Source organism: Xiphias gladius, chromosome 7, assembly GCF_016859285.1.
Source record: "Xiphias gladius isolate SHS-SW01 ecotype Sanya breed wild chromosome 7, ASM1685928v1, whole genome shotgun sequence".
In the NCBI taxonomy this organism is placed as follows: domain Eukaryota; kingdom Metazoa; phylum Chordata; class Actinopteri; order Istiophoriformes; family Xiphiidae; genus Xiphias; species Xiphias gladius.
This window is the reverse complement of record NC_053406.1, coordinates 2,876,353-3,020,531: the sequence shown is the minus strand read 5'-3', so window position 1 is coordinate 3,020,531 and position 144,179 is coordinate 2,876,353. Positions and strand designations below refer to the sequence as shown.

The 144,179-nt window shown below is 39.3% G+C and overlaps 1 long non-coding RNA gene across 2 annotated transcripts; it reads right to left on the bottom strand.

The window, feature by feature from the left end:
• Nucleotides 1–30,711: 30,711 nt before the first annotated feature.
• On the bottom strand, nucleotides 30,712–143,628 carry LOC120791477. Of its 2 annotated transcripts, none has more exons than XR_005707687.1 (4): nucleotides 143,225–143,628; nucleotides 98,215–98,258; nucleotides 69,592–69,653; nucleotides 30,712–30,972 (listed from the first exon to the last, which is right to left on the bottom strand). It is a non-coding gene; the product is annotated as an uncharacterized LOC120791477 (long non-coding RNA). The 2 variants fall into 2 exon arrangements; XR_005707688.1 differs by lacking the exon at nucleotides 30,712–30,972 and adding an exon at nucleotides 32,863–33,694.
• Nucleotides 143,629–144,179: the final 551 nt, after the last annotated feature.

Below are 144,179 nucleotides of genomic sequence, written 5' to 3'. Positions count from 1 at the left end.
ACATGGAAACTTGGAAAGAGGCAGGAACACATGGTTATGCAGCATGTACACGTTAACAGTATCTTCTGAATTTTCTACCGTCAAATTGTACACATAGAGCCTATTTATCTATCGATCTAGTTTTGTATATTCTTTGTATATTTGTACTTTTTACATGCACATATTGGGTAATGCTTTTTATATTGAAGTTAGTAGTGGTCCCTCAGTATGTTAGTCTCTTTCTACTGTTTTGTTGGTTTCTCTTTTGGTTTCTCTTTTATTTTATTTTACTGTTCCCTCCATTAAAACAGACTTCATGGCTTGCTTTTTGTCCTGACATGCAGTGTGGGACCTTATATCCACCAGCTTGTGTCCAATCAAATCAGTTTGCCACAGGATGCACCTAACCACAATTTTGACTGCCATAGCAAAGGATGTGAATACTTTTGTAATTTCAGTTTTTGTTTCTTTTCGGAAATTTGCAAAAAAATTCTGAAAACATGTTTTCCCTTGGGCGCCTCGGATGTGCACAGTTTGGACTGTAACATTATGGGTTTCTAATGTTACAGTGGTAAAGAGACATTACACACCCACACACATATACTCACGCACAAAATTAAAATCATGCTCATCCACCATGTGGGGTGGGGTGGGGTGGTTTTTGAGGTGGAGGCAAGGAGTAGGTGGGGGTGGCAGGATGGAGGTGTGTGTGTGTGTGTGTGTGTGTGTGTGTGTGTGTGTGTGTGTGTGTGTGTGTGTGTGTGTTGGGGGGGTTCTAAATCCCATAAGCAGCAGGGCTGACTTGAGGTGAGGGACCCCCTGTTGACTGCTATGAATGGAGAGTCGCATACCTTGCTGACTGCTGTTTGTGCAGTAGCCCGCAGAAGAAGAAAGAGAAAAGAAAAAGAATCCCAGGACGGGGGGGGTCGGAGAGAGGGAGAGGTAGGGAGGGGGAGAGTAGAAAAAGAAGCGTGTTCTTGAACTTGGTTGAGAGCGTCTGCAATTTCCTCCTCCACTGTTTCTCTATATGTATCAGCCGCTGGCTTATAACAGGCTGGTCCTGCCTCGCCTCTGATCTGGCTGTTGGGAGCCAGTGTGACAATAAGAGAGAGAGAGATATAAAAATGATGAAAACTGCATTTCTTCACAAAGGTCTTTGTAAAGAGCTTTCAGTGTATGCTATAGAGAATTATATGGCTGTTCTCAAACACACCAACCTGGAGCCACCAGAAAGTCATTACAAACTCAGGGTGTGTTATCACAATCAACTTTATTGGCCAAGTAAATTGACACAGACATGAAATTTAACTTGAATAAGTTAAATAAATAATTTTATTTTTATTCTATTTTCATATCTACTTGCCTGTAAATAATTGCTGTACGGGAACAAACAGCCAAAGACAAGCCGACAGAAATGTACAGTAGAGCAGTAATTTACAGGCATATGAATAACAATAAACAACAAAGATACTGTATCCATACACAAGTCGCATTGTTACTGTCGGCTGAATATACAGGGTTTAGGTTTCTTGTTTTTCTCCCACACAGTGCAGCCTATAGGGCACTTAAACTTGTTTTTTTTTTTTAAATTTTATTGAAAGGGCGCCCAATTCTGTACTTCAGCACGTTAGACTTAGGGGCATCCTAAATTGAACTTTTTCTCATTGTATTTTCCCCAAGGACACCCATACAAAATCAACGGCTCATCCCATTACAACGGCAACTCATAGGGCACTGTATTACATCTTCTTCATCTAAAGGGGACTTTGTCATGTTTTTCTTGCTTGTGGGGGGTACTTTACAAGGCACTAGCACGTTTTTTCCCACTGAGAGGGCACCCGTGAGGGCACTTCATTTCGGATTGTCACAGGTAGAGGCACTCTAAAGGGCACTTCATCCTGATTTACCCATAACTAAACCAGCCATTACAGAACCTTGGTATGTTTTCTCCTTTGTGCAGGCACCTTAGAGGCAATTTTATTATGTTTCCTCTACTGTGGGGGCACCTTTGAGAGCACTTTCACAGTATTTTTTTTTCACCAGGGGGCGGTTGCCCCCCCTTGACCCCCCTGAGTCCGCTACTGATTTGAGGTGCTATAAAGAACAGTGCTAGCAAAGGTCTCTGCAGCACCATGGACAAATATTCCTACACAGGAACATAGAAGTAAATTCTAGTACTTGTCACCCTGGGTTACTCTTCCATATTTGTCCATTAGGACTCTTAATCGTGACAAAATTTTAGTCACAACAACATAGAGATTTGTGTAATGCAAACTCTTGATAGAAATGGGCAGGGAGAGCAAGACTCCTATGAAAATAAAAATCATCTCTTGCTGCTGTCTTTGAGTTTGACCAAACATAAAGACAGAAATAAGTCCCGTTTAAATCCCTGCCGCTGTTGTAGCAAACTGCATAGCGGCTACAAATGGAGTGTATCACACAGTGGTAATATTTGATACCTGAATGGTGTGTACCTTGCTATTTATTTTTGCAATTTGGAAACTTGCAGACACAAATCATCATCTTGTATTTGCTACAACCTCTCTGGCATGCTTCTTGAGTTAAATGGAAAGATGGCCACTAATGTAAACACTACAGCAGGCAAGTCAGCTGGCAGGTTGACCCGGAGGGGGAACTACAATGCTGCAATACTGCTGCAAAACAGCAACAGGAATTTCCAGGGGACTACATTCTGTGCTTATTTTTAGTCGGACACAAAGTGTTTGAGAGGGCTTCTGTTAAATGTGAGGCTTTTAGGGAAAGCTGTGGGAGGCTCGCGCTGCTTGCCCCAATCAACACTGTTCTTGCTGGAGTTGTTCTTGCTACAATGGTAAAATGTTGGAAAAATGGTAAAATGTTGGAAAAATGGTAAAATGTTAGTAAAATGTCATCGTGGTCAACAGTCTTACTAGAATGACATATGACCATAAGACCCAGGCTGACAAATCGTGGTATGTCCCTTTAATGTTGCTGTAAAGGTTTATTCATACATGCACACCAGGCTCCAAAACATAGACAACAGTATGTGAGGATAATACAGAATTCTTTATTTAAATACACCACCTTAACTTCCATTTTAACAAACCAGAGGGTTCTTTGAGTTATTGTGATATTATAGTGAACCACTCCCCACACAAATCAACCTTAATGAACTCTCAGAATTGGTCATATATACAGTTTTTTTTAAACAAATTGATCCGTAACTCGTACTGAAACACTGAGGTATAATTATATTTTGTGTTTCTTGCCGCTGTAAGCATAAAGATAGTGGACTGGCAGCTGCAGCATTAATAAGACACAGTGTTAAGCAGTGTTATACATATACAGTACATGACTGCACCAAACATTCATACTGTATCAGCTTGTAGTTATTTTCAGTGATATATCAGTTTTCTGATATATCAGGTGCATATTTGCTTTTATTAGAATTATAACTGATGTTGTTATGTTTTTTTTTTACTCATCAGCTTCAAGGATGCCAGTAAAATCTTCCTGGAAGAACCATTTTTAAAAGAAAAGAAAAAATGAAATTGAATTTCCAACATAACTCAACAAATACTTGTACGAACAAGCAACAAGAACTTTGTTAGCTTCAAAATGTAGAGTTAGTACTGGCCTTGACAAAGCCATTTCGGTCATGCCTTCATTTGTACTATCGAGCTCCCATGTCCCCTGCAACCATAAACAGCTCCTGTATGGTCATATAGTTTCAGTTCCACCAAATCCGCCCCTCAAACAATGCTGCTCAACTTGGCTAACGTATTGTTCAGCCTGTGGGAACCAGCTTCCTTTAATAAGAAACTGAGGAGGGAGACAGAGAGAGAGAGAGATAGAGAAGGTGAAAGAGAGAGAAAGTGAAAGAGAGAGACAGAGAGAGAGAGAGCGAGCAAACGCCTGGTCATTCTCCCACTTTCCACAGACATAATAGTCTTCTTAGAGTGAGAAAGCAATGAAAGACAGAGGGAGGAAGGTACACACTCTTCACACTTCAGTGGTCCACACCCGCCTCCCCTCCCTCCCTCCTCCTCATCCTCGTCTTCTTCCCACCCCTGCCTTTTTTTCCTTCCCCTCCAGCACACACATTTTTCTTAATGGATTCTTTTGAAATGGGACAAGGGAGAGAGCAAGATCAAAGGAAGCCAATTGCCCCACACAGCATTCCCAGCCCTGGATCTCTATATGTACACACAGCCACACACACAACCCTTTCCCTCATTTCCAACTTCCAAAGGTAAGATAACCTTTACAAACCCGAAGATATTGGACAACCATTACATCGTCTCCCTTAGTTGCGCTACTTTAATGAAAAGTTATTTCCTTTGAATACCATACCTTACTCTCGGAGCTCGCATGGGACAAATATTTAAGCTGAGTACACACATGCACACCCACACAAACACACACTACGTCAGCTTTGATAACACAACCTTTTTATCTACTTCCTCTCAATTTTGAAAGTACAGAAGTGTATGTTGTCCAGCTGATAAAGTAGTCCAGCTGACCTCAAAAAAATCTTCGCTACCCCCTAACGTTCACAATATTTCTTTATCTTTGTCTGTATCATTGTATCTTTGTCTGTAAGGCTATGCGGGACATAACGGACTGTCATTGATTTAACACTATGAATTCATCGTTTTAACTATATCTAAATTAATTTATAAAAATTGATTGCATTGATTTTACTCGGACAGATTCATGACTACAAAATTTTGTGAAAAGTAGTGTACGGCTTTGTCAAACATCAAATAAAATGGTCAAAGACACAATGAAACGACCGTAAAATCTTAAACTAACCAACCTGACTACAGATGCTTTAGAGATCTGGGAACACTGTTGAAATTTTTTACTGGAAATGATATGCCCTCTTTCGATCACAGTGGTCACACCCCACTCCCAGCTGTGCTAGGCTTGGTCCTTCCTTGTGGGGACAGATGAAGTCAGAGCTTAGATACCAAACATCAAACCAAACATTGGTGGTTCACATATAAAGAGACAGAAATTGTTGTGTTAAGAATTTAAAAAAAGAGTGCTTGAGAGAGAAGTTCAAACCCTGGCTCCTTTCTCACTTCCACCACGCTGGCCAATCACAGTGTGAAGTAGGTAGGAATGTCGTATCGACTGTTTTGGAAAGTTACAGAAATAGTCGCACACAACTCCGTCTAATCTGATGTCAGGGAGGGGGTTTCCAAAGCTATTTGACCATCCGATAAGCAGTTCTGAAGAAGCATACTGACCTTGTAAGTTTTTTCTATTGACAATTCATTGAACCTGACAAATGCATACGTTGCATTAGTGACGTTGGGGAGTTCCTAGATAATAATTGGAATGACTGCCCTTCGCAAACCTCTTCAACAACTAGTTCATCTATTTTTAATAATTTTAAAATGAAGTCTGAGTCTGCAGTTGTATGTGGGAGACCAGGTCTAAATTTTGGGCATCTCTATTTCTTTCCTGCCCAACTGAGGAACCTGGACACTATAATTATACTTAATATTGAACAATGCATCAGATGTGAGGACGAGCTAAATGTGGCCTCTGAGACACCATATGATACCTTACTGCATACAGTACCCCCAGTCACTGTGTGGCATCTCTGCTTGTTAGAGTCCTCCCGTTGGTTTTCAGGGAAATGAGATGTGTGCCACAGATATAGAACATACGCTATATTGGATTTGGAGCTTCATGTTTTTTCTGACCTCGATAACAAATGTATCAAGTTCAGTCAGGAAACTCTTGCTGGCATTTAAGTGTTCCTCTGATAGAGGTCAACATACAGACTGACGTTACAGCTTGCCCATGTTTAAATTTGACTGCTTTAATATCACGAGGGACTGTGATGATTTCTTACTTCAAATCTACTTTGACTAAGAATTAGTTGGTGATAAAAGTTGAGAGTTGCGACAAAAGTCACCAACTCTGCAATAAATTATATACGTACCATAATTAAAATTCCTTCATTTACTAATTCCTTGGTGTATAATAGATGGGAAATGTGAGGCATCAGTGCCTGCAGCTGTACAAAATGATGGCTAAGGTTATCACAGTATCTGAATCACATCCAAGTGCACACAATTAGCCTCTAGGAGGAATGTGGTACATAACTGAATGTTCCATTGTAGCTGCTCCATAAAAAATCCTCCTCCCTGTGTAAGTGTTCAGGCCAAACTTTTCTTCATGGAACACAAGCTACAACACTAGCTTTTTGAGAGTTTTGAGTTTTGTTTTGAGCCTAAAGACATCTTTGTGTTCATCACTCTTCACGCAGGCTGTTTACCTGCACGCTTTCATTCTAAAGCTGGATTTAAACTTGACGCATCAGGTTACCTCATTAGGTACATCTGTGAATTCTAAGGAAATCCATTACAGCAACTCTGCCATGAATTCTACATTTGTGAAGCTTACACGTTTCAGTATAATGCAGTCAAAACTGAAAATTTACAAGTTTTGTTAAAGTTGGATTCGTGTCAAAGCTGTATTGGATTGCATTAGATGGTGCAGGTGTACCTAATAATGTGGCCAGTGACTGTAGTTCAGCATTGAGTTGAACATGGCAAAAGTACCACTGCAACACTAGATGAATGAATTGTATGTGATCAGGCGGCATTATGCTTTATCGTTACCTTGTTTGTTCATTTAGTTTGTGTTATGGAGTGACGGTGGACTCCTGTGCAATTGCTGTGTTCATGTGCTTTCATTTAGTATAGAGATCAATTATCACAGTGAGACTGGCGTCTTACTGCAGTCACATCCAGTTCTGATTGAATTTTAGAAGCGATGCGAATAAGGTTGATACAAAGACGTGAGTGGATGCTAACTGAACAAATGCAAATTTATACAAAGGATTTATGACTGCAATTAATGAACGTACTTAGATAAGACATCAAATAAAAGGTAAGAGTAGGGCTCCTGGATGGTTCTGAGATCACTCAGAGACTGAACTGTCACACAAATGCACTCTACAAACACACATTCATTGTAAATGTTACAAGCTAGCTACAGCTAACATCTGTACAGTTGGCTGTTTGGGATGAAGAAAAACTAACAAAAATACTTCAGTGGTCACATTCATTTAGATAATGTGAAAATTTGTTTTGTGTTCATTCTGAAAACACTCTCAGAGCTTCCCAGAACTCAAATGAAAACAGCATGCTTGTGCAACTGAATGTGCACTGCTGTTTGTGGTTAATGCTTTAAAGCGTTTGTGCCTTTGTTTGTTTATATTTGAAAAAGAAAACCCCAAAACATTTGAACATTTTCTTGAAGTTTTCTCTGTTTTAAATGAATGTAGACATGTATCAAAGCTTAATGACCATGCCATATTTTAGGTTTGATGGCCTGTCCTTATGTATCTTTTGGCAACAGCCGTTAGACCAACAAGACCAGTGCCGAGACCTTTATGAATGCATTTGAAAAATTCCATGCAACTAGTTATTTGTCCCAGCTGAGTAGGAATAATGCAGTGTATTGAAGGGCATTTCAATGTTTCCTCAATCCACCATTTGCCTGCAGGCTACATCTTAACAGTAGAACTCTTAAAAACCTGCAGAATGTACCCTGTGCCTTGAAATAGATCAGTGGTTCCATAGTCATGATGATAAACAGCCATTTTGGTGGATAATAATTTAAAGCTAGCAGAAAGAAATAGGATAAGAAGCTGAGATCTGACTCAAAATTTGATTTTTTTTGTCCATGTTACAGCCCTTGAAATCAGTTATACAGTGTTGAAATCCAGGCATCCTTTTTATTATTTTTTAGTAAATATCAAGACTGCCACAGTGGTCTGTGGCATGCAGCAGCTATCCATTTTACCTCACCTATCCCCACCCAAGTGCGGTCAAGATCTATGCATAGACAAAACCGAAGATCAATTGAAATGTCAGCCTGCTCATTTTTGATTTCAAGGGTGAATAGGGCCAATATCCATAACATTTCTTGCAATGTGTAAAACAATGACTAATTGTTAACATGCTTTGCTGTCATCATGATAAATTACTTTAAGTCACCAAACTATTTAGCTCAAAGGTCACACAAGCTCTGAGTGCATCTAATATCATACCTATTTTTTAGTTAGAGCTTCTAAACTGATTCCTGCATATTTTTCTTCAACCTTTTCCCTCTATTATACTGACAAAAAATACGTGATCATATTTGTAATCATTTATTCATTTATTCATAGTCATGTTTGCTATATTGTTCACGGTTTTAGGTCAGCTGGAAACTTATTAGGGGGTGGTGAGTAAGAAAAGGGGAATGGTTACGATTCCTGTCCTTTTGCTCGAGGGGGGGCTATTATGAGATATTATTACGAAACACCAAATTTTTTAGTTTTTACAATAAACCTTTCTTGTTATAAGAACATATCTACTCATCTTTTTGTTATATCAAAAAGCCAATGTATGTTGTTAGAACAGGAACATCAAGAGTTTGTAGCCTACATCAGATAGAAAAAACTATAATGATTGGTTTAAATATGGCTTGAGTTTTATTTGATGCCTCGGACACAGCGGATTGAAATACCAACCATCCATTACTGTCTCTATACTGCTTATCCTGTTCAGGGTCACAGGGGGTCTGGAGCCTGTCCCAGGCCATCCGGGCAGAGGGGAAGGGGTGATGGTGGATACGTGGTGGTCAGTGCTGAATACTTCAGGTTATTCAGTTTGCTGCATGCGTTGCAACACAGGCAGATAGCCTCATTAAGTAAAGTATGTGGTATGGAAGGTTGGATAGGTCTTAGACAAAGACGAATGTGCATGTAAGCGCACTGTCATCTTTAATATCAGTTCCTGTTTCTGGCTTTGTGTACTGTATCTGGCTCTGGTGGAGATGGGAGGGTAGAAAATGTCCAGACCAGTGCCAAGTCCTAGCCAGGTCACTGACAACAGCTGATACCAAGAACACACCCAATGTGATTATGCATTCTGTAGGTGCACAAACAAAATGAAACCGCCCAAAGCCATAATCGGTAAATACACCCTACCACATATGTTGATCATTTATGGTATATGATTGCTATAGGCTTCAATAGTGGCCCTTTGTTCTTGTTTTAACACCATATAGAGTTTTCCTCTTTATTACAACATAACAGCTTTTCATGTTTTAAAGAGATACATTGGTTTTGTGAAATAACAAGATAAAGTTTTTTGAGTGAAAAGTGAAAGCGAGCAAGGTTTTTTTTATTTTCACCCTTTTTGTTTTATTATTTCGTCCAAAAAATATTAATAAAGCTGGGGAGGGTCTTTCTTATTTATAAAATGAAATCTTAGATTTCTGTAAAATATCTGTAAAATCACTAAATTTCTACCTTTGGCCTCCATGTAGAACTTCGCCCATACTAAACATTCTTCTGGCCCACTTCCTACTCTCATTGCTAATCAGAATATTTGAGATGCCGTACCTATAGAGGATGGAGAAGATTTCACGAAGATGACAATGTAAAGTAGATATTACCAATTTCAATATACTCATATAAGGTTAATCAGATAGTAAAAGATAATGGAGTCACAATACAGAGCTGGGAAAAGAAACTCCTCGGCTTGTGTATGAAGTGTGTGTGTGTGTGTATGTGTGTGTGTATGTGTGTGTGTGAGAGAGAGATGGCAAATGAAGATGAGATTCTATTTCAAGAGCAGTCATGTCTTTGCAGACGTGACACATACACACACACTGTCAGACGCATGAAATCACAATGTCACACTTCATGTTAAATAAGTAAAATTCATGCAAGCTGCAACAACCATTCAAGAATAGAATCCAGGACTCCAGAGCATTGTCTGTGGAAAGGCTTCAGGTTGTTTTCCAGAATATTCTTACTGAGATTTTTCACCAGGAATACAGTAAATTTCTGTTCTTTAGTTATGAAGCACAGACTATATGCATCATGCTTTCTAAAACACTTACTGTATTAGAAAGACCATATAGAATAAAGTACAGGTACCTTTATGGTCTGTCAAACTGGGTGATCTAATGCAATTGGAAGACTGATGTTTTGTAACAAGTTTCAACAGCCTGCCATTTTTCCTGTTTGGGATGATGAATTGGTCTCTGTCAAACTGGTCTTCTGTGAAAAACTTATATTTTGGACTGAGGTTAGCACCAGATGAAAAGCAATGGAGTGTCCAAAATGGAAAGGGATTATCCCCTGGGGAGTACAGTTATGTCAATTGCAATTTGCTGATGAGAATTGGCTATTTTTGGAGTATTGTGGCCTGATATTGGTGCTAGAGGAAATGCCAGAGGGTCACCAAAAACATTAGGATTCATCCTCTAGGGACCATGAATATCCACAACCAGCCAAACTGAAGTATGACAAGTCGTAATTGTTATCCCCTAAACAAAGGTGACACTAAAGTGTCCAAAATAGGAAAGGTGTATCCTCTAGAATGCATACATTTTATGACAAACCCTCCTTTAGATTTGAACATTTCTAATGTTATTCATCCATCCGATCATGTTCCCAGGAATTATTGTTTATTATCCATAGGAAGTAAGTTCACATTTAACAATTTCAAACCCCAAGATTCAGCCCTGTGCCATTATTACATCCCATCACAGATGTAAAATGAATGTTTGCTTTTTTTTAAAAATGTAACCACAATCTTTCCCAAATGTTATTTAAGTGTTTTAGTTGCCTAGCCCTAACCATACCCTGACCATATTTATCTTGCCATAACCATGATCTTTCCTACTATACTTTTGTATATATATATATATATATATATATATATATATATATATATATATATATCTTTTTTATTCTTGTTGTGTTTGCCATGCAGCAGCAGCAGAAGAAAAAAAAAAAAAAAAAAAAAGTGTGGATGCAATAAAACATTACATTTAACTAATAACATACTTACTTTTATCTTGTTTATTATAAACTAAATATTTATGTGAAAAAATGTGCAGTAACATAGCCTAGCTCAAATATGGTATGTTAAGCTGAAAGTGTTGGTACCTTTCTTCTTAAAATTGGAAAAACCCATTTTTCTCCGAAATAAGTTGAAACTGACAAAAGTAATTGGCATCAACTATTCTCTACTCCATATTTAATAGAACAGAAACGTTGCTTTTGATATTCGATGTAACATGTTATTTTAAATAATACAACAAATGAAAATGGCTTTGACAACAAATATTGAGACCCTAAACATAATATTCTGTAGGACAGGCAATCACTGCAACCAAGCACTTTTTGTAGCTCTTAAAGAGACTTCGACAATTCTCAGCTGGAAGTTTGACCAAACTCTTCCTGGAAAAACTGCTCCTGTTCTCTAAGGTTTGATGGGCACCTTCTCCCAGCTGTGAATTTCAGCTCGTTCCATAGATGTTCAGTTGGATAAAGATCAGGACTCATAGCAGGCCACTTCAGAATGGTCCAATGTTTTCTTCTCATCCATTCTTGGGTTCTTTTAGATGTGTGTTTTGGGTCATAACCTGTTGGAGGAGCCATGGCCTGTTACTGAGATAGAGCTCTCTGAAACTGGGCAGTATGTTTTGCTCCAGAATGGTTTCAACATTTTTCAGTTAAAAAAAGAGCATTGTTGAAATGAGGTGTAAGGATACTAACACTTTTAGCCACGTCTGTATATTTTCCTTAATACTGATGTTAGTTCATACATGATACATTAGTTTAATTAGTTTTTTAAGGATAATTTTTTGGAAGATGTATCATATATGTTGCATGTTCAGTGTTCGTTGACAGTTTGATTCATTTTTTATCAATCATATAATATTTTGCAGGGTTGTTTTGCATTGTGTACATATTTGCCACGGCTCAGAGTTGGACAGACTCAACTGTCCAACTCAGAGACACCGATAAAAAAGTTCAAAACAGTTCATCTTTATACAGGCTTGGCAGATAAAAGCAGGCAAGCAGTCAGCAGCAGGCAGGCAGGCAGGAGAGCAAGTCAAAAAAGACAAAGGGGCAGGCAAAAGGCAAAGTCCATAAAGAAGTAAAAGGTCAAAATAGGCAGGCAAAAACAGGTAAGTGAGGCTGGAATGCTACAGTTTGGATGTCACAATAGACAGTCTGGATTAGAGTAGGTGGAAATGGACAAGCATGTATACTAGGAAGTAACTGGGACATGAGTAACAGGTGTGAAGGTGGGTGGGGAGGAGTCAGGTGGCCTGAAAGCGGGAAAGGCTGCGGTTACTGCCGGGCAGGCGGAAGTAGCAGGGTCTGAAATGACAAGATGGTTAGTGATTCTTGGCAAAGGCAGGCAGAGAATGAATAATTAACTGAATGAACTATGACACATACTCTGCAGTCCTGTTGTCTGTGTCATGCCAAATCATGTAAGATATGTAAAGCAGGGCTGCAGTTATAATATATATTGAGGGAGACACATCCCCTCAAATGTTCAAAAATGCTCAAAATGCCCAAATGTAATCATAATCATAACTAAACTTAACAAATTGTCATTATTATTACAACCAGTCCTATTATTACAGTGTACTGTAGTTCTGCATGTAGTTTGTCCAAGCGGTGTTGCCGTACCCCAGCAGAAGCCATTGCTTTACTGCTATGGGTAGGTACAATCAGTGTCAAACACTGTACTGTCTCTCCATTTCATTACCTCCAAATGTATTAAAAAGTGGAAACTAGAATTTAATATAAGTGTTACATAGGCTATATCAAGGTCGATTGTCATAATTTTTGTAAAATGTTATGAAAATGATATTTTTGACAATTAATTTGCTCCCGTCAGAACATTAGCTAGCTCGCATACATTCCATGCAGTTAGCTAGCTAAAATCCCGTACATTATATTCATATTCCATTCGCTAGCTCTACGTAAAGGTAGGATCCGGCAATGTTCCCATCAGTTGTCACTTACCATTGCAACACCGTATCAATAATAACACTTCACTTCACAACATCAATATTTCCTTTTTCACGGGAACTGTAATTGTTGAGAAGTGTGCCATGGAATTAAGGTTTTTGGTGAAAAAAGGGTGATTTGCAAGTGCTTATCAATCAGCCATCACTAACGTTATCTATCGTAGCTAAGTTATCTGGAAAGTTAGCCACACATTCACCCAGTGACCAACAATGCTGCTCTCGGGCGTATTCATCTAACGTTAATCTCTTTATTACGTATCATTTGTCACATGAAGTCTGAGTAACATGTCAATCCTTTATGTTGAGCTTAATGTGTCTGTAGAGAGGAGTAGCTTTCATTTATTACATGATCGTATAATATACTGTATAGCTTTACTTGCTTATGATAACTAGCATTATTAGTGTCTGCTTGATTACAGTGCAAGCAGTTTTATTACAGTTAGCTTTCATTCATCACAGTGAGTGTCACATCATGAGCGAGAGAAAGGGTGGCAGTGACATTCGTCAGTTTTTTGAACCTCAGAAAAGAAGGAAGGTAAGTTGAGAGTAGCCTACCATCATGTCAGAGGATAGAAGTATGCAGTAGTGCAAGAGATGAGTTGATATTTCTTGATACAATAATCATAATGGTTAGTAATCCATTCCTGAACATCATGGCAAGAAGCACACCTTGTTTACCAATATAATGTTTCCTTCATGTGCACTCTGGTGCGTTCATAGTGAAGAGGGCGAGAGAGAGCATGATGATGCCAACAGGGCGGGGAGAGCAGGTGACATGGAGATGAGAAAAGGAGCCAATATTGATGGTTAAGACCGAAAAGGTCATCACAACATTCTAATCCTAATGTACCGAGTCCCGTTGGCCTCCACATGTGTATCAACATTCTTCCTAGACACTAGTTTACTGATAATAAGAAAAAACAGAGCAACGTAATACACTATTACCCTGTTAGATTTGGTTCCCCCCAGCCTTGACTCCATGGCTATGGCCTTGATGTAAAGAATTCTCATGGTGAAACTACCCCTTGTTAAAGCACAAATTCCTTATGTCTCATTGTTTACTGTGATTTTCTTTTTAACAAAAGTCAAACCATGCACACACATGTTTGCAATGCAGATGAACTGCTTTGCTGACACTGAAAACTGATATCACATCTGTACCTAAATCTTCATGCTAATCCAAGTAAAAACTCAATAATCTATCATGAAAGGAGATCATTAAAGGTCTCCTGCTAAGCATAGATGAATCAGGGCTGTGCATTAACAGGGATTGAATGTAAATGCATTTCTAATCCATAATGATGATCAGGAGTAAATACGGGAAGTGAAAATGGAGCTCGCCTTAATGATGTGAATAATAGGATACAACAGAGCTTTCCTTCAACCATGTAGATTTTATGCAACCAGAGCTGAACCTGCGCTGGAATTAAAATACAGAAAACAAGATGTTTACTAGGGGTACAAAAGCAGCTGCTTCAATTCCCTTTTTTGCTTTTGAACTTCATTTGCACCACCAGAAAATTTGTGTCAATTGGTCAATAAAAAAAAGATATAGTACATTTTACAAAACAATGGCATACCTCATACACATCGTGCTTTCATCACTCACAGCAGCTAGAAAACGTCCATCTTAGCCAGGGGAAATGGTGTGAACACACAGGAAGAGCCATCTCAGCTGTCTAGACATACTGACAAACAGAAAACCCTGAGCTACGGTGGGGTAGCTAGAGGAAGCCGTTTGGAAGAAACATGGCTCCTCAGTATAAATAGCCTGTACAGGGCATGTGTACCGACAGATTAAACCATCTTTGAAGTCTGCCATACATCAGTTGAAAACTCCCTTCCCCTGCTCTTTAAGCTAATAAGCTTAAATCTTCCAGCAGCTTTGGCTGCTAGGAGTTTTTAAAAAAAAAAAGAGGAAAGAGAAAAAAACCCGTTTAATCCCAGCTTTGATGATACATTATGTGCTGCTGGAAAGAACACTCAAAGTTCCCCCTGAAACTCAAAAGTGACACGGACCCTGTCAGGCTGTTCTGGATGGAGGAACCAGCAGAAGGAGCGTCCACATGACAATAGCATCAGCAGCTGGAGGGTTGGGGGTATGGGGGGGGGTCTGCTCTCTGTTGTAATACACCGATCAGCCACGACATTAAAACCAGTAACTGGTTTTCTTGTGTCTGAATTGAATATAATCACTTATATTTCTACCCGGGCCCAATTCCTCGGATATGACGGCGGCAAACAACACCCATACACAAGCATAAACTCAACGTGACCCTGCTTTTTGCATGTGTAGCACTCGGCAGCTCAGCGCACGGAGATTAAGCTTTGAGGGGAAGCAGTGTGGGGGCTGCTTTAGTACAGAGAGTGGAGGGAAGGGAAGGGGAGAGACGGAGAGTGAGAGATAAAAAAGAAATGGGGAAGATGTGAGGAGGAAAAAAAGAAGCATAGGGAGAGTCAGAGGGAGGAGAGGAGACCTGTGAGAGGGTGAGAAAGGAGAACAGGAGAGAGGAGGTGAGGCAAGGGAGGTGGGTGAAGGCCACAGAGTTCAGATTTGACTGTCATTTTCCAGCATAAAGGAAGACCGACAGACTGAGAGAAAACAAAGTAGTGCAAAGATCTGCTTTCTGGTTTCTATGACAACAGCAGACTATTATTCTCAACCTTCATTTATTATGAAGGGATCAGACTTCAGCAAGGGAGGAAGAGAAAGAAAGAGAGAGAGAACAGACAGAGAGGTCAGACCTCCTGTTTACCTTCGGGAGCAGAGAGCGACCTGTGAATTCAAATGAACTGAGGTAAAATCCACCAGATAGCTGGCTCTCCTCAAATCACATGATAAGCATCAGGATCTGGCTTAGGCCAGTACTGATATTCCAGAATTCGTGCAACAATATCCAGTAACTTGAAAATATATTGTAGCAGCAAGATGCATTTTGTTTCCATGTCAAGGGGAAAAACAAAAAATTAGATATAAAGTTAAAAGTGATCCTACGTAACATTCTAGACTTAAAGGAACCAGTGCTTTTGCATGTTTCACCCCGTTCCTATATGTCATGTGTACTTTACATCACTGCCATTCATTTTAAAGCAGTGTACTTGTTTTTCACAGTGGTGGAAGAATAAATTCTTTTACTTTAGTAGCATTACCAAAATGTAGAAATAGAAGTATAAGGTCATGCACTTTAAGGAGTGAAACAATAGAAGTATTGGTGGCAAAAGAAAAAAAAATCCTCATGCAAAATGGCCCCTTTGAGATTGTTATATTTCAGTAATATACACACAGTATATTATTGGACTAATTAAACCATGTGTAATTAGCTGTGTATAAAATGTTATAGACTGTTGGGAAGGTTATTCTACTGAAATCCCTAAAATTTATAAACCTATTAAACGTTATCCATGTAAAATCTATTAAGCATCAATTATCCAGTAATTAGTAACTAATAACTAGTAGTAAAAGTAATATTTCCCTCCAAAGTTGAGTGGAGTAGAACTTGTAAGAAATAAAGGTGAGGTGACTCAGCTGAGGTATAAGTTTAGGGGCTTTCAGTTTAGTATTGCATTTCCATAACAGAGTGAGATTAAAAAAAACACAGAATGGCCGAGATATCCTGACTTTTAGTTTTTTTTTATGGGTCAACTTCCAAAAACAATGCAGAATTTCCATTGAAAACGTGGAGTCTCAAGTCCAGTCTGAGATAATCCTGAAGACATCACTATGACATCATCAAGGTTATTTTCTCAGACTGAACAAACCTCCTCCAGAGCCACAGAAGACATTATATTTTTTCCACATTTGAGTAGTACTTCTCCTTACAAGTAACCGTATCATCATGTGTAAAATCAGTTTAGTGCAGTACTTGAGTCGATGTACTTTAATCAAGTACTGCACTTAGCTACTTTCCACTCCTGTTTTTTCAACCATGTTTTTCCTACCTTCCGGACAACAATTGGGTTTCAGTAATTTCACTATAGATGAGGAGAGACTTGAAACCTGGTTCAGATGGGTTATCAATCACAGTGAGCAAACATCATATCCACTTTTATAGTTCACAACGTCAGGTAATTGTGCAGGAACACAGCTGTAACTACGGACTGACTGTACTGTAAATTTAACAAATGTAAACCAAGCATGTTGTTTTATATATTTTCTGTAATTGCTCCTCAAGCAAGTTTGAAGTAGTTTTTCACTTTGAAATCGATGGGCACCAATGGCTGCACAAAAGGTGAGAAATGTGCTCATTCTTAACCCCCCCCCCTTTTATGGAGTAGTCTGCTCAATTAACATATTAAATTTAATATATAATCAAGTATATCATCTTATAAGTATGGATGTGTGAGGGCTGCATTCATGACTGTACCATCTGAAGAGAGACTCCTCAGGGTTTTTTTTGAATGTAGCGCGATCGAGCTGGGCAGACCTGCGTAAGATACTTACTTGGTCACAGTAGCATTTTATATCTCTTTTGAACAAAAGATGAGCGTGCAATCTATAAATACATACACTCAGGTGTCAATTTAGGCACACCGAGCTAAAACGAATGCAGTCTAATCCAACAGCCCTGCAATAAATCCTCCTTCATGAAGGTTATGATGTTCAGTTTTTATTGAAAGTGTTTTAGAGAGGTGTGGATTCAACTGTATGATCAATTTAGAGACTGCAGTTTGTGGTGCTGTTGAACCGCGTTTCTGTTATTTAGCCTGTCCTCAGTGATATAAATGAGGTGGACAAAATAATAGAAACACCTGTCAGTTTAACACATTTAAACAACACCACCAACTGCAACCTCCAAAATGATCTGAAACAGTTTCAACACAAACTGAACATTATAACCTTCCTGACAGGAGGATTTATTGCAGGACTGTTGTATAAGACTGCATTAGTTTTAGCTCGGTGTACCTAATAAACTGCCAACTGAGTGCATATAATGTCCTCATATTCATGTACATTTATATAGTACCTGCAGGCTGTGAAAGTCCTTCATAGGAAAAGCAGACTGTGCTAGGAACAGTGGGTGGTAAAAGGTTAAAAATCCCAAACTACAGCATGCCTTGAAAAAGGGGTCAGCACTTGCAAAATAATGAGGAAAAAAAGATTTTTAAAAAGTGATCTGTAATAAGTGGAAGCGAAAAACATATAAAAACTTTAATATGGTCCTATAATGAAATTCTTATGTCTTTGATAACTGTCCTACTATACTGTAGCTAATTACCTCTACATTACTACCTTTTAGAGATAATGTTACATGAAACAAGAAGAGGTCAAAATGCGAATGTCTGTCGCTATAGAACAAAATAATAACCTTAGCTGATCATAGTTGTAGAGAACGTTTTCCCAAGAAAGACACGTATAGTCCATAACATAAAATGCTAATTATAAATCAGTAAACAGTGTATAGTAACTGTTCCAGCCTCTGTATACTGTAGCACAGGGAAACTTTGATATGGACAGTCCTGCAGGTCTTATAGAGTGCATGGAAAATGTCACTCCCTCATTTCACTGCTACCACTGCACACATAGTTCAGCATGAGCAAAATAAACGTACACATATGCACGTGCACACATACATACTTACAAAGACTTGGGCATGTATATTTTCAACGGAGTCTACTGTATGGTCTGAAAAAGGGAAAGGCTGGAGAGAGAAATGTGGAGAGGATGGGAGGGGGCAGTGGGTGAGAAATAAGATATGAGGAGGTGGGTGGTGTTTGGGTTAAGGTGGAAATATCTCTCTCTTGTTTTCCCCTCTACTCTCCCATCCTGTCTATCTCTCTATCTCCCTCCACTCCTCCCCTCGGCCTAGCTCCTGACAGTGTTTGGGAGCCGATCCAGCCAGTGCTCCAGGTGTCCCTCTCCAGTGCCCCACTCGGAGCTAGAAGGATGGGGCCTTCATGCCATGCACTACCTCGAGGTCAATGGGTTTGTTCTGGCAGGGCCGGCAGCAGTGAATGGGCATCATTACAGTTTCATTACAGCGGGAACTGGCTGAAATGTAAGCTGTATTTAATGTCCAGAGGAGCCCCTGCAACTACTTGAAAGCCAGAGGGGAGAGAGGGAGAAATAGAGAGAGGGAGAGACAGAGAGAGGAGGAGGGAGAGACGGTGAAGTGAACTTCGATGGGAAGCAGGAAGGACGTCTTTTTAGGTATTCCATCTGGAGAGGCTGGTTGAAGAAAGGGCACTCGGTTTTTCATTTGGGAAGGAATTCACAGCGGTGACGATGAAGTGAATTACCAAATATTTTTACAGATAGTAAAAATGGGATAACCGGGCCCAGTCCCGTGAGGGGGTATTTTTGTAATGGTAAGGGTACAACAAGAAAAAAATCATCCTAAACTAATCAGTAAGTATCAGCGTTTTCCCAGATGAGGCTAAGATGTGTGAACAAATAGGTTTGGTTTTAAAACTAATTAACTCAATACATTAAATAGAAAAAATTGATATATTGGTTGTTTAAACATGTCCTCACAATTATGTTATTCCATATACCTCATGGTGGGGAAAGAAGGAGCACTATTTTTGTAATGGTAACAGTTCAAAACCCACCCTAAAACTGGCTTGATATAACCGATGACATTGCTGTAACTGAGCTGTCGGTGCCAGAATTGTCCCAGGCCAGGATTTATGTCAGTGTTGGCCACTAACTGCAGCACTCAGCTCACCCTAAACTGTTGCCAAACTCACTGTGGCTGCCTGAACAGATGTAATGGATCTTAAAAAGGATAAACATGTATTGAATATTCATACAGTATGGAATTCATCTCTAGATGAATGGCTATGTGTGTGTGTGGATTTCATTTCATCTTTGATTTAATTTAATCAATAAATACACAAAGGTTCATATTGTGCAGTATGTCAAAAGTGATTCTCCAACAGAACAGAGCACTACTAAGCCAGTTAAGCTCATTGTCTCTGGAAGGTTTAATGGAAACATACACAAGATCATGACATGTTTATATCAGCTCGTGGTCCTTTAATAGCTGAGACCATGACAGAGAGTGCAACAAAACTACATGTTGTACTAACATTATTATTGGTATAACAAGTGCTGTAAAAATTATAATTTCTCTCTTACAAATCAAGGTTGTATGTAACGTACGTGCATTTTGTTTTTGCCAGTTGCAATTACACTGATCAGCCACATCATCAAAACCAGTTACTAGTTTTAATGTTGTGGCTGATCGGAGTATCAAAGTAAGTCCTTCGTTTTGACACTGAAGCACCAAGAAGATGTTTTTTGTTCAAGTGAAAGTACGTTTTCACTGCAAAAAACAACCGAGATAGCTTGTGAGAACTCCCTGGGAATGTAGTACGGACGTAGCCCCATGGCTAACGGTTCAATGTCCGCGCTGCAGAAGCGCTCCATCCGTTCTGCCGCAACCGTCTGAAAGCCATCGATGGTGTTGCTCCGCACTGCTAAAATTCTGATCTTATAACCTTGATGTTGTCAGTTGTTGAGCCTTGTTAAAATTGCTTGATTTAGTGAAATGAAAATACGTCTTTGGACAACGATTAGATTTTATAGACCATAATAATAACCTTATAATTATAAAGAATATGTTCCTCTGTGACTACCTAAATAATATGACATTTGGCAGAAACTGTCCGTTTTCTTTTTCCTCAGGAAATTAAATGTTTTAGCTAAATCTTAAGTTTTTACAATTAAAACAACTTTATTTAATGTTATACTATACTATAATTTAGTTTAAGCCAAAGGCTTAGGGTAGTATTAGGCATATAGGAATGTTAAATTAAACTTAGTTCAAATTAAGACTCAGGTTCCAGTTGTGACAACTTTTACGAGATGGAAATCAGACCTAAGTAGAGAGTGTTCAATGTCTTTGATATCCATCACAAAATTCCATGGTCAAATTATTAACTGTTTCCAGCACGAACGCAGGAACATATTTTTGTTGAGAGATGCTGCACAGTATAAATGCGCGCATGGCTACATACGTGCATGTGCTTAGACACTTTCCTTCAACACGTTACAAGTTACTTTCTGTCGACAACCTGACTGCCATATTCAAATGAACAATGGAATGTCTTCAAAATGAAGCAAACGATGCAACACCTGAAGTGACCAGGATCAGCATAGGTACAAACACTGTGCATACATGCCGTCATGTTCAGCTGCGCATCAATTTAGTTCCTCAGTTAATCAAGTTCGATTCAATTTTAATATTTTTTACCAATACTTTATTTATCCCTAAACAAGGTCCATTCACCTATTATTTATTGATATTTGAAGGTTGTTAGAGTTTAAATACAATTATCGTTCATAGGCCCAAAGTTAAAAAAAAAACATACATCAGTAACAAAAAATACCGAAATTATGGACTAACTTACTTTTAAGTGAAGGTGCTGAAGGTGGCTGTGTGTTCCGCTGTGTGCTGCGAACACATTTGCATTAAAGGCTCGATGTCCAACCTGTCAAAATATCTTGATGGATGTGCAGCAAAGCCATTATTTTTAGCTGCTGAAGTGTGGAGAATGACCTCTCAGAGGAGGCGACAGACAGACAGGCAGACACAAAGTTACATAAACTTTTCCCCCTCTTCATCTAGAGAAATGAGTTTCTGGATGCAGTCCCCCCCCAAAAAATCTGCTGTTATGAGTCTTTTCTCTTTAGTAAGATCACCCGGAAGTGTGAGCTGCATGTGTAAGCGAGGCTTGTCAAATTGACTAGGGAGATGGGCAGCAAAGTCACCTAAGCCGGAATAGAGACCATTTACAGCATCTATTATATATCTCTCCCTGGACGGCAGCGCTGTTACAAGGTCAAGGGCCTGAAGGAATTCATGTGGCCACTGTTGAGGTCCTTTGCATGGTGAGCTGGAGCTCTGCTGGTCCTCGGTGGATCGGGAATTTGTAAATTAGTGTGCTGCACATACATTCACTTTTGTCACTAGTTCTTGTCACTAGTTCTTGCATCTTTTCTCTGGACATTCATGTGATGTCTGAGTACATCAACACACTCCAGGTCAACCACTGCACTTGCCTTTTTTTGTTGGAGCATTTTGGCCACTGCTTCACATGGCTCAAACAAGACTTCACAGCTCACCAGCCCGAAGTATGTCCTCGCCTTCATTGCTAGCCTGTACACGCACACCATATAACTTAGTTTGTGTATCACCTCTCATAATTTTGCCTTGCTGCAGCACCCTAAGTGTCTCCAAAAGCACTGCATACGATGGAAAATAAGACAACCTTGTAGACAACATTGTTGGCTCCAAAAAGTGACAGGAAGAGTGTCTTGCGCGTTGATGATTCTCCTATTGCAAGAGAGAGGCTCTGCTCAAAAGTTGGTGTGTCTGTGACCAGGTGTACCTCCCTAGCAACTGCTTGCAAAATCAAATCCAGTGCATCATTGCTGCAATGAACATACAGCTCAGTGGGACATTGTGCTTTTAGTTTCGCCTAGACACCTGCAAAACGACCAGACATATTGCTTGTGCCATCAAAACAAAATCCAAAACAAAGTTCAGACGTATAAAAATGTCTCAGATGCAGGAAAAAAGCGTCTCAGATGATTGGGAGTGATTCATTTTTGTACACATACTGTAAGTTACAGGAAAAATGCTCAGAAGCATTTACTTTACATCGGTCGTGTGTTCAGCCGTTGGCCAAAAGAACATGTGGTCCTTCGCCTCAGGTATAATTTTCTCTGGACTGCATGTACCAAAATTTCTAATATTTCATTCAGAATGGTGTTGGATGTCCAGTTGTCCCTTCACTGAAGCCACTCATGTGCCCTGGGCATATCATGTGTCCGCTACATCATTACTTTCCATAAAACTCCATCCCGATGGCCATGCCCCTGCAGTGGAAGTTCCTTGTGTCCACGGAATTTTATGGACCTAAAAAGCAGCACTAAAACTGCCCCTTTTCTGAGGTTTCTCAACCTGTTCAGAAAGCAATGCAGTTATAAGTTTCTGGCTGACAGATGACAGCATTCTCACTTATTCCAGATGTATGTCAGATATGTAGATCATGGTGGAAAAACCCTCCCCTTGTCAAGGGACTAATCTTTCCGTCGTTGTTGCGGAAACCCTACTCTCTTTCCTTACAGCAAACAAAGCAAAAATAGTTTTTATATGACACATAATGCAGCCTTGACTTGACATAATGCAGACTTTGAAAACTAGCCTGGCTGAAATGATCGTTCGAATGTTACTGTCCCAAATCTCCTTCCTAGAAAGCTTGACTTTGGCTGACATGGCTTCTTAAATCTAGCAGTGGGTGATACAGATGTGGCCTGAGTGGCTATTTCTTGCATTAGTAAAGGCTGATGCTGCTGCTCTTGAACTACCAAGCAAAAGAGCTTGGTACTGTGGAGTAAGACCTGAGCAGGTGTTGGAGACACACTTGTACAATCTCACAAAATATCCAGTATTCTTTTCTGTGCGATTGATTAGCTCCCAAAACCGCCAAATTTCTACCCCAGTTCTGCTGACCCCGACCTTTACACTTTGACCTGACCTAAATTAATAAATTCACACATTTTAACCAAATTTTTCCATATATTTTCTGACAAGCATCTTATGTTCATATGTTGTTCAAAATTTAAAACAAATATTCAGATAGGCTATTAGTGGTGCAATAGCCAATTACTGTATTTACATACTATACAGTAGGTGGTTTTGTAGCACCCTCAGCAACCCCCTTTCCGTACCTATGATTTCTACTAATATCTCATTTATAGTAATACATTCAAATTAATTTCTGAAACATTTGTGAACATGGAAAACCAATCTCAGTGATCATGAACGGAACAAGGTGTAACCTTTTAATACATTGTGCTATTTTCGCAAAAAATCAGGTGACTCAAACTTTATTTTATAGCACCTTTCAAAATAAGGTTTACAAAGGGCTTCACAAACATAAAAACAGAAAATACACAGTGCAATTACACATTAATTGTGTAATTGCACAATAGTTTCAATGCAATCAAGAAATAGAAACAAAGATAAAAAACAATGAAACATTTTAAGCATAAAACAAAAAGGAAAACTCTAATTAAAAGCCATTTTATAAAAATGAGTTTTTAACGAGGACACTTAGGCAGCTCATGTGATTCCCAAAGAAGGTTATTCCACAGTTGAGGAGCCCTTGCGGTAAATGCCCTACTACCCTTTGACTCAAGCCTTGTGCCAGGACAGAGTGCAACAGCTGGTCAATTCTGTCATAGTCAATTCTGAAAATCACAGGTAACCAGTGCACTGATGCTAGAATAAGGGAAATGTTATTTTCTTGTTTGTGTTAGAACCCTAGGTACGGTATTTTGTACAAGTTTGAGGCGATTGATAGATTTCTGGGGCAATGCTACAAAAGCATGAATGATCATTTGTGCATTACTGAATGAAAGAACTGATCTAATCTTGGCAATATTCCTGATTTGAGTGCAATTTCATTTGGTGATTTTGCTAAAATGTTTAGAAAAGTTCAGGTTTGAAACAAAGATTACCTCCAGATATCTGGCCGCATGGGTGAACCCTGGGAAACTAAGATCTACCTTACAGAATCCCAGTGTGCTTTGGATCCAAACACCATCACTTCAGTTTTGTCATTGGTCAGCATTTTAAAGTTACCGGACATCCAGGACCTGTCTGGGTGTCTGCAAGACAGACTGAGAGTGAGGAAATTGAGGTGAGGTCTGATGGATTTATAGATATATAGATTTGTGTATCGTCTGCATAAAAATGGAAAGTGATAGCATGTAGATAGAGAACAGTAAAGGGCCAAGAAGAGACCCTTGAGGAACGCCACAGGTTATATTTGCATATCTGGAGGAGACATTTCTAATTGAAACAGAAAATGTTCTCTTACTCAGGTAAGACTTAAACCAGTCTAGAGAATTCCCAGTCGTGCCAACAACTCAATCAACCAGTTTCCTACTCAATCAAATAATATGCTATGAAAAACTGTATCAAACACAGACATTAAAACCTTTAGAAGTGCAGTTTCTGTACTATGATGAATTCAAAAACCGTACCAGAACTTTTCAAAGTGAGAGGGGTCATTCATAAAGAAAAATAAGCTGAGAATATACCTCTATCTCCAATGCTTTGGCAACAAAGGGGCATTTGGATATGGGTCTAAAGTTATTAAGATTGTAGGTGTCAAGGTTGATTTTTTCTTCAGTAGGGGTTGAACAACACTGGATATAAAAATTCTAGATATAATCCCTGAAGATAGAGACTTGTTAAAATGGCTAAACTGTCTGAAGATAAAAAGGCAGAAACATCTTTCAACAATCTAGTGGATAAAAAATCTAGGGGAGAGGAAGAAGAGTTCATACCATTAAATTTGACTGGGATACCAGATACAATGACTTAAAGGCTGACACAACTCAATGTATTGAAAAATAAACGGATATGGCATGATTTGGGCTTTGATGTTGGAAACTTTATCACCAAAAAACAACTGAAATTTCTCACGTCTCTCAGTAGAAGAGACTTTCTTTCGAGTTGGGAGGGCAGTGGATAACGGAGTCAATTGTCCTATGGATTGTGAGGATTTGCAGTGATAATATGTGAGAAGTATCTTGATCTTTCTTCCTTTCCAGTGTTGTTAACTTTTAAAAGGCTCTTTCATGGCATTAAAATAACACCTGAATTTGGAAGCTTTCCATTTCTGTTCAGCACATCCACATGCCATTCTGATGCTCTGGACACTTTAATTAACCCATGAAGGTGGTTTTGTTAAAGCAGTTTCCCTAGTAGTATCATCTTGTTGCAAAAATTTAGTAGCCAGCTCCTCCACAGGAACATGTCTGTTATACTTTTAAAAGAAATTTTAAACAATTTAAAATGTAACAAAATGAATCAGTTTTTGCTGTGATCTTTAGGTTATGTCATTTATTTAAAACAAAGTATCAAATATTAAATATTCACAAAAAAGGTACTGTATGTATGAAGGATCCGTTTGGGACCCTTAGTTAACTCAGTGAACACTGTTACCTGAGTGGGATGAATTACTTTGAGAAAGAAAAGCAGTGAACACAGTTCTTTTACTGATAAATATGTTGCTGAGGAAAAATACATATAAGAAGGGGTTTGAGAATGTAACCTCAAGATCAAGAAATGCCAAAAAGCATAAATAAGAAATGAAAAAATAAACAGTTTCCTAAAATTTATTAATTTGCATTCAGACCCAGAGGCATGTTTTAAGATGCTTCAAAACAGATCGTATATATTTCATTATAGAAAGAATTGTTTTTTTAATATTTGAAAAAATGGCAATTTTAAAATTTACTGTACTTCATACTGTTTTTTTTCTAGAAGTATTAAACATTTAGTCAAGGATAAAGAAATATATTATGTGTCGTCCACTTTTTAAAATCTCTCAGTGTAATGGAGTTCCCTCCTTAAACATAACTCTTGTACACTGTCATATGTTAGTTTATTTGATCCAATTTCAACATGCAACTATTTTTCATATTTATATCTGTTCAGTGTTTGGACAAGAAGCATTTTTCCAATTATGCTCAACAGCTAAAGGGGTAATATTCTAGTAAATTGTGGGAGCAAACATAACACCATTCTACCTGAACAGTCTCATGAATTTCTTCAATATTGCTTTCTTTGCAGAATTAATATCTTTCATATTGTCATCTAAATGCTGCTCTTTATTAAAATGCCATAACTAAGAATAGAAAATATCAGTTTCAAACTCAAGATTCATCATCAATAAAAAATTGTGTAATCTCAAGGATGAGTTGCCAAAATAGAGTCAAATGATAAATAGGATTTAAAGGTACAAAATGATATAAATCATATCTGTATCCCCCCCCAACCGCCTGTCTCTACCTCCCTGCCTCACTCTGTCTCTCCGTCTTTCTTTCTCTGATCCCTGTCCTCAGACGGCTTTTGGCCTACTTTTGGCTGCAGAAAGCTCCTCAGTGTGGGAGCCAAATTTCAGCATGGATTTACAGGCAGAGCGAGCGAGAGATGGAGGGATAGAGAGAGCGAGAGATTCAGCTTTGTGCTGTCAGTGTACTCTCTCTGCCTTTACATCTTTATTCCAACACTCATAGTCGACAGTTTCTTTTACAGATTTGATCATGTAGAGCATGCAGTGTTTGATGTGAAACTTACTGAAATTAAGCCTCATATTTGACAAAAATAGGAAATACTCATGGTAGGAACTAAGACATCCTTAAAATGTGTGATTGCAATTTCAAAAATATGCATCATTACATCCTATTAAAAGCCATGCAGTTTCTCAGGCTGTAAATACTGATTTATCTTTGCTATGCTGTTTACAGAACTTTGTTCTATAATCAAGGGGTTCCATGGTGACCACACACAGCGTCAGCTCACAAATGAACGAAGTTAATGAAGTCACGTTGACGTGAAAAGGTTGGGAAATCAAAGTGCTGAAACACTTTGAAACAGAGTGACTAACTGTCAAAATGTTAGCCACCCTTTATGCTTCGGTTTATTCCAGACTGAATTCCAATTAAAACATACTACATTTGGCATGATCTGCATCAGATATGAATTTATGTATAAGATATGAATTTATATAGTGCAAGGCAAGTACTACTTATGTAGTTTGCTTGCCTTTTTGTTTCTGAAAATGTCCTTTAAATCATTATTATTGATGACAAGATAATATTGCTTTATTCTTGTAAATTCTTTTTAAGGAAAGGAAACAATTTTATGTCCCCTGGTCCACTATTAAACTTACCGGATTATTAGCATAACATAAGAACCAAAATCATTTATGATTGTACATTGAGTCTGGTGCTCCATGTTGTCATTTTAAAACTGAATAAATTATTAATTGGGTAGATTCATAAATAGGGTGTTGCGTGTGTTTTTATGCATAAAGAATTAAAAAACAGCACAAGAATAGGACCCCTTTCCATTTCTCATAGGCTAGTTACTTTTATTTCAAAAACTGAAAAGAATTTGGTGAAACAACTCATAACAACAACATTTCCATTTTACAATTTGAAGTGAAGGTTGTACACATATTTGCCTATAAATTGCATATTGACAAAAACATAATTAAAGAAGGGTTGCCATTTATGAAACAGATACAATTTTATTTTTTTTTAAATGTAATTTTTCTTTTACAAATTCAAAGAAATGTCTGGATCTCATGTTGCTATCTGTAGCTTTCCAAGACTTTAAACATTCTGTACTATTTTGTCTTACTACAATAAGCCTACAACAGAGAACAAAGTGTATAAGTGTGGGATCCATTTCTCTATAGTGTAGTTTTTTTTTCCCATGTTACATCCAGCCAAATGTAGGTTACATGATGTTGTGTAGAGAGAAGCTCCGAAATTGAGAGAAACCTTGAGAATTTGAATGAGAAAACCTTACAGTTGATCAAAAACGTACAATGAACATCAGGTTATTGTGTAGTGGGGCTCCTTTCTATAATAATCAATTTCCATAATATGCACTTCTTCTTTGTCTTAATTGTTCATAAAGATATACAGCTATAGGACATGTTGGGTAAGAAAATGTCAATTCTCAAATCTCGCTGTCTGTTGAAATTTCTAACCGTCTGGCTGTATCAGCTCTACAGTGTATGCCCATATTTTTATCACTCTATCGAATCTAAGGACAAAAGCTGTAACATGTCCAGGCAGGAGGAGTGTTGAAATTAAATTCTTGGAAATGTGGCGAATCACTGAGGTAGAGGAGGCAGGTTGAGCTTAAATGGACACTACAAAAAGACAAGATTTCATCCCCAAACAACTCCAGGAATCAGTGCAGTGTTTTAATTTGTTGTGTTGTTTGTTGTGGTTCGTTGGTTCATGCTTGTCTTTTCTGTAGGTATTTTTTTTTATAAACAAACATTATAACTGATATACAGTACAGTGTCATGAAAACATTTGGGCACCTCTGGTCAAAATGTCTGTTACTGTGAATAGTTAAGTGAGTAAAAGATGAACTGATCTCTAAAAAGCATAAAGTTTAAGTTGAAACATTGTTTTCAACATTTTAAGCAAAATTAGTGCATTATTTTTGTCTAGTACAATTTTAGAATGACAAAAAGGAAAAGAGCACAGTACAAAAGTTTGGGCATACCAAGAGATTTGCGCTCTCAGATAACTTTTACCAAGGTATCAGACCTTAATTAGCTTGTAAGGACTGTGGCTTGTTCACAATCATCGTTAGGAAAGGCCAAGTGACGTAAATTTCAAAGCTTCATAAACACTCTGATTCCACTGACCTTGTCCCAACAATCTGCAGCCATGGGCTCCTCTAAGCAGCTGCCTAGCACTCTGAAAATTAAATGAATTGATGCCCAAAAAGCAGGAAAAGGTTATGAGAAGGTAGCAAATCCTTTCAGGTACCCGTTTCCTCAGTTTGTAATGTAATTAAGAAATGGCAGTTAACAGGAACCGTGGACGTCAAGTTGAGGTCATGAGGACCGAGAACACTGTACGCAACTGTGTCACAGTCAGTTACACGGGGAACATTTCACGGGTAGAGGGAAGAATGGATTCAATTAAATACCAGTAAAATCTGGGAGCAAGCATCACACCATCTGTAAAGAAGATGAATATGAAAAGAGGATCGCTTCTACAACAGGATAATGATCCTAAACACACCTCAAAATCCACAATGGACTACCTCAAGAGGCGCAAGATGAAGGTTTTGCCATGGCCCTCACACTCCCCTGACCTAAAGATCATCAAAAATCTGTGGATAGGCCTCAAAAGAGCAGTGCTTGCAAGGTGGCAAAAGGATCTCACAGTATTAGAAGCCATTTACAAGGAAGAATGGGCGAAAATCCATCAAACAAGAGCTGAAGACTCTTAGCTGCTACAAAAAGCATTTACAAGCTGTGATTCTTGCCAAAGGGGGTGTTACTAATACTGACCAAACTTTTGTTTCAGGCCTTTTCCATTTTTGTTATTTTCAAACTGTAAAGGATTGAAATAAAAAAGGTAATCTTGCGTAAAATATTTAAGAAATGTGTCATCTTTAAATTTATGCCCATGGGAAATCAAGTCATTGTTTACTCGCTTTGCTGTTCACAGTAACAGACATTTTGACCAGGGATACCTAAACCTTTTCATGACACTGTATATGAGAAATATTTACTCCCCTGCGCAGTTACTGTCAGTTCAGCTCACCTGCAGAGCACCCGCCCCACACTGAAGTCTGCAGAGGGTCCCTCCTGCTGGACTGTTGACAGCACTGTCCGCAGGAACACTCAGTCAAACTGAGGTACAGGAGGCTGCACAAGCATCTGGTTCAAAAGCAGTAGAGCTGAGTTCTTTCCATCATAGTTTTTATGGTTTTATGGTGAGGTCATTCCGAAACAAGGCTCGGTTTGTATAGTTAACATCCGATCATGCTGGTGTTCACGCATTCCTCTGTGTACGACAACGCACCTTAAGAAAAAAAGAAAAAAAACCCCACAACGATTGGAATGACAAAATTGGAGTCAACTCTTGGCTTTGTAGAGGGCAGCTCTAGCATGAAGTATGTTATAAAGGTTTAGTATGTAGTATATAACCTTTTATGAGTCAACGTTGTGTATGCTAAAATGTTAGCATGTAGTGGACTGTCACATAGCATTGTTTATTATATTACTATGACACCTACTGTGACTTAACATACTGTGTTGTAAAATGCTAGCATGGAGCCTTGTATTACTTAGGGAAGGAGCTTGCTAAATTGATTAAGTGTTATTTAGCACTGTGTATGCTCAAGTGTAAGAATGGAGTGCTCACAAAGAATAGTGTATGCTAAAATGCTAACACTCGTAGCTAGTACTATCACACCAAGTACTAGCATATTTAGTACTCTATGCATGATAAAATGTTAGCATAGAACTTGGATGCATTTCTTGAAATAATACAACAGAAGGGCATTTTTAATAAATGTTTTATTTGCATCAAATCATTTTTGCATTACAAAAGAAAGACATTTAAATTACTGTGGAAAACATATTTGTGTATCAGCATTGGAGCTACATTAAGTAACAAATTAATTTCTTTAGCCAGATGTTTGCACATCAGTACAGCTGTATGTCCCGGTCAAGATATCAGTTCGATCACAAAAATGTGTGTACGTGAGTGTATGGGCAGTTGAAGCTTGCTTGAGCGTGGTTGTCATATCCGGCTCACGTTAATGGACCATTCACCGACACGTCCTGACCTGTTCTAATAGGCTGTAAGAGAGAGAAAGAAAAAGCTGTTGAACAACTGTATCAGGACAAACCCCACATACACCATACAGTCCATTAACAGAGCACCATTATGATACTACTAAAGTTAACATTTCTTTTCCTCTTGTCAAACCAAGTGTGAACAAATGAAAACACAAAAAGCTGGTGATTTTTACAGGTGATATTGTAACCCATTTAACAAATAACCATACACATATGCTCACATCCAGTTTCAAATCATATAGACTAATTTCTGCAAGAGTACTGACTTTTGAGAACCTGCTTGTCAGTTGTCTTTTTGGATGTCTTTATTTAGGTCTGCTTAATGTATAATGTCAGCAGAGGAGAGGTTGTAATACATCTTGGCAGCTTTGCAGAAACACACATCATGCCAAGGAATTAATCTTGTTGAAACAGATACAAGCTTTTTAAAAGGTATAAAAATACCTCCAAAGATAAAATGTAAAACATGTCAGATGGCAAAATCTCACCATCCATTTAGAGCTTCTATTAATAAGCCCGGCAGTGGAAAGAACTGATAATCATGTGAAATGACTCCATTAAAACTTTATTTAGACAGTGTAAGACGTCTCTATCTCAACACCACACATCTTAAAAGAACACTGGACTTACTGTTCTGCTCTGACATCACTGCTATATTTATTATGAAATATTAGAAAATTGTGTAATCACCAGTAATGTTGATTACACAATTTAAAATATGATCTCCCTTCACAATCCTCCAGTCATTAAAACCAAACACCGTGATACAAAATATTATTCAAAATATTTCAGAAAACAAAATCATTAATTTCCCCCAAATTTTCTAGTCTCATATGTATCTAATCACATAAATTTTACTCCACATTATCTGGGACTGTGAATGTATAAACAAAAAACTAAACAAAAAAAAAAAGCAAAGGGGATAGACATAACACTGGTCTGCTCGCAACATGATATAACATATAGGTAGCATAGATCTGAAGTTTTCATTGGAATAGTTAGAACAGTGAAAGTGACCATTTCTTTTTACTATTATAGACTACACATAAAATTCAGTTTCACTGACCTGAACAGTATATTTTGATGCCACTTTAAGCTGAAAGACATACTGAATTCACAAAACAGAATTGACAAATGGAAATTTATTCGAATATGACATTTAAAACACTGACAATATGCAACATATTCAAGTCACAGGTCAGAAAGGTAGAATATACACTGAAAGCAAATCAAAGTAATAAAAAACAAAAACAAAATTAAAGGTACTAAGTACTGAATTAAAAAAAATTATTTAAGTTTGGACATAAGCACAGGAAGATAATATAGATAAGCAGACATAAACATATAACTACAGTATGTAGTTGACTATTTTTGTTCAAACACACTTTGAAAATAGTCACAGATAAGTGTGGAGGCAAGGATTTTGCAATTAAAAAAAAGAAATACAAAAACTGCACTTGATTGAATGGAATTTGGTGGAGGGTAATGTTTTGTGTCATCAGATAGCAATATTGTACAATATAGTACAGTATTTAATAATATAAATTCCTTGCACATAATGTTTATAGGATTCTATTTTCTAAGTCTTAAAAATGTTGACCTTATCCACTACTGCTTACTATGTATTTTACTCTATGTTGCATTTCTTCTATTTACAAAGTATTGTCAAAATTAAAGCTAACCAGAGTGGGGTTGAAACAAATGACTATTGTCATTATTGTTTAATGTGCCATGTACTAAAATGTCAGAAAATGCCTGTTATAATATAATATAAAGTCCAAGCTGATGTCTTCCAACATCTTGTTTTGTTTTTATTTATCTATATTATTATGTTTTTATTTATCTATACTATGTTTCCCTGTGTGGGATTTAAAAAAATGAATAAAAATAAATAAGTAATTCACTATCAATTAATCTGTCTATTTTATAAATTAATTCATGAATTGTTTTGTTGTAAAATGTCTGAAAGTAGGGAAAAATTGGCCTTTATAATTTTCCAGAGTCCAAACTGATGTCTACATTTTTTTTTTGTTTCATCTGAGTCCATAACACAAAGTTTACAGTTTAAAGTTTACAGCCTAGGAGCAGCAAATATTTGCATTCTTGCTTAATAAAATGACTGAAAGGATTAAATGATTATCAAAATAATTGCCCATCAATTTTCTGCTGATCAATGCATCAATTAATTAGTTAATTGTTGCGGCTCTAAACCATAGACTCATACTCAAAAAAAAAGGTGTTTTTTGTTAAAAAGTAATTTCTATAATGTCACAAAGATTCTTATGCTGCTATAGGACCCTCCAAAAGACTGAGAGCAGGTCAGTGAATGACTTAACATCTTCTTAAAGAACGACAGTTAAAGAGTCCTTTAAAATCTTGCCAGCTGAGGTTAAAAAGAAAAAGAAACCAACTTGATACCCAAAGATCAAATATCTGTGAGGATGCACATATGTATAGCTCCCTGGTATCAAGGCTGTTGAAGCAAAAAATGATCCAAAACCTTAACTGCAGCCAACACGCTTAAGCTCTTTTCCTTCAAACGTCCAAAAACATATTTGCAGCTTTTTGGGAGATGTGGCAGCGAAGTGTTAAATGTTGATTCATCAGGGGATTTCCAGTCTGTCTTTAAATCCAACATGACCTGGTGCGGGGCAACACTGAAACTGAGGCCCGCTGGAGAAGGAGAGAGGACTGCCTCGGCATCCAGTCAATACCTGGCTGTCTATTTGATAAAGACAAAAGGAACAGTTTTAAATGTGTGTGTGTGTGTGTGTGTGTGTGTGTGAGGGAGTGACTGCTAACACATTGTTGGTGACATTAGTCTCTCTCAGATTAATGAGGTTAGTGTGTAGTCTGGTTAATCTGCTGGTGTGATGTGGCTGCGCACAATCCCCAAGCTCCTTTAAACTGGCCTCAGCCAGAGTCATGAAGGACAAACACACGCACATACACAGACACACACACATAGTCATACACAGATGCAGACAAATCATACTAAAACATACTCATCCGCCCAACCAGCACATTTAGAACCGCTCAGACTGCAGACGAAATAGCGTACAGTTTGGCAGCTGACGGACAGACTGAGTGAAAAACCAACAAGAAAAATGATGAAAGTACTGGATTTGCCCCAAATTTTAAATCTTTTAAAGTCAGCCAAGCAGTACAGTACTGAGATGCGCCTCAGCAATTTCAGCTATGTGGCAAGTAAATAGGCCACAGGTGTGCAACTATTACAAAAATGACCTCCTCGACTTTCCAGTGCCATAGGTAGTGGGCATTAGCCAGCGTGGGAGGACCCAGGTGGCGCTGCAACGCCGTCTTCATTCATTCACCGAAAGAATGGAAGGAAGGGGTAGTGAACCCCTCTGCAGTGTGAAGCACTGCTAAACACACACACACACACACACACACACACACACACACACACACACACACACACACACACACACACACACAGACATACACAAACACAGACATGTTGACAGCTACTGTAGGAAGCACACACAAACACACACATACACTGACCAGCTCTGATTACTGATGCGTGTTTTTCTCCTGCCTGCAGCCGAGAGCAGGCTGTGCGTTAAAGGGAGTGGCAGAAACAACTGCAGAATGGTTACTGTAAACTCAGCAGGGAGAGAAACCATCCCTGCTGCCACAAAGGACATCTAGGCTCATCGCCAACTGTCTTTCACCTTGTTCGATGTTTTTTCAAAATGTGTTGACTGATCTTTCGGATCAATAATTTAAATTTGATTTTGATCCAAATGGGCGTATTGCTTAAACATTTCCTTGACGCGGTTTGGGCGTAACCCTGCAGCAATCCACCCAAAATACTGTACCATCAACACATACACCTGAACTGCCCTGTTGACCAGGTTTAAGTCACCCAGTGGGCGTCCACTGCACCGTCAACAGTCCACATTGACAAAGGTTCACCTTAAAAGGGATTCAATCGATCAACAGCTGCCTGCTGGCATTCGGATTCAATCAATACAGGAATATCCAATATGTTGAGCCACAAAAACTAGAACATTGTGGAAAACTTAAACTGAAAGTTTGTAAATCTCTGAGATCTGTTGATACATGAGCAGGTGTAATAACTTTTAACTGACTGACACACCTGAAGCAGCTGGGTCAAAGAATCACCACTGAATCAAAGGATACCACAAACATTTTCATCCATGTTTTAGTTGAATCTGTACGAAATGTTAGATCAGATCAGAATCACGCTCACAGGCTTTCCAGATGCAAACTGTTTCATCATCTGTATCATATCAAGACAACAGTGATTGGCCCATATCCTTTTTGTAAAAAATCCAAACAACACCGATCTCTCTTTCTGTCTGTCTATGCTCCATGTCTGCCTCAGCCATGGGGACACAGTGTACAGACAGTGTGCGGAGCAGCCGAACAATGGAGAGCAAGCCTGCAGCCCTTTTCGAGCTTACCGGCTAGACATTAACTCGCTCCAGGTTAGCGTTTGTTCACCGAGCTGCACAAATAAAAAAAGATTTTGAGGCAGAGAGATGGTAGAATAAGAGAGAGATGGGGCTCACAGAGGCATTACATAAGAGATTTGCTAAAGCGGCAGCTTACCCGTGCAGAGCGGGTTCAAGTTAAAATCCATATTAGTTCATTAACAACAGGATGGAAGCATCTCAGGGAATCCACACGATCAGAGGTGATACCTCACGACAGAATGAAGCTTGAACACACATCATATCCAGCTTTTGTCAGTTGAATAAATTGCACTGAAGGAGGGGAAATTTTAAATGTACTTCTGAAGGTCAAAATTAAAAGCAAACAGTCATGCTGATGATGTCAAAAATCAGCCTCTATTGATCAAAAGAAATAAATCTTGGGGATCACAATGAAGTCTCCGTTGAATATACATGCAGAAATACAATCTTTGAATTTAATCAAATAACGTATACAAATCTTAGTATGTAGCAGTTTAAAAATCTAACATAAGAAATCCTTTAACAAAGAACATTTCAAACCAGCTGAAAGGCCATGCAGTTGGTTGATCCACAACCACAAACATGACTAATGTCTAGCACCCAGCACCATTTCCACTTGCTAAAACCTTAGATCCACAAGTGTATGGAGTTTAGTATCCATTTAATAAAGAGATTATAAATTATCATCAATATTCACACTATGCCCCAAAAAAATCAGATATTAGCTTCTAAGTCAAATATTGATGAATCATGCTGTCAAAGAGCCGCTGCTGTTAAAAAAACATACTGCAAATGGGCCTCAGGGGAGTAAGGGCCTCCTGAGAACAAACCGCAAGGTCTGAGGGAGGATGACATGGTGAACTAACCCTTAAAAAACCAGTCGGAAGAGAAAAGAACATCAAGGCGCAAACGAAAATAATGAGAGCCATCATGTGCTACTTTGAATAACAATTTGGTTGGTCATAGTAGCAAAGTCAGCGAGTAGGATCCTTTATACTATCGATGACAAAGTGTGCTGTCACTGAGGTTGCAGGTAGATACCAGAATCAATTCATGACATCGAGAAGCATTTTAAATGTGAATCGTGGAGACCAGCCAGTGGTAAAAGGCACTGCAGGTTATTCTCAACAGACACCCCTTGCTGCCCCGTGAGTGTATTGTTATTGCCACCTTAACAGTGCGTTTGTGTTAGCATGGGTGAATGAACTTTAACATCGCTGAGGGTTCACTGAGGTCAAGCACATAATGTACAGAGCTGTTATGACCACGCTCAATATTACTCTGTGCTGCTCTCAAGTCATAAAGGTACAAACACACACAGACAGCCAGGCCTGCTGTGGAGACAAAGGGCTATCACACCAACAGATGCTTCTTTACTCAATAGTGTTCAGTGGCGTATAAAGAGGTTAATGCTATCACCTCGGTATTAGCATTGACTCTCATAAGCTACTGATGCTAGCCAGCTGTTTAACTGTTTCTTTACCAGCTAACAAGCAGTAGTTTCCAGTTAGCATTCTACTTGACGCTTTTTTTTTCTCATTCTGATTCTGGACTGCTAAATGATTAGCTTAGATGCTGAAAACTTCAGGGATTCAGTAGTTTTCCCAGAATGTTATTCTTCTGTGGCGGGAAGTCATTTAAAACAGCATTTAGGCCAGAATAAAAGACATTCACGTGCCTTCCTTCATGTGTGAAATTGGATCAAAATGCTATGTTAGCATGAGACCACAATAAGTGCTTTTTATAAGACCAAACAGGCAGCATCACATTAAAGCTGGACGATACTGACTGATAATTGATGGTTAAATTCAGGCAAATGTCAAACACAAATAATTCGTCTAGACCTTGTGTCAGTGGTCAGTACTGATCAGGTCTCTGTTGCTAAAAGATGATAACCTCCTGTCATCCAGCCAGACACTTGAGCTCATCCTGCCTTAACTTTGTCACATGACCCTTAAAACAGCATTCATGCCACTACATCCCCATTCTCCTAACCCCAGAGATTTCATCATACACCAGTCCGTCTACGGAATCGACTTAATCCACATTCCATCATATGGACGGTTTAGCAAAGGGATACAAGAAAAGGCCAGGTGGAGTGCAAACATAAGCTGGGTGTGAGCTGTACTGAAATGTGTAACACGGTGAGTGCGCAGTGAACGCCTTAGCTCACTGCGCCATGGCCTTCCTCCTCTGATCGCCATTGTTCGAATCAGGAACGTGCGGCAGATAGTGCTGGCCATGCATCCCTCCCAGCTCCCGAGAGCCTAACCCGTGGACATGAAAGCACAACGTCACAAGTTAGGGTCTCAGGGACGGAGAGAGACACATCTTCTACCTCACACAGCTGAATTCAGCCCTCTCTGGATCTTGTCTCCTTTGTTTTCTGCTCAGGCATTAAAGGAAATCTTGCATGTTCCTGAACACGAAAGCTTCCATGTAATGAACTTGTCTTTAAGTCAAATGGAGACTCATAGCATCTGAGGATCTCCTGTATGCGGAGCGAACACTGCCTGTTACATACATGCAGCTACACATCAAACACACACTCTGAAATTATATACATTAATTGAGCTCGCTCATTGCAACCTCCACTGCCCCCTTTTATATTCGTTAACATACAAGTGCAAGCCTCAGCCAGACACAACATTGGCCAGCCCCCCCACTCTCTCTCTCTCTCTCCCTCTCTCTTTCTCCATTTCTCCCCTGCCCCCTCCCCCATCTCAGCTGAACAATACAGCACTTTGAAAAATGCCTCCTGCTATCAGGTACAGAGCCTGCTGTACAGTATGTCCATAGATCTCCCGCTGTCTCAGGGAAAATCAAAATCAGCAGATGATTTCTAATTATTGCCACGGACGCACAAGACAAAAGCCCCGTGTGGATGCATCGATTACACCATCGAAATCTGAAGCTAGGACCGCACAGCGTCAAACAATCCATCTGACATGATGACTTGCATGCTCGTCTGACTGTCACATCTTGCACTGTTAATAAAATCATTCAGTGCCTGCTCGATCATTACTAGCGCAGATCCCCATTCAGCATGGTTTCTGAATCCTCCAGAGAGGCTGCACAGAGAAAAAGACGAGCGAGATAACAAAGCTCTCCGGCTCCTTCATGCTACCATGGTGGTCTAAAGCTTAGGAAACAGATGGGGAGCTTAGAGGGGAGTGGAGAGGAAGAGTATTTGTTGGTACCGACTCACCCTCCCCTTTGGATCCAGGATGTCCCCCTCACTCGTTGTTCATCTAGCTTGCTGCCTGCTCAGGAAGGGAAGGAAAAAGGAGACAGAGAGAGAAACAGAAAGCTCAGATTTAAACTTACAGCACACCAACAAGATTCCAGTTATGCTCACGACACGAGGAAGAGGCTGGTCCGTCTGGCGAGCTGCTCAAAGTCAGGCGAAATAAATGGCAAGAGAGAGACGGACAGAGAAAGGAAAAAGAGGCATGAGGATGGGTGGTAGGACCAAGCTGTAATGAACCATGTGCACGCTCTCTTTCCATCTATCTCTTTGCACTCTCTCTCTCTCTCTCTTTCACACACATACACACACACACAAACACAGAGCGAGAGTGAGCGGTCTGGGGAGGAGAATCGCGAGAGAGAGTCAGCAAGACGATTCCTCTTCCCAGAAAATGAAAATGCTGAAAGGAACTGATACTTAAAGGTTAGATAGAACAGGTAGGTGAGAAGAGAGCGAACGAGAGACCTACAGAGAGAGTGGGAAAAGGAAGACAGAGAGAGAGGTAAATGAAAAGAGCGAGCATCGAGCCACAGAATCAGTGCTTGCAGCCAGGGCCACAGTGCCAGTGAAGCATACCAGTATGCTGCCTCACCGAAGGGAGAGAGGGTGGTGAGGAGGGGGTGCACATAGACACACACACACACACACACACACACACACACACACACACACATACACACACACACACACACACACACACATGCAAGCATTACACAAAACGGTGACACACTCTTTTGCCTTTCCTTGCACCTTCTCCTTAGCCTCAACTTACATTGTACCCAAACCTGCAGGTCCGAGGCAGGTTGGCGAGAGGGAAAAAATGCACACACACACACGCACACACGCACACACACACACACACACACACACACACACACACACACACACACACACACACTTTCTCACATACACGCTTTGTCACACACACACTTTCACTCACACACGCACGCTTTCTGTCTCACACACAAACACACACACACAAACACACACACACACACTTTCTCTCTCTCTCTCTCACACACACACACGCACAAATCCAAGTTAAAACGAATGCGCCTGCTGATCTCTTGTCTCGCTTCGCTTTCTCTCGTCTTTGCCCTTTTCCCTCGCATTGTTTTCTCTCTCTTTCAATCACATGCAGAGCTGGAAAGGAGGGAAGGTAGGAAAAAAAACATGACACCCCCACCCCCCCACCCTTTGCCTTCTCTCCAATATTAGTACTCTTCCCTTTTCTCTCAGTCTTTCCTGTACTCTTTCTTTTCCCCCCTCTGGCTCATTGTCCTTCCCGTGTTGATAGGAAAAACAAAAAGAAAAAAGAAAAAAGGAGAAAGGGGGAGAGAAATATCATCCATTAATTTGCCTCACAGCTGTATTCGCTTACAGCCAGAGGCCCTCTTTTCGTCTGTATCAGATGAGAGAGAGAGAGAAAGAGAGAGAGAGTTTGGGGGTGGGGGGTAGCGAGAGAAAAGTAGTCCTCCTTTCGTTGTTTTTTCCACCTTGCCGCTGTCCGTTTTCCGCCCATAAAACAAATCCTGTGTTCTCTTCTCTCTCTCTCTTCTGCATGCATGCATGCAAAAAACAAAAATCCACTTTTCCTTTTCTTTCTCTCTCTCTCTTTCTTTCTTTGTCTTTCTTTCTTTCTTTTTTATTCTGTCTCACATGGGCCGCCATCATACAAACTATCCTTTCAGAAAGACAAGGAGAGACAGACAGAGAGAGAGAAAGAGAGAAAGAGCGAGAGAGAGAGAGTGTGAGAGAGAGGGGGCCATAGAAACATTGCTATATGATGTGATTTGGCTTATAGAGGCTACATTTAATCTCCTCTGCTCCCCGAGGCTTTGGTATAGAGAGACAGAGAGACTGAGTGAGAGAGAGACTGAGAGACAGGGAGGGAGGAAGGAGAGAAAGAGGAGAGATGATGGGGGGAGGAACAGATGGAGTAGAGAAGGAGAGTGACGACGTACAACCCACTGTAGGCTCAAATCAGCGACGGGGCCCAGAGAGACTGGGAAGGGGAGGGGAAAAAAAAGGAAAAATCTCTGAGACCACACTGCCCTCTTGCTTTTCTTCTGCTCCCTCCCTCCTTGACTGACTGATCGACCAACTGTGTCTGCAGCCCAGCTAATCTCCAATCCTCTTTGACTGCTGTCTGGCAGACGGCGCATTGTGCGGTTTTCCTATCTCTATACAGCTGCAGTTGCCGGAGAAAAACCATGCATCTGGATCTACAGCACGCTCCTCTGTTTACTCCCACCCTGAAAAACACTGTTGCTACCAATTTTAACTGTGGACACGTATACGTGCGCACACACACACACACACACACACACACACACACAGAGCGCAGCTATCCTCATTTATCACCTGCTTCGCGTCCAGATAGAGACAGTCTTGGGCGAGGCGCTAATATTAGCCTGCTATGATGGCGAGAGCCTGGCGGACAAAGACTCACACACGCCTGCGCACACACATGTGCATACTATGCACACACATGAACATGCAGAGACAGGTGCAGAAGTACACAGAAAATACATAAGAAGAGGGTTTTCTTGGCTATGAATTCTAAATACGTAATGAATTTAATGCAAAAGGGAGTAAACCAAACTCGAGAAACGTTGTATAAAATGACAGCTCATCACCATTGATTTACTGATCCCATTTCATTCTCTTTAAGTATTATCTGCTGGTAATGGCCAGGAATCAGCCCCAGCTAGCCAAGTAGTACGTCAAGAGGGACCCAGATCTGTCATGTTAGCCCACGCATCCGAGAAACGAGAGGGATGACGCTGTATGGGTTTGTTTGTAGACTTAGCGGGGCAAGGTGACAGGCAGGACATACTCACTGCATGGCTAAAACAGCTGCACATTTGGCCAGAGTGATTGATAAGCAGCTTGTCATATCTGATTGATGCGTCACTGAGGTCATTGCTATGGCAACAGTGATGATTCTGTAATATTTCTGCATCTATTATTATTAATATTATTATTAGTAGTAATAGTAGTACTTGAACTAGTGGTATTTTATACTTTATTTAATACTCTATTCTATTCTATTCTATTTTCTTTCGTAAGGGACTCTGAAATTCTCAACTGAAATTCTCAAATTTAGAGATGAAACTGAGATGAATTAAACAATATCCATCAATATCCAACGAGGTTGAAAATGCAGGGAAAGCCCACTAAAGCATGCAATAAAATTACTTCATAAAAGTATCAAATACCTTTATTTTAGCATTATTAAGCGCTGATGATTCTAGCTTCTAAAACAATCCAATTTGAAACCAAAATACAGCAAACAAGTGGGAAAATATACAGATTGAAGTGAAAAAAGTTTGGGAATGTCATTCAGACTGTTGGTAACACAACCACAAATAATATTTGTACATCCGATATAGAGGAAAAAGAAGAAGAGAAGGAAGGAGACGAAGGAGAAGACAGACCACATGAAACCCCACAAAGCTCTCACTTTCCGCTCTGGTTTGGATTAATGCATCATGTCAGCGTGCGCACGCAGACACACACACACACACACACACCCTCTCATACAGAGGTATGTACATTCACACACAATTACCGAAAAACAACATAAGCATACATCTCACTTTAGGATAGCCATATATACAAAATCAGTTGTTTCATTTGCCACCATTTGCAAAGTCACCAAATCAGTCTCCCACAGCTGGACACTTCACTGAGTCAACCAACAGGGGGCAGTATTTGCTCCTCTACCTATTACCTCAGCTGTACATAAACACACATACTCCTAGATGTGGAGGCAGACGACTGCCAGGCCCCAGTATATTCTCATATTCTTATATACATTACCGGCTAAAACACACATGCTGCACTGGGGGTCCTTAGAAGCCACAGATCCGGCAGAGGCAGCTCTCCTCACCTCTGCCAGCATATTTACACCAAAATAGGGAATTCTCATACATTTTATTTGACAGAGTAGAAGGAATGAAAGGTTTCTCTATGGTAGCAAAATGTCAGCTGGTAATGGAAGAAAGATGTAGAGGGAAGGGGCTGAGCAGCAACTGCCCATGAGCAGCAACCCAACGCCATGCTGTATTATTTGAAGAATTTCCTGTGAGTTGCTTGTTCATTTTCAGTAGATATCCTATTCCTCGCTGAGTGTCACAATATTACACTTGTCAGATATTTTGACAGCGGTAGTTTCTACGTAGTCTGCGTCTGCTGATTGGAAATATTATGACAATAATTGTTCATGGTGACAATGGATTTTACTGCTTGTTAACGGACTATATGCTGTTGTCTGAGGCTCGTCTTCCAATCTCAAAGTCTCTTTCCTTTGTGTCTGATATCCTTTACAAACGCTACCTGTCATCGCACAAACCACAAGACTGAAGCGGAGGGACTTCTTCCACACAGCCATCAGCATCAATGAGGTTACTGAGCGAATAATCAAATGTCACCTTGGAATGGAAATGAACTGATGTTTCCAACATGCAGCATGGTTTTCAAAAGCTCTCAGGTCACCCCTATCAGCTCTGCAACAGTGCAATGCTTCTCTACCTGCCAGCTGCCCACAGACCAACGTTCCAGCCCCAAAATCAACCAAAGCAGATGTAACTGCACCGCTGACAATTCACAGACACATAAACGAAATTCTTACAAGTCAAAATACAAACAAAAATATAGGGCGATATGAAGGTATTGGCCTTTTAGTAATAATCAGACATCAACCAACCACAGCTGTCCATTTATATTACCTAGGCCCTAAAATAGTCTTCAACAACTCTGATAAATAATTGTTTAAGTTCATTTCAACCAAAAATACCACACATTTTCTAGTTCCAGCTTCTCAAACATGAATACAGCAGCTTTTCTATATTGGTAAACTGAATATCTTAAAATAAGCTATTGAAGATGTGCCCTTGGGCACCAGGCAACTGTGATGGGCATTTTTCACTATTTTGTTACATTTTATGGACCAAAAAATGAATAGATTAATGAAGAAATAATAATAAGATGCATTGACAAAGACAGTAATCTTTAATTGCAGTCTTAATAATAGTAAAAAAAAATAAATAAAAAGAGGCATTTTAACGCAGACAACAATAAAAATCTGAGGGAAATTCTGAAAGCATCTCTTCTGAAATCAAATTTTGGTAAAAAGGTCATTTTAATACTTGTAGTATTTATATACCAATCCAAAAATGTCAGCATCAGTCTACAAATGCTTCAGCGATCAACCCCTAATGCACAAACACACACGTCATTGACTAACACACTGGTGTCACAGACCCAAAGGTGGAAAGCAGAGCTTTTTTCCCCCTGCTGCTCCATCAGCAAATAGCCAGGATTGTTATTGACAATGAGGAGCGTATAGTATCAAGCAGACGGTTTGATTTTTTTTTTTTTTTTGGTGTGACTCATACAGTAATAACAATTGGGTTGTACTGATCCAGCTGTGCAGAGTGCCATGCATACCTCAGGGAAAGCTAGGAGGTTGTACAGTTATCTCCTGGGGTGTAATTCTCAACTATACAACCTACTACCTCAACCTGGGAGCAAGCAGACCTGGACACCATGGCTTCATGGGTAAGGGGGTTGGGGAATAAAGAGAGAGTGAGGGTGACAACATCTGAACCAGAAAGGGAAGCCACTCCTGGTCAAAAAGCTACTTATGTTAAACTTGTTTGTGGCATATTTTTATCCAATCTCCGAAGTAATCGTAGCATTTTAAGAGTTTTGTAATTGTGGCTACATTCTAGATAACCAAAGCAGATAAACATGCCTTGCTCCAAAGCCTTTCCAAACTTTTAAAGCATACCCCCCCCAACCCCCACTCCAACGCCACCCTCACCTCCACCTCTATAACAACCTAAAAGGTGGATCAGATTTTCTCCCTAAATGAAGAAGCTTGCAGTTGCTCATTTTACACAGTTTACATGTTGGAGGTAGTGGCTGTTTGTGAGAAAACAAATTTAATTCATAGGCAGTCTCAAATTGGGCCGATGTCTACCTCATTAACACTAGAAAGGCCAAGCTGCAGCTAACTGACCGCTGACTGAAATTGCTCTGTGAGTTTTCTACAAACTAACATTTGAAATACACACGTGAAAGTATTAGCTACAATTATATTTTCTGTTTTAATTGATTCCTGGTTGGCCCTCTTTTAACACCTCAAAGTCCAGTTATTTTCGGAGAAGGACTGTGTGGAAAGTGTTAAGGACCCTTGGAAGACCCAAACCCAACTTTTCTCAACTTTTGGGTTCTGTTTGGAGATATCTGAGACTTATCTGTTCATATTTGTTTCCTATCTTTTTATATAGGTTTGAAGTAATCTTCCAAAGGTTGAGAGAATATTTTCAACTAGATTGTTGAGTTTGATTGTGAAGCTTAACCCAACCAAAGATACTCATTAATCCCAGGAAAAAAAAAGCTTTCTTGGTGATGACTATTTTCTTGAGCAGAATAAAGCAGTATTACTAGTAGCAGTGGTGCAGAAATGGTTATTAAAGTTGGTAGGGGCTGGTGAGAAGCCCTTGCTGTATTTTGCTGATGCTGCTCAGGTTGTTGGAGCTGCACAGACGCAGACCTGTAGATACAAGCTTGTGGTGAGTGTTAACACAAGTTCGGATCTACGGGTTCGGGGCTGCGAGCAGACGACTTCATACATCCATCAGCATGATGAGACGGGACAAATAAGCCTCTTTATTCAGTAAAATATTTTATGCTTAAAGTACCTGTCTTTGTGTGTGTGTGTGTGTGTGTGTGTGTGTGTGTGTGTGTGTGTGTGTGTGTGTGTGCAATAAGCCCGATTGTCTCACCAAGGACAACAGGAATAATGCCAGTAAAAAAAAGGGGAAAGTCAAATTCCATTGGTTAAAGCACATTATCACCAATTATTGCTGAAAATTAGATGCAATTAATTTGCCTAATATTCAACAAAAATTATGAAGTCTTTCATTCTACCAAGGACTACACAATTGACCTATTTAAAAGAGAAGGAAAGAATAATATATGGCCCATAATAAAGCAAATTACAGATTATTGATTGATTCCATTTAAGCAATAACAAAACAAACATATATATTTAAAGAACAGAACTAAAAGAGGCGGAGTTTGACACAATCATAAAATGTTATCCACAAAAGTAAAATTATATTTTTGCATTACATAGACAAAAATCTAACACCTTCACTCAAGTATAATGCCCCAAGACTCCACAAGAACTCCAGTATGTCAACTCCTGATCCCACAATGCCTTGTTTCTGAATACACACCGAACTTCATATTGTACTCTAGTATTTGCTTACACGTGTATATCACTTTGTTGCCTCACTAGGAAAAAGTCATTTCAGTGAGATGTAGGCAGAAACATCCAAGAGGCATTTTAAGAGACATGTGGCTGAGTTTAAATGATGCACAAGTAATATAAAATGTTTAAAATAAAAAGCAGGAAAATTGTTCTCATAAAACAGTGTGAAGGAATTTTCCTTTCTAAATACCTGTGGATATTTAACATGACTTTGTGATGACATAAAGACGCCTGACTACACAGTTAGTACTGCAATAATTATGTAAACTGTATTGAAATAATTATTAATTGACCCTGAATGAGTTGTTTGCTTTGTGTCTCGGTTAGGTAAATTTTCATCTTTTTTGAATTTAATCACAGATAAAACTTTAAATCATATTACAGGTTTGTGTTAAAGGGTGCAGAATCATGGCATGGATCTTTAATATTGTTATATCTTATTATTATTATAGGATTCCTCAACAGAACTAGACTCCCAAATTCTAATAAATGTATAAAACCATTTATTAAAATAATTACAAAAATAACATAGGAATGCTATTTTTGTATATCTTTAAAAGAATAAGTCATTCTTACAAATTGTACATTAAAACAATACTATCATCACACTCTTTACATTACAGGCCTGTCATTGAAGGTACAAGCCACCAATCCACACTCATTTTTATCCAATTTTAAAAGCACAAAATGTTAAAATCTATTGTCAACACATCCCTGTTAAATGTGAGTAGAGTCGTTGCTCTGCAGAACAAACAACAAAGTAAAACTTAGGAAACTCAGAGATGAAAAAAGAAAATGAGTGGTCCAATTTCAACTTTCAGACTCCATCTGAAGTTTTCTTTCTCTTTATCTTCCCTCTGCCTGAATTTAAATGAGATGTCTGACTTTGAAGCTGTTGCCAAGTTGCTTAAAGTATGTCAGTGGGTCTTTGCCAGTGAGCTGAAAGACACCTTGAGATTGGCTGAACAAAGAGGTCAGCAGGGTCCACAGCACCCTGCCAGCCAATGCCGCCACCGCTGCACCAGTATGTGTGTGTAAGGAAGACTTAGAAAGCACCGACAAAACTAAAGACCAGCTAAAGGCCACCACCTGCATTGTTCGGCACTGAACAGTGCCAGCGGCCAAACCCAGCAGCGCTACCCGCCCTGCTCGCCCCAAATCTACCCAGCAACAGAGGTGGTGTATGTGTATGTGTGTGTAGAAAAAGGGAGGAGGGGTTCAACAGAGGTAAAGAAGTGAGAGTTGAGGAAGTGACTTATCATTAGCGCTTCATAATATCACGCAGTGTAAACAGATAGCCCCGGCTAGCCAACAGGTAGCATTCAGTTTAGGCCCCTTTCACCACAGCTAATATACAATAAACATCAGAAAAACTCCACTACAGAACAAAAACAACAACTACACCGTTGAATATTAAGAACCACAAAGCAAAGAAAAGAAGTGGAAAAAGAAGCAAAGCTCAGAGCACATTGGTAGCATGAGGACTTACCGATTTGCCTTTATGTTTAGTTTCCAAATGTTTCTTTTCTACACTCTGCAGGGCCTACGGTGCTTGGCAGAAGGTACAGGCAGTCATGTCCACTGTGGCCCATCAAAAAACACAGCTCAAACATGCAACTACAGTAACAAAATCACCCCGAAAGGCAGCTCGGGAGGGAAAGAGTGAGACAAAAGAAAAAAGCAAAGGGAAGAGAGAGAGAAACTGGTGGGGAGAAGAGAAGGAGGGGGAAAAAGTAAATGATATCAGAAAAATAGGCTAGTTTTTTTGGTGTTTTTACAATTTCGTTTACCGCGCGCTAGTAGCAATAATAACTATAAATAAGCAAGAGGTAATCTTTCAGCCTGTAAAACCTCTGCATTCTACAAGCTGCTTCCCTGCACTACGAGCAAATGACAAGCAACATCTGTTTGTAAGACACCCAAAATCCCAGCCTTAAAAAAAAGGGAAAAAATTGGCTTGAGTTTTCTCTCTTTTTCAGTCTTGAACTGCAAACTCTCCTTGTCTGTTTTACTCCCTCACTCGCTCAGCTGAATAAGGCAAAACAGAAAAGAGAAAGGGGAGTGAGGAAATTCAGCAAAGAGAAAATGCAGCCATGAAGCCGTCCTCCTGTCACCCCTGAACCTCTCCCCTTCCCTTCTCCCCAACATCCACCCCACCTCCTGCACACTCCCTCTTCCTCCTCTTCTTCTTCTGCCACCCCCTCCAAATGCAAGAGGGACAGTCCAGTCCAGGTATAGCTACTACTCGCTGAGTCCTTCTCTTCCCAAAACGCCCCATTACTCCGACACATAAACACTTGGACACACGCACTTGTATCCTCGTCTCCCAGAGCGTCCCACACAGCCAGAAGCAGACTGACTGGCTTGCACGTACACACTCATGGATGCACGAACAAAAGTGCATATACAGAAATACTCACGCACACGTGCACACACACATTTCTTGGAAAGCTTCCCTGCACCAAAACAAATACCAATCTTTAGTTAGCCTCAGCTGCGAATAGAAAAGAAGGAGTCATTTTGGGATTTGGCTCTGGTTTACCGAGAACAGATACAGACCATTTCCCCATATGCCTGCCTTTCACAGCTCGGGAGCAGCTCCAGATTTGACTGTATCATAATACTGTGAAAAACATCCTCTGTCACTGAAATCTTTTGATAACATGAAGCTGAAATAATAGCACCGTGAAAGTGGCCGATATTCAGCAAACCAGAAATGCTGGACTTGTTAGTTGCGTTTTTAGTCTCGGAATGAACATGTAGGGTCATGTGTTCTTCAAATGTTGGTGACAGCCCATAAGCTCTGTTCCATTATAGGACATAAGTGGGTGCCAAGTGAATGAATACAGCACTCAGAGACAGAGAGACAGCTTCAATTTAAACTGGTAGTGCTGCAAGTTTACCCCGTTTTCCAAAATTAAATTCAGGAGGAAGGTAGCGATAGTTCCTAAAAAATCAAACTTAAGTATAACACGAGCTGACTCCTTACAGTAGCGAATGAGCACTTACACCCATAGAAAGCTAGACTCACAAAAATTAGCTCTTTTCGTTTCTCACTTCTATGGTATTCTTTGGCACAAGGCATCACAGACTGGTTTGCTGCATGCTGACATCACATTATAGGAATTTTGGGAATTTGGGTGTAAAGAATGGATCACCCAAAAATAAAATGTATCTACAGTACTCATCGGGGTAATTATGGATCCCACTGCAGTTATAGGCAGAAACCAAAGACAAGCCTGCATTCTTACCCTAATTTTAACTACACCAAACCTCTTACAGACCATAGTCACATCTAACAGTATCATATTCAATTTTATATTTAAACTTAACTGTGTCAAAGCTTTAACCATACACAACCTTTTTTAACCTTATGCCAAATCCCAAACTCCCAGTTAGATTGGAAAGTCACGACATTTCTGCCAGTGTGGGATCCATAGTTCCACTCATTCGCATACTAATCTGAAAACTAATGCCAGTGTATGGCTGCCATGTATTAGCATGTTTCATCATTCCAGTGGTATCAGTTTCTTTGAAAGACAAATTCTGGACAAACACTGAAAAACCCAAATTGTTGTTTAACAACTTTTACCGCAGTTTTTAAGCTATGAACAGAATCATATTGCAAAAAGTGTATGCAGATCACAATATTGCAACAGGTACCTTGACAAATAGGCAAGAAAAATATCAAGTGAAAATATTAAGAAAAAAACAACTGCACACTGAATAGATATCTAGAATATTCATTCAGTACAGTTATTATATTTTGACATTACGCTTTCCTCAGGTAATACTTCAGGATGTGATCAAGAAGGTCCATACATAATCTATATTGTGCTCATACTCACATTTGAGTACGAGTACAATAGCACTAAACTGTGTCTTGAGAAGGCACGCAACTCAGGAACACCAGCATTAGAGGCACGTATACTACTATTATTCAACACCTGCACCGATGTACCCAGAATTTCCACTATACTATGACTTTCACGGTACTTTCTTACTGAACAGTCTGGCTGCCATTAATTGCCTACAAGACACTTTAAATACTAATTCTGAAAAACTACGTTTCTAAAAAAACTACTCTAAAAATGTAACCTCTAGGAGACAAGGGAGCCTGCGGTGAAGTTAGTCATGCCTACATCAACACAACAAATTTGATAACATAAGCTTATGTAATTTGTGTCAATCAAGCTTTGGCTGTCCCACATGCTCAGAAAAATAAACATGAAAAGATTTATTAAGAATATTCTAAGCTCAAGGGTCACTTACTTGCTTACTTCCAGAAACAAGCTAGCAGGTGAGTATTGAGGCTGTGAATATTTAATCACAAATATGTTCAGTTAGAATGAATCTCAATTTTCATGAATTAAGAAACTGAGCATAAAGTAGGACTACTTTCGAAAATATTCTCCAAAAAAGAGCTGCCTATGCCTCAGGGTATGTTTCGAATTAGCAATTTTCAAATTCAGGAATAGAAGCTTTAAGGAGCTCAAAAGGAGCCACAAGACTGTAGTTCGATCAGAGGCTTTTGAATGTTGGTAAATCTAAGCGGCAATAATGTAAACATTAGATTTTTGGATACACGCTACAACATTTGTCACTTGACTAATCACCTTCCATTGAAGGTGATTAGTCATTTAATCTACTGTATATACCTGTGAAACTTCTCCCTATAGACTTTCCAAACTTTCGCCTTTTATTCCAATTTGGGGCCACCAGCAAAGTCTCTAAATAATCCAACTACAGAAGAAAACAAATGTATGAATTCCGAACCAAACAAACAACCTACTGACTTATCTTGGGCTCTGAATGAGGGGCAAAAAGCAAAGCCTCATTTGACCTTTCTATTTTTTGTGATCTTATGATCCTTCACTGTAGCAACAAGATTCCTTCTGAGAATAAAAAAACAAATAAATGCCTTAATTAAATTATACCTATCAAGCTTTAAGTTTGAGTCTGGGTTCAAAAGATGTGTTTGCTGCAGTCTTCATAATCCCTTCAAATGGCTTCTCATACACACACGAAAGGTGTATCGCGCCATTTCAAAGATCATGGATTATGAGTTCTGCCTCAAACACACCAGAACCTTGACTTTAACTATGTTGGACTGTAACTATGGCTGACTGGTCTGACTGTAGCAGCTCTCTGCAGACTGAATACATGCTTCTTTAAATGAGGTAAAACATCATAGAACAATTAGCCAGAGTGTTGTCCTCCTACTATAAGACTCGATTAATCCTCTGATTAATCTTCGTCCAACTTTGAATTTAAACGGCTCCTTATTAAGTAAACAAAATGCATATAAGGACTCCATAAGTGTGCTGTTTGAAATTTTGTTGAAGTTCACTGGCACTTTCTTCCTATGCAGCATGAGCGGCTTGTCTTTTAGTGTCTTAAGTCACAGAATATCACCCCTTTCCAAAAATCAACGTCTGTATTCTTTCTATCTGCTCTCCCTTCTTCTCTCTCTTCTCCCTCTGTCTGATATTCTGGTCACGCACAACTGCGGCAGCCCTCCTCCAATCGCTGGCATTAATCCACACCTCAGACCCCCCAGACACACAGTCTGGTCTCCTACAATGTACCTCAGCTCCAAAACTTTCCCAGACACATTTGGCCTTCTCTCTATCGCTTACCTCTCCCTCCCTCTTCAGCCCCTTTTCTTTCACTCGGTCTCCCCATGGCTCTTCATCGTCCAGTTTCATTTGCTCTGCCCCTTTCTTTCTCTCTATTCAGCCATGGTCTGTCTGACAAAAGTATCTCCTAATCTTCCTCAAAGCCCATTTGACATAAAATGGCGGCACAGCAACCGACCAATACTGGCTGTTCTTCTAACATTGGAGGGTAGAGCGACACTCCACCTCAGTTCATTTTTTTAAGTTTTAGATTGTAATTGCTCAAACATTTTCATGTTGCAGAACCCCAAATAGACCCGCAGTAATCCCATTTATCAAGATTCGTGCAAACCCACAAAATTTTGCATAAAACCTAATTCTAATCATTAGAAAACAGGTTTTCTGACACAGCTGCAGTAGGTGGATAGAATTTTTTTGCATGAGCTAAAACATCAATGGTAATTGTCTGCTTTTGTGTCTGTCTCTAAAGGAGCAAGGACTTCTTTCTTTTCCACTTTGTGCTGATTTTTATTAAAAACCCCATCATACAGGAAGCAATCAGACCAATCTCTTCACCACAGTAGCTTCAATAGGCCAGAACGCCCTGCAGCCACACAAGAAACCTGGGGGTCATTCTGCAAAATGTACAGTAAGATATCACTTTTGGAAATACACACACTACGATAGACTCACTGCGCACCTTATTAGGAACACATGTACACCTGATTATTCATGCAATTATCCAATCGGCCAATCATGTGGCAGCAGTGCAATGCATAAAATCATGCAAATACAGGTCAGGAGCTTCACTTAATGTTCATATTCAACATCAGAATGATGAAAAAAATGTGATCTCACTGACTTTGACCATGGAATGATTGTTAGTGCCAGATGGGCTGGTTTGAGTATTTCTGAGACTACTGATCTCCTTTGATTTGAACACACAATAGTCTCTTTACTCAGAATGGTGCAAAAAACAAAAAACATCTAGTGAGCTCGATTTCAGTGGAAAGAAACACCTTTTTGTGGGGAGAGGTCAGAGGAGAATGGTCAGACTGGTTGGAGCTGACAGAAAGGACACGGTAACTCAGATAACCACTCTTTACACAGTGGAGAGCAGAAAAGCGTCTCAGAATACAAAACACGTTGAACCTTGAGGCTGATGGACTACAACAGCAGAAGTCCACGTCAGGTTCCACTCCTGTCAGCCAAGAACAGAAACCTGAGACTGCAGTGGGCACAGGCTCACCAAAACTGGACAGTTGAAGACTGGAAAAATGTAGCTTTTTCTGATGAATCTGGATTTCTGCTGAGGCCCTCAGATGGTAGGATCAGAATCTAACATCAACAGGATGAATCCATGGACCCAACCTGCTTTGTGTCAACAGTCCAGACTGGTGGTGGTGGTGTAATGGTGTGGGGAATGTTTTCTTGGCTTACTTTGGGTCCCTTAATATCAATCAATAATGCTTTGAATGCCAGAGTTTATCTGAGTATTGTTGCTTGACCATGTGCCTCCCTTTATGGCCACAATTTACACATCTTCTAATGGCTACTTCCAGCAGGATAATGCAGCATATCACAAAGCAAAACTTGTCTCAAACTGGGTTCATGAAAATGAAAATGAGTTCAGTGGACTTTAGTGGCCTCCCCAGTCACCAGATCTGAATCCAACAGAACATCTTTGGGGGTGCAATAGACCGGGAGATTCGCAGAAATGAAAATGCAGCTGACAAATATCCAGAAATGATGTGATACAATCATGTCAACGTGTACAGTAGTATTTGTATGGTGTTCCTGATTAAGTGTTCAGTGAGAGTAACTCTTGGAATGCATTGAATTACCAGATTGAATATATTTAATGATGCAAATCTGTTATGGCCTCCTGGAGGTTATGAGAATAAAGTTATACTTTTAAATTTTTAAAATAGGAGTAGAAAGGATTGAAAATCCAAAACAAGAGCTGCAAAAATACTGTATGTATTGTAAGGATTCTACTACTAGGAAGAGATACCAATCAAACATTTATTAAAAGAGGATCACAGAAGTAAGTCATAAAAGCAGAAGGGCACCTGCTAGGGACCACCACAGAATGAACTTATCATTTGTTTACCTAATCTTTGTTGGACTGCCAAGCTCCTTAACATTCCTGTACTGCACAGTCACTAATTTATTGCATACTCACTAATTTATTCTTTGGCAATCGACTCCTCGGAAAGAAAAGACCCTCTGCAAAAGCCACTAATCAGTATCTGTTGGCTTGGACTTGTAGTCTCCCCTCTGACAGTGTTTTCCTCATAAGGGTTTTAACATTTATCTGTGATCTCGTTTGGCTCCGGTCTTGGGAATCTTTCTGTTGTGCTGGGAAAAGACAAAGCTAAGAGGATTGAATTCAGAGCTGCAGGCAGATTTGATGGGAAGTGTAGATAGAAAGTGGAATAAGAGGGTCCTTCTGGTAGATAAAGGTCCAAGTGTAGCTGTGTCATCCAAGACACAGCTAATAAGAACTTAGTTTTATTTTATTTAGATGTGATTATGAGGGGACATCTACCTCCCTCCCACCCACAGAATTAAAACCAGAGTCTGGTTTTAATGCTGTGGCTGATCGGTGTATATTCCTTACAATTTTTATCAGTTTCATGGCCAAACAATGTAATGCCATTGTCATTTACATGCTGTGGTTTATCTTTAGAAAACTATTCTTAACCAGGTGAAAAAAATAGCCCAGTGTCACTGGAATTACGTCTATTACAATTTATGTCCAATGCCAACATTCAGTGCCAATGCATGAAGCATGAAGTAGTCTTCCCTATACCTAGGTAGCGAACGGAAATATAAGGGTGTGGTGGATGTGGTGTCGACTTAGATGCAGGAGACAAGAGTTTGTGTCCCTTCACTGCAAGACCTGTAGTTAATGTTCATCTTTTTACTGAGTGTAAGCTTGATCTTTACATAACCCTAATCAAATATATTAGTTGCTTTACCCTACCTTAATTGTTGTTTTTTTTGCCATAACTATGATCTTTCCCTTACCTGCCATGTACCGTAGTTGCCTTGGGTAGATGTTGTAGCAAGCAAGAATTTTTAAAATGCTGGCAAAAGATGTAAAAAAACATTGTTGCTGAATTTTATCAAAGGTTCTGCTGAAGTGTCCAATATTGGTGTTCTTGTTTAGCTATAGGGTTGGGAAAAAAATTTAAAAAATTAAAATATTTCAGAGATTACTCATAAATCCTTTACTCCCCTTATCCTTTTCAGTTTGGCAAAGGCTCAAAAACGACTTCCAGACTACCCAGGGGTCAAGGGCTGGGTAAGGAACCTCAATACTTTTAACATCCAAACGTCCAAAATGTGTTCGTAGCATGCAGTAACGGAAAACTGTCAATTACCAAAAGATGATATAAAATGTCTTCCCTTTACTAATTTCTTAATCAGAAAGGGTCTCGCTTAATGGTGACATCAAACAATTCTGCAAAACCCCAGATTTATGTCAAGTGCCAGCGTTTTTAAAAAGTCACTTTCTACAATATCTGTGCATGGCAGGTTACAGTTTTTTAGACAGAATGCAAACTCTGGTCTCCTGCAGGAAAAAGTCAGACTTACTACATGCCAATTCATCACCCTGACCTGTACACCCATACTGCCAATCCTTCTACATAAAGTGCACACTGCTTCCTACATTGGCACTGGACATTTGCATCAGATGTAAATCATGTGGTCGCCTCACGTGGACAGAATTCCTTGGGATACTGGGCTGATTTTGTTTCATTCTTTGCATCAATCAGGTTGTTAGTATAAGTGGTGGGATCCAATTTGAATACAACATTTTCAGCTGAATTTAGTTGGTTATTGGTTGGTTATTTGACATGAGAGATTTCTGTATTTCTGTCCGTGTCTGAGCTCTTTCATAGGTTTGAAGTATTTAGAGCTCACTGCTTTGTAGAAAAACACACTTTTCTTACAGCTCTTAAACCTTATAATAAATCAAATGCATAGTAGAAAAAATACTAATTTATACTCAGTCAAATGTTATATAAGTAATCTGAATCATATCTACAATATTTGAGGTGGATGATGACTTAATGTCAAAAAGTCATTATTGGCCTTGTACTATATATCGGCAAAGAAATTCATCGGTCTAACCCAAAGCCCAATCTTTTGTTTGCCTTTCTTGCTGTCCTTTTGTTTCTTCCATCGTACCAAATTCTCCCTCGATCTCTCCTCTTCTCCAAACTCCCTCCCTCCCCCCTTCCTCACAATCCCTTTTGCCCTCCTCGCCTTTCTTCCTCCTCTTTCCATCTCTCTGCACACCCCGGCACCCTCTACCCCCTCCCCCCTCTGTGTTTGTGTGTGTCCTCATCTGACCCTGCTTGGCCTGAATCGATGCTGGTGCCCATTTGGATCGGGCACAGCTGGTGCTGCTGCTGAAAGCCGAATGCCATTACCGCCGCTGTCTACTATCTGTTCTGTCTGCCGGTTTGTCTGAGACACATCTTCATAATAATATTAGTCCTATTTCTCAGATTTTTACACTTTTAATTCACTAATTTCACTTATTTCTGCATGTTCTGCACGTTTTATCCTTCTTTATTTCACTGGTCCAGGGGGATCAATTAAGTTTTATCTTTTTTGTACTGCCGTTCAGGAAACGGGAAAAAAGTGAAAATAAACACATAATAAGATAGGATGAATAAGCAAAAACATGTCAGCCATTTTAGGAAAGGACAATACAAAGCATGGATAATAGGAAGGGGCCATTTGTGCTCCTTACAGTCCAATCATGGATCAATAAAAAAAAGCGGAGAGTGTGTCTTTGCAGCCGACTGGACAGCGTTGCAGCACTGGTCCACTTTGTGCCAGTTGCCAATTAACTTCATAAAAGCAAGGGAGCAAAATCAAAGCCTGCTGTGAAGCGCAGAGAGCCAGAAAGAAGCTCCGATAGCACTTGTTCGAAACAGAGCTCTTAAGTACACAGTAAGAACGATAAGTATATGCTACTTGTTGTTATCAAATGTAATATTTAATGGGGCATGTGAAGAGTTAATGACATTTTTGTATTTGAATACAGGGGATTATATTGTAAAACATTAATCTGTGCTCCTGATGGGATTGTAATTTTTCAAGATAATTTTTATTTTCAAAGAAAATGGAATATTTATGATGAAAATAAAAGCTGCTACTGAACTAAACCCTCACCAGTCTTCATTTGGTAGCCATGCCTGTCAGGTAGCATCAATAGCTCCAGTCCATAGATCATTTTTATGACATGTAGAAAATATGAAAGGGATGCTTGTAAATTACAATGACTATCCTTATTATGACAATCAAAGGAGCTGAGGAGTTTAAGGGGTTTGGAGGTGAAAGATTATGATTTTTGTAACACTGCATGGAGAGTTACGATACACTGAATACACTTTTTGGTTCATCACTTGAAACTGGCATCAAGGCTTTCTAAATTGGATAGTTAAATTTTAATTTTGACCTCCTCCACAATGGCCTCTAAAATAAAAAAAATAAAAGATAAAAAGGAACTAGAATTACTGCCTCTCGGTCATATGCCTCCGCCCACCAGTAAAGTTGCAGTTTACATCCATGCCTGTCCAGACTCATATAATATAATCAGTGAGGACTTTGAAGGAATTTTGAAAGAAGGCGTTCTTGAGATATTGTGTTCACGAGAATGGTGAGGAGGTACCGATGTGCGGACGTACGGCCGGATGTACGGACAACCCGAAAACATGTAGTGAAGAATTTGAAGAAATTTAATTAGTTATTTAATCATTACTTGTAAATAAATTCTTGAGTTATAGCCAAAAACGTGTTTAGTCATGTCACAGTGAACTTGACCTTTGACCTCTGACAACCAAATTCTAATCAGTTCATCCATGAGGTCCAAGTGGACGTTTGTGCCAAATTTGAAGAAATTCCCCGAGGACAAATTTTTGGAATTTAGATTTTTGGAATTTTGTGACATTTATTGCCAAAGAACATATTACTCTACTTTATACTATGGTCACAAAGAATTTTCAATTCTGATTGGCTGGCAGATGTGGACACCTACAGTATGACGTAAGTGTTTGTCGATTTACACCAGAATTAAACTATAGGTGAAGGCAAAGGTTACTCTTAAATAGAATCAAATATAGCTGAGGTTATAACCAGATTAGGATATAATAAAAAATTTAAAATGAAATTTCTAAATTTTATTCATTCATATTGTTTTTGTCTTATGAGTAATTCTATTTCCCAATTGTCGAGTTTTATGTTGCTTGTGAATTGTGGCATGATCAGCAATTAGCTTTGAATGTAAAGTGTTAAAACTTAAATAATAAATGGCCAATAGCTGATTTTCTCTGCAAGGCATATTGGTGAGTGAAGCACATTCAAGTTGGTTTTGAAGGACAACATTGGTATCAACATTTTGTTAGAAACAACAGACTGACAGGAATGGGAAGGTCACAAAAACCTGAAAAGCTAAATAGAATCCTTTTACATTGCTTTAAAAAAAATGTTCTCACTGAAACATATCTAAACAGATTCAAGTGTTTCCTTCAGAATGAGAATTTAGGCAGAACGGAAGAATTTTTACCTTTTTATCATCATATAACATCGACACTGTAATTACCTTTTAAAATGTTAGTTAGAAGCTCAAGGTAGTGTGAAACACTCCATGTATTAAATATTAAAGAAAACTGTGCGATATGTCTTTAAAAACTTACAAAAAAAGACAAAAAACATTGAAACATCTTGTTTTTAGAGATTACAGTATTTTGTGTAGCCTACCAGAGGTGGAAAACACTGACTGGATAATGTTTAATAGTTCATAAAGAGGCTATATGACATAATGACAAACACTATATGACAGCAAGCTGATAAAATTAGCCCGAGAATGTTTTTATTTTAAGCCTGCAGAGCTGTAGCCTCTTGCAGTTGAAAATGCTGCTTGAAAACAGTAGCTACAATGTTTTTAATCAGAAACCCATATAGGTGTCCATATAGCTCACATTTCCGCTGAATTGCAAACTAATGACTCATAAAAATGGATATGTTGTTTCATGTTTTTGTTGTGTTTTTTAAGCTGTGATTGTCCAACAAAGCCCACAGCCCTGTGGACCGATCTGTTTGTGCGCACAGACACGCAGGCCAGTTTTTCAGGTGGACAGCCGCATGTAACCATTCCATTCCAGGCAGGATTTTTTGCCACTGTCCAATCAGATAGGAGGATTTTAATCATGTTTGTAAGCAACTGCAGTTGGAAGTACTCCGGGAGGCAGTTAAATACTTCGTACATTGTGTACACAGCACTTCTTTCATTAATAATTATTCCAAAATGTATGTAATGTAACAACTTTTGTCTTTGACCCTTCCACCTTTACTATTGGCTACTTGTTAAGCTGGTAACAGTTATTTCAGGTCCTGCATGTTTAGTGTTATTACAGTTAGTCCAATTGCACAAGTATGTAATTGTCAGGAACAGCAGTGTCTGAAAGCAGAAGCAATTAATATATTGTCACTACTTGGGCCCGAATGTGCCAAAACGGATTGTTTAATTAGACGTTATAAGGCATCTTGATTGCCCATTCAGTAAAAGCTTGTGTGCTACAGTAGGTAAACAGCTCCACTTGAGTGGAGAGGAAAATGGTTGCAAAATACTGTATTTGCCTTCTAATGTAAAGTACAGCAAAACAGGTCAGATAGGGAATGTCGGATCTTGCAGTACAACATCAATTTGTAGTGATTACAGCATTATTAAACTTTTTAACACTTCTGTTTAGACACCCACAGCACTTGGTTAAGGTTAGGGAAGGATTGTGGTCTGGTTTATTACAGAAAAAAGTTTCACAGTGACTTTAGACAAAACATGTTACATACATGTTTCTATTTAACCAAAACCCTAACCTTAACCAAAGCACCTTTGTTGCCTAAACCAGGGACAGGACTGTGGATACAAACCCTAGTCACCGGTGTGACAGTTGAGCACTTTGTAAGCCCACCCTTCCTACCCCAACCACCTCCTGACAACCCTGCACATTGAAAAATGGAGCAAAAGGGGTCCTGGCCTAGCGTCCGTACGTGATGAGTTGGGAATGTGAATGTGATGCCCCTACAGACAAATTGTCTGTGGCTCAAAAATCAATGTTGAAAAATGAATGACCTTGTTATGTTGTGACAAGGCTAAGGTAAAGGTTTGGTTAGGTTTAGGGAAGGATCATTGTTTGGGTTGAAATAACTGCTATGTTAAGATTAGAGGACCTTTGTCATCATGGTTTTCATGACTTGTTCCTTTGACCTTGTCATAATTACCACAGTCAGTAGAGGGCTTTGTCACCTGAATGTGAACATGCAGTTTTGGGGCATTTGCTGACTGATACCGTCTCACACAAATTCTCGAGGTCGCCCAACGATAAAATGTTAACCATAGGTCTTAATAAGCTGCTTGCGCGGACAACCTATAGAGTCATTTTTTATGGGAGGATGGTCTCCTATTAATGATTACTTTCATCATTGATTAATCTGCAGATAATTTTGTTGATTAATCATATTATAATGAAATATCACAAAATAAATAATAATCTCATATCATAAAATAGTGAAAATACCAAAAAGAAATTTCCCAAAACATTTGTAGACATATTTATATAACTTTTCCAACCATTTTTATTCTTGAAAAATGATTTATATGACTGAAATTGTTGCTGATTAATTTACAGATGAGCAACTAATTGATTTCGGATCTACACTTTTTTTATATAATATTATTTTACTGCAGAATAGAAAAAAAACATGGGAACATGTTTGTGAAAAATGGTAACATGTTTCCTGAACATAATAATTAGACTACATGCACATCCTCATTTATTGTATTGGCATACACTGCACTTAATCTTAAAACCAGAAAAAGGTCAAATTTAGATTAACATTTAATATTATCCATATGCATTTAAAAAAAATCTACTAAAAAAAACAAAAGATTATAAATCAGTGTAAAAGATACAGAAAAAACATTAAAACCTTAATGTTGCATTTATCTGAGGGGCAACAGATTGAGAATTTAGCACATTATAATATTACATTTATCAAATACTAAAATATAAAATGTTACAATTCTTACTTAAAACAAGTTAAATTTCGGAAAAAAACATTTGTGGTTGGTGCATGCAAGTACGTGATGCCACCATTTTCCCAACAGAGCCCCATCCACTTCAAACCAGTGAGAAGAGGACAGAAAAAAAAAACCTAAAACATTACTTTCTTATGTTAAATAACCAAAAATATTCAAACTTTGGCAGAAAATTGTGTGTTGATGAAGAACCACATCACTCATTGTAAAAAGCTGATTATGGAAATCCTGTCAGTTTTCAAGGAATTTAAGCCATATTTTTGTTCATTCTATACTGCATTTTATTTTGGCAAAGCACATGAACAGTGTTGCTTTTAAGAGGTTTACTTTATTTTATTAGATGCACGGTTGTTGGAAACAGAAAGTCATGTATCACTGAAAGCTATATTGAGTAGTTTTCAAACAGAAACCAGACCAAAATATAAAGTAAACCGGAATTATAAACTAGTAAAATTAGACCCTTCTGTAGAAGAAGGGTCTAATTTTTTAGAAGAAAAGACACTGAATGCACCGTCACTACAAATGTTGTACTTTTGGCAACAAACTTTAAAGGACAAATTGATGAGCACTCTAAACTGACACAGGTCATTTTCTTTTCTCTAACGCCTATTTCTTTTTATGTATCTGACCTGGTTGCTTTGTAAATCTCCTTTTTGTAGGATTATGGAGTAACCCTGCCCTTTTGCTGTCCTTCTCTTTCTTCCTCTCTTGCTCCTTCTCTCTTTCTGTTAATTTCATGTACCAGTCCCCCATGAAGGACAGCTGCTGTGAGCTGACAACCTGGCTGCCTGCCATTCGTTACTCTGCCAGATGATTTCTGTAACCCCCCCCCCCGCCCGTCATGCATTTGTCAGACAGTGTCTCGGTGCTGCTGCTGCTGCAGAGCATTGGCAGAGAGAAAATATGTGCTTATGTTTATCATTATAGTAGCAGTAAATCAATAAATCTGATTTAATTGCTGCATCATAAAAGCATCTTAAATCCATCTGCGGGTAGAAAAAAAAAACACCATCAAGTATCAGTGGCATTGGCATCCCTCAAAAAATACAATGTGACGTTTGGCCTACAAGTACGCTGAAAAAAATTCCAGAGAGCCAGCAGCAAGGGAGTCTGCCACTGACCCAGAGACAAAAACACAGAGAAATGTCTGATCGTCAGCAAGGAGACATCCAGAATAAAGCAAGCTCGAGACAAGCCTAAGAGGCAATGCTTACATGCAATCGCCCCACAAAATGATCAAGATGAAGGCCAAGGAGCTCTTTGCACTGTGGAAGATGGTAAGCCCTATTCCTATTTGTACCTTTGGGTGTGGTTCTGGATGTCTGGGGCAATTCCCGTCTGTTTCCATGGCTTCTAAGGACTGCACCTAAAAATTAAGTAGATGCTAGGCTCCCTGCTTCAAGTTGTCTGATGGGCTTTTTTCTACTTCCCTGTCCTCCCCTGTTTCCATTCTTATCAAGTCTATCACCAGAAAAGAACGTTGCTCTTTGATGATTCCACAAAACCCTTATCACATTAAAGTTTTTCCTTCTTTCTTTCTTTTTTATACCAGCATTTTTTTTAAATTTTCACTTTGTACAGTATCAGCACATGGAAACTATGGTATGGCTAAGGGAATGATATGGGCAGTAAACTATAGAAAAGATACAGTTATGATGATATGATGCAACAGAAAACATTCTTTCCCATGGTTAGGAATAGACTGTGGGGTAGGTCTTGGGCACTTGGACTGTGCTGGTGCCTCCAAGAGCACCTGCTATTTTGCTCAGATAAGTAGAGCTACTGTATAATCAAAAGGGGCCAGGGTTAAGAGGACTACAGATCAATAGGTGTGTTGACCACACATTATCTTCTCAGCCAGTCTCCTTACTTGTCACACTGCTCCGCGAACACCTGTGGCAGTCACAGTGGATGAATGACAAAAAAGCCTCGACAAATGGACAGGGGGATTCTCCAGGAAACGTAAAACCCAAAACCCATTTTCCACCAAAATGCCAATAGCTCTTTTGAATAAAAGTCCCACTTGTTTGCATCTGTCCTCCAACCGTTGCGCTATGCACATCATGCTGGGATGAAAATACCACAAAGACAAGTAAAGTGAAATTCAACACCAGGAAAATTCCCAACTGTCAGAATTCCAGTTTTGATAGTAACGTGCCACAAAAATAGAGGCCTAAAGGCCTGGGAACGCTTGCAATGATATAGTTTGTACATGTCATTAGAACATATCTGAAGGCATTGTTCAAATGGAGATAACATTTTGACAGTCTCTCCTGTATGGAATTCATAGTATACACACAGAAAGCGGCAGAAGAAGTTGAAATGAAAACAGATAGCTTGAGAGTGAAAGTCAACCCCTGCCTACTTTCTCATCTCTGCACACCTAGCCAGTCACTGTGTGAAGTGGGTGCTTGTTACGTTCTTGGCTTTCGAAAGTAACAAAAAAAAAGCACTTCCCCAGTTGCGATATCAGAAAGGTCTACATAGAGAGGGTTTTGATGATCGGACAGGCACTTCCTGTCCGATCATCAAAAGCACATTGACTGCTTAAATAATTTGCTCTACTAGATAGTTAGCTGTTAGATGTGGGCGGCTGTGGCTTCGGAGGTCATCCGCTGATTGATGTGTCAAAGTCAAAGTTTCCTTGGGCAAGACACTGAAGCCCAAAATGGTGCTGATGGTCAGGCCAGCTACTTGCATAGTAGCTTACTGCCATTGGAATGTGTGAATGGGTAATTGAGAGGCAAGTTGTAAAGGGCTTTATATTAAAGCACCATATAAATGCAGCCATTTACCAGCTGGCTAGTGTAACAATGCATTTGTCGGATTAGCTTTATAAATAGCCTACAATACAGAATTTAGTGACATGCTGATTTTGCAAAAGTTATTTTTGTCTCAGTGGTATTTATTTCTGAAACATTGCTTATCAGGAATGTTAATCTATTGCAAATTTATCTATAAGAAATCTGTGTGTGACTGCATGAGATTGATTAAGAAGCCAAACTCTGACAAAATGTACTGTATCGGAGAAGTTTGTTGGGGCTGTCAGACATCATTATTTCTCAGGTTACTCAGCCAGTAACCCAGGTGGGAATTTTGCAGGAGTTTAACCCCGGACTGAAGTATGTAGAAAATTACCTGCCGTCACTATGTATGGCAATTCCCATCAGATGTATACAATATATCATTCTATCACAGGTACCACTCTATTATTTCAGCCCAAATCAGGCCTAGTTATACCCACAATAATACCATCAGCTCTGCTTAAAAAAAACTGAATCATGTGTGCTGCAGCTCATCATTCACCTCAGTGATAGATGCTAATAAACTTTGTTCATGATATACCTTTTATTTTAACAGAGAGAAGCCTGATGAAGGACCATAGGTGGGGAAATGTGACAAAGATGGACTGCTGAAGAAGCCTGTGTTGCGTACTTAGCTTGATGGCCTTTAAACTCAAAAAATGGGGGAAAAAACCTTGTTCACTGTCTTTATTCCTGTGGTACCAATCCTGTACATACACTATGTCCAGTCTATACAGTCTACATTATAAAGCCTACCACATGATTTTCTGGGCAGATTTCTGGTGCAGAACAAATGCCTCTTCGGGTGAACACAGTTGTTAAATCACAATTTGATTGTTAGTGGTGCATTATTAATTGTAAACATTGGTGTATCCAGATCAGGTTTACTTTAATCAAAGTGTGATACAGCTCAATATAGTGGGATATTTGACTCAAGTCTCCCCAGATGGCCCTCCCCGCAGATCCGAATGACAGAGGGCCACAGGATGTGCTCGCAGGCTGTCATTACAGCCGAAGGGTGGCCTTTGCTAAATATAACAAAGGAGAAAAAAATAACACATGGTTGGCTACCTATTTAGTAATGACCTCTGCATGCTGTTCGCCTGGTACACATTTGCATAGCTCAGTGGAAGAGATAGATTCAAAGAAAAGAGGACAGTAACATGTCTTTACATAGAAATCGGCAGGTTACTGTGAATAAAAATTGATTTTTTGATAATTGGTGAAATATAATATTTGTCTGACAAAACCTTAAACCTTCTATTTGCAGTTATAATGCAATGAATACATAAATAGCAATGGCTCTAGGAAACATTTGAGGCCATCATTCCTCCAGCTTCTAATCTGCACTTAAGACAATAAAGCTGCCATGTCATAAACTGCTCTTTTTGTTCTAAATGGAACAATACTGGCTCATAGAAGTCCAAAGAATAAAGCCTCAGAATATACTGTAACTATATGCATAGGTTGTGTGAGGACACAGTGTCATTTATGCTGCTGGATCCTATATGGAGACAGCCAGATGGAAGAATCCTGCCCCAGAGAAGAAACATGCCAGGAATTTTAGAAGACGGCTCCAGATGTATAGGCAGGTAGGCTGCACTGGTTATAGAAAAAAAGAGTATAGGGAGCTAAAAGGAAGAAGGAATGGGGATGCTTTCTGCTACGAATGGAACAGAGGGCAGGAATGGGGAGGAAGGGAGACAGAGATTGAAAGAGGAGGGCAAACTGCAAGTGAGCTACAGCAGGGGGGAAGAAGAGGGGAGAGGAAGAGGACAGAGGGAATAGTAAAAGAAGCATTGCAGACTAGGGGATGGGAGGAGGTAAGCAAGGAGAAGAGAAATGGAGGAGCAATGAAGTGAGGGAGTAATGCAGGGATGGAAAGACTCCTTAGGAAGCAATAGTTTGGATGTTTTATATACAGTATATTTGAACATATTCATGCGTAATAATTCCAGGTCAACATGAGCAGCATGGCAAGCTCACAATACGTCCAGTGGGGCAAGAAACATGAGCTGTTGGACAGTAATACAGGTTTTAAACAAACCTCCAGATTAGTCCACTTTATTTGGAAAATAAAACAAAGGTAAAGTTTTTGTCCAAAATGTCTGTTTTTAACATCCATCACAGTTTATAGACTGAATTTTTTTTTCAACTTTGACTTACGAAACTTGTTGTATTTATGCACGTCATGTTTTGCACATTTCATCTTGTTTTGTTTTTCTGCCAGTTCCATGTTTTCTGCTTTGCTGTAACTCTAATGTTTCAGGGCCGGCCACTCCCTCCTGCCCTGTTTCACACCCGATTCTCCCCCCGCCTCCTCACACACCTGTCTCCACTTCCCTAATTAGTCCCCTCCATACACGTACAGTACATATAAACCTGCCCGTTCCACTCTCCATTTACCAGATTGTCCTAGTTTGTTCATCCAAGCTTTCCAGCCCTTTTTTTTTTGAGCTCTAACATTCCACTAAAGACTTTTGAGCTGTTATTGTTGACTGTTGTGCTTTTGGGTCCTGAGTTTTTCTGCACCGTGATGATAAAACCCCACAGTTTTTCTGTGCAAGGGGAGGATTTTTAGTGACATGAGCACACCCAGCTTTGGTTTACCTGTAAATGCTGAGGTTTAAATAATTAGCCAAAAGTGGTGGCTTGTTTACAATCTATCTGATCATCTGACTGATTAGGTTTCTCGTCCCATTGGACATATTTTAAGCAATGTCCCTGTGTTGTCAGATGTCAGCAGTTACTCAGCCATGTACATTTATATTGGCCGATACTGCGCCTACAATTTATGTCCAGTGTAAACTTTCAGTGTCAATGCAGGGAGTAGTGTGCCCTATATATAGCAGAGTGGAAAGTAAGGATAGGGAGGTCAGGGGAAAGGATGGGCATGTAGGACATTCACGCATTAGACCAGAATTTACGTTCAGACAAAGACCTGCAATTGATGTCTGCCTTTTGTTATCAACTGTAACCACAATCTTTCCGTTTCCCTTAACCATATTGACACTGCTACGCACAGACATTGTGAAAAGTGAGAATTTTAAAAATTTTGCAGGAGAAGGGAAAAAACAGTGAGTGGGTCACTAAATGTAATCCAGAATTTTGCTGAATCTAATACTGGAAGACTTGTCTGGTGATAAGTTTGGTTTTTTGGGGGTGGGATACAATGCTAGATACGCAACAGAACTGATAGCTAGAGCTACAAAAATAAACTAGGGAGTAGGGAACTACTGGAGATATATAGTACAAAATGTTACAATTTTAGCAGCTGCTACTACTAAAGTATATTCCTGCATACTAGCCTCAACCTGGCTGACACAACTGGAGAGGTTCCTTTTAAATGTTGTCAAACCCACAGTGATAAGATGATATTCAGCACTTTATTAGTATTGGATAGACAGTTTTCATTTGATGAAACAAAGCCCTTAGTCCTCTATAGCTGTGCCCTGCCTTTTTCTCCATGGGCATACAAATTGTAAAATGAGAGGTCTGAGCAGCCAACCGCTGTAAACAAGCTGCTTTGGCTTGACTGTTTCTACACACAACTGGCTGACCAGAGTTGTCAGCAAAGTGGGAGTCCAATACTTATGTAAGCCATAAACCATCTGAAATGATAAATCAATTTAGTCGAATAGACAAAACCATGGCCTTTATCATTCTGATCCTATAGACACACAGTAATCAATTCTACAATAAATATGTAATCAATAAAGGAGCGTCACACCTATAATTTCAAAAGTGGTAACTGGATGATATGCACTTTTATAAAAGGTCGATATCACCCGTTTATAATAGAAACCCAATTTATCACTGGAGAGCACTCTATAACTGCACTTGTTCTCCAGCTGTGAATGATTTATCATGCAAAGTACTTGAGTTCTCTGGTGTATGTGGCCATATGGGAACATTGTGATGCACTTTATTTCATAGACTGATGATAACAGAGAGGGAAGAAGGAGGAGACAGGAAGTAGGAGGGAAAACAGTGCTGTCTATGACTTCCTCAAGCTCTTTAGGTCCTCAAGAAGAACAATGATTTCTTCCTCTAACACTGCTGCAGCACTCCAGCACAGACAATAACACTGATGAGTGTTTAGCAAGGAAAGATGGAAGAAGCACACCAATCAGCCATAGTATTTATGTAAATACTGTATATGTACACCATTCAGCACAACATTAAAACTGGTAACTGGTTTCAATGCTATCTGCTCAATGCACAGCACTTGAGAACCACTGACTGTCAAATGAATTATGATAAAGCTGAAAACAATTTTGATGACAAGTAGTATGTAAATAATATTGATGTCCCGTGTCAAAGTCACACACTTGCCTGACCTATCCATCCACCCCAGCCTCCTGCCTCAGGGGTTTTGCAGCACTTTAACAATGTCACACTACCTTGCTTTTGTTCCTGCCAGCCAAGAGTCATAACTCACATGGCTGCTACAGGCCCTTGTCGGGTAAACACAGACGTTTGATCAAACGACAAATGCTTTCACTTTTTTTTGAGGACAGCCTTCGAGTTCTCTTGGTACATGGGAAGACAAAACAAAACTTTAGAGTGAAATCCTAATACATCTCATAAACAGGATTGAACCAATTGCTTAAAGTAGGACTCATCTTCTAGCCCAATCTGCTAATATTAGTTATTAACAATTAGATTTTGGGGAAACATAATTCCACTGAGATTACCATTATTAAACTAATTTACAAAACAGTAATTACATTCAATACCAAAGAAGGAAGTCCAATATTGGTCTTATAGTGCATTATAAAGTTGTGGTGATAGATTGGTATATTTGCCTTTGACACCGTGGTCCAAGATCAACGTCCTGTTTCATTGTTTCCCTGTTACCACAACATTAACTGGGTGGATTTGGTTGCCTTTAGTTCTGCTAACAAACGCACATATTTGAAGGATATTTTGCAGATATAGTACATACAATATGATATAAAACATTTTTTTTTGCATCCATCTAGCCTCTCCATGGGTGGTTTAATGTTTTAAACATGACTAATGCTGGAGTCTTATTGCTCCCCAAGAGGGTGTGGGCTCTTAACGCCCTCCACTGTACACCGCTTTTGTGCTTTCCCTCAGGCAATGCCATTGGCATGAGGTAAGAAATCTTTGTACTCTACAGCACCTTTGGGCCACACAAACACACACACACACACACACATAAACACACACAACCACATACACACTAGGTCATGTGGCATCAGTGTGCTTTTTTGCACAGTGAACATGCTCTACCTCCTCAAATCAGATTAAAAGAGATATGTCCTGATGGTATACAAAAATCTTAGTTTTGAGAAAGATAGATGGCTTGGATTATACCTAAAACCAATTTTAGGTAAATTAGGATTTTTCAATCTAAAAAAACAGCTAAAATGAAGTCACTGAAAATGTGTGCTCTGTGGAAGAATTTAGCATTTACAAGAACGTTTTACTACATAAATTTGGTAATGAGTGAAGCAGTAACAGATAAAAAAAAAATTCCAAGTGGCTACTGCTGTCTCTTTAAATTGTACCCTATTGTTGCCTAGTCTACACAATTGTTAGCAAACCACAAATTGAGCTGTTTTTCCCTTTTATGCCAAATGTCAGCAGGTTTTACTGAGTTGTCAGCAGGTTTGTTACTCTTGGTCCAGACATGTCCTGAGGTTAGGCTTTAGATTAGTCATTATTTTTGTCCAACCTTCTCACATTACATCAGTCCTAAAGCAAAATTAAGAGTGTTTCAACTCTAGAGACCAGTCTTGCATACAGTATCTTTGTGAAACCAACCCAGCCTCTGATTGGAAAGATGTGTGGGTGGTTCAGTTGAAGTAAGAAACCCATTGATTTTCATGTTTGTATGAGCCAGTATTCAAAATCAATGAATACTGTATTTCCAAATTCGAACGCCTACATGTCGGTGGATCATGTGCAAGCTGTCAGGGATGCCTCTGCTGCAAGTGTCACATCCATATCAAAAGGCAACAGAGATTGAGATTTAAAAAAAAAAAAAAGGCCTAAAAGAAAAAACTTCACAGGTATTCAATAAGGTGACGGTAATTGCCTTACCTTGTGCGTATTCCATCTCACAGGCCTTCAACCTTCAGCAGCTGGGTCCTCCATGATAGCTGCTGTGAGCAGAAACAATTACAGTTATAGCACCCAAAGAAGGGACCACACATGAAACTCACAACTCTGTCTTGGGACAGGCATCCTCCATATTACAATCCATTTTAAAATCCAGACACTAAATCATTTCAAGTCATATGTGTATGAAAGGAAAATTAGGATTTTCCTACTGATAAAATTGACAATAGACAGAGAAGTTCTAGATCGTTAAGAAAAGCAACGATTTTGACCAAGGTTCCTTTGATTAAAAGTCTTTGAGCTGTTTAAAAGCACCCGGCCTTCAGTCACTCTACAGAGCTGAAACTCACAATTCACATGGCGCTGTTGGCTTGATCATTTCTCAACAGGTTCAACAGACCTGCAGTCAATCTTTCATCCAAGCTCCTTCAGCTGCCACCTATAGCGACACCAGAGAAACTCTTCAATGCTTTAAGCACCTCACAGGGTCTGCTCTGCTTTCTACAGCTGCTGTGGGTCAGGCAGTCAGGTCTATTATTAAAAATTCACTTCATATTCATTATGGACAGAATTAGAGAGGGTGATACATATGGTAGAATGAGAAGTCTATTCTCAAGGCTCAAAAAGTTGGCGAAAGGATGAGGAGAGCAAATACTTGTACTAGCATTGTGATGACAAATTTCAATCTACGACACAATTCTTAGCCCTGCTTTACAGTTTAGTTAAGTTAGTTTGTTAGTTTAGCTATTCTGCATCCAGAGTTCATTTCTTTGGTTCATTTCAAAGAGGAACTTACTTTTGTGGTTTACAGCACTCAGAGGTTCTAATAGGTTTAAGGTACAGTAAATTCATGATGTTGTTAAAAATTTTGCTTTAATCTTTTGCAAACTTGCCCAGATCATTCAAAATTCATTCAGCCATTCAAAAACGCTTCCCTTTTTCATCAGCTGTCTGCTTGTCGGGGTCACTGGCAGTAGGGCACCCTTATTTTGCACTCTAGACATCTTTGACTTTACCTCATGTTATTTTCCCTGAATTTAGTTTGAAAATCAGGCTAATATGAAACTGCTAGAGGGCTAGGAAAGGTGTTTGTGTACCCAAGGTTAATGACTGCTACTTTGTGCTTCAGAACTGACCTTTGAAGTGATACTCCAAACCATTCAACAGCAATAATATCAGTAGAGCCATAAAGCAGATACTATTATATGAAAGCAGATTGAATGAGGACAAGTCACAGTATGAATCATGTATATTTTGTATCAAAAGCGCAACAGCAATATTTTTAGCTGTGATGATAAAAGCACCAAGTCACAACAGGAAACATCATTTTAAGCCTCCATGGAACCTTTCATCTATTTTATATTACAGGAGTGCTAAATTAACTTTGCTGAATTTTTTTATTCTTTAAGAAAAAAATGAGTGGAGGTCAGCAGTGGGTTACTTCCTCCGGGCTCCTGTCCCTTTAAAGACAATGAACTGACCAGGAGGGTACCTTGGCTGGAGATGAGAAAGTAGTTATTTCCAGCACCGTCCTCATTTATTTGTGTACATGTTTCAAGAGACCTAAAGCAGCAGGCTGGATGCCATGCTGATAAAGCAAGAAGGGGACTGTGTGCACTTTACCCATGGCCCCTGAGTGATTAGAAGGGTCAGTATGGGGGGGGGGGGTCAGACAGGTGATCAGGGCCAGGCGGATACAGTTGGGTGGACAACATGTCTTTAAAGCTACTGATGGACTGCCCAACTGGCGCCCTGGCTGGCTGGCATCGTGCCCAGTGATCTTCCACCGGCTGAGCGGCTGTATAGCTTAAATGATTGTAGTGAGACAGAGAGGGAAAGTCAGGGGTGACAGAAAGACCGCAGACAGACATACAGAGGCAACCTCAAATTCACAGGACACACAGAGGCCAGAGACAAAGACAGACTAGAGACCAGGCAAATCATTGACGAACATACTGGATGGAATGTAGTGGAGGAAACATACAGAAAACCCAATTCACAAAGATTTTAAACGAGGCGATAAGATAAACTGATGCATCACAGAGGTATCATATAACATCAAACTAAAGTCACATGAGGCCTGCTATTTAAATTCTAATGTCCCTTTCAAAGAAAAAAAGGTATGATAGTGTAGAAGTGTAATGCAAAGCTATTATCTGTACTGTAGTTCTCAACCTCAAAATAATATTTGTATTTGTATCTGTATTTGTATTTACATCCGAAGTGGGCAGGGTCTAATCTGGAAGTCACTGAAAAGCGGCCACATTTCCCTGTTTTCTGAGTTAAATGGTTTTACAGTGTATACCCTCCGCAAGTGTGGGTTAGCTGTTCAGAAAATATACAAAATAACAAAATTATAACTTCCAAAATTCTTGCTGTTATTTTTAAAATGTAAAGTTTAATTTTAAGAAATCAGTTAAAAAAAGATAATCAACAAAATAAAATCTAAAAAAATTTAAATTGAATCACTGTGAAAATGTAAACAAAACATTAATATAAATGCATACATAATATAATGGATGAATGAATATGTATAAGTAGGAAGTATGAGAAGTTGAAGCTCACATCCAAAGCAGGGGACTCATGACTGAAATAAAACACCGAGATGTAACAATAATCCCCATTACATATTATATATACTGTGTGAACAATGATGTAGGCTATCATCTCATCTCATCTCATCTTTGGAAATTGGTAGAAACGAATGGCTGAAACACAATGGAAGGATTAAGCAGTGGTTTGTCTTTTACAAAGTACTGATGTGTGATCATATAAATCAGCTTCCTCACATAGTCAGTAATTGATTTATCTGTATTTTAAAAGTTTGAAACATCATAATTTAGCTGATGGGTGAGGTTTTCAAACTTTCGAAGTATGCTTCTGTGCCATATTACTTTTACCTATCTGGGTGCTAACAGTCAGACTTACCATATGACTGTCTGCCGATAACTCAAGGTAGATATTTTCAAGTTTGAAGATAAAGGCGCTGGAGTATTCCAGCACTTAAACTTCCCTTATACAAGTCTTTTTATCTAGCTATTTCCCAGATTTATTACCTGCTTGTGCTGTTTTTGTTTATGTTTTAAAAAATATACCTCTATTTTGCATTTTGTTTCCCTCTTCAGACCATAAATATAATATACATTTCTCTGTATATGAGCCATAGTTATTTGAAAGAGGATAATAAGTGACTTTTTTTTTCTTTCTTTTTTTTTTTAAAGCCTTTAGATCCAGAATAACAGACCCACCTGAACCACACCCTAAAAGCTCAGTATTATCTCTAAATAAATTCCCAAACCTGATCCAATCAGTCTTTCTCATTTAGGGTAAGCAAGACTCCAAACTCCTTTTGGAAGGGTAAGTGGACAGACAGTTGCTTTTCTCACTGACTTTAGAATGGATAAAATTAAGCTGCTAAAAATGAAAAGATTGCAACACTAAATTATTAATTTTTTCTGTTTTTGTTTTATTTTCCACTGTTTTCACCCTCTGCCCTGCAAGCACTTTATGCAAGTCCTGCACTATACACTCTATTATTGTTTGCAGAGGCATTGAGGAAATTGACGGGATCCTATCTCTGGCATTTTAGTCTAGCGGTTTTCGGCCTTGTTGATGTGATCTCATAGGATTGCATGCAAATAGCACGCCACTCTCAGGACATTTTGCGTATCATGTCTACGCATTTTAAGCTTTTAGGGCTAGGGGGAGGGTTAAGGGTTAGTCAGTGGAGAAATTAAGTGGCGTGACATGACACGAGAAAGGCAAAAAATGCATAGTAATAACACACAAAATAAGGAAATTGCCGTGTTATTGATATGCCATTTGACGAGGCCAGGCTGGCCTGAGGGGAGAAAAATATTGTTGAAATTCGTATGCTGTTCATATCTGTTCGGAGTGCATTATCTGTTTATATATGAATAATGTATTTGTATTTGGTTACTCTCAGAGCAGCCAGGTTGGTAAAACAGTACTATACCGTGTGTAGTTACTCAACTGATGCCAACCTACAAGATTTCCAGATACCGAAGTGGAACCATTGTCAACACTTTCTTATCTGCCATTGCATATCCACCTTTTTTGTTTACCATTTCATCACTGCAGCATACAAGCTACAATCCATTTTCCTGATTTCCATTTGAGATCCTAGGAGAAAACCACTCTGTTAGTAGAAGAGCCTGACGATTCTGAAGAAAGCTACAATATCACTCTCCTGGAAGATCGCATTCTAAATGTGCTCAGTCGGCCTTGAGCTGCAGTCTGAAATAACAAAACAGAAAAAAAATGGGAGGGGGATGCAGATTGCGGGGCTTAGAGTGCCATGTACCAATTGACTCACATTAAGTGAAAGCTGAACCAGTAAGGTTATGACTGTAGCAATGTCAAACATTTCAGCCTTTTCCAGCAGTGATACGAAAGTTCTTCATGGTCGAGTACTTGTCTTAATTCATTTAGACTGTTCTCTGCCTGTACTTAGAAGTCAAAACCAGCATCACAGTACTACTTGTAAATTCTGAATCTAGTCAGATATGTTTGAAATAGAGTGGGAAGAGTGAACTATGAGAAGGGGAAAAAATGGAAAACTACTGCTTCAAGTAGTAAGAAACGCTTGTTCAAAACTCTATTAATCTTTGTAAGAAATCACTAGAAATACAGCTTTTGACTTGCATCAAAAGTGCTTACTCTATATAGCTAATAAAGAATGATATATTTTCTTATTTAGATCATCTGATATTTTTATTTTTTTTCTGTTGTTAGCACATTTAACTAAACACCATTTCCCAAAAGCCTAAGACCTTGTTGGATTAAATGTCACCAACTCGTCAGAAGAGACCAGTTGAGTGGCCAGAGCTAGTCCAGAGTAGCAAAAATTCCAGCTAAAAAGTTGAAAAGCTAAAATTAGAGGAGAGCATCAGCGAATATCATGGATAAGGGAGAAACCAAAACTTTATGCTGGTAAAACTGTAGTTTTTTGTATACTAACAAGTTAATCATCAACTTTACTAACGACTAATGTCATTTATCTTAAACCAGTGGTTCTCAGCCTTGGGGTTTGTGGGGTCAAAGAAAGATTTAAGGAATTAGACGTATAAAAAAGTTAACTAAATGTCATGTCTCCAATTTTTTTTAATACTTTTTTCTTAAAAGCTAATATGATTATAATGTTAGGAAACACACACAGCTGACACAGAGCAACATCTGCATTCAGTCATGCATCATGTGACGAATCTCATTGTAATATAGTACTAACTCTTTAGGTCTGGTTTGGTCACCACCAGTCCCTGAGAAAAATATCTGCTGTTTAACAGCTAAATGCTCCACTGTGTTCACCAGCACGTCGCTAATTTTGCTGGGCAGGTATCTTACAGTTGAATACAGAGCTGCCTGCTGGGTCTCAAAATAAAAATGATTAAAGAGGTGCTCTCTGTAGTTCCATATGATCTGATCTACTAGTGACCCTTAATATTACACACTGTCATCATATAAAAATATTGTTTAGTGCATCTTTAAGTAGTGTATCAATAACAGTCTTCAAAAAAATTAATCATAAACCCGAGTATACAGTACTTAATATTGAGAATAATCCTTGGTAAGAACAATAATCTTCTTTTAATTGTTCTTAGATACTGAAGAACTGGATATTATGGTCAGGTTTATTTATCTGTGTGATACAAAAAAGATTTATAAAAGAATTATAAACACAGCAAGAAATTCTTATCTTTGATTTGGCGGAAGTTTCTTCCATTGGCAGAGCCATACTCCAATAACTCCCTTCTCCCCATAGTGTGTACTGAGCATGTTTAGAAGACTTGAATGAATTCAGTCTGATGATTCCTAGTGCAACAAATACCAGGACAAAGCTTTATTTTAAATAATTAATGACTAACCAATCAGCAGGAAACTTTATTTAAAATAGGAAGAATGAATATACTGTAAACAGTTAGCACTAGTTGGATGGACTGTTTATATTTGGAGGGCTTTTAAGGAAGTCAAGCTGTGTTTAGATTATCAGACGGTTCAACTATTGCAGGTTATTCAATAAATAAACAGTGGAGGATCTGGGTCTTAAATTCTGTTTTGTGTTTAGTTGAACATCATTTGAGTGATCTGGTCAAGCGTTTACCATACATTATTTCAAAGCCTCATCTTGAGAGTCTGCTTACGAGATAGAAACACAAGCCCAGTTTGTACGAGTTGTATTAAAGTGCAGAGGGTCTGAACTAAAATACAGCACAGCCCAAGACACAGCCTTACACAACAGCACTGAACTAACTGAATAAGATTGACATATTGAGGTGTATAACGGTGTGTGTGTGTATGTATGTATTTATATATACACGCACACACACATATATGTATATATATATATATATATGTGTGTGTGTGTGTGTGTGTGTGTGTGTGTGTGTGTATATATATATATACATTCATCATTCAGCCAAAACATTAAAACCTGTAAATGGTTTTAATGTTGTGCCAGATCAGTGTATTATTCATTATAGCAAGACTAGGTAAAACCCTAGCCTATGGCTGAACTGTGTATGGTCACTGTGCAAAATTGAGGACTTAGTTGAAAACTATTGTGGTACCACTGTACACAACTACTTTCAATGGAAAGTAGCTAAAGCCTGCTTGAAAAGTCGCCATATGTCCCTAGATGATGTAATACGTTAATTAGCATATTCATGACATAATCGACACATCATTCGGCTGCATGTAACTGTAAAATGATCACTCAGAAAGAAAGTCAAAAGCTCATTCACATCTATGTCAACTGCCATTTGGTCAATTGAATTAGACGCATAGAGAGGTGTGCCTGCAGAGGGAAAGCCCGACCTTGCGCTCGGGAGGTGGTCACTCTCTCTTTTGTCCAAAAAGTCGCTAGATTTGTTGCTAGGTGCTTTTGCGAACAAAAGTCGCTAACGTGGTCTGAAAAGTCAGTAAATCTAGCAGAAAAGGCACTAAGTTGGCAACACTGCCTGTACATGCCTCTCTCATGATTTATTAGAAACTGTTTGCACCAATACATTTTGAAAGACCAATGGCCAAAGGGGAAACTAAAAACACTCGGCTGGCCGACCAATGGTTTAACTTAATCATTCAGTCATTCACTCTTGTCAAGGACACTCGTGTTTGTCAGGCTGGCTTCGCTGTCGCAGTCCAGCCAAAAAAATACTGCTATTAGTATGTTAATACAGTAACACTGGTATCATTTTCAGATATTTTTGCCTTGAAATAAACTTTGAAGTCAACATGTACTCCAGGCTGCACCCTTAGGAGGCTCTACTAATCGAAAACATCTAGGTTAGGATAGTTGATGTTAGGGTCATGGTTGGATTTCAAATCTGACAATCCTGGTGAAGGAGGCCTGACAGGGAGAGGACGAATATGTCCCCTGAGTTGATAAATACACTGCATATTGGCTGGACTCCAACTGGCGCTGCTCCAGCATGCTAGCAGAGTGACACAGCTTATTTACTCACTGCAATACTGACTATTGGAAGAATCACGTGGGCTTAATTGGACAAGTGGGCCAGGATCTATTGTTATTACAGTTACAAACATGGGGTCATGGTGTATAGCCAGGGCCAGCGGCCTGGTCTTCTGGTCGTTTGGGACAGTGAGAGGTGGCCTCAGAGTGGTGGGAGTGGCCTGGCCCAGATGGCCATCCTATACAGCCCAGGGACTTAATATCTTTCTTTTCCCTCCTCACAGACCAGATGGAGGCCATTACAGTGGCCTGAGAGAGAGAGAGAGAGAGAGAGAGAGAGAGAGTGGTGGAGTAGGTGGTGGTGGGGGGAAGTGGGAGGGGGATATCTAATTACCACAGTTGTTGAAATCTTTTCAGGCTGCTTTTTTCTTGCTTTTCTGTCACAAAAATGCTCTCCCCCAACATGCACTGCAAACCCTCCTGAGAATTCCTATAAGAGACCCGACCATTTCACACAAAACAGAAGGACGGACAGAGAAAAATGAGAAATGCAGAGAATGAAGGAAAGAAGAGAAAAAAAATCACATTAAAGATATGCAAATCCAGCTGTCTGGGTTGAGAAGCATTAACTAGCGTTAGCAGGATAGCTGCCTCTATTTTTAGTGTTTGCATATGTTTGTGTGTGTGTTCACACATGACTGTGTGTGTCTGTCTTTCTCTGTTGAGGTGTGTGATGACTTCCTTAAGTCTGGGCTTTCATGTTCTAGTCAGACAGTCTGGGCGTCAAGATATGTCAGCAGAAATATTCTGCCTAATTGAGACACTTCACAAATGAAGCTGTCAAGCCTGGGCTTCAAACAGAATACACAACAGCAGTTAGAAGAAAAATTTCTAGCACAGCAGCGTGAGGGAGTGTCAGTTTTTTATTCTAAACAAGTACAATGCGTTAAATGATAACAGGTTGCTTTAAGGACAATCATAAGATTTGCTAAAAATATTAAAAAAGAAACCTTCCACAGAGAGTTGAGGAGAGACAAAAAGAGCAGCAATGCCAATCACATATTCATGAAGTCAAATAAAATAAGTCGGGGGGGTGGGTTGCATTTAACTAATTTATTTGTAGTCATGGTTTTGACGTTACCCAAGACCCAAGGCCAGTGTCAAAGCCATCCAAAGTAGAAGGCTTTCAGATGATGTAATGCAGCGTCTGGCAGCCTAGTTGTGTATCTTAGCTCCTGGAAGCAGCATGTTTCCAAAGGTACAAAAAACCGAATAAAAAGTACAAAAAAAATAAAAAATAAAATCCATAGTCATCACCCCAAAATGGTGGTCCTAGATCACACTGTGAGACACTGCTGCAAAATTCTGACAGTGTCAGAAATTCAGGACTAAACTCTTACCATGCAACTTCTGCTACAAACCCACCAATCAGAATATTACATGAAATGACGCAGAATATACTGGCCACCTTTCTTAAGCAACATTTTTGAATATAGTTTAGGAAAACAAACACACATACAGACACACCTCAAATGAGTGGAGGTAAAACGAAAAAAGAAATCTGTCGTACTGGCAAGAACACCTTGTAGAGCTGCCTTGAAGATCTTCTTATTACAGTAAGTGCAATGTTTTCAGTTGCTTAAACAGAAATAATAATTACAATTAATTACAATTTACAAGATTTGATTAAATTAATTAAAATGCAATTTGCAATTATTTATGTATGAATAAACAGTCTCATTAATATTAAACAATTACAATTTACAAATTAGAGTGCAAAATAAATTTGTTTTGAAAATAAATGTTTCCTACATGTTAGCTTTAGCATATAAGTATTACAAGTGAATTCAGTGTCAAAACCAATAATATAGATGAAATTAATATAGATGAAAACATTAGGTTACTATGAAACAGTTTGCTGTTTCATAGTGACTTCAGTTTGAAAACAACAAATAACATACACTCTTATTTTATTTTATTCTGTTATATTTTATTCTAATCTGTAGGGAATAGAATATAGCACAGCAAATGGAAATTTAGAGGTGCTTTTTTTCTTCATTGGGGTTTGTAATAACAGAAGAAGTGAATCTGCTTGAGTTAGGGGGTTCATAAATGGTTGTAGTGGTAAAGTACTTTTTACAGGTGATTCGATTAGTCTTTAATCAGCCAGTGCCACAATCCAAATATAATCAGTAATTCTCCCATAGGTGCTCAACTCCTTTAATTCAGATTTTTCCTTTAATCTGTCACTGGTCTGTGTATGTAAAGGTAGAATGAATGAGAATGGAGTTTTTTGTTTTTTTTAAAATCAATACAAGCATATTTTTGGTGTCATCTAAACAGACATAGCTGTAAAATAAAACCAGAGCTGTAGGATCCTCAGGCTCTTAAGTATACAGTTATAATTAGGGGCGGACTAAAATAATTATTCAGAATTTGACTCCATCCCGGACCACCCGGTTCATGCAAACCACCTGACTGCTAATTTTGTCGACTAACCCTATTTGTTGATGTAGCGGGTACTTGACTATTTATGAATTTGGCCACTATGTTCATCTTTGAGGAAAGTTAAGTTAAAAATTTGGCATTGACCAACAAATAGCATATCTGAAGTTTTCAAGGTATGCTATGGCTATGGGTGAACCCTCAAAAACTCACTAGGAATGCACCAATCATAGCAAATCCAAATATACAAGGCTAGATACACAAAACAATTAGCCTACACTTTTTAAAAAAAGAACGAGATACAGAGTAAGCTCAAATGTACAAATGATTATCTTTATATTCAAGCATCGAGCATATTAAAAGTATTAAAGAACTTGTCAGACATGGATTCACTGAAATTGAGCATAAACTACGATAATGTAAGTAAGTAAAAAGCTTTAGATTACTGGTGTCCATAAAGCAAAAAGCACAAAAATAAAATAATCTATACACTGAGTCAATGAAACTGAACATTGGCTACATGACTGCAAGTATGATATGAAATTCCAAAAAACATGCCTCTGTATAAAAACTTTAACACACAATTTTCTTTCACTCTTGTCAGCCAGCTATGGAAGAGTCATTGCATAGCTACGCATTGTACTGAGGTGTATGGTTACATATGTAGAGCTGAAGTCATGTGTTTTCACAAAGGCCCTAGGTCAAAGGTCCTCAGAGGGTGCCTTGCAGTTTGAATAGGAGGAAATGCTTTGGACTTAAAGCCATATGTTAGTGACGTTTTTCAGGAAAAACAACTGCCTTATTTAAGAGTCGGTGATCAAGGCTGATTTTCAGAGTGGTTCATTGGCTTCATACCCTCTCACAAGCAGACCTGCAGGTGCTTGATTTGACTTCTTTGTAATAAACCTTTATATGCAATCTTTATATGCAATCAGCCGAGTCTCCTTCATCGTCTTCACATCATCATCATCACCATCTAATAAACTACACTACCTAGTAAGTAATTGCTACTAGTAAACCAGTAGGTAGCTAAGTAACTCACTGTTCTCTGCCATATTGTCAGTGATGCCACCCTTTGTCAAGTCCAATAAGAATCTCCATCTCTGTTGCCATCAAAAGGAACGCTTCAACGTTCTTAGGCTGTTCTTCACAAATTTCAAGGTTGAGAAGGTCCTCTCACAAGTCCACCTGAGTGATGGATACGGTAAGGAGGAAGTTGTAGCCCAAACCACTGATGTGATACGCAGATTGCACTGAGACAGGAGAAGATAGCAGCATATCAGGCAGTTTTTACATGTGGAAAAACTTCTGCTCACCAACTCCGCACTTTGATCAGGATCCACAAAGCCTTACCCCGATTCATCACTGGTGGTGTTGTACTCTTCCATTGATGACTGTTTCCATCTTCCCCACTGCTGTGCAACACTGGACAGTTCAGCCTCTCTGATCGCAGGAAAATGATTTGGATCCATGCAGGAGACATCTGCACATATAACTAAATTTGCTGTATAACGGCAGTGAATATTTCAAACAACAGTGTCCAGTACTACCTTGGGGATCTCAATTTTGTAATCCATATCTGAGATAGTAATGGGCTCATCTTCTGCCTACTCACCTGGCTTTCTCTTCTTTTTTTCATTCTCTTCTCTGGGAGAGCAGTCTGAGCTTTGGTGTCATAGTCCTGCTGCTCTTCCAAAACACCATTGGCCCACTCAACAAAGTCATCGGCTGCCCTGTTCACACCCTCAAAGTCTCGGGCACACTTTCTCAGGTTATCCTTTATTCCCGTGACCAAGCACTGTGCTGTTACAATACCCATGCCACTTGTTTGCAAGTATTTAGAGAGAGGGGACAGCTGCTCAAAAAATCCTGAGAAAATTCTGGTGGTGTCGGTGAGGGTTGAGACATGTACGCATGCAGCACGCTCTCATTTGCACCCTGAATGACAGGCACACAGCATAGCCAGGTCCGTTTAAAACTTTATGGATGGATGGTCCACTGGCCCACCAGATTTGTCCCAGTGGCCATTCTGACTTGTCTTGCACGAGCAGTAGCCTGGCTGTTCACACCAGGAGCGCATTTCTCCAGGCCAGTCAACAAGAGATTCTGCTCCTCTGCTCTTATTATTGTCACACATAGAACTGATCTTTATAATAACCTCATGAATTTATAACATAAAGCTTTTTATGTGTTCCTGGATAAGTGGGGCGTCACTTATGAAGTTAAAAGGGCCATGGCTTTGTGGGATGATCTACGGGGAGGAGTTTCTTTCCTGCCTCTGTGTGTGTGTCTGCTTGTCTCTCTCTCTCTCTGTTTAGACTTTACTTATTAAGCGAAGGCCATTCAGGATCGTTCTGGCCCACTCTTATCCCTGCTCAGAAGGGTACGGGTGTCTGCTTTCCTGGCTCTGAGGAAAAAGGCTGATGTACTTTCTCTGTGGGTCTCTCATGTTCCTGCACTCTCTGATGGGCATGTTTCCATGTCACTGGCTGAAGGTTTTGCAAATGCAAGAACAAGTAGTGAGTTACTTCATTGTATGTCAGCCATTTTCTGTTTGTCCCATCTTTGGAGTGGAATACATTGGGAATGACTCTCTGAGGGGTTGGTTTTGGGTAGTACTGAAAAAATAAGTCAAAATCCCTTGACTGAGGACGGGCAAAATAATCGAATGGATTTTCAATGCTTTCGCTGTCCCTTTCATTTTTCCCTGTACTGGGCTCTGAACCTCTCTCTCTATCTCTCTGCACATCTGGTTGCTCTGCAGAATGAGATTAACATTGTAAATAACCTAAATTTAAACTTTTAGTATTCATGCGGTCAACGATTGTATGCCCCGATTACAGTCCTACTGATAATCTCATAAATAAAGTACATATTAATCTAGAAGCATTGCCTACATGTTTAGCTTTGTGCTCTCAAGTTGTACCTGAGGGTCCCTGCTCTGAGTCTGTTTCTGACCTGCCCAATATCTCCAGCTGTGTGGGAGCACCTGCAGCACAAGTGCTGCTGCTGCTTCCCTCGCCACCTTTGCAAAGAAATACCCAAGAGAAAGCCATATTTTTCAGTTTAACCTACTGTTTATATTTGACCAATGGTTATTTCTTATATTCTAGAGACATAAGACAATAACACTGACACTGTAGCTTAGATTACACTAACACCCAAAATACAGTAGTGTCCATAAATCTGATCATCTGAATTTCTGGTCAAATTCTTCACTAGAAATGTATTATATCTCTGAGAAACAACAATACTTTACATGTAAATGATCAAGTTAGTTTGTCATAATATAATATTGTACAACATGCTTTCTTAAAACTTTGATCATTCATTCTTAATTCTTTAATTGGATCCCCATTAGCTTCCACAAAGTGGTCGCTAGTCTTCCTAGGGTCCACACAAAAGCAAATGTAAAAAAGACAGCAATTAAAAATAACATAGTATCAATAAGACAAGAAAATGCAACACAAGCCAATTATAAAGATCAGAATAGGTGAAATGACTCTTCTCTCATATCACACTATGATTAGTTTATCAGTAGGCTACTTTGATATATTATTGTTGGAACTTGTAGTGTTATAGTGTACCTGTAGATGGCGGTAATGATCTTTGTCATTGCCTGTGTCACACAGGCTACTATGTTACGTTCATGGATGTATCATGATTACGTTACTGTAACCTGCTTCACCGTACAATGTGCACTTTCCATAGCTTATGTGGCATGACAGAGTGCTAGCAAGTCCATAGTATAGGTTTACGATTTTTTACTAGTTGAAACATTTTGCCTTCTGTGTCCTTTGATCACTATGTTGCACTCACTTTTATAATATAATAACTCCATGAGGACACAAGATGTGCAAACTGTGCAGCCTACAGGCCATTGTATCACACTGTTATTAGCTACTTAGCTGGCCATGCTGGGTATGTCGTGTGTCTGTGTTTCGGACTGACCTCCCTTACAGGTGAACATGTCATTCATTTTACAGCATTTATTTGGCTGCGTCCATGGCAAGGGCCTTCCTTATTTTTATTCTCCCCGTCTCTGCTCCATCTTTCCTTTTCTCCTGACCACGATGGCCATCCATTTTCCCGGCAGCTTGTCTTAAATGTTATCGGTGGAGAAGCAGGTAGACAGTTGCTACAGCAGGTGCATCAGAAAGAGACATGATGACCTCATTTTTGACACAGCGATGAGAGTGAGAGTAGCGCCTGATGCGAGGATTCTGAGAGGTCTGTCAACTAATTCCTGCTTGCTATATTATCACTGGTCAAGCTGACTGTTAAACAGCAGGCCAAAACGACCCTCACGCCACCGGGAAACATCCTGGTGCTCACAAAGGGCTGTCCACGTGTGGGTGTAATATTAAACGGACGCTCCACTGATTTTCACATGAAGATCTGTTGCCCTCGTTGCGAGGAGTACTACTAAGCCTATGAAGACAGTTGTATAATGTCTTTTGTGGCTCTCGAGAGAGCTTTCTAAAGAGTGAAAAAATAACCCTGATAATTTCAAAGTGATGTCACCAGGGTTACTCAGTTTTGCCTTGAGACTTTTTTTTTTTTCCAGTCTGCAATAGCGATAATAAAAACTGGGAGTGTCGAATTTAAAAGACATGGCCGTTTACCAGAAAGGAAGGACATGATGGAAAATGCTTTCAATACGCATTACGAGAAGTCTCCGAGCCAGAATTTGGGGGTGTGACTCTTACGGACTAAAAGTCAGGAAATCTCTGTCTCATTGCTTCAATTTTGACCATTTAAAAAGAAAGTCTCTCACAAGTGACTCAACTTAATCAAAGTGTAATACAAAATCACCAGAGAAAGGTCCAAAATATGAAGAAGGCAGTCTGGTATCTACAATAAGACCATCACGCTGCAGGAGATACTCTGGGTACACTGCCTGGACTCACTTAGGAACTTCTTTTCCAACTCATAGTTGAACATGTGATCCACTTAATATTACAGAAAAAAGGAAGTTGAACAATCTAGTGATATGAATAAAAACAATTACATAGTTGGGGAAAATATGTATTTAGTTTTCTGTAGCAGGGTGTGGAGCTACTGTGATGGAGGTCCAAAGCTGTAGGGAAAGTGGATCAGTGAAACAATATGTAAGTCTCTGCTCTGAAACTTTCATCATGAACTCTTAATACTTTACTGTGTTTGTCAGTGCAGTCTTTGTTTAGACAAGAAGAGCCGAGAACTGAGAACAGCAGGCTATTAGGGCTTGCTGTAGAGGGTGATACCAATAGCTACGGATACCATATGGCACGGGGAACTAGATACAACACAAACAAACACAGGACACAGGGATGGGCAGACACAGACGATGGGATTACCTAGGTTGTATACTGTGTGTGTGTGTGTGTGTGTGTGTGTGTGTGTGTGTGTGTGTGTGTGTGTGTGTGTGTGTGTGTGTGTGTGTGTGTGTGTGTGTGTGTATGTGTGCGCATATTCTTGATGCTGCATGGTTGTAGGTGTATGTCTTTGTACTGTATGGTATGTGTGTGTGCAGCTGAGCATTTGTAGCCTTTAGTTTCAGCACCAAATGTCAGTGTTTCGATCCTGTTAAAAAAGACTTCAGTGTCAACAGACATTCAAGACTTCAATGTCAATTGCTGTAATCACTGAATACTTTCTGCAGACATTCCATTACAGTGTCATTTCTACAGAGCATACAGTTTAGGCCTTGATAAGGATAGGTGTAATATTAATGAGTGTGACCGTAACAGACACATTCGCCCATAACTCATGACAATTGAATGTGGCTGTTGGCATCAAATTTCAAAAACACAATGAAGTGTCCAGATATAAGAAAATAATGGACAAGGCAGAGATGAAAATAAGCCATGATGCAAGGTGAGGTGATTGTGGTCTGATAAGCTCATTACAGTATTTACTAAATTAGCACATCTTGGTGTGCATTATCTTGATGTACTATGGTCAATTACCTGAGTTAAGAAGAACTGAAAAAATGTGCTTGGAAACACTGTTTGTTTACAAGAAAACTATTCAACTGTTTATTTATAACGTCAGTATAGTTGCTATGGTCACATACATGTATGTCTTAAGCAAAGAATTTGATTTCCCTTATTGTTGTAAAGTGCTATACAAATGCCTTGAACTTGCCTAGAAGCCTAATACAAAGTTGCAAAGTAGGAGATGCAGCTGGTACTGGAACTGTTTTGCTCTTCAACATCCTGTCAAAACACTGGAGTCCCGTGGATAATTTAAAATACTATAAGTTAGGACCATCTGTGATAATTTCATTGATGAGAAATCATGTTTCTTCTGTAGGTTTGACGTGGTGGACCGCTGTAAATACTATAATACTCACGACCCTTAGCTTCCAGTGCTATGGAGAGGTTGTAGTTAGAGGTGCAAGTCGGAGCCCTAGCTATGATTTATTTTTGCAGTTTGGAACAAAAACCCAAGCCATAGATGCAAAAATCATCCAAAACAAGATGATCATTCATCTGAAAATTAAGTGATTTAACCTGCTGAATGTTTCTCTGAGATTGGGTATTTCTTATCAAAATGCTTTTTTTTTTTTTTTTTTTTGTATTAATGATTTAACCAGCTGGTTTTCATGTCAATCCAAGCTTTGGAAATCACCTACCATTGTCTCTGCAAAAAATGGATGGATCTTTGAACACCCACTACACTATATCATCGCAAATCATTATTAAGTTGATTCAACTTAGAAACGTACACTGTAACAACATATAACGTATATACTGTATACCTATGTATATATATACATACATATATATATATATGTATATATATATATATATTTATATATATACAGTTAATATTATCGACTTAAGTCAGACAGTAATTACGAACAGATGTTCTTTTACATTTCTCTCATTAAAAGTCTGTTCTTCATTTGACATGAGGAGCTTATAGCTGCAGTCATTGAAGCCATTTTGTACCAAAGTCAGGCCAAGGACAACATACGACTTTGTTAAAGTCCTTACCCCTGTACACTTGACTGTACAGCGGCAAGGACTTTAACAAAGTCGATTAAGGATTGAATTCAATACTAACCATCGTGCTTAGCATCGGTGTCATTATTATGAAAAGAAACAACCATGACTTGGTTAAACATTTATACAGCAAGTTTTCCATCAAGAGTCTCTATATAAAGAGTTTTAACTCTCAAACAATGCATGCTGGCATGCATTGTTTGCAAGAGACATTCTATATTTGCAAGAGACATTCTATATTTTACACTAAACTTTCGATTTGTCAGCCCATAACAATCCTTTCTTTGTGCATCTTTTGCTATTGGAATCAAACTGAAAACGCTGCCTTCACGACAGCACCAGTGTAGCTGTTTTAAGGAGCTGTCAGGATAAGGATTACCATTAGCTGCAGCAGAAGTCTAGTAGATCATAGCCAGAGGAGAGAAAGGCGAGTGAGGTCTGACGAAAAAGCAGGAGGCCCAAAGTCAGCCCAGCCCTGGGCGAAAGCTGCGCTCCACAGGGACGCAAACACACTGAACTTAAACTCAGGTCTCTCTTGATAAACAGTGAGCAAGAACACACACACACATGGGCATACATGAAAATACATGCAGCACACAATGTGTTTGTGGAGGAGACATTGCAGCCACGGGCCTGTTGTACAAAAAGATCCTTTGTTCTATTACAGCAACACACACACACACATAAAGCAAACACACACACACACACACACACCAAGAAAACATGAGTGCTTCATGCATACCAGGAAGAGCAGAAAGAGGCTGCAGGTTCAAGGCTGTTGGGGGGTGTTGAAGTCTGAAAGTTGCATCTGTCTCGTATATCTGTGTTGTCTGATTGGAGTACAGCTCCACTGCATATCATCTAGCACATGCATCTAGCGTTGCAAGTTAGAGTGTGTGTGTCTGTGTGTGTTTGTGTGTACACATTTTTTTTGTCGGGACCAGGCAAAACGTCATTTCTGAGGTCCTGATTAGGGTTAGGGGTAAGGTGTGAATCGAGGTTAGGTTAAGGTTAGGGTTAGGCATAAATGGGTTATGGATAAGGTTAGGGTTGGGGTTTGGATTAGGCTGTCCACAATGAATGGAAGTCAATGAAATGTGCTAACAAGGACATGTGTGTGTGTGTGTTTGTGTGTGTGTACATTGACAAAGAGAGACCATGAGTGCAAGTATGCAAGTATGACCCGACCCACATACAGTAATATGTGGGTCGGGTCATCTTCACCAGCAGGTTCTCTCAGGAGGTGAAGATGAACTGTTGGAGAGAAATGTCTCTCTGTCCTAGTGTATCAGTTTGGCAGCCCCTAACCCCTCCTCCACGCTTTTGACATCTCTGTGCAAACATACCATACAGAGATTTCACAGAAATATGCACAAATGTACGGTAAATCAAAATGCGAACACAGACCCTCCCTTTTTTCCTTTTACTAAAAAGAAATTGTGTATCATTGTAAACATCATTAAAATTGCAAATTTTGAGGCATACAATTAATCAGTCCATTTAATCAGTCAATTAATCATCACCCTACTGATTAGACTGGCTGCCTTTATTAGTCACTTTTTGTGCCAATAGGTGGGATCTGTGAAATTGCTTTCCAGCACAAAGAGGAGTGGATCGATCATATCAACATACTTCAGTGCAGACACAGATGCAGACAGCTTTGGACTTGCACACGAACAGCGGATGCACCTGAGCTTGTACATACATTAGTACTACCTTCGTGGTTGTGCATATGCAGATTGATTGTGACCTCCTGACAGCAAGAAGAAGACCTCTTTGTTTGAAGTATTTGGCTTAATAAAATGAAAAAGTCAAATACAGGAAAATGGTTGACCTGTTAATGAGAGCAGCACCAAGAATGGGGAATACAGTACCTACATACAGTGTACAGTGATTTTCTAGTGTATGTTTAGTTGGTGCAATTTTTGTACATACAGTCCGCATGGTCACAAATTTTGGGTTGCACATGAATGTACGCACAAGTGTGCACGCAGACCCTTGGAGACATGGGCAGATGATGAAATTTACACTATGCGTTTCCCCCCAGATGTGGAAACTGAATTGGCCTGAAGTCAGCAACCATAACGAAAGGGGTTTTTTGTTTTGCTTTGCCATAACCAATTTTTAGACACCATTTTTAGTCAGCACGTCAGAAGGTTTAATAGTGATTGCTGGACGCAGCTAGAAACAGCAGCAATTTTTGTGTTTATCCAACAAATACGTAGACTTAAGAGTTGTTATTTTGGTAAGTCAATTTACAACAACCTGTACAGCTGTGTTGATATCATTTACAACTCATTCATCCAACACTTTGGGACGATGCTCGCCTAATAGGCACAAAATCGGATATCAATATCCATTATTTGCCCCAAAGATTTTCACTTACCACCACCAATAGGTCAAAAATTGTTGGCTAAATATTCATAATATTTTCTGTAGATATTCATACACTTGAGAGGTTGGGCTCTAATGTGTTTGCTAACGCCCTGACCTTTCCTAGTGATCCACCAAAACCAAACCACCTTTCCATTCATGAACTATACTATACTGTTAATTTGTATGGCCCCATTACCGTTCCTTTTACATTTTTAGCTACACAAATTGTAAGGCTGTAAAAAAAGCAAAATTATTGTTTAGTCTAAGTTCAGTTCAAACAATGCAATTTAATACTTAAATATTTATTGTCAGTCATTGACAGTCATCATCAAAAATTTCTTACCTGCCATGCAAGAACAAAAAGCTTAGCAACTAAACTAACTAAATACATTTAAAGAAAATTAACCAGTGCAGTTGCAAAGCTATTATGTTGAGCATTAGTCAGTGAAGGACAGAAGTTCTGACTGAAATACTGACTGACAAGAATAACCTGCTTTATTAGGAGCAACTGTAAACCTGCTTATTCGTGTAACTATCCAATAAGACAATCATGTGGGAGCAGTGTAATGGTGGGCAAAAATGGACATTTGATGACTGGAAAAAGGTATCCTGGTCTTATAAATCTGTGTTTTCTGCTGAGGAACACAGACTGTGGGGTCAGAATTTGGCATCAGCAGCATGAATCCATTGACCCAACCTGACTTGTGTCAACAGTGTAGGCTGGTGGTGGTGGTGTACTGGTGTGGTGAAGGTTTTTTTGGCTCACTTTGGGCCCTCTAATATCAATGAATAATGCTTTGAATGCCAAAGCCTATGTGCATCCCATTATGGCCACAATTTACCATCTTCTAATGGCTACTTCCAGCAGGATAATGCAGCACGTCACAAGGCAAAGGTCGTCTCAAACTGGTTTCATGAACATGACAGTGAGTTCAGTGGACTTCAGTGGCCTCCCCAGTCACCAGATCTGAATCCAATAGAACATCTCTGGGATGTGGTGGAACGAGAGTTTCACAGCATGAACGTGCAGCTGACAAATCTGCACAAATGATGTGATACAATCATGTCAACATGGACCAGAATCTCAGAATGATGTTTCCAACATCTTGTTGAATCCATGCCACAAAGAACTGAGTCTGTTTTGAGTGCAAAGGAGGCCCTACCCAGTATTAATATAGTGTTCCTAATAAAGTGCTCAGTGAGGGTATAATGAAAACATACAAAACATACAAATGATTCCAGATCCACTTTTTGGTTTATATTCCAACTTTACCAATACTGCATAGATTTATACTGTTAAAAAAAAAAAAAAAAGAAAGAAAATATGCATTATCCTTTAAACACCTACTACCAACCAGTGATGTCAGGATCTTTTTAGAAACGATACTCATTTAAAGTACTAATATTGTATATTGCAGAGGTCTAATTCTCTCTTATGAGGTGCCAAATCTAAAAGAATGTCATCAATCTGGGTTTTAATGGAGAGTTTTAATGTCTAAATCTGCTTCACGGTTTTTCCTCCCTGATAAGACCAAAACACTTTGGCAGCAAAATACCATACTACATGCTGTCTGTGTTCAGCAATGTCAGAGTTTTAGAAAGAGTCACAAATCAAATCATTGGAGCTTTTATTCACTGTTGCTGTATCAAAATAGAATGAGCATGCCTGTGTTACTAATAATTTAGATGAGATAATACATCTGGGAATGTGAGTTACTGACAATCAAAGCAAGAACTGTTACAAATAAGTGTGAGGTAACACCTCTCTGTCAGATTGTTTGTCTGACTTTGTCTGGTCCTCTGTCTTACCCATCTGCTGCTGACACCACCTCATTCAAACACACACTTTCCTTCATTTTCACCATGCATATATGCATGTTTATGCATGTGCCCAGATTCATAAAAAAAATGTCTGTCATGGCCTTGCACATGCACACAATTCCCATACACAGAAATCGGGTGTCTGGGGTAGTTATTCTTAGTCTGTAATTACCTCATCTGATACTCGGGAGATGGCATTTGCTCGCATGCATTCTCACCCACCCACACAAACACCCAAGCAACAAACCATATGCACCAGGTCAAAGACACACAACACAGACATTTACACTCCAACACACACATGCACATACACACACACACACTCCCCAACCTTGAATCCACCCTCAGTCACCAGCTCCAGTGTCTGGGACATGAAGAAGACAGACAGACAGAGACGGGTCATTAAAAGTAAATAGCTGGATATAATTATCATTAATTAATTAAGATTACCATTTTACTGTTGCTTAAGACTGGTTCCTTTTAAAAACTGTAGTGGTAGTCCGTTTTTATGCATGTTCTTATGTTGATAAGATTGAACTTTTTTCACTCCCCATCTTTAATACTATGGCCAGCATTTTTCCGGAATAGACATTCAATGCATTTGCATTCTGCAATTTCCTTTTTATACAGTCTTTTAAATGTTACTGATGGATTCAGCCTATCCTGCAAAGGATTCAGACTGCATGCCAACACACAAATAATTCATAGGGAATTATGCATGCATGTAATAGGCAGAAGGTAGTGCATACATACATTTTGCATAATGTAGAAGACAAAATTTGGTTGATCTTTTGTCTTACGGCTACACTGTTTACAGATACATGAATTGTTCTTCTTCTGTTCTGTACTTGACAGAGCAGCCACTCATTCTGTGTTTGCTGCCACCAGTGGTCGATAGTTGTGTCATTTCAAAAAGAAGTCTGGGACCTGTATTATCAGAACACATTTGCTCTTACCACCAAAAACCACAAGTAACGCCAAATAAACCATCAATAAAATCTAAATAAAAATGTAAATTAATAATTATACTATCTAATGTAATTTTACTTTATTTGTATTGTTTCACCTTTTAGGCTGCACTAATTCATATTCTTATTCTAACAGAGGATCACTGGTAGTGACAAAGAACAGAGGTGAAATTACTAAAATGAGTGATGGCTGTTTAGATGAACTAGTTTCAGGTTTGGTACTGTACATGTTGGCAATTTGGAGAGGCTTCCTGAGACACTTACTTGAGCAGAGCACTCGTTAATGTCAAATTTTCCAACCGTGCTTTTTCTTGCTATGATAGGTCAAAATGTCCGCCCTGAAAATGGTGTATTACCACCCAACTGTGCTGGACCTATGTAGCATCTTGGTCTACAAAGTCCACACTCTTGGACCTATTTTCCAGCAGCAGCAGCTAGCCATTTTTGGTCAAAAGCTCTGATAAAAACATCATATACTACTTGGCCAGCACCAGCAGACAGTAGACAGACTAAGTTAGCGATTAGTTAGTGAGCATAGTGCAGCATTAAGCAGCTAAAGAGTCAAATAATTCATTTTGCACGAGCAGATGGAGACAATATCCACAGCTAATGACAGTGAATACTGGACTTAGATTTGCCAAATGACAAAAAACATAAATCCAAATGACTATAATTTTGCTTCATGTCTGCTGGATGTGTAAATAAGCAACCGTTTGCTAACAAGATAATATGTCAGTGTTCCTCTGCCCCCAAGTGGCCAAAAAAATCAATTAATGCAGCTTTAAATTGTAGTGCTGATAATAGGAAATGTTTCTATTAGGCTAATCACAAGTAATAGAAGCACTAAGTGCAGCTGAAGCCAAAGTATTGTTACATTTTTCTGAATAATGACTATATCTCAATTTTTAGCATTTTATTTTCACAGTCTGGGATATCCAGTGGTGTTTATAAACACTTCTAAGAGTGTTTCACTGCTACAACAAGAAAGCATGTATTTCATTTTGTAATTTGCACTCCATCATTTAAGATCTGCATGTGCGTCAATGATTAATTCAGTCAATTTTGCAAATTGCTTTACTTCAATGACTGCTTCAAGCTGTGTCTAACAGTTTAGACAGCAAATTAATCAATGTTGTGGTGAAACCTTTGATACTTTTACAGCGCTAATGCAATACGATCAATGCTTCAACTCTTGACAAATACTGTATATCTCCTCTGCCTGTGCTCATCAACACTTTCCTCCACAGCTCTGCATGAAAAGTTTGCTTCTTAACTTCTCATTTTATTAGATTTGACTAGCTCATTTTTCATCTTGACAGCTTCACTAAAGCAGCCTGAAAAGGCTCAAAATATTTGTGTGTGTGTGCCAGTATGTGTGTGAAAACGAATATGGTCTCCTCGCCTATTTCCATCAAGCCTGCTCATCCTTGTCGCTATTTCAAAAGCTGTTATTCTTTTTTCTCCCTTCGAAATCCCGAATCCCCCCTCCTTAACCCTCCATCTTATTACTCTTTCTACTCCTCCTCCATGATACTTTCTCTGTTTTTCACCAGAGAAAAAACATCAACACTTGTCTTCTGGCTGCCAGTTTGTCTCCAGCCTCTCAAAACCTTTCCCTGCATTTGTATTGGCTGGCTGGTGCATCTGCAGTATTGGTATTGGCTGGTTCCAGCAGGTGAGGCATAGCTGTTCCACTTAATAAATGCCCTGCAGTGAGGGAAGCAAGTGCCAGACTCAGTGCAGCAGAAGTAGCTGCAGCCGTCAGCATTGGCAGCTCTCCATGAAGCTGAGCATGGGGATGGCATGACCTTCAGACGGCTGGACCAGCAGGGGAAAGACAAACGAATATACACATAGCCGTGCATATTTTCCGTGCAAATCGCGCTCTTTCTCAAGGTGTCCACATAACTTCGGCTTTCCTCTGCAGAGGACAATGTTCAACTTCTCATAATGGGACGGTAAGCATGGCAAGTAGACACTTCTTGAAGGTCAAGGCGAAGCTCAGATAACACATGCACACACACAAACACAGATTGCAGGGGCTGCCTGATGCATCAAACTGCTACAAAAAAAACTGCAAACAGTTCTAAACTGAGTTCATACAATATTTAGGGTGCAACTAATAACAAAAGGATCTGAGGCTCTCTGGAACCATGAATAAGTTAAAAGCTTTTACTGAATAATGGCTAGATGCCAACATGTTTTGCCTTCATTAGGGCAAAATGCCATGTCATATCTCATCTTACCTTTCTTTCTTATCAATACAAAAGATGTGTATTATTGCCAAATAATGATAATGATAATCAGTTTCGGGGTTAAGTTTAGGCTTAAATACTTTGGTTAGGGTCAAGGGCAAGGCTGTTTTTTTTCTGTATTTTCCTTATTGTTAACAAATCCCATGAAAAGAACAAAACAAACAATGCTTCATTGGGTATTCAGGCTAGAAACAGTACTGCATTAAAAGTAGTACTGCATTACACCATGGGTGGTGTAATACTTTAGATAGGAAGCCTTATAAAACACCAAAACACTGTTCATTCACAAATGGTCACAAATATAGTGTTTAATTTTTTATAAAAATACTAAAACAGGCAGTTTTTACCAAAGGTTTCTCAAATGGGGTAATAGTGCCGTTGGTGGGGACTATTTTAAGCTGTGGATTTATACAGATTTAGTACTCTAGTGAGTATTTATTGCAGCAGGATGGTTTATGTGGGATTGACTCACAATAAGGTGCCCACCATGTTCATTTGGGTGAAGTAACTAGAGGTCCCCACAGGTTCCCTCAGTTCCTAGTAATCAAATGAACCCTGACCCTGATACTGAACCCAAGTCAGGCAGGTCCCTATTATATTCACTCGAATTGAGTCCGCAGGTGTTGCCGCAGGTCTCAGATCAGTATGTCAATATGTCTAATATCCTAGTGGATCAGAGTGGACCTGCTATAAGGTCTGATCATGTGGTGCATTATAATCATCAGAGGAGAAAATTGTGGGTTTTGATCCGTGAGTGTGAACTTTGGTGATGTATTACTGCTCTTTTCGACTGTGGCTGCTCGTTAATGGGTGGAGGATCGTTTTGCTGCCAGTGCCGCTGTTCTCTCTATGGGTCCTCTTGGATGGATTACATTTTAGATAGAGCCTAATTCTTCTTGGATCCCTTTTGGATTGAGTCTCTTATTTTTTTTTCTTTTTAAAAAAAGACTGATATTTAATTTGGAATACTTTTTATTTAGGTAGTTTCTATACCTCTGAACAGGTCCAAAATTTTGGATCCATGAAAACTAGAAAGAAAATGTCAGCCAGAGCAACAGTGCAGCAATTGAACTATGGCACAGGGGAGTAAGATATATCAGGCTTTTGCTGGGTTCTTGTCATATCGGAGTTATCTTAATTAGAAGTTTCTGACTTTTAAATCGTGTTCACGTCAACTTCCAAGCTGCCTCACATCTTTTAAAGACCATTGTTCAATGTAACTAAACCCAAAATTAATGCATATGGCGTCGTGTTCAGTATTTTAATCCTCACATGACCAACTCTGCACTCAATTTTTTTAATTTATTCTTTTTATTCTTTTTATTCTTTTATTGTTTGTTTTTTTAACCAGACAGGCGTAGGTACCAGCTTTGGATTGCTTCCTTATTTTGATCCTGTACTTACAAAGGTTTTCAATGTGGCTGCCATCGTATTAGCATGTATTCAATATCGAAAAGAAATTGTTATACAGTCCAAGATAAATTCATGTTCTTTCATTCAGGAGGGATAAAAATTCAGCCTACATACACAAACTCACTTTCACTCCTTCTCCCTCCCCTCTCGTCCTCCTGTCTCCAACACTCCTCCCACATATTGCCCTCCTCCCTAACCCCTGATCTCCCCCTCGCTCTCCCGCCCTCCCCTCCCCTCCCCTCTTGTGAGCCCCGTGCAGAGCCGACAGGCCCCCTACGTTGCTGGCCTATTAACAGGTCTCGGTTCGCTGTAATGATGCCTCTCCTTATGTCTGTGCAGCTGCTGCAGCACTGAATAGGAAGGATAAATCTGGGATCCTCAACATCCACATCATTGTTCCACTGCCACTCTTTGCTGTCATGTGTATTAGACAGAGAAGGGAAATGCTCTGGTTGGATCTCTCCATCCATGACTATTTCATTTCAAAATGTTGATAATTGACTCAGACTGATATATCAGGATGGTATTTATATATATTTTATATATTTATATATATCAGCTCCATACTTAATATGCTGAGCATGATACTGTAATATTACTATTTGTACGTTTTAACGATCACCTTCGCAGAATTAAAACATTTCTTGCAGTAAATATATTATCACATTTATCACACATCACATGACTTTTTCTGGCTCTTTTCAACTGTGACTAGGACACAATTCAATTTTCAGTGTATTTTTTATGTAATCACGCCACCGTGAATCTCATAATTACCTTTGACTTATGAATACTGATGTATTAAATCAATAATAAAACTGGTAAAAGCTGTATTTTTTAATACAGACTTTGTTACAGCAATGCTTTACAACAAAAGAAAGAAAGAAAGAAAGAAGAATTATAGGATGAAAGGCAGCGGGAAAAGACAGAAGAAGGTTCTTTTGCTGGACTAATGTCGGCTCTCTTCCTACTCAAAGAAGTCTGCAAAAGGTTTTTACAACAGCAAACACGCCATACATGTAAGTTTTTTTGCACATTTGTATCTGTGTATAAATGATGTGACAATGTGCCATGGGACAGCAGACAGCTGCTGCAGGATCCATCAGTCAGCTGCTGTATTTATAGGGTGATGACCATAGAACACCAACAGCTGCATCACACAGGGACAGAGACAGAGAGGGAGACAGGAACCTGACATGTTTAACACTCACCTCTTCCATTCTGCCAGTGCTCAAAAGGACTCTTACACCAATGCAATGTGAACTATCATGTCACTCTGCACAGGATTTCAAACAACATTTTGTTGGTACATTAAAGGCAGAGACAGCAGAGGGGACTTATGGGAGACATCCACCCCAAAACTGAGGAGGATAGTGTCCTTTGCAAAAAACAATTAAAAAGGGAGAAATTATTCATTGCTTGGAATCAAAAATTGTAAAAGCCGCTGACCCCAAATGAGGCTTTTATTGTCAAATAGATTTCTCTTCACTTCCTTCTACATGGGTCTGTGCATGGATACCTTAGTGGAGCAGTATCAAAGAATGGATTACTGCCACAGTTTATAAAAAAAAATGAAAAAATGGAAAAAAGGGGGAAAAAAGTGATATGAGTATTGTAGCCGAGTACACAAAACTGAGTCCTGTATAAAACTAAATATTAACTTCATATAACCAAGTCTATCTGCAACACAGTTGCATCCAGTTTAGCAAAATGAACATAAAATCTACTATGAAATTAAATTTCCCCACAGCCAAAAGATTATATTGGTCAGGAACTCAGCTGCTCATCCTGTAAAACTTTACTGTATTAAGTTACGCACAAAAAACAGCACGCTCAAGTTACAGGTTACAGTGAGGTTTAGGTCAATAAATCAGTTGGTTTTAGTCCCAAATATATTTTCCTGTGTTTCGGGATACTCTCCATTCTTTGGAAAGATATTAATCTGCTTGTAGGGCAGCACCTGACTTCTTAATGCAGATATTCATGTGTAGTATTACCACACTAGATGCAACTAAAGGTTATTTTCATTCCATGTATTCTGGTGCTTTTTCCATTAATTGATTCTTTGTTTGGTCATTAAAAAATTCAGAAAATAGCAAAGATGCAATGATTTCCTAAAGCAGGTGGCGATGTCATCATTTTGTGTGTTTTGTCCAAACAATGGTGCTAATCGTAAAGGTCCTCCGCACCTACACAGGGGCTCTCCTTAATGAGACTTCTGCTCAGGTTGAAGGTGTACGGAGCTATATTGGATTTACGTGAGGTCACCAAAGTTGACAAACCAATAAGAAGGATGTGTACCCACGCCCTACCAAGCAGGCACAGCAAAACTAATAGGAGGGTCAGAGAGATGTCAGCCAAGCATAGTCTGTACACGCCCACACAGTCGTCAGACAAGGGCGAATTAGCCAAAGTATGAGAAAACACCTGTGTGGGCGGAGGTGTGTAGGGCCTTTAAAGATCGTTTACTATCACATAAGACAAAGCAAGGCATCAAATCCTCACAACTGAGTGGCTGGAACTATGGAATGTTCAGCTTTGTCTGATTTTGTCAACCGACTTGTCGATAAATCGCACTTGGTAATTGATGCATCTTCAAACATTTCTCTTCCCTTTACTCGCTGGAGAGGGTTGACAGCAAGGAAAAAGTTACAGAGATTTATATAATGTTATAAAATTCTGTTACTTTTTCAGACTTTTCTATTTGTCTTCCTCATTAAAATCCATTCCTGTCACTTTTTGTGCTTGAAGCCCTAAGACCAGAGAGCCATGTGTATTATCTGGCTCTCTTCACATGCTGTATTACTGCCTTACAGTGATAGTAGTCTCAATAACAAACTTAAACTCCCTCCCCCATTCTTGCTTTTACCTACACCACAATGTAGAGTGTATGTATTGGTACTTACAGATTAATTCCAGGTTCCAGATTAGCCTGCTGGCCTGGCAGCTCCTGAGGAAAGGAAGAGATAAAGCAAGTTAATATCTACATGAGTGTAGAGATGATACTGAGCCAACTGTAAGAATATTCTGATGGTTCATTCAGGTGTTTGACCTGAATGGAGATGTGAACAAACGTGGCGCTTCCAAGGTGAAGGGAAGCGCCGTGGTATACTCTGAAGGGAGTGCTGAATTGGAGTTACCGAGGTGGCATTACCAACTGAGCAAAGTGGGCTACTGCCCCAAGGTCCCAGAACTCCAGGGGCCCTGTACAGTTTTACTGTACGTCAGGTGGCTTGTGATCATTTTTAGGGCTGCAACTAATAATTATTTTCATAGTCAAATAATCTACAGATTATCTTCTCAATTAATTGTTCATTATGTAAAACATTAGAAAACTGTCTACCACAATTTCTCAAAGCCATCAGTCATCAAATATCTTGTTTCTCACCTTTGAGAAGCTGGAATCATCAAATGTTTTAGTATTTTTAATTTAAGAAATTACTTAAACAATTAATCGATTTTCCAAATAGTTGCAAATTAATTCTGTCAATCAACTAATCAATTAATTGACTAAACATTGCAGCTCTCATGGATTCAACTGAATATTTGTTCAGGAATATGAACCACTAAATCACTATATGTAAATTACACATTGGCATTAAGGTGGCTCCTGCTTTCTTCATGTTTAAATATAATTTTAAAACCTTTGTTATTTCAGTTTTGTGTGTGCATGTTGAATACTTTTAAATGATAGTTTTGAACCCAATTACCAATCAGTAAATCTGTGGCTGTGCTGTATCCTATGATCTCAAAATAGGGTCAAAAGTATTGTAGCTGCGTAACACCATATCTGAATGTATGAAAACTATGAATTCAATCAAATGCTTGAATGTGTAAAAAAATAGCTGAACAAATAGATTCAATTTTTGAATCTGTAAGGAAATCTGTTGCTGTGCATGACATTTTGTGAACAAACAGCGCATAACGGAGATTTGCACAAAGGTTTGCAGTTAAATATCAGATTTGCAGTTACACACCTATCTTTTGGTTTGGTGAAAGAAGTTAACACAGAACTCATTTGTATGTGTGAATCCCAAGTTAACAGCTACAAATTAAATCTACGTCTACAAATCAAATCTACGGATACTAGACCTTTTGCCTCACTCCTACTTTAACCATCTGTGACCCACCACCTCTTTGTCAATATTGGCCAACACTGCTGTCTTTCAGAGGCTGTAGCTGGCTCAGTTTTAAAAGCTAGAGTGTTATTATAGTAACCAAGTTCTAAAGAAAAAGGTCAATTCCCACACACGCTTGTCACCTCTGCATGTTTTTTTTTTAAGAAAAAAGGCGTGTCCACAAACAGCTTACCATGTCGTTCATGACAATTTCAAAATATCTCCAACGTGTTAGTGTCTTGATGTGGTACTTTGGAAAGATTTTCGACCATATTGTTTATTTTATTTTTTTTCTCGAGTGTTGCAAATGGTTCGTTTTGGCACCAGATCTTTGGTATCAAGTCAAAACTTGCTGCAGCGATTTTGATCTTGGGAATGGACATCATATGTTTCAATCAAAATGCTTTAAGCACTCTAAACAATAAAAATTTGATTAGGTGCCTAATCAAAACACAATGTTTATGACAATTTTATGACTAGAAAAAAACTGAGACCCAGCTGCTAAGATGCATCTCGAAATATTCAGCTTCAGCTTCCCAGCTTTCAGATGATGTATACCACTTCTATGTGGCACACACACAACAAAAATGTTAATACTGGTTAAGGGATAAAAATTTAAGGGTTCACTGAAATTTATTCCACAGTGCACACAAAGCACAAAGTAGATTTCCATGAGCCTCATACGGACAGGAGCTCGACCCCATTGGCTTTGCATTGGTTTTGCCTTACTAGTACGAGGAAGAGCATGGATTGAGCTGAGAATGGACACCACCAATCAACATCATCACTGGCAAATAACAGGGCTATGGTTGATTTTTTTTTCACCATGCTGCACACACTGCCTGTCCCATTTAGTGACGTCAGAGTACTCCTTTGGGGGTGGTATCAAAGAGTGACTAGACTGTACCGTGTTCTTAAAGCTGCTGTGGGTATGATCTTTTTAACGTGCTTGCCTGTGTTGGTTCCTGGGTGCCGGACTGTGGCTACCCACTTCTCCGAAACAGTTAGGATGAGTTAAAGGCAGAAGTAAAATTTAGGGTATATGTAAAAAGGTACCTAAAGATTTTCTTGAGTGTTGATACAATTTCTTGTTTAATGTCAGACTGTTATGTCCCTTTGGGGAAATTACCGGGTCACAATACAACATAGCAATGGATAAAAGAGCAGCTTAATATAAAAGAGGTTGGAAAAAAAAAAACAGTCAAAGATTAGTTATGTACAGGGACATGAAAGAAGTTCTGTACACTGTGGAAACAGGTCAAATGTACATAACAGATGTGCAAAAGAAATGCATTCAGGTTTTACAAAGAGGGTAACTGCGTAGAGATGGGTAAGGTAACATGGGTTGGCCTTTAAAAGCCCACTGTACCCTAAGTATTGGAGGAATTGAAAGCACAAATATTCACACTACCTTCATGCAGACCGAGGCAATATAAACCAGTATACACGCAGCTTGATTTCCTTTACAAGGAAGCAAAAATGTTCGTGTGCTTACCACATGAATACAATTTCTATTTTTTAAACTGGGTGCACTGGACGTTTATGAATTCAACATGGTAGGATGGGGGAAGGTCTGGTAGCCTGGCCCTAACTAGAACTTTTCACAAAACACTGAGTCTGGTGAGTTTCTTTAATTTAGCAAACAGCTATTGTTCTTAATCGAGTTCCCATTTCTGAAAAGGGCAATCACATAGAAGTTCTCTCATGCGTCCCACCCTCCACACAGTAACACGACCGTTTGAGTGGAGTATCTGTGTCTATCGAACCAGTCAATATCTATGCACAGATTTAGAGTCAAACCCATTGTGTCAAATGGTAGTTATGTCTTCACAAATGTTCATTAAACAGTCCAACAGGCTAGTGGCTAAGTTTACCTGTACGTTTACCTGTAACTTCTTTCACCCACAAACAGAGAGATGTGTAACTGCAAACCTTTGTGCAAATCTTGGTTATGCGCTCACACATTGAACATTTTTTGTGCAAATCTTTTCCATTTGTTCGCAAAATGTCATGCACAGCAACAGATCTCCTTACAGATTCAGAAATGTAATCTATTTGCTCAGATATTTTTTAAACATTCAAACATTTGAATGTAGTCAATACTTTTCACCCTATTTCGAACCCATAGCATTCTAGGATAAAAAACTTATTCTGGGAGTAATTGGGGATTGATCGGAACTGAGAGCCCTGAGAGTTAGGTGACCTTTCAACTCCTTGTTTGTTGTAAGCATGTGGCCAAGGAGTACAGATCACATTTTCACCTGGCAAGGCTAAGATCTGATCACAGTGGGGGCCAGACCACCTCCGGATGCTGTGTAGCCTATCCGATAGAATTCCGATAGCAATGCGTTGTGCGGGCATTAATATGCACTTCTAGATAAGATATCCAGATACAGGTTGAATGTTAATACGAGGTGTAAGTGAGGTGAAACTGTTTGCTGTGAGACACGTCAATTGCTACAAAGACGCAGGGACACATTGATCCTTTAAAATTCTATTTGTATTGTATTACTTTATCACAAGGATTGGTATCGGCCATATGTGACCAATTAAATAGTTTCCTCTTTGATGTCATGACAAAATCCGGTGTTTCTGCTATCATTCATCAAGTCATGGAAACTCAACGCAGTTTTCAGCAACACAGTAATCCCTGTCCTCGTGTTAACGTACTTAAAAATGATCCCAGTGTGCTCCATGCAGCGAGGTAAACAGATTTAAAATTTTGGGGAAAAGAGAGTGCTGGTATCGGAATTGTTAGCACATACCCTGAGCTGCGTTATTGGAACCGGTATCAGGTGCATCCCTTCTTATTGAAGGCGAAGCCGGAGCTACACATTCTCCGCTGCCTCCTTGAGATTAAAGAAAAGATAGCGAACCTTTGAAGGGAAATCATGCTTTAAGTGGAATTATTTGGAGATTACAGGAAAAGCCAAGTGAACTCATGACTGAGGTTGTTGCTTCAAATCCTTAAATTTGATGTTAGTAGCAAGGTAAATTAGTACACTTCTATACATTGACATACTGTGCTTTCAAGGTGCCCTTCAGCTGGACTCGGAACCCCCAACAGTGCAGACTGGAGTTTTACTGTGCAGTTCACTGTGTGAGTGTGTGAAGTTATAGTAGTGCTGCTAGAAAAGAGCCGGACATTTAGTCAGATTTCATGGCCAAAAAAAAAAAAAAGGTAATATGCAAATATTATTGTATTTATAGTGCTAATACTTAACCGTTCAGAGCCACAGGCCTTCTGACATTGAATGGATATTTCATTTAAGACAGCTACTCTGTGTGCCGTAGTTCGATAATTCCGTGCACCACGGTCATGGCAGTGATGCTAATTGATTTTTAATCACAGACGGCTCCTCTATGGAGGACACAGCCTTTCAAACAAGTCGGGTGCCTCGTTAACAGGCTGAGTACAACCATGTTGTTAATGACGACTGCAGCACAAAGACCAAGGGAGCCAACGGGAAAACGGCTGCTCAGGTTTTCAGTCGGGTCCTGCCCCAATGCATCCCATTAAAATAAGATGCATCCCATTGCACACGCCCAGGCTACTCTGCTTAATTGCCATACAGTCAAAAGTTGGCTTTGAAGCGCTTTAAGGTTGGCACAGAGAGAGAGGTTCATCCTGAGTTTGAGCCCAGCTGTGATGTAACTATGGACGATGGCTGTGCCGCAGTCAATTTAGGATTCAACGTCCTCAAACGACCTCAACTCTCTGCCCCCCCCCCCCCCCTTCTCTGTCTCTCCCTCCCTCTCTCCTCTGTCTCTTTTTTCTCCTCTCCTCATGCTGATGCCATTTATCTCTTCCACACCCTATCTGTTATGCCTTTTTTTTTCTCCCTCGTGCAGACTCTAATATTGTCTCTTCTCCTCTTCTTCCCCTTCTCTTCCCCCTCTCTTGGTGTCAGCTCGTCCATGCATCACTGCCTCTGCTCTCCTCCTGCCCAGCATCCATTCTCTCTCAGGCTGCAGCACTAACCTTCACACAGACACACAACAAAATCTCCTGCTAAATTCACTTCAACAGGGCTCTGGAAGCGTGAAACCCGTTAGTACGTTGCAATCTGTCCACCTCCACAGTGAAGCTTCTCATTGGGTAACCTTTCTGCCTTTCATAACGTTATATCTCACAGACATATTTAGCTCTACTATATGTTTATGGCCCTCCACACATCTCAACCTCTTCCTTTCCACTTCCCTCCTTCCCTCATTTTCTTTCTCTCTACCACCTTATGCTTACCTGTCAACTCAGGGTTTTTTTGTGTTCACTGCGGTGACTGCAGACAATATTGCCAATGCAAAAAAAAAGGACATTTTAGGTTTTTGCACACTGACAAGCAACAGTCTTCACATTTGAACTGATTATTTTGAATATTAAACCACTTAAAAACCTATAAGAGCATTGTGCATGTTGTGTAACTATTTTATGTGTGTCTCCAGACATGTGTATGTGTTTAAGTGTGTATGTGCCCATCCCTCATTCCCCTCCTCTCCTCTTTCTCTGACTGATGGAGGGTGGGGTAATCCGCACCGGTTGCCATGACACCAGACAGCCCTTGCTTGGCGAAGGCACGTAGTTTCCTCTCTGCTCTATTTCCCCGGAGCCCTCCACTCAGGACTATGTGTGCATCTGTGTTTGTGTGTGTCTATGAATCTGAGAGAGTCATATATGATGCACAAAGCTAAATGGAAAAATAGGACATGGAGAGAGCTTATTTACTGTCTCTACATGTCAAACAGAGGGGGGAATAAAGCAAACACTGATAGGTGTTTGCTTTAAGGCAAATTAAGGTTTTCAATGCATATATTTTAGATGCATGATTAAAAGAGTGTTAAGATTGGGAATTATTGTTAAAGTATTTAAATTGTCACATTCTGGCGTATTATAGTGAACTTCATCCATTCCTCCGTATGCTCGGACACCCTGAAACCCACTCAAGGACCCCTGGACATCCCACATTATATATGCCTACCACAAATCTTATTTTACGAACCCTCTTAGCCATTTTTTTTTAATCCAACCTCACTGTTAAGACAATGTGTTCTGAAACCCAAAGGCCATGTTTGGGCTCCCGGCATTTTCCAGTCAACACGCTGCGTCCCGAATCATCTCATAAGTAGCTGGTATTGGTCGAAATGAAAAAAAAGGGTATTTGTAAAAGATTTTTCTTGAGTTTTTCTTAACTGTTACACTTTACAGATATTGGCACTAGGAGAAAAGTGCAGTCGAGACAATCATAACTGAAGAAGGCTAAAACTTATTTTTAAGTATTCGAGTTTGTTACACGCAGAGATCTGTCCTTATTTCACAGTTTAATTTAAGGCGTAGATTTAATTCCTCCAGCAAATAGCTGTTCCCAGATCTGATGCAATTACTTTTCTTAGTCTCAAAGGGTAATCACAGTGTTTTGAACCACTCTCTTCACAGCTCTCGGAATCCTAATAAAAGTGTCCATGTCAGCTCCTATCCATCTATCTATCTCCAGACTCCAGCCTAGTTGAATAATTTAGCAGGCTATATTTCCAGCCATCTGCTTCCCTCTCTCACTCATTCTCATGCTCTCTCGCTTGCTCTCCCTCCATAATTCTTCTTTTCCTTTCTGAGTTAAGTCCCTCAATTTAGATCTGGCTCTCTTTCTTATGATGGATTATGGTTTGTGAAAATCTCATTTTAAAAACTGTGCAAAAAAAAAAAAAATATATATATATATATATAGGTATTTTTTAATAAGTAAAGCTATCACCTCTTGCCACCATTGTTTGACTGCTACAGAGTTGAACATTATACTGTCCCATTAGACATTAAGGGTCGTCAAAATCGGGTTAGTCAGGAGGGTCAAAATAATATCCATTTACATAGGGGGTGGTAATTTGAGAATATTTAAGCATTCTTTTGTTTTATTTTACAAAATGGCACATTTATTGCTGTTAAACTGATACTCCTTGCTGGACAGCAGCAGGATACAGCACTGACTTTCCTAAAGCCATTCTGTGGTTAATAGGAGCCAGAGGAAGCCTTGAGAATACATGTACATCCTGGATCAAATCATTAACAGATCAACATCTGCAACAGTGCCTGTCAGAGCCCAGCAGAGGTCAGCCAAGTTCCTCTTTCCTGTCAGCATAATGAGCAAAGCAACCACATGTTCCTCCGGCAGCATCGTTTTCATCAGTGTGCAACGTTTACGCTGCCTGAGTAATTGATGATCCTCCCATGCCTGCATCAGCAGTGCGAGGGTCACAATTGAAATTAAAATGAATACATAATTACATATATAGGAACTGGTTGATTACATGGCATGTGGGATTCAGGCAAGCAAACAAAAACAGCTGGGGCGTACGTAGGGACGGGCTCGAATCACTGAGGAGAAGGCAAGATGGAGGAGCAAGCAGACAGACAGACAGACAGACAGGGAAAAGCTCCAGCACAGGTTAATGTTAATGGATGGAAGATCACAGGAGAGAATGAAGTCAGGTTGATGATGCAGATGATGATGACAAAGAGGAGGAGGATGGAAAAGTTTAACAACACTGACGCAATAAGTTGGAATCATGTTACTTTTTTGCATTTTTAAACCTCAGAAATACAAAGAGATGATGTTCTTGTTTTTAATGCCTGCAGACTGAACTCTGGGCTGATGAGTTTTGGCCAAAAGTCACTTAGTGGTCATTTTGTATGAGTCACATACAATTCTATTTGAAGTTGTTTCCTTACATACAGTCCATTGATACGTCGTGTGAGCTCAACCCTGTCTCCTAAAAACTACCTTCATATACAACAAAACTGCAAAAGCAAATATGTTCATGTAGGAAACGGAATTGCGACCAGATTGCGCTTTCCATTAATATGAGAAAATGTTGTTAATTTATGTATTTGGCAAGTCAACAATACATTGATACTGTATGTATCAGTAAAATCAATATTCAATGTTCACAGATGGCGTATTTGTTTTATGCCAAAATATCAAATCTTGCAGTAGAATATCCACCTGTAGTGACTCCAGCATTATTAAACTTTTTTATGGTTATGTCCTGACTCTGACAGCACTTAGTTAAGGGTAGAGAAAGATCCTGTCCTGGTTTAATACAGAAAAAGTTCACAGTGACCCTTAGACTCAACATGTTGATGTACATTTAACCCAAACCCCGATCTCTCAAAAGTGCTTTTGTTGCCTAAACCAAACCACAGACGGCATCTCTAGTCTGACAGTCGTTCACTTCATACACTCCCCGGCCTCCCCCAACCACCTCCTGGTGACTCCGCTGCTGTTGAGAAATGTAGTGCTTCGTTCATTCAAAAGATACATGGCCTGTGAACATGATCCAGCCATCGAATATTTTTTATACAGTGTGTTTTCATGTTGATGGATTTCTACTCAACTACTGCACCTAACAACAGTTCTGAGATACTTCTGCTTTGAGTATTTCCACTAAAAAGTACAGCAGTAAAAAACTAACCCCCCCTCGACCTGCACCAACAGTAATGTACATAAACGATGCTTACATGTAAAACATCAGTAATAATAATCTGATGATATAATATGTGATAAGCATTACTTTTGATACTTCAAGTGCATTTTGAAGCTAATACTTCTGTAATTGTACTCATTTTGAATGCAGAATTTTGCTTGTATTTCTTCAGTGTTGTATTGCTAATTTGTCTTCAGTAAAAGATCTGAATACATCTCTCACCTCTGCTTCCACTGAAGCTCACTGTGGTCTGCACGTCAAAGTTAGAATGTAAAGATGATTCAAAAGAAATGAAGGGGGTAGTGGGGAAGCAAGGAGAAAATAGAGACAGGAGAGAACAAGGGGAAGGGAAAAACTAGGGGGAGAGGATGGCGGGGTTGGGAAGTAGAGGAAAGAAAAAGGAGGAGGAAAAAAGAAGAAGAGGAGGAGAGGCCAGACGAGGAAAAGGAGCGAGGCAAGGGGGGGGGGGGGTAGAGTTAGTGGAGTGAAGGGGCTCTGGAGGGGAGAGGGAGGAGGGGGGTGGGTGGTGCTGCTGCTGCTGCTGATGCCGGAGCACAGCGCGGCCAGGCTGAACCGAGTGAACTGCAGCGGAGGTCAGGGAGTCCAACATTCCTCTGGAACACTGTGTTTACACTGCGTAGCAGCGAGGGGGGTGGGGGTGGGGATGGGGGTGGGGGGTTGCGAGGGGGCCGACGCGCAGGGAAGGAAATCAACTCCCGGGGACACTCCTTTCAGGGAGGGTGTGTGTGTGTGTGTGTGTGTGTGTGTGTGTGTGTGTGTGTGTGTGTGTGTGTGTGTGTGTGTGTCGCTGAGCCTGTAGCTGTATAGAGCGTTTCTGAAGTACCGGAGTAACTTGATTCCACCCCCCGAGGCTATTTAGATCAACCTTAAACATCATCTACGTACGACTTACGACATGTGCCACGTCCATCATCGAAAGCCAAGATTCAGCCTGAAATCCCACCATTTGCCATTTGACCTGCATGACTGATGTGGCTGTGTCATTTCCCAACATGTGAAAATGATAAATCGGAAATCGATTCTTTTTTTTCTCCGTGTTTGGGGTCTGATGCTTTTAAAATAAAAGGAAGAAGACCAGATAGTGATTTCTTTTTTGTCTTACGAGTGTAACCTGAGAATTAATGAGATTTAAATCAAATAATAATTAAAAATACTTTAAAAAGTAAACTCAAATTTTGGTTTAATTAGGGACATTGTGAAATAGTAAATATATGACAATTACAATATTGTTTTTTAATCATATTGACTTTATTTCAGATACAATGCAACTCTTTATTGTAAAAACTTTCAGTTTAGTCAATCCTGCTCTTTAAAGGTTCAGAAAGAAGTAAAAAAAACTTTGATAGACTGTTGCAATTTAGATTTTTGTTCATTATAATTTAAATTAGTGAGTTATGAAGGTTTTAATTATTTCATATTTTTATCACATTTAAAATTAACTGCAATATACATAGAAGTTAAAAAGAAAAAGAATTCTTTACTTTTGAAAATCAAGAATGTTTTGTAGAGAAACCGCATTCAATAACATATTTATAGAAAAGTAACTCTTTTACTGCTTACAACAAAAGCAAACTATATATAAAATTCTATTTTTTCATTACTGAAAACATTGGCAAATAATCTGTAAATTCAGATGAATTACAAAATTAGAAAAATTAAAAGCACTGATACGTTTTTAAAGATTTAAATATCTTCAATTTTCACATTAACCTCACAAACACACACACACACACACACACACACACACAAAACCCCCAAAACACAACAGCAAAGTGGCAAGCGGTTGTCAGCAGAGACTGTGAGCCCTGCAATCATCTATGCGCAGCAGTATAGGGGGCTATGCTGCTGCACATGCTTGATTCATCCCATAAAGACGTTTCCTTTCCCCATCTGCTGGTGCAGCTGAGAAACTACAGTACATGCAGTGACAGCTCATGATGCATGCAGACTGCTGACAGACACACAACTACTGTGCCACATTTTGAAATCCCTGAAAATCACTTAATGCGGTCTTAAGCATTCATATTACATCACCACATATTACGTGATCATATCAAATGAAAGTGTGAAATTTACTATCTGTAATATACAACAGCTGGTTTGCTGTAAAACTACTGATTAAGGTTCATAAGGAGAAATTGGTGCAGTTTTTGTCAGAGGTTTGCAACATTTTTTTAACATTACAGTAAAAAAGTTCACTCCTCCATCAGTTTAAAGCTACAGAAACCAGATTTTCTTCCTAACCACTAAACAGAGAAAATGTTTTTCTACATTTACAATTTGTATGCCCTAATATGTGCCAGGCAGATACTTTCCAGACCACTTTGATATACGTATTACCATTTGAATCCGATTTAGCCAGTGACTATTCAGCCTCAGTAAATATTGAGTGTTTACTGTGTCATTGAGGAAATTATCAACGGTGGCATCCGTCAGAGTGACATTTCAGTGAATCAAAGCAAAGCAGGAGACAATTGGCTGTCTGAGCTCCAGACTGAATAATCAATTTGTCCCCAGACTGCTGCGTAGCAACAGTCGTTGCAAAAGAGCAAATTATGCAGAAGCAACACACTAAAGTTTAGGGATGTGAGAATCTTAAAGTCGAGTAAAATCTGAAACCTTTGGCCTCTGCTCCATGTGATGTATCCCAGTCCTGACACAGCAGGCGTCCAATTTCTGAATACTGTCAATGTATAGCAAGAGCTTCACATTTGATATTCTATTAATCATTCAAACAGAGAGCAGATCGACTACAGTTTGACATCAGTTGTCAACTCTGGTTTGTGTTCGCCAGCTAAATCACAGACAGGCTGAGTCACGGCTTGAACTTTGAGTATTTGAGACCTGATGGTCATTTGACAACAAACTGACTGACATTTGACCAGCATTTCTCAAAAGTGTTACTCAACTGCACGCTGAAAGCAGGAAGTCATGTTTCTGTAAACTTGTCAAAGTAAAATAACCCCTGTAGAGTCCATTTTTTTAATAATCACAAGACTTTTTCTCTAATTTTCTTTCTTCTGTCAAAAAGGAAAGTGGACAAGTTCGTTCTTTACCATGCTGCAACTGAAAGCTCAAGTGAGCTACTAAATGGACCTTGAGTTAAGATTATTTTTTTTAAACTAGGGAGATTTTACAGAAGTTGCATTCACAAAAGAAGAAAGAAAAAACTTTTGGAGACCTTATCTTATAATTATGACTTACTATCTCATAATTACGAGGAAACTATTGCATTATTATTATTTTGAGAAAAGGTCCAGGTAGTTATCAATCATCACCATTTGAGAAGACACTGGCATAATGGTGCTACCTGATTAAATTTTGATATTTTATTTTCCCCTTGGTTTGAGACAATGGGAAATGTTAATGTCTCTGAGTAATGTAGATGGTATTAAGAGGGGTATTTGTCTATCCCATTTATCATCATAATGAATATGAGCTTAATATACATTGTTTTTTGTCAACAAAGTAACAGAAGAAGAGAAAGTATAATTCACTGTGGGCTATAGCTGGGGCCCTACTGTTTTTTAGCCTATATTTGCTTACGTTTCGGATAATTGAGTACGCCAAATTAGTTATCAACAGTTCCTTCCTGCTATGTACCATTGGATGTACTGAGAACTGTCACTGAATTAATCTGATACTGTAGAAATCATAAAAACCTGATGATTCTCAGTCAAGTTCTACGGTGTTCCAATTCCTCTCCTATTAGTCTACATATCTTGTTATTATGGGATAGTTTTTTTTGTACTTATGAGATAGTAAGTCATAATTACGAGATAAGGTCTCAATTTTTTTTCTTTTGTGAATAAAATGTACTTCCGTAGAATTTAAAGAAGTTACACAAATTAATCAAATGTGAAATGTTGTGATTTCTTTTTTCTTAAATACTCAGAAAAAATTTAAAAAATTAAAAAATTACAGAGCATGGTTGGTGGCTTGCCAAATGTTCCATACATGTATGGTGTCCTGCCAGGAATTAGAACTTATGATTTCTAAAATTCTGATTGCCACCCACCTGAAATATTCAGTGAAAGAGGTATTCAGATCCTTTACCTCAGTAGAAGTACCAATACAATCATCTAACAGTATGAGTATTAGCAACAAAATATATTTAAAATGTGAAGTAGAACTGATTGTTCTGCAGAAAAATGCACCCTGTGACTGATATATCGATATTAGTACAATTAGTACTATAACATTACTAGATTGTTACTTAAGTATCAGTGTGTGAGCAGCTTGTCACTGTTGTAGCTAGCTGAGGTGAAACTAGTTTGAACTACTTTATATACAGTTAAGTGGTTAAGTCCAGTGATTTCCAGTCTAGCAATAGGGTCCCTCCAAAGGATCACAAGATAAAACTGAGTGGTTGTGAGATGATAAATGGAACAGGAAAGAAAAAAAACAATGTTCTGCTACCCAAAATGTATACCCACACTATTCTATAATCTCCTCTTTTGTTGTAAAATATTGTATAATTTTATTTTGAGCAGTTATCTAATGGGACCAGTAGTTTAGAGAGGAAAACTCTTTCCAAAATGTGAGGGTACCAATTTGATACTTCTTTTTTGTCAGGGGTCACAACCCGAAAACTTTGGGAACCGCTGGTTCAATCTTTAACAGTGTGCTGCATTTTTTAATCATCTTTTTTTATTTAAAATCTGAAAGGTAACACACTTTCAGATAAATGTAGTGATGTAAAAAAGTACAATATTTACTTACTTACTTTACTTTCTGAAATGCAGTGGAGTAGTAGTATAAAGTAACACACAGTGAAAATATTCAAGTAAAGTACAGGTACCTCAATGTTGTATTTAGGTAAATCATTTGAGTAATTGTATTTTGTTACTTTCCACATAATGGCACAATGTTACATCACTCAAAAACAAAGAAACACACTCTAAAGAGACTATCCTCCACTTGATGCCACTCTTAACGTACCAGCAGATTGTAGGAAGGGACTGGGGCAATAACACTGAACTGCCCTAAAGTTTGCACCTTCACCAGAGGCACCAGCACCTCCTGCGGGGTATGAACAACCAGCACCACAAGAAGAGGAGCGGACAGCGTGATACACCACTAAGCTTGTAGCAGCCATGCCGATAAACAGCTTCATGTCAGACATCTGTTGCGTTTCCCCTGTTTTTACATTCCCATCCCTTGCTCCGGAAAAAGATAGAGGCCCGGGGAAAAAGTGGACAGACATGGAGAAGGAAATCGGAGACCGAAGAGATGGGTGAGGTTGGTGTCGGATCAGGAGCGAGCCCAGAAACAACAATGGATATCCACAGCTTTTACAATGCCTTTCCAACCCTGAGACCAGGCCACCCCTCCACCCCCCAACTGCCGTCCAGAGAGTCAAAACCTTTGCTCTTTCTCCATGACAGGCGGCATTCTTTTGTCCGTGTCCGCCAGACTCTGGCCGGACCCAGACAAAGGCAAGTGCACATAGGGGACGGAGCATGACAGAGCGAACAGAGGGGATGGTGAGGGGGTTGATAAAGGGAGGGATAGATGAATGGAAGGGGTAAGATCGGCAAACCATGCTCACCTTTTGTCCGACACTCTCCCTCTCCCTGTCTGTGTGTGTGTGTGTGTGTGTCATTCAGTTTCCGATTTTTTGCACGGTAATGCAGGAACAAAGTTTTCCTTCTTTCTTTTTGAATTGAGGGCCGCGAACACCCACAGCGTGATGATTATTAATTTTGTATTTTCATTATTGAGTCGACTTTTCACCAAAACTGCAAAACTGTTTTTCTTTCCCCCTTCCGCTTGAACCCCATCTGCTGTGTTCTGCGGTCCACCCCAGTCCTAGTTGATGAGAGGAGAGGAGACAGGAGAGGGGAGGACAGGAGTCAGGTGATGTTGTTTAGTTGATGGTTTCAGTACCCTTCTTTCTGCTTTACCACCCAATGACATCATCAAAAGTTCCCTCGCTCCCGTCCAACCTTACGGAGCCCCCCTAGGGTCAAAAAAAAGAGTCGTGTGTAAATCTGTACTGCCGGTTTACAAATCCATGCGCACATTTTATAAACCGTGCTTTCGGATTCATAATCCGTGCGCACGGGATTGCAAACCCGTGGGCATGGATTCACAAACAACTTCTTTCTTCAGAGAACAAGGAATGCTAAATACAAACATTACACAATGAAAACTGAAATGTCCAGTGCAAAACAAAATATAGCATTAATTCCACCCTCAAATCTAGATAACTTGGACTTACTTGGCGGATGCGGTCGCCATAGAAATGCCCTATGTTGTTCTCTGAAGAAAGAAATTGTTTGCAAATCTGTGTGCGTTGGTTTGCAAATCCATGCATACGGTTTACAAATCTGTGGGCACGGATTGCAAAACGATTTGGATTACGAATCCGAGAGCACAGTTTATAAACCGTGCGGACGGATTTGTAAACAGTACAAAATTACACAGGGCTCTTTTTTTCTCAGCTGACCAGAGGGGGGCTCCGTAAAACCTTCCTCTGCTGTGTGCTTACTTCCCTTTCCACAAGTACAATAGTCTGAGGTCAAAAGTGGATCTATTGTAGCATATACAGCTGAGTGCATACCATCATGAGTCAGTTTGTTCCTGGAGAAAAGTACAGTGGGTACATTATGTATTATTCAGGGGATATTCAGCAACACTTTATAAACAATGACATTGCAGAAGAAATATTGTAGAAGAGAGTCAAATTGAAATCAACTTTTCATAGTAGGCTACATTATAGCAGCATAGAATAGATATAAAAATAAGCAGCATACTGTGACATACAGTGATATAGTGATATAGCCTGTTTAGGTTTTTTACTTGGCATAAGAGTAAATCCAGGAAAAAAGCCTTTTTAATTGAATTCTTAAAAGCTTACCACGTCTTGCCATTAAAATATGTAGGCTAAATGTCTTTCACTCAACCCTGTCTCCTAGAAATTACATTTTTATACAGCTAAGCTGCAACAGCAAATATTCTTTGTAGGAAACAGAAATGTGACCATTCCCTACAAAACGTATTTGCAGTTGCAGCTTAGAAATGTAATTTCTAGGGGAAACGGTTGCTTTCACTTTGCTTAGTGTTTTTTAGCTAAATATTTTACTCTTCTTGTTAGCAAAAATGTTACAATGGTTTTATAGTAACGATGAATCAAGTCACACTGTGTAATGTGAATGTCTTGCTCATAGGAATGGCTCCATAGAGATAATGTATATCACCCGACTCCGCAGCTCTACAAAGCCAATTAGCCTAGCTCTTTTAGCTCCCTGCTGGTTTCACGGCCTGCAAATTTACTGTACAGTTCAGTCTCACTCTACTCATTAATGCCATTTCCAGCAGCCACTTTCAGCCAAAAACTAAGATAAAACCTACCTGGATAAATGCTATCTGCTCTGCACCAAAAGGCTGACAAAGTTGATGTTAGGAAAAGAAACAAACATCTAGCAGCTAAAGCTAGATGTTGGTGGAGTCCCAAACAGAGCTAAAGGGAGAATGAGTACTTGACTTACAGTCATTAGGTAGACAGAAACACGACTCTAAACTAATGCTAATGTTGCTTTGTGTCTGCTGGATATGTAAGTAGTCAGTCCTTTGTTAATTAAAATCACAATTTGTTAACCTCATGTATGTCTTACTGCCCACAACCACTTCTTGCTAGCTACCTTGCTTATATGATTGGATCCATCTGTTTTGCATCTGTTTTTTCCCACTGCACAACAAAAAATAAATCCTGCTATTTTTTCTTAAAATTTAACAATTGTAATGTCATATAACATCTGTCAAGTTAGCCTGTTAAGCCTATCAAGTTAACAAATGAATAGAACTTCCGTAAAAACGTGTACTAACAATTACTTTTTTATTTTTAAACCAAAATATCAAATTAAGTATTGAATATTACATATAAAAGGACTAAGATATTTAGAGATAGTCTCGCTGTCTGGTTTAACATTAGAACCACTGTGGGAATTGTTGTGACCTAAGAGATATGCAACTTTTGTGCAACGAAATGATGACAGAGAAACTAACTTTTTTAGTGTTAGATTTTTCTATGCTGAGTTTGTAAAGATAGAATATTAAGCTATTTGCCAGTAAATGTTTGGTATAATATCCTATAAGCTAACAAATGTTATTACATGGTATCAGAAAGAAAGGTTATGTAGGTAGAAGGTGGACGGCTATGTTCCCAAATAATCTTGTAAAAATGAAATCTACATTTCTGTGAGCTGAGGTGGGAAGACATGTTTTCACCTGTTTATTAACTTTTTCAAATCAATGAGCACTGCCTAATTGGAAATGGGAAACAGGAGGACATTTGAATGGGGACCTACAGGGCAATGTTACACCCAGTACCTACACACACTTACACATAGTGCAGTGTCACCTCCTCTAGTGCACCACTGACAGAAGACACACCCTTCCCAACCCTTTCTTTGAGTGTGTTCCAGCTCTAGGCTCCATCGCAGGGCTATAACTCTTAGTTGCTATAGTCACCACAGTATACTGCACCTTCTGCTGGGGCACATAATCAGCAGCGCAGTCAGTGTTTTTTAACGGCTCAGCAGAGAGAGGAAGCTGAGAGGAAGTGTGTGTGAACACAAGCAGACGGACAAGAAAGGACGTTTTCCACTGAAAGTGGTTCAATAAATAGAGATGTTAGCTGAGAAGAGAAAACGGAGTAACATGACAAAATGAACCCCATGAACTTCAAGTGGAAAATGGCTTTTTTAGTATGTGATCTAGAATATGATATCTATGATATTACAAAATGATATTATTTAACTGATGTAAAAAGTTGTATTTATGGTTGAATTAACAAGATTTAACAAAAGAAATACACAAATTTTATACTCACCACCTTTAAACCTAAAAATAATTAACATATGATGCAGAATAAGAAGACTGAGAAATAGAGATACCTGTACATGGAGCAAAGATAAAGTAGTGCAGTTCAAACTGAAAAAATTGAGAAAAAGAGAGAGAAAATGAGTTGTCTAGTCCCCAGAGGAACTGAAGTGTTTGATACCTCTAAAGCCTTCACTTGAACAGTATGTATCATTTACAGTATGTGTTCCTCTGGTGCTGTCTGCCAGGCTGACTGACTATCTGCCAGGCTGACTGACTAGCTGGCTTCTTGGCTGGCTGGATCATGCTTGGCTTGCTGAACAGATAAAACACTCACTGACTCGTTGGATTACTTGACTGACTGATGTGTTGGATTGATGTCTGCCTCACACTGACTCAAAGTGAAAGAAAAAGTGTTTGTTGGGTTATGAGACTCTGTCAATCATAAATACAAAGGAAGTTTACAATCTTTTTTGTTGAGTTCTTTATTTTTGTACTTCAGGACATTGTATTCCACCATTTTTTGTGCCTTCCTACAGTATATCACTGTCATCCTTACTGTACACTCATGATAAAAACGTTTTGTACTGTATAGCAGTAGAAAATACTTGAGTTGGCCTCTTACTACAGAATGACCTCTATGGAGCTATAATAATCTTTTGTTCATACTATTTTTGCATTTTATAGCATGAGCATACATTAGGCGACAAATTAAAGGAATGTCCAACATAAAGTGTCTTAGTAAGCTGTTGGGCCACCATGTGCCACCAGAACAGCTTACCTGTGCCTTGGCATTGATTCTACAAGTCTCTGGGACTTTAGAGATAGAACATGATTCTTCCAAAAGATATTACCTTGTTTGCTGTTTTGATGATGTTGGTGGAGAGATGGTTGCGGATAGTAAATTTGTCATACTGGTTTGGGTGTTAGTAGTGTATAGTCGTCTGCATAAAGGGAAATTTTATTTTTGATATGTCTAGTATTGCAGCCATTTACACTCAGGAGATGATGCTATGGCTATTACAAATAGCATTGGTGAGAGAGCACATCCTTGTCGATTGCCTCTTTATAATTAAAACTTTGATGATAATGTTTGGTAGGTTAATATTCTGGTGTTCGGTTTTATATATAGGAGCTTCAACCATGAAATTAAGTTTTTGCCTACTATGAATTTTTCCAGCACTGCAAAGAGATACTTGATACTGACCATTCAACTTGGTCAAATGCATTTTCTGCATCCAGTGCAATGACTGTAAGGGCCTCATTTGGTATTTTGCATTAATAAATTATATTAAACAGGCACCTCATATTAAAGAATGAATTTCGTTTAGGCATAAACCCACTTTGACCTGGATGTACAAATTTGCCAACAATGGGGCTGAGTCTATTAGCCAGAGTCTGGGCTATTATTTTCTGATTTGTATTTAAGAGCACAGTTGTTCTATAAGATCCTGCCTTTCCAGGGTTCTTATCTTTTTTAGGAATTAATGTGATACAAATACACAATTTAAATCACCCCCAATTATCAAATTGATCTGGGACATATCTGGGATTAAATCAAATACTTTACTGAAAAATTGGGGGTTGTCAAACTTTGGACTAGGTTCACCGAGGTTGAGTACAGTTCTCCAGTCAGTATGGTATACTTACCCTCCTTATTAGCTATAGTGGTCTTGTTTTTGAATGGAATGCCTTTACAAATTGGAATTACAGTATCCCTAGTTAAGGCAGGAAAATTGGAGCGATATCAGTGTTTCTGCTAGGATTTTTTCAGTGGTGGGGGGGTTGTATGTATGAAGTGAGCCCAGTCCCGGAATAGGCACACAGCACGCTCTTAAGCGCACCTTGAATGACCAGCACATAGACATAGGCACTTTAAGGATTTTTGGATGGTGCCCGATGGCCAGTCCCATTATGATGGGTTTTGTTGTACCTGGGGGGTGCACACGCATAGTACACCTTTGGTCTGGGTGAATATCAATAGGTAGTAAAAATCGATCTTAATATGCAAATTCAATGTTTAATGTTTTAATGTTATGTAATGTTAGTTATATCTATATTTCTCGCTCTTCTCTTTCTTTTTCTCTCTCTCCCTCTCGCCCCACTACAAAAGGTAAGTCCTTTTCCCCCCATTTTGCTTTCCACCTCATCTTGCATAGCCTACCTAGAAATATGTGTTATCGGCTGAATGAAATGGTCTGTCTTAAGTAGTTAAAGCATGTTTTCAAGAACATCAGAACATCCAAAATAGCTCAAACAAGAAGAACGGATAAGGAGCCACAATGATTTGTCATATAGAACAACTAAACAAAGAATCCTACTTTTTTGTATTCTTTTCATGTTTTCATGTTCAGCAGTTTGCGTTTAATATAGCAGTCACTTACTAATCCATTAAATTCTTCCTTAATAGGTTATTAAAGCTGTAAAACACTTAAACAAATAGTGTTTCACTAAGGCAAAAGCCTGGATTATCAAGCTGTAGACAGATGATCTGGGGCTTTAAAACTGTACAGACGTCTAGACGTGATTACAGTATATACAGCCAAAAGTATCAAAAACTCCATTATAAAGTATGCATATGCTTTCCAAGTTAGCAATTCAAATAAAGTCAAAGACATATCTAATGTAGATGTGAAAATACGCACACATTCAACAGAAAAGTGTCATCTTGAAAATGTACTGTGGCTAACCTTTATATTTACAGATCAGCTTTATCTCCCTGCAGAGCAATTCTGCTTTTAGACTGTCAAATAAGTAGAGAACAATTTCCTGCCAGTTTTACAAAACTTGTGTAGCTAATGTAGCTTTGAAAAAGTCTGTTCTTTTTCAGCATCAAATTAGCTGCAACAAACTGATCTCTACAATCAAAGCACAGCATTTGCACCAAAGGGTCACTTACTGTAATTATGTTATGATTGTTTTGCACATTGCTCTATGTACGAATAAGATACATGTGTGCACACCTGGCATATTTAGCTTAATATTATCTTGAGCCTTGCATAAAATATTGCAAGTGTTAACATGCCCTAAGGCCACCTGCCAGAATGACTGCCAGATTTTTTTTTTTTACAAGTTAGTTTATATTTGATTTTCACATATTAGTGAAATCTAAAATTTAGCAAAACATGGTATTTCATAAACAACACAAAATTGTTAATTTAAACCTATATCTCTGTTTTGTTTAGACCTATATCTATAGCTATTAGTGATCCTTTAATGTAACAATAGGTAAAATTATCTATCAACTTAATACTATTGTCAGGAAATGCTTTTATTGTAGACAAAGATAATCTTAAATTTCAGGGTTGGCGCTTATTTCACACATTTTGTCAGACTGTATTGGGTGAACACACCCCCAAACTCACCGACCACCTGCATCCAACCTCTCTGAAAACCTCCTACTGTCTGCCCCGCCCTCCTAAACCCTTCTCCCTCCATTGTGCCATTATGTACAAAGTCCGGGTGGAGCCCCAACCTCCAGGATCTAAGCTGCAGGCAAGCCCCTCACATCACAGCATGGCTGCCTTACCTTCCTCTCACTTATCTGGGGTAGCTGAGCCCAGATGGCCCCCAGAGAGAGGTCAAGATATCAGGTTGGCAGTGAAGCTTTGGGGAGGTTTTCCGGCTGCCAAAATAATTACCTGTCACATGGGGCAATAGTTTGTGGTGAGAAGCAGACATTTTTACACCATGAAATAAAGTAGTCTGGGGGATAGACTATTTATCCACCCTCTGTAGCTCTGCTTCAATTTACTGCACTCTCATTCATCTATCTTCCCTCGTTGTACTTCCTCTTGCTGTGCTGGTCTCTCAAATTTCACCATAATTCATTAGCAACTGTCAATCATCTGTCCGAGCCAGGAAGGCATGAAACACTCAAGCAACTACAGGCAACAAGTACGACTAGCAGGAAGCAAAAAAGGACGCAGATTGGCCTGATAAGTCCTCCTAACCTCTAGCGTTCTTTGAAACAACCGTCACACTTCCACTTTGGTACAGCTATAATTTATATTGTGTTACTGTAACATCAGGCTTAAAATAACTATATAATAACTACATAATCAATTATAGATACATTAACCGACAGTGCAGTGGATGAGGATGTGGTGTAACTGTCATACAATGTACTGTAGATTGCTGTAGTACCTGGTTGCGCCACTAGGTGACTCTTATTGTTTAATGAGATAGAGTTACATGTGTTTGCTGATCACCAATGCAAAGAAGAAATGAGTCTCAGGGTGGCTTTCTGTGAACATCCATCCATTCATTAGCCATACAGCTTATCTTGTCGCAGGGGGGCTGGACCCAGTTCCAGCTGACATTGGGTGAGAGGCGAGATACACCCTGGACAGGTCAAGGTCACCAGACTATTACAGGGCTGACATATAGAGACAAACAACTATTCACACTCACATTCGCACCTACGGGCAATTTAGGGTGGCCAAATAACCTAACCTGCATATCTTTGGACTGTGAGAGGAAACCATAGCAAGAAGGAAATCCACACAGGCACTGTGAGAATGTACAAACTCCACACAGGAAGGCCCCAGCTGGCCAGCAGGTTCAAACCCAGAACATTCTTGCTGTGAGGCGACAGTGTGACCACTGCACCACCTTGCCGAACATATTGATGAGAACTGCAGCATATAGAGAGTGATGTTGAGAGTTGTTGTCTGGCAGCTATCCGGTTTAGCTAGACTCTGAGACTCATGCTAATGCCAAACTACTACTATCTTAAACAGAAGCAGCGAGCAGCTGCTTGGATAATGCAGGCCGGGAGCTGAGTGTCAGACGGAGACCGCCACTGTAGCTGCAGTGCTAATGTACAAGCAATACTCTTTATGAAACAGGCTTCGAACATACAGTAATTAATACAAAAGTGATTAACTGCTTATGCAACATCTCTCCACTTTGAGTAGAGATTCATCTTACCAGTGGCAGAGAATGTTGAAAGATGTCTTGGACTGATAAAGTTGGTGCAACAGCATATATGCATCCCAAGGACAACTGTCCTAGCTCAGCAGGTATCTACAGTAGATGTACTATTGTTAGCTACAGTGAGCGACGCACAAGTCTCTCCCACCATGTTAATAAGGTATGTGTTCCATTACGTTCAGATGTCGTCTCGTCTGCTCCTGAGTCTGTTCCTGAGTTGCCCGCCCTTGCCGCCATCCTTGTCGCTCCTAAGTCAGGGGTCCCAGTCAATGTCTCATCTGTACCTGAGCCTGCTCCTGAGCCAGCTGTCCCAGCTGATTGCAAGCCCATTCCTGAGCCTGTTCCTTAGTCAGCCAACCTTTCGCCAGTTCCCTCGCCTGTTCCCAAGTCAGATGTCCCGGCCAACATCTCACCAGTTCCCGAGCCTGTTCCTGAGTCAGATGTCTTGGCCGATGCCTTGTCAGTTCCTGAGACTGTTCCTGAGTCGGTCGCCATCGTGTCTGTTCCTGATCCCCAGTTAGCAACCCAGCTAGCAGGTACTCCTGGTCTCCAATTGACCATCCTTGCCAACACCCTGCCTGATGATGCCGACCCAGAGCCAGACCTCCAGCTGCCTTCCTCCTGCTCTTCCTCAGGCGGAACCCGCCTTCACCACCACCCACCAGAGCAGTGCTGTCTGTCCGCTCGGCCTCCAGGTTTCCCACACGAGTGGCTCCGCCGGTCTGCCCGGAATTCTCAGCTCTTCTGCTCTTTCGCCACTTGGCTGTCCCTTAGATGTTTTCCTGCTCCCCAGTCCCATTTTGCTCCCTGACTCCAATCTTTTTGTGTCTGTGGTTGTAGGCCACCAGTCACAAAAGTGAAACGAAATGGTTGTCACATTGAAAATGGTTGCTCATGCTCACCCTCCTGTCCGCTCATACTAATCGATATGAATCCCATGTCAATTAGTATGATTGTATGAAAATAATTGTTAAGTTTATGTGAGATAAGCATAACATGTTTGGCCTAAACATCTGCTGCTGTAAATATCATCATTCTTAAGTTTCAAACATGTTGAATTAAAAACCATCATTTGGCTAAAAAGGTCTCATATTCCTTTTTGTTGAAAGACAGAAAGAGGGACCAAACCAGTATACTTTACTTTAATGCTCCAACTACATTTCGCTGAAAATACATATGTACTTTTAGTTAATTTTCCATACAGGACTTTTACTTGTAATGGAGTATTTTTACATTGCTGGTACGTTTTTGGTATTTTTATTTAAGTAAAGGATCTCAATACTTCTCCTACGACTGATTATATACTACAGGAAAGAACTATGGGATGGCATTATCTCCTTTCCTTTCATAAAGGAAAGTCCAGTGTATCGTATGCTAAAGGAGATAAAATAGGAAGCATTGAGGCTCCTTTCCCTAGCATTTAGAGAATTTGGCCAGCTCTTATCATGGGTCCGGGTCATTTCACTCAGTTAGGAACCTTCCTAAGTGAAAAAGACCATTCGACCGCAGCGCCTGTGTTCCCCTCACTCTTTGACAGTCTGTCTGTTTTTGTTCCCGGAATGTTCCCTTGTGAGAAGACTCCTGTTGTCTGTTCCAGTTTGTTTGCCTGCCTGCTTTTCAGTTCATCTCCCTGCCTATCCACCCATTCTCCTGTAAGCATTGTTTTCTTCATTAAAGTATCTTCACTGCACCTACCTGCCTGTGTGACTGCGCTTGGGTCCTCAATGCTCCGAACACCTGTTGTGACAGTATGCATATTATTTGATATAAAACTAGTAAAACTGGAGTTTGCTGTGGGGAGAATGGGGTAACCTGTTTCATGTTTATCTGATAATGTTACAGGTCTTTTATTGTTGAAGGCTAGGTTGAAGCTGTTCTGACAGCACATGGAGGCCCAACACCTTACTAAGACACCTTATGGTGGCTTTTCCTTTAATTGGTCACCCATCTGTAACTAGTGAACATAGTGGAGGATTTAGTCTCTAAAGAGGCAAATAACTCCCTTTGTAGGCAGCAAAGACAAACTTGAAAGGCAAGTGAATATAGGTCTTATATTTGTCAGATGGCCAGAAATACAACTTCGAAATGTTTCTGTTTCCTCATTAGCTTGATGTGTACATTAGCCATTGTTTGCTAACATTGTAACAACTTTATTTTGTGATAGTATGCAAAAGTTGTTGTTACACTGCCCCCAGGTGGCCAAATAATCAATTAATGCTGGGTTAAATAATCATTATCAGGGTACAAATTTGATTTTGTACTTCTCATAAACTAATTAGCAGCAAATATCTAAAAACAATGGACCCATGCTGGTGCAGGTGGCCCGTGAATCTAGCCATGGGCCTCCTCAGCCTTCACAGCCCTCCACCGACACCAACTTTGGGATTCAGGGTAGTTTAATCATATTTAACAAGACTGCTGGTTTGCTTTCTTTTCCACCAGGAACCAAATGTGACCGCCCTGTAATTACTTCCATACTCCCTCGGCACTATACTAGTGTAAATATGTTAGAATGGCAGGTAGCTCAAACTCCTCCTATAGAAAGCACAGTCTCTTATTGTAAACAGGATCTTTGTTTGAACCTCATGCACCCACCACATTTCCTCCCCGACACCAAATATATAAACTTGTGTATGAGTGTGTCCCTGAGGAATGCTTTGAGAGGCTTGATGGATTCCACCCATGCCATAACTCCCTTTACTAAGAAATAAACAAATATGATTGAATTATAATGCAAGGCGCCGATGAATATTCCAACACACTTTGGTCTTGTGTCTTTTTTTATCTGTCTGAGGGCATGTTGCTATTCTCTTTGAGGCCTTCAACAACATTAGTTTAGCTGGAAATAGCTGTCTCCTTTTTCCCAGAATTACTGCCGTGGGTGGATGTTGAAAGCATTTTGAAAAATACCACTCATTTCTTTGTCTTTCCTGAAACAGGACACTGAACAGGAAAATGTGGCATAGTTAAGTAGAGTAACTGCTCATGAAATGTGTATGCCTCAGTCAGGGCTTGAAACTTTCTCTGCTATTAACATTTGTAGGGAAATTTTGTCATTGGATGCTTTTGATTTTTCTGTGCAACTGAATTTAAATACCAATTCAAACTCACATACCTTTATCACTCCACATGTCAGAAAAACAACGTGTTTTATTGAGCGAATGTTTGTGTTGCTAATATTTTTTATAGATTCTACAAATCCAGCTCTGACTCTTGCTTGTAGGAGGCCCCAAGGACACAAATATATATTTTTTGAGAGAGGATGGCAGGGTTGAATTCACATCTCTCTGAAGAGAAAATACTCTCACTGCTACTCAAGGTTATACACACAGACTGGAGTCTATTCATAAAAATCCACCATTAGCTTAACAAGGTTATTCCCAAAATTACCTCTAAATTATCTACCCGCAACCTTCAGTATCTGATCACTCCTGCACAGTTACTTGGATTGAGATTTCATATGTAATTTGTCATTTTCTGGCACTGGTGAAAAGAATAACAAGCTATATGGATAGAGATGCATAATTATGAAGTAATTCATGAAAATTTGACAGCAGGAATTGAAAAAGTATTTAATCATATTTACCAAGTTGTGCTGGACAGTGCTCAAGGGTAACATTAGAGGTCTAACTCTGAACTGAAGAGCCCTTTCAAGCTCTAAATTGCAAGCATGTAAACCAGTGAGATATATCTCTAATCAGCGGCTTGGGCAATTTTGGAAACTCCTGCAAGCAAGCGCATAAAGTAATATAAGGTCAGTGTCATGTGGCACAGTAAGTGTGCAGAAAAAAACGATTACAGGGAGAAGGAGAATTTTTCTCATAATTTTCCATTCTTTACTGGACGGTTTACCCCAGAGCACAATAAAATGTAATTTTCCTGGTACCAAGAGTCAAAGTACTTTTTAGTGTTTTTTGGTAAAATAAAGGTTTTAGCCAAAATATTGGCTATAGCTCACCTAAACATCAACAAAAAAGTTATACTTGAAACTCAAAAGTACTGTCTCTCCAAATACAGGGACAAACTGTATGTAGTTATTCACAATACAAACAGTCTGATAGGCAGCTCACAAGCAAAATTATGTAGAAAATAGTTTTCACAAGAACGTCTGCAGATTATCATCAGCAAACATGTCATTATATTTGAAGCTTTGCTGTGGAGTTTCATAAACATATTTTTGTCACTGCAAGCATCATAAACCATTTGCTATTGATATGGGGTAAGATACACACCTTGGTAAATCACATAAAATTCAATTCTACTGAGTCCCACTTCCATGAATGGATTCACGTCCTGGCAGAGATCTGCAATTAATCTTAGCTTACTTTTTTGGCCATGCTGCCACTGTGGCCTAGGATGGCAATGTTGGTCATCAATCCACCACTTTGCTCCAGACTGAAATATCTAAACTATTCAATGGAGCGGCAAGGGATTTTGTACAGACAGTCATGTTCCCCAGAGGATGACTGTGGTGATCCTGTGACTTTTCCTCCATTGACACTAGCAGGTCATTGTTTCCAATTATCTAGTAAAATGTCTCATAATCTGCTATATAGTTTGACGCAAAATCTTGTACAGACATTCATGGTTCCCAGATGATGTTTCATAATAATTTTGCTGATTCTCTCAGTACAGTCTCACAAAACTGCTAGCATAGCTTTAGACTCTTAGTCTTGATCAAATGTAACCACGATCCTTGTCTACCATTAACCAATTATTTAAGTTGCGTAACTTTGACCACATTATTGACTATAACGACAATTTTTGTCTAACCATAACCATAACATAGTTTTCAAGTACACATATGAAAGGAAGAAAATGTAATCTGGGGTTTTGCAGAATCATATATTATGAGTGCTTGTTTCTGGCAATATTAAATAATTGAAAAATTAGTGTGTTTTGGGCACTACAAGGCCTCGATCAACGACACTGGTTCAGGTGAAAAATATGAAGTACTGTTGCTTCAAATATAAAAATGTCTTTGTGGTCATGCCAATCAAAAGTTGTCATTAAAGACACACTAGTCATGGCGTAGTTCCCCTCAGCCCTTGCTCATCATCAGGTTTACAAAGTCAATATCCTCTAACACACAAGAACCCTGGCTAAACAGAGAGCAACTCCAGTCCAGTCTAGCACAGTCCAGCCCAAGGCCAGACTCATTGGGGAATTTCAGCTGAATTGAATTTCACCTCCGGCCTCTGTCATGGCAGCTTGAGCCACAGCAACACAAAGGGATAAAATTTCACATTGAACGTGAGAACCCCCTCATCTTCTGACCCCTATTAACATAACAATTGACCAGCAAATGGAACTGGAAGCAAAGCGAAGGAGACAGGAGTGAGTGTGTTGAGGCAAAATGACTAATTTTAAAGTGCTTGGTTTACCCTTCTCGCTCACTGAAAGTAGGAATTTGTCTCTTTGTGTTTCTCTGAGACAAAATATACATGTACAGACATCACCTGAAGGTTCACTTGGATGGGTTAATATAGCTGTTCAGTATATTAAAGCTTCTTGGCCAAAATCTCATGATATCAACAGTTCTATACCCAATTCTTGGGTCTTACTCTTCGAAATTCAAACATCACTTTCACATAGACAAAGAATATGAAGCCACAGCTAATATGAAACCCTGGCAGATGGTAGAAACTCAACCTTTAAATTCATAATTTGACAACAGAAAAGGGCATGATTTGTCATTTTGGCCAGGTGAAATATGTTTCTGCTCTGGTAATGCATCATTATTGTATTGGTTTGATAATAGGCATAAAACGGGCCAGTCATGGCTTAATATTAAAAATAGGGTTTAGGTTAGAAACATACCATATAGTTCATACAAGACACGCATAACATTTTGATTGCTTGTAAAATGGGATACTTTAAAGGCCCTGAAAACTTATTTTCTCAATCAGCTTCTTATTGTGATCAATGAAATCCTACTGAACACACTATTTTCTGCCAAAGTTTGAACAGGTTTGGTTATTACATGTGACTGATTTCTGTATTCCTTTTTTTCATTGAGCTTTTCTGACTAGTTTTAAATGGGCAGAGCTCAGTTGGAAAAAAGATGATGTAACATAATCCTGTCCACCAATAATGATTTAGGAACATTTGAATCAGAATATGATGACAGGGGTTGGGTTGTTTGATTACTGACAATAAAATCTGATCGAAGTACACCCACATAGTCTTGATGAAGCAGATAAGCTGAGTTTTGGAGTGTTTTTTTTGTTTTGTTTTGTTTTTATAAATGTTTTTTTTTTAACTTTGACAGATGCTTATTACGTATTAATATTTAATATTATAGATAAATAATTAAGATTTGAAGCCAAGTTTTCAGGGGCTTTAAAGCTACATTATACAGCCTTTGAGCCAAAATATTTTCCTGTCAATAATGATGGCATGATTTTTTTCTTTTTCACATGAAATGGACAAATTAAAAGATAATGAAAACTGGCATCCTATTAGTCAACATTTTTTAAAAGTGGTTGGCTTTTATTAATAGCTTTTATACAAATATAGCAGTTAGTTACTGTTGGTAACAGTATTGTCCTCCTTTAATATTTTTGGAGCCAAGTCTTTAAATGGCCTTGTCTTTACGTGGCTCAAAAACGACAGCAGGTGTAAAGATAAATAAAGGTGATGGTGGGGAGGACTGTGGTTGGGTTCAGTGGCAAGCAGCTCGAAGAAGGGACAGAAACAGTCAGCCAGCGCTGTGAGAGGCTGCAGCAAAGCACGCTCTCTAACCTTGCTACTGTGGGGCTGCATGATGAGGGCTTACATTTCCAATGAATGCAAAATTAGAAATAGGACAAGAGGATGATGATAAAAAGGGAATATAGTGTACATTTAGAGATGAACTGAAGTGAAATAAACCGTACCTGTCCGGGAATTTGACCATAAAGTATGGGTTTGTAAAGAAAAAATTTCACAGAAGATATTAAGTTATCTTAAATTTACCATGCCAAACAAATCAAATTAATACTAATGATGATGAATAAATAATATTAATGACTGATTAGTTCCACAATGCTTACTGTGTATATACAGTGACTTTTAATAAATGGCCAAGTTCTGAGCCACATGATAAACCATTACAGAAACAATGCTACTTGTCTTTATTCTTTAGTTTTAAGCCAAAGGTGAAATGTGACAGCCAGAGAGGGACAAGTGATCTATAACTGAGATAAAAGATAAAGGGACAGAAAGCAATGGGAACAGTGTTGCCAACACGGAATACTTATTTTCTTATTCTTATTTCTAATTTTCTCTTATCTGCAAAAGGGGACCATCACCTGCTTCTATTTCTTTTTTGCATCATTTCATCTCCAGATTTGTATTTTATTTAGTCTGCTAAACAGACAGGTAAGATTCTGTCCAGTTACACACATAATCTTTAAATCTCATTCACCACGAAAAACACATTCATTTGAATAATCAAAATGACTGTTGGGTTTTCACACAGATCATTGTACAGGGATGGACAGTAGTTGGAGTAAAACACAGAGTTTTAAAAAATCATCACCTTGTACCTTTTTTGGTTTAAATTAATATTTGTAACATTACTTATTCACATACATACAATAAAGTAGGAAGTGTCAGACTGTTGAGGCAATATATTTTCACTTCAGCTGCAGTGGACATAGGCTCACCACAGCTGGACAGTGGAAGACTAGAAAAACATATCCCGATCTGATGAATCTGGATTTCTCCTGAGGCACGCAGATGGTAGAGTCAGAATTTGACTCTACCATCAAAAGCATGAATCCATGGACCCAACCTGCTTTGTGTCAACAGTCTAGGCTAGTTTCATTGGTGTAATGGTGTAAGGAATGTTTTCTTGACACACTTTGGGCCCCTTAATACCAATCAATCATGGTTTAAATGACACGGCCTACCTGAGTATTGGTGCTGACCATATATATGCATCCCTTTATGGCCAAAATTTACACATCTTCTAATGGCTACTTCCGTTATGATATTGCAACATGTCACAACGCAGAAGTTGTCTCAAACTGGTTTCATGAACATGACAGTGAGTTCAATGAACTTCAGTGTCTTCCCCAGTCACCAGATCTGAATCCAGTAGCATGAATGTGCAACTGACAGATCTGCAGAGATGATGTGATGCATTCATGTCAACATGGACCAGAATCTTGAAGTAATGTCTCCAACATCCTGTGGATTCCATGTCATGAAGATTTGAGGCTGTTTTGAGACCAAAGGGAGGCCCTCCCCAGTGTTAGTATGGTGTTCCTAATAAAGGGCTCGGTGAGTGTAGATGCAATTTAGATGTTGACACTAGGGTATTTGTGCATTCACAGGACAGTCCCAACTGAGCAGGTGTCTCCAGTAGCCTTACCAACATTATCGACAGTGAACAACACACAAGTCATACCCTGCGGATGTAGTAGGTATGCATATTATCTCATATAAAACTACTAAAACTGGAGTTTGCTGCTCAGAGTTTGGGGTACCATGCTTCATGTTTATGGGTTATTTAATGTTCAAAGCTACAGCCCTTTTGATGAGGGAAAAATGGGTTAGACTTTGTTTTCATTTTTCGATATGTCCAACACATTTAGTCTGATCTAATCATATTCTTCAGGGAAGTCTGGAAGTTGTGCAGCATTGTTTGCTATGTTTAATATTTTGGATTTTGTTTGGCTAATTGTTAAACAGCAACAGATGGGAGTGGAAGCTTAATTGAGTCATTATTTTTGGGTTTTTATGATTTGTGAGGCAGTGTGATGCTCTGGGCAATGTTCTGCTCGGAAACCTTGGGTGCTGGCATTCATGTAGATGTTACTTTGACACATGGCAACTACCTAAACATTGTTGCAGACTAAGTACACCCCTTCATGGCAACAGTATTCCCTGAAGGCATTGTCCTCTTTCAGCAGGATAATGTGGCCTGCCACACTGCAAACATTGTTCAGGAATGGTTTGAGGAACATGACAAAGAGGTGTTGCTTTGGCCTCCAAATTCCCCAGATCTCAATCTGATCGAGCATCTGTGGGATGTGCTGGAACAACAAGTTTGATCCATGCAGGCCCCAACTCGCAATTTACAAGACTTAAAGGATCTGCTGTTAACGTATTGGTGCCAGATACCAGAGGACACCATCAGAGGTCTTTTGGAGTCCATGACTCAACCGGTCAGAGCTGTTTTTGCAGCACGAGGGGGACCTACACAATATTAGGCAGGTGGTTTTAATGTTGTAGCTGATCGGTGTATGCAGCGCTTTCTCTATCCTTTTCCTACGGATAGCACCTTGAGTTTGGAAACTTAGAACTACCTAATGTAGTTCGTTAAACTCTTATTCGTACTTTGAAATCTAAATAAACATATTGTTCAGGAAAAAAAAGAGTGTAGTTTAGACTGTATGAACCTAGGGCTGGGCAACAAAAGTAATAATAATCACACAAAAAAAATCCACAATAAACATGATAAAGAGATGAGTCATTTACAATAAGTGTATCTTTTCTACTTTTGGGTCAACCCTCATCTGTACAATCACTCTGTTTGGCTACAGCATTAGGGCTATGTAGCTGATACATGTAGGGCCAAAACAACGGGTAAAAAACATGTTGGAAAAGTAAAAATGAGTGGCCATGAGTACAGTCAGACATCAACACAAGATGAGGAAATTGTGGCAAAGAGAGGTCACACAACATTGGTGATTTGACAATGTTTCAGATTTCTAAAGCTGGATAAACAGCCGAGTGTTATCTTTTGCAAGATATGCAAGATGCCTTTGCTGACAAAGATGGGGAAAACAGAAACCTTTTCCACTATTTGAAGATGTACCATCCCATGGAGTACAAAGAACTAAATACCAAATACAGCTGCCAGTATCAGTATACAATAGCACACTGAATTTTGTACCAAGCGTTGTTGCTGTTGCCTTGTTGAGCATAAATATACCATTTTGGCTGCAGAGAGTATCAAGTTATTGATTCAAAAATAAATTATAGTTTAGAAACATGATAAACCTTTTTTTGATTTATTTAGGACTCAATCCTAAACTGCACATACCCCTTGAACTTCAAATTAAAAGGTACTCTTTGGCGTTTCTTTATAAACAAACAGGTTATCTTTACATTCACCAGAGCACACCACGTGTATCCTTTAGGTCTAACAAACAAGTTGAATGTGTTTCCTTTCTCATTAACTGTATTAAACGTAAATATCTATCAATTAATATTAAAAAAAAATTAGTGATGATATTGTCCAGACCTATGTGAACCAACAATTATTTCCTACCTCATTTCTAAGGCTTCACTATGTTTGTCTCAGTATCAAAGAGAAATCACAACACAACTACACCCCCTAATATGAACTCAAATTTATTAAATAAACAGGGGAATAATGGCATATAGAAAAATAAAGGTTTGCGCAAAAAAGTAAAATAAATAGCAGAAAATTAACAAAACATACCAATTGTACACAATAAACCTTAGTTATAGCAGAGTCAGTGTCACAGTGTCCTAATGTTGCACCTCCAGGCGCAGTGAAATGGAATGGCAGTGGGCTGATGGCTGACCATGGCGAACAACAGGACAAATCCTCTTTGTGTAGTGGAGTGTGCAGTACACTGTCCCTCATGGCCAGCTAAGTTAGTTAACAGGAAAGGCTCGTTACAAAATGTCAGCTACTGTGTCGATCTCACAATGCACACACACATGGCTCTTCACTGGTTTGCAGTCATAACACGCCTTAGTTTCTACAGCGATATAACTTTCAAACTCTATATTGAGAAACCTCAATGGACTACATTTCTCGTCTTCTTGTCTCACTCACCTATCTCAAAGCTCTGCTTGTCACTGCCGCTCGCTCACCTCCCTTGCTCAACCACTTGCTCCTCTCTAGCCCCGGCTCTCATTAACAACCTTGTAATATAACTAAACCATATAGGTTGTACTCTGTTTACACCATATATTCACCAAGTACACTGCAAACGATCAATTTAAAGCTGCAGAATATGTTTATATCGCACAGAACGTGTTAATACTGACTAGAACACATTTATACTGAGCAAAACAGATATACATACAACTAGTTGAAAATAAAATAACTACATTGTAATAATATTTATGAGCATTTTAAATTAACCTAGGACCAAAAATATGGACCAAAAATCATATCTCAGTATTTTTAGGCTGAATGGCGATACACGATATATATCTTGGTATCTTCTACAAAGGGGGCTAAATGTTCAGCTGTAAGTCAAAGGCAGATGTGAGATGTCACAAGCACTTTAAAACAGACTGTGATCAAAATAAAATTTAAAAAAGCGAAGGTCTCCTTCCCTGTTTAAAAATATACAGTTGCAAAACATGTACATGAAAAATTATATAAAATAAACAGCATATGTTAAATAAAAATAGGCCTATCTCTGGAAATGCTCCTTCAGTTGTTTTCAGCAACAATAACAGACTGATTAGTGCAGTCTTTCTCATAGGTTGAGAATTTACTTGTGGTGGTGGGTGGTGCAGCGTGTGACCAATGTGCATGCAGAGACTCATGCACTCTAGAGGGAGAGAGTGTAACCCAACTTATCTTCTGTTGCTACAATTTACAGATGTCCCTTAAACACCCCACATGCAGGCTATGGTAGACACTACCTAGGCAGCTCTGTACAGAGAAGCCTCTAATTGCCACTCAGTTACTGCAGCACCACTACTCAGACAGCTGTGTGGCCGAAAATTTGTTTGAAAACAGTGAAATAAGACGTTCTAATTAAGAATTTAGCTAAGTTAAAACAGAGTAATTTTATCTACCTGGTCAGGCCGCCCAAGTAGAGCCTATGTATGCCTTCATCAGACCTATTAGCAGCACGTTGACTGCTGTCAACTTAAACTTGCCTATGTAGGTGACTTCTTAAATGAGGGTTGCTTGTGCTATTGTCTTAGGTCTCCGGGTCATAGCCAAACAGAATTATCACGCTTCGATAAACTACGGTAACAGGTCTGTCTGAAGGCTGTCCTGGGCTGTCATAGCTGAGGCATAGGACAAGTTTCATTTTCTTTCTTGCACTGAGTTCAGGGGGGAATCAGCACCCACACCCAAGGTTATAGTTGTCAGGACATCTCCCTCCTCTAGCTCTGTATCCATCACAGAGTCTTGTTATGGCTGTAGATGTTCTCCCATTTGCGCTGCTGAAGTTAATATGGTTAGTCATAAAAACCTGATTCAGCTCTACTAGCTCTGTTTACTGTAACAAGGACATCTCCTTGCATCAAGTTTCAACTGGGGTATGTAGCATTTACCTTGCTCTTCAGATTCTTAAGTCCAGTCTTCTTGACTTACTTGCTCTGGGTTTGTATCTGATTTTAATTATCACACTCTGCTTGCTGTGCTATGGTCATTGGTTTCTTTGGTTATCCATTTGAGCAGGAACTCTCACCAAGTAACTGATGGGCAGGAGGTGATCTTTGTGTACTGTTTTCATCATGCCTGGCTCTCTCTCTCTCGTTTTACATGATACACAGGGATATTGGGTAGATGACAATCACTACATATTGTGGTGAGTTCCATTAGTCAAGTGTTTTTTTTTGTTTTCCACTGTAGCCAAGATTGTAGACTAGTACACTGTCACCTTCCTGACTTGTCTGATATATGACTCTGACTCTGACTCTCATATGGCCTTTTGTTTCGTTCATGGTTCTTGGAAGCTGCATCTGGTAAGCATTCTGTAATTCTTTTCCTATGTGGGCCATGAACCGGGGATGATGTAAACTATCCTTTATATCTGGACATATGTCAAAACACATCTACTGGTAGCCACGCCTCTCTTCCAAACATTAAGAAGAAGGTAAATACAAGTAACTCGTGGCATTATTTCTTGTGAAATTATAAGCATTCACAAGCTGAGTTATATACTGGCTCCATTTTGGCTTCTGAGCTGGATCACGTGTGCCTAGCATATACACGAGAGTGTGATTGAATCTCCCATGCTTGCTGTTTATCCCTGAGGCTGGTAGGGAGAGGTTCCCAACTTGCAGATGCCAAGTATGGTCAGGAGTTATTATAACTTTGCTCTCAAAGTCCCATCCCTGATCAGAGTGGGTGCAAGCTTGAAATCCATAGTGGAGGATGCACTTTTCAAACAAGAACAGTCAAGGCTTTTAAACTTTGGTTGGGAAAGCCTGAATATATCTTGTGTAATGATGTGTGATGACCAGCACATTGGCTAATCCTTTGGAGTCAGGACCGATGGAGAGAAAGTCGATGTATGCAAATTCTAGAGGGTCAGTGCTTGTGATCTGTTGTAAAGGTTTGGCTCTTGTAGGAGAGCCTTCCCAGCTATGCACCTTGCATAGTTCTGGGTGTACATTGTGAACTCAGTGGCCATTTTTGGACAGTAAAACCAGTCCTTGATGAGTTCTTTGTTTTGGTCAAGGACAAAGTGCCCAGTGTTTTCATGCATGGATTTCAAAACCATGGGTCTGGATTGAGAAGGTATAGCAATATGGCTCAGCTGCGCAAGAGGGCTAACATCTGTCTGGGTTAGATAGGTATAAACTGCAGGAATGGCATCAGGTGAGATGGTCAACAAATCTGGTGGTGTTATTTGAGGGGAAAATTGAATTTTGACCCAGTCATCCTCTGGCCTTTGCAGATCTCTGGACAGCAAGTCAGCATAGATGTTTTCATGACCAAGTTTACACTGGATGTTGAAGTCACAGGGAGAAAGTGCATTGAGTCACCTGTGGCCTGTGGGATTAAGCCTGGTGGTTGTCAAGACATATGTGACCAGGTTCTCAAACAGCTTTGACTGTTCTCAAAGTGAATTTTGCTCCATACATGTAGTTATGATCCTTTTCAAATACTGCCCCTTTCAAAGCAAGAAATTCTAGCTGGTGGATTGGATAGTTCCACCAGCTGGAAGAGCTCTACCTGACTCAAATAACAGCTGGCGAAGAAAACTGAGCGAAGTCCCTCAGGATTCTTTTCATTCAACATGGCTTCCAACCTGTTCAGGCTTACATTTGAATGCAGGGTGTAGGCCTTAGTTTGGTCAGCAAAAGCCAAGACAAGTGCATGTGTGAGCCTATAAATGATGTGGTGAAAGGTGTCATCACAAGCTGGGGTCCAACAGTTGCCAAAAGGCTCTGAAACCTTGAAGTAGCGCTCTTTTGTTAGATGGTTACTTTCTTTTTTGCATTGAGCAGGGTTTAACCTTTGGTTAGTTCTGTCAGAGGGAGGATGATGGCAGAATAGTTCTCAATGAACCACCAATAGTATCTGCTAAATCGTAGAAAGGATATCAGATACTTTAGGTTGGTGGATTTGTTCCAGTGGGTGACTGCGGGCGCATGTTCTTAGAGCATGGACTTCATCATTGCTGTCAAGTTCCTCACACTGGTTTAGACTTGAATTTGAGTAGGTTTACATCAATTAAACACATAGTACCCAAATTTTAGGGGTTCAAAGGTAATTGGACAGACACACATGACGTCAAACAAAATCATCATATTAAATATTTTGTGGAAAATCCTATGCAGTCAATGACTGCCTGAAATCTTTCACCCACAGACATCAGCAGACACTTTGTATCTTCCCTGGTGATGCTCTCTAGCATGGAATGCAGCTCAGTCGGACTAAGATCAGGTGACTGACTAGGCCAGTAAAGGATATTTCACCTCTTCACCCAGAAAAGCTCTTTGGTTGGTCCTGCTGAATGATGAAATGTCATCCACTGTGTTTTGTTGCATTTGACTGAATCTGAGCACAGAATGCTCCTGTGTACTTCAGCATTCATCCTGTTGTTTCCATTGGCAGTTAAATAATTAATAAATACCAGTTTGCCAGTTCCATTGGCAGCCATACATAACCTAGCCATAACAGAACCATGACCACGTTTGACAGATGAGGTGGTGGCTTTGGGTCATGAGCTGTTCCTTTTTTCTCCACACTTTCCTCTTTCCATCATTTTGACAGAGGTTGATTTTTGTTTAATTTTGTTCCAGAACTCCACTGCTTTCTTTTTGTGTGTTTTTGTGAACTGCAGCCTGGCCTTTCTGTTTTTGAGGTTTACCAGGGATTTTCATCTGGAGAGGTGGGACATCTGTGGTTATGGTTATGTTTTCTATAACATCCAAATAATTTTCTGCTCATCCACAAGACTTGATGATCCTACCAGGTTGTTTGCCATTTTCTAGTTTTCCTGTATGCACTGCTTTCTTAGAGTGTACCCAACTGCTGATTTTCTCAAACAAACTGCTTTTGATATCTCTCTGATGTAATTTTTGCTTTTGTTTTGAGCTAATTATTATCCTCTTCACTTGCATGATCACCCATTCAGTCCTCACATTCACAACTCCACCTCAATCTAAATGGCAACTCTCAACTCTCAGTCAACTCTGAGCCATGTGTGAGCTTTTTTGTCTGTGAACTAACGTTGAAACAACAGAAGCTGCCCATGAAACATGTAGTATATATATATTTATATATTTACTGCACATATATATTATATATTGTACACGATGCATTCTGGAGGGCAATAATGACCACAGGCTCCAATGTAGTAGGAGGGAAGGGAGAGGCAGGGCTACACATACTTCTTAAATACATAATTCCATAGTAAGTAGCAATAAGTCAGTGAAGCTGTAAGGACAGGGACTTTTAGTGAAAAAACATTAATTAGTTTTATGTAAATATGAATTAAATTTGGTGGTCTGCCATATGTTGAAAACTGCCTGGAGGTCACACAAGGTACTGGGAAGCAGAGAGAAGTTTGGAATAAAAAGGATAAAATGATGTGAATATATAGATGTGAATAAATGAATATATTCAACAGTCGAAGCTAACTTTTTCTGCTGTTTCATTTCGTATGAGGCAAAGTCATTTTGGTAACACAGTGAGTGATCAGAGGCAGAGCGGGTGGCCAGACAGAGCGCTGCCTTTCCCCTCCCTCCTACTGCATCAGAGCCTGTGGTCATTATTGCCCTCCAGACTGCTTTTATCATCTCTATAAATCTCTGCTGGCTCAGACACAGCGTAATGAGGAGACCTGCGAGGCTGTCAACCTGCACCTCTCACCCCTGTCGAGAGAGAAGGGAGGGGTATGAAATTAGTCGAGGGAAGCTGCAGAGAGACAGACAGAGATGTATAGAGTTAAAAGGAGAGCTTATATCCCCCCCCCCCCCACTACAACATTCAACAACTTTCCATAATTTAGTAATTTGTACCCCCCAATTACTTGATTAGTTCCCTTGAAATATATTATTTATGTTCTCAGATGACTAAATTGTGCTGTTAAATTACTGAATTAATTCCCTTACTTTAATTGATTGAGGTTTTATTACATTTGTCCCCTCCGCACAGTTGCTATGGAGTGTTTGGCTTTAGCACAGTTTGATTTTGATCTTAGACTGCGATAACCTATGTACCGTAGATGTACTTCAGACTTTGCCTGTTAAACACAATGCTGTTATGTTATTTTAAAAGGATTTTATAGCATAAAGTATAGCGCTTCATGATTAGATGGATTTCAGTTCATAAAAACTCAACTCCAGTAACACTTCATTGCATCAAATGGACAAGAACATGGGCTAAATATTAAATAAAACAGTGGGAAAGCTAAGAGGGGGTTTATTATACATTGGAAGAGTCGACTTACTATATGTATTTGAGGGGTTGTATCACTACATTCAGAGAACAAATTAAGTACAGTATACTCATCCCATGACCATAGCATAGTTAGGCCATGATTTGTAATTGGAGGGCACAAATTACTAATCTGAGAGAACAATATAGCCCTCCATTTTCTTCCCTAAAACTTATTGAGCCCCATAAATCCCGCGGTCCAGCTTTAAAATGTGGTGTAACAGTGGCATAAGCATAAAAGAGCCACACAGTAATGTCAGTTTCACAGCAATATCTAGCTGAAGTTAGCTAATATGTTAGCCACCAATAGCCACCATTAGCTACTGGTCTTACCAGGCCAAGTAAGGAAGTAAGGAACCTGTAAACTGTGTATTAATTTGAGTATGTTTTATTACTTATGCATTCAGTTTCATTTGTAAATGAAACACTGTGTTACATAGTCTGGCTATAAATGGACACTCAGGGACCCTCTGGCACCAGGCACCCCAACACTAAACTTAAAAAAAAAAAGGAAAGACAAGGAAAAGAAAAAGAAAAGAATATTGGAATTTTATTTTGTACCATTTTGGAATTGCATATTTAATTCTTTATTGCTTCATTTTTAAATGCTTTATGTTTGCACTGCACACTTGCAGTAAATAAGAACAAAACTGAACTAGATAGATAGTTTTACAAGTTTCTTTCTAGCAATGTTTTCTAATGTTGTTCTCCAAACCTGCATATATACATGTTTTAAAAATGTTTAAAAATGTATTGAAATCATTTTAAAGTTTTTACTTGTTCTAATTGCCTTGTTTTACTTTTCAGTAGATTATCATCAGACTTATGTGGTATAGTCTCATAAATAGATAGTGCTGAGACCCTGTGCAGGTTGGGCGTTTTTTGAGGGTCAAGTTCTGCCCCGGGCCCCAAAAACACTTGTGCTAGCCCTGCACATAGTGATTCTAAGAAATAGAATCATATCTTTTTCTCTGTTGTTTTAACTGCAATTTTCTGCTGCAAAGGCCCATTTTGCCTAATATTAAGTGCTGTACAAAAACATGTCATGAAGAGTGATTTAGCTAGGTATGAAAATAATCTATGGCCCCCTGACAAAACCCCATTAAGGATGTGCTAAAACTGTCCTTGTACACCATCCAGCCACAACATTAAATTGGTAACTGGTTTTAATGTTGTGGCTGATTGGTGTATACGTTGTATATGTATATGTTGTTTTTTTTCTAGGAACTGCACATCCGCAGCAGCTGGCTGGTACAACTGCTTGTGGGAAAAGTAACAATCAGTTCCAGAGATAGAGACCATCGCTGACCTCAGTGACACAAGGTATATGTACGTATATGGGAGAGAACTAGAGAGAGAGAAACAAAATGTGTAAGCCAGCTGAACTCTTCTACCTCTCCAGTCTGAGTGCCATCTCTGATGTCAGACAGAAGAGCCTTGCATCACTGCTGACGCCCGTGCAGCCGGTAAACCAAACACGCTGTCTGACAGCTGATACATAGCATGGACTGTGACCCAGGCTGAACATCACAACAACAGCCCCGTCATGCAGCGTCAGCCTGGCACTTCCTCCAGTCCGGTCTCATGCCTTCCCACACTGTCAGGAGCTGTCTCCAAACCGCCCACATTCGGTTATGTAAGGGGATAATCCTCTGTAGTCATTAAATGATGCATGGCAGTGGAGGTATACAGGCACATAACTATTTGATGCATATGAAATCAGTGCGTTAGTGTTTGATAATCATAATACCTCGCAGCAGATTATATCTCCATACTTAAAATTCCTTTTCTTACTTAACCCCCCACAACCTGGACTGTATCTAAAATGCAGAAGAATTTTTGAAGAGCCGCAGCTTCTCTGACACTTTAATGACCCCCGCTTCTCCAGACTCCCTGGCTCTTTCTCAGACATCTCAATCACCTTCCTCTCTGGTGAAAGAAAAAAAAAAAAATTCACATGAACCCTGCTGTGTGGCTTCTCCAACAGAAACAAAATGGCAGCCCTCTCAGTCATCCAGCAAACCATAAGCTTCTCTTTATTTCCCTCCCTCATTAAACTCTGAATAACTCAGCAGAGAGGCAGCAAGAGGAGAGAGAAAAGTGATTGAATTCTGGTGGAGGAATAAAAGCCCCTTGAGGTTGCCATTTTGAATGTGTGCCACGTTGAACAGGCTCGATCCAGAGATCCCAGAGACAATGGAGGAGGGAAGAATAGTCTATAGACAGAGCTCCAGACCAGCTGACCCACTGTAGATAATGTACCATGGATATTGTGTAATTGTACTGAGAGGCTGGAGTCATGATGATGACCCATCCCGACCTTGGAGGGAAGTGGGCAGAGGCAGAGGAAGAAGCTGTGAAAGGGAGGTCACAAGGAAATCATGGCACCAGACTTGATATCTCTATTCAAAAGACGCACTGACAACCTGGTCACACTGAATGCAGCCCAATTATTTCAATACACCAGCAATCCTGGGAAAGGGGACACGAGAAAAGAAAAATGGGTTTGACATTCAGTCAGGCAGACTGAGGGAGGTAACAAGTTCACAGCCCTTTCAAAAAACATGGCTGCCTGCTGTGTGATGGATCATGGAGCCTCAGATGAGCCGTCAAGGGAATCAGGGAGGAACACATGGAAACCGAGTCGCCCAGGAAGAAGGGAGTCATCCTGACAGTTAAACAAATGAACTCCTGATGGTTGGGATATAAGGAGCTCCAACAGCTTTCTGTTCAGTTGCCCCATATGGACCCACAATATTGCTGCTAAGAAACTACAAGACTGATGCTTCTGAAAACACCTCTAGTCCACCACAAGGACTGATTCATTACATTTTCATTTATTTATTCTTAAATATAGAGATCAGAAAAAGAAAAAAATTTCCTGTGGTGCTTGCAAATGAATACAGTTGAGTTGAAAAGGTGATTACTGAAAAACGTGGAGACCTCACAATGGCGACCTCAACTGTAGCTGACATACCCTTTAATTAAACCGAGGCAAACCTAATAAGTTCACTTTAGAGGGGTACTCCAAAAATTTAGTGTTAGACTTCCATAAAGCTAGGGGACTTTTGAGAAAATAAATGGTCAAATTAAAGCAACAGATGTCGAGATATCCTTACTTTTAATTCCTAGTATGAGTAAGGCATCATCTTTCATTAGACGTTGTACCCTTTTCTTTCAAAATTCATTTTTGTAATGCCAATTTCTGTGACAAATTTGAAGTCTGAAGCCCAACCGGAGATAATCCTGATGATATCAAACGGGTTGTTTTTTTCTTTAGAAAGCTCCTTCAGAGCCACAGAAAATGCTGTACAACTGGTATGCAACTGTTTTTACAAAATGAATAGCATTAACCTTGATGAGCGAACTGACCTATTGATCGAATTCTCATTCAAAAATGAAGTAGGTCTCAATTAAATCTCTACAAAAAAATCAGACACACACACACACACACACACACACACAAACACACTGACACACACAAAGTAATCTTAACTCAAGGTGCACCTTTTGGGTTTGTGTGCTGAACAAAGACGATGAAGGCTATTATTTCCAAGGTTAAGAATTAATTTTATTTTAATATTATCTCCATTGAATGTTTTTGATCAACTATCTATGCAAGTTGGTGAAAATTTGCTTTGCAGTACTTAATTATGTTATTTATCAAAGAACATCAACCTCTTACAAATTACATTAAATTGCCAACAAAGACTTTTGTCTTTTCTTCATAGCTGCGTGTCTTTGCAGTTTAGTATTTTAGTAATTTAGTAGTTTAGTAGCTTTGTAGATTATCCCAAGCTAGTCAAAAAAATCTACAATACAAAAGAGATCCCTTCCTGAAACACAAGTTTTGTACATCCAGGAGAAGTCATCTCTTATTAGGGACATTTTGTCTATGCGTTCCCAGTAAATCATCACATAATGAACAATAAATCATGAATTGGACTTCTTTAATCTCAGTTAAATCACTTCACAGGCAAAGCCTTTCCTCTTCAGGGTGACCTTAACATTAATAGCAGAGGGATTGTAATAAAAGTGGTAACAACGAAGGTAAAACAGAAGTCTAATCCATCCATAAATTATTTACTGCAGTGGAGGTTGTTTAGTGTGCACAAGTGTATGAAACTGGCAAACTGTGTGAAACACCCATTGTAACCATGACAAGCATGACGATCAAGCAGAGAGTGTTAGCTACAGTATGTCTGGTATGCCAGAGATGACGACAACAGCCATTACTACTGTAAACTTATTAAAGTGCAGCTTATCGCTGCCAACAAAATGAGGCAGTGAGGCTAGGAGGAGGTGGTAGGAATGTAATTCTGACAAAACATTCATCATTTTTATCTCCACAAATTAAACAGGCAAAACCATTTGCATAATACTAGTTAATTAAATTTTAGTATCATTTTAAAATATATATTTTTTAATACTCAAATATAGTTAGTGGTCTTATGGTCAGCACATGCTTTAAGTGTATTTATGTGTGAGATATCTGTAAAGTAAGCTACAACAGAATCTGTAAATTAAAAAAATGAAATAAAAAATGATTAATCAAGAAAACATTCAGCAGAATTATCAGTATGAAAATATGAAGATTATGGGTAAATGCAACTCTAGCTAAGCACTTCTCACTGATTCTCACAGGGAAACGGTGGAGGAAAGAGCTGACAAAGTACACCATAGGACACACACACAAACACGCACACACACACACACACACACACAAAAAAAACTAGTCATTGAGTACACTACTACTACTATCACTATTATTATTATTATTATCATTAGGAGCTACAAAATCCACTCTCCTCTCCCCTATAGTGCCATAGTATCTGTGGTGTGCCCCATTTCCACAGCCCAGTAATAATAAACCTGTCAACAACAAGTCTAATGGGAGGCCACTGCTGACACTCAGTTGTCAGTGGCAAAGCACGCCGGGATAGCTAATGGGACAAGCCCTCGGGGGGGCTCAGATGGAAGAGAGCCCCAGACAGGTGAGCGGTCTGACAGGTTTAATACAAAAATAAATAGTCATCAATAATAACAGTACTGTCTTTGTTGACTTAAAATCACAATTGATATCTGCTGTAAAAACCACACTGATATTATTACTGGATAATTGTGAATCCACTCTGATTAAAATGAATAATATAATTAGATTGTGGAGATTTAAGTTAAGGCCAAGGCACCGTGAATTTACGGGAATAAACTTCATAATTAAACATAGTTAGCAGCATGATTTTGAAAATACAAGAATATGAATTTTCACGGAAAATGCATGTATGAAACCAAATGAGTGGACGTCCTCACTCCTCCAACTCATCATATCATCAGGCAGAGCAGGGCGTTAAATCTGCAGCCAATTTCCTGTACCTGAGAAGTTCTGTGACAAATGCATCCAAAACTCCCTTCACAAAACATGAAATGTAATCATGTCTTTGTACCTCCATCACAACCTCACAACCACCACACACACACACACACACACACACACACGTGAGTGAGAGTGAACAACCAGCCTAGGGTACGTCTCCATGATTTCTCCCTTATCGTAACCACGTGTCCGCATTCATCGAGCCTGTCCTCCGTCAACACATGTATGCATGTAAACATCTGAGCCGATCAACCAAACAGTTTCCATATGTAGTGCTGAAGGGAGCAGCTGGAGTTTCAGTACTTTCACACCGCTGTAGGTGACAACAATCGGATGGTGCTGAGAGGAGATGATGTGCAGCGTGTCATTCAGTGTGTCAGTCAGTCTTTTTACCCAATTCCCCACCAGTGCACACACTACTTTTTTAAATTCAGAAAACGAGCAGCTGTAAAAGGACGATATGCAAAATGTACACAGACTAAACAGGAGTTTGGAAGCAGGAAAACCTAGTACAAGAAAAAGAGTGAACAGTTGTTTGGTCTTTCCTGGGCACTGACCTGGACAGCATAGCAAACACAGCGCCGGTCAGCCTCTCATCTTGCTTCTCTTCTCAGATTTCACACTCCAGTTCCCTCCTGACTGCCTTTTGAAGTTGGTCCCTCCGCTATTTCTGAGGTAAAAGTCGTTGGCAGAGGAAGGAATGAGGGAGGGGAAGAGGGAGATGGGGGTGAAGTCTTTCTCTCTTGCCTTTTCTCAATCATCGTCCTCCTCTTCTTCTTATTTTCTTTACTTCCTCCTGTATTTTTCACTAGCTGAAATCTGCACCTCCTCTTGCTCTTCCATAGCAAAAAACACTCACTACAGGGGGAGGAGGAGAAAAAAAACATTGGGAGAGAGAGAAAAAGGGAGAGAGAGAGCAGCAACAAAAGTCTGCTCAGTCACCTTGTCTCCCTCTTGTTCAAATTTAGAGGCTGGATTTCAGGCTGCAAGGCAAACTCTACTGGGCATGCCCACAACTGAGAGGCACACTTTGTAATGAACACTCACTTCCTCTCTTGTTCTTGTGTTCTCTCTCCTCCCTCACGGCTCTTTCTCCTCTCCTCCCTCCCCCCTTCCCCCTCCCTACAGGTCTCAGTACAGCAGGGACCAGGAATGCTGCTAGGACGTAAGTCCACTTGGCTCCAAGGAGCAAGCCCCACTTTACATGAAAAAAGGCAGGCTCATACTTAGACCACAACAGGCTGCAAAGCAGAGCATGGGATAGGCAACAAAGTTTTTCAAAATGTTTAAAATGCAGTTTTAAAAATATGAAGAAATTATTTTGCTGAGCAACATCAATTCAATCACTTGCTCTAACTGCCAAAAATACCAATATTGTTGGTTTGCAGCATATTTCCAATCCAAGTAATTCAGTCGTGCATTTTAGATGGCTGTCCTGACTTCAGTGATGTCAAATTTAATCCAAAATTAATGGACATGTCACTCAAAATGGCATGGCAATAAATTTTGAAA